General features: G+C 56.6%; 4 protein-coding genes, 1 long non-coding RNA gene and 1 pseudogene across 14 annotated transcripts in view; all 6 read left to right on the plus strand.

The window, feature by feature from the left end:
• Positions 1-16,922, plus strand: part of CTBP1 (C-terminal binding protein 1) — a 24,190-nt gene extending 7,268 nt beyond the window's left edge. For 5 of the 7 annotated variants that reach the window (XM_024993765.2, XM_024993760.2, XM_024993764.2 and 2 more), the window contains exons 2-10: positions 576-768; positions 1,912-2,066; positions 10,317-10,461; positions 11,562-11,768; positions 13,269-13,483; positions 14,368-14,498; positions 15,039-15,166; positions 15,723-15,840; positions 16,038-16,922. In XM_024993765.2, the coding sequence (XP_024849533.1) occupies positions 762-768; positions 1,912-2,066; positions 10,317-10,461; positions 11,562-11,768; positions 13,269-13,483; positions 14,368-14,498; positions 15,039-15,166; positions 15,723-15,840; positions 16,038-16,224 (1,293 nt within the window). In that variant the 5' untranslated portion in view covers positions 576-761 and the 3' untranslated portion in view covers positions 16,225-16,922. The remainder of the gene's footprint in view (positions 1-575; positions 769-1,911; positions 2,067-10,316; positions 10,462-11,561; positions 11,769-13,268; positions 13,484-14,367; positions 14,499-15,038; positions 15,167-15,722; positions 15,841-16,037) is intronic. The other 2 variants (XM_024993758.2, XM_024993759.2) reach the window with 2 other exon arrangements.
• Positions 16,923-44,333: 27,411 nt separating this feature from the next.
• On the plus strand, positions 44,334-47,945 carry SPON2 (spondin 2). The gene is made up of 6 exons (NM_001046157.1): positions 44,334-44,504; positions 44,879-45,104; positions 45,748-45,971; positions 46,065-46,256; positions 46,374-46,548; positions 47,631-47,945. Exons 2-6 carry the CDS (start codon positions 44,882-44,884, stop codon positions 47,813-47,815), a joined length of 999 nt encoding a protein of 332 aa, NP_001039622.1. The 5' UTR covers positions 44,334-44,504; positions 44,879-44,881; the 3' UTR covers positions 47,816-47,945.
• An 11,795-nt stretch (positions 47,946-59,740) lies between these two features.
• On the plus strand, positions 59,741-88,960 carry LOC100848288 (uncharacterized). Its single transcript, XR_139332.6, has 5 exons — positions 59,741-59,942; positions 72,394-72,494; positions 86,781-86,906; positions 87,604-87,750; positions 88,777-88,960. It is a non-coding gene; the product is annotated as an uncharacterized lncRNA (long non-coding RNA).
• A 2,289-nt stretch (positions 88,961-91,249) lies between these two features.
• Positions 91,250-115,930, plus strand: RNF212 (ring finger protein 212). 4 transcript variants are annotated; one of them, XM_024993766.2, is made up of 12 exons: positions 91,250-91,437; positions 93,762-93,823; positions 95,998-96,072; positions 99,244-99,300; positions 100,157-100,215; positions 101,008-101,060; positions 101,145-101,208; positions 102,005-102,050; positions 103,395-103,527; positions 114,522-114,591; positions 115,590-115,711; positions 115,793-115,930. In XM_024993766.2, exons 1-12 carry the CDS (start codon positions 91,329-91,331, stop codon positions 115,903-115,905), a joined length of 963 nt encoding a protein of 320 aa, XP_024849534.1. In that variant the 5' UTR covers positions 91,250-91,328; the 3' UTR covers positions 115,906-115,930. The 4 variants fall into 4 exon arrangements, with proteins under 4 accessions (XP_024849534.1, XP_005208343.1, XP_024849535.1 ...); XM_005208286.4 differs by having other exon boundaries at positions 91,252-91,437; positions 103,464-103,527; XM_024993767.2 differs by lacking the exon at positions 91,250-91,437 and adding an exon at positions 91,543-92,208.
• Positions 108,496-110,783, plus strand: LOC101903037 (bleomycin hydrolase pseudogene; annotated as a pseudogene).
• Positions 115,931-129,233: 13,303 nt separating the features above from the next.
• LOC132345558 (uncharacterized) overlaps positions 129,234-130,288 on the plus strand; it is a 5,173-nt gene continuing 4,118 nt past the window's right edge. The window contains exon 1 of the mRNA XM_059887848.1: positions 129,234-130,288. This exon is cut by the window's right edge and continues 723 nt beyond it. The gene's annotated coding sequence lies outside the window, so the exon portion shown is untranslated.

The raw sequence follows: 130,288 nt of genomic DNA on the forward strand, positions 1-130,288 counted from the left end.
AGCCCATGTCCCCGATGGCGTGTGACCTGCATGCGGGCCCTGTCACGGCCCGGCCACTGTCCAGGGTCGTCCTGCCCCCGGAGCTGTTTGGGGAAGACCACCCCTGAATCTAACCCCGGCCGCAGGACGCTGCCCAAGGGGGCTGATGTGCCCACTGGCCTGGGGAGCCCCCATGTCCAGGCCTGTAAGGGGGGTGTCCAGGTTGGGGTCTGCATCCCAGGGGCCTCTCCCCAGCAACCTCCATGGAAGGCCAGTCTGCTTGCCCTATCCCAGGCCCAGGAAGTGATGGGCCCCATGAGACAGAAGCTTCCAGAACTGGCCACAGACGTGTTCCCTGAGCCGTCCACCCTCCACCCCTCCCAGCTCATGCACAGGGTGACGTCTAGGGGGTCCTGGGCATGTGGATGTGACCTTCGGGGTGAGCCTCTAGCCTCTGAGTCCTGGCTGTGGCCTGCCCGGTCACCCCCACACCAGGTCCCGCCCGGTGGCCGTGGGTCGAGGACGTGGGGACCCGGGCTCAGGAGTCCAGTTGGCCCTCGGTGGCGTTTAACGTGTCTCTTGTGTTTAATTTTTAGTCAGACTTTGACCCGGCGCGGGCTTCGGTGGTCGCCGTGGACGGGCGCCTAGGAGCTTTGGTTCGAGACAATAAAAGACGTGGGATGAGGACGCAGTGACAGGCCGCGGTTCTGCCGGGGGATTCTGAAGATAGCTGCTTTGAACAGTTGAATTCATGGTCGTGGGAGCTGCGCCCATACTGAGAGATGGCAGGTTGGTTCGGGCTCAGGAACGCAAGGCTGCCCGAGGAGGAGAGCCGCCTGGTCCCCGAGTGCGTGGGGTCAGCCAGGGACGCCCCAGGGGCCCTGGGCTTTGCTTCTGGAGAGGGTCCTGGGGGGAGGTGCTGGCCAGGCCGCAGGAGGTAGCAGGCTTCTCCGACCTCCCGGCAGACTCGCTATGGCCGGGAGTCACTGCCACCCCGGCCCTGCCAGTTGGTGTCCTCTGTCGGGGCCCCCGTCCATGCCCCCCCGGTTGGTGTCTGTCGGGGCTCCGTTCGGTGTCTGGTGGGGCTCCCGTCTGTGCCCCCTGGTCGGTGTCTGGCGGGGCTCCCGTCTGTGTGCCCCCCGGTCGGTGTCTGCTGGGGCTCCGGTCTGTGTGCCCCACCCGCTGGTTCACTCAAGGCTCCATGAGTGCCTTCTGGCTAAGAGGCCCCTGGACCCTAGGGCGTAGTTCTCGGGGCTGCGTGGTTCAAGGTTTGCGAAGTTGAAGCTGAACACAGCTGTGGGTGGGCGTGTGTCACACCCACGTGGGTGCTGTTCCCGAGTGAGACGCTCTGTTCTTGAGGGGGAGCTGGAGAGACAGGGCGGCAGTAACTGTATTCCCTGCAGACGGAGGGGCCCGGCGCTCTGCTGAGGGTGCAGGGCCGGGGTCCGACGCAGGCCGTGGAAGCGGCCACCTCGCATGTCCGCTCGCCCTCCCGTGTCTGCCTGGGCGTCAAGTGGAAGGAGGGAGTTTCTGACAGCCCTTCAGGCAGAGGTGGTTCCGGCTGCAGCCGGCTGGGTCCTTGTCGGGTTTGGGGCAGCGATGCTGCAGCCTGGAATGAGAGAGAAACGTGAGGCATGCCCGCGAGCCCCCCATGTTCTGGCCTGTGTGTCTGACGCTGGCTGCGATGCAGGGGGCCTGGGGCTCTGTGTCCCCAAGGCCCTGATTTGTGGTGGGGGTGTCATTGCTGTCAGTGGCCGCTCAGGTGGCAGTGAGCTGTACCAACTGCCCCTGGCTTTTTTTAGTTTATTTTTGACAAAGATCCCAGTGGCTGGACGCACGGAGCTGGAAGTCCTCAGGGTGGGCTGCGCGAGGTCCACGGCGGGTGGGCTGAGGTCCCGGAAGGGAGCTGAGCGTCTGGCCCTGTCGTTGCAGGCGTCCGACCTCCGATCATGAACGGGCCCATGCACCCCCGGCCCCTGGTGGCGCTGCTGGACGGCCGGGACTGCACGGTGGAGATGCCCATCCTGAAGGACGTGGCCACCGTGGCCTTCTGTGACGCGCAGTCCACGCAGGAGATCCACGAGAAGGTACGCGGGCGGGCGGGGAGCAGGTGCCTCCTGGCCTGTCGGGAGGCGCAGGGACGTCTCTGTTGGAAACAGGTCTTCCCTAGAAAGTGGCACCTCGGACTCAGCTGTGGTGGACGGTGCTGGCAGGGGGCGGGCGGTCCCCCCACCCAGCCCGTACTGATGACAGCGGTGGTGGTCACTGGGACGCCCCGACCCTGTGCCGTGTGGTTGCAGCTCTCGTGACGTGAGTCCTGGAAGCTCCAGGCTCCCCAAGACGGGAGTGCGTTAATCTGGTTTCTGTCTGTAGTCACAGCCGACCAGACTTCAGAACCACCTTTCCCGAGTCAGTTGAGGAAGCTGGACGAAGGCTTATAAAACCTCGGCACTTTGGAGGGCCCGCAGGGTTGGGAGAGGCCCAGATGCTGCAGGGTGAACTGAGGCGATGGCCAAGCCTCGCCTGCTGGGCTGGCACACCTGTTGGGCTGGCAGTGGCAGCTGAGAGGCTGGGCAGCTTTGGCACCTCATGGGCCAGTGAGCATGGAGCCCGGCTGGACCCCGGCTCTGTGCTGGGCCCCTGGGGAAAGGCTGAGCTGGAACCAGACCCGTCCTCACGTGTCCACATCTGGCCTGGACCGCCCACAGCCTTGAACGTGGGTGATCGAGGCCCCCGCCCTGTGCCTGGGAGGCTGGCAGGAGGAAGGGGACGGTTCTCTGTGGGGAGAGGCTGTCAGCCTGGGCCCCAAGTCATCGTGCAGATCACAGCTAGTGCAGCGCGCAGACAAAGACAACTGGGCCTCAGGGGAGGGGAGGACTGAGCAAGAACGTCCCCGTGGCTCAGACGGGAAGGGACCACCTGCAACATGGGAGGCCTGGGCCCGATCACTGGGCCGGGAAGAGCCCCGGAGAAGGCATGGCCGCCCACTCCAGCGTTCCTGCCTGGAGAATCCCGTGGGAGGAGCCTGGAGGCTACCGTCCATGGGGTTGCAGAGTCAGACACGACTGAGGACTAACACTTTCACTTTTGGGGGTTCCCAGATGGCATTAGTGGTAAAGAATCCGCCTGCCAGTGCAGGAGGCATTAAGAGACACGGGTTTAACCCCTGGGTCAGGAAGAGCCCTGGAGAAGGGCATGGCCACCCACTCCAGTGTTCCTACCTGGAGAATCCCATGCGCAGAGGAGCCTGGCAGGCTACCGTCCACGGGGTTGCAAAGAATCAGACACAACTGAGCGAATTAAAAAAAAACAGAGTGAAAGACAGTCACAAGAGGGGCCCCACAAGGCCACGGGGCGGCTGCCGCCACAACCGCGATGTGGAAACAGTCTGAGAATCCAGGAGGAGCCGAGCACAGAAAAGACGTCAGGAAGATGTGGAGCTGAAACAGCGGCGCTGACCTGAGAGCGCGGAGCAGACTTGCTGGCTACTGGGCAGCGTGGGCGGGGAGGCGGCCAGCTGGGGCAGAGGCTCTGGGTGAGGGCCCGAGGTGGGACCCAGGGCGGCGACGGGCCAGGAGGAGAGCTGACGGAGGGGCCGGAGCCCGGTGCTGACGGGGGCGCGGACTGCAGGTGAGAGAAGCACAGCGGCTCCCGGAGCCCAGGTGGGTGGGCCCCCGAGCCAAGCAGGCTCGGGCTGCCCACCCGGCGGGCCCATGGCCAGTGTTTCTACTCGAGAAGCAAGCCCCACAGCCACACTGACATCCCCGAGAGCCCCCAGCAGCTTCGTGCCTCGTGGCTGGAACCAGAGGGAGCCCAGCCACCCTCGGCCCGGGGCCCGGGCCTGTGGCGCCTGCTTGGCCAGCAGAAGGGAGAGCGAGCCGGGTGCTGGCCTTGGCTGGCAGGGACGGCCAGTCATCACCCTGGCCCGTCTCCATGACCGGGAGGCCGAGGTGCCGGGTTCACGTGCTGACGGGAGGGCGTTCCTCTGTGGCGACGGCAGTCCTGCGAGGAGGTGGCGGCTCCTCTGATAGGACGTGACCCGTGGACAGCTTCCTGTGAGTCTTACGCTGTTTCAAACAGAAAAGATACGTTTAGAAAAACCAGTGGAAATAAAAGAGAGATGATACAGGGAGAAGTTTTTAAAAATCATAAGCAGGTCTTCCCTGGTGGTTCAGTGGTTAAGATCTGCCTGCCGATACGGGGGACACACGTTCAGCCCCTGGTTTGGGAAGGTTCCACATGCCCTGGAGCCCATGCACCACACCTGGAGAGCAGCCTGTTGCTGCCACCAGAGGAGGCCCACACGCAGCACCAGAGACCCAGCACAGCCAAAAGTGAATCACCCAATTAAAAAAAAATTAAAAATTTTAAGCAATATTAAAACAAGTTTGCCAATGAATTGGAAAACTAAGATAAAACGTGTCTTCTAAAATTGTAAGTTACCAAAACTATTTCAGCCAGTTACTATAAAACCCAAATAAGCTACTCAGTAGGCCCCTGGGCAGGGGCAGGGCCCTCGGCTCTGCAGCGAGCTCTGCCCACCCTGCCAGGCAGGTGGCAACTCCCCCAACCGGCCCTCTACGTCCTGAAACCCACGGGAGCCACGCCGAGGCCTCGCCTGTCAGAGAAGAGGCAGAAGAAATGTCCGGGGAACAGAACCTTCTGCTTCAGAGAGAAGAGGTGTTAGAACCGCGTGACTGCCGTTCCTAGGCCGGAGGGCTGCCTGGCTGGACACTGCGCAGGACGCAGCAAGGAAGGAGTCCCAGGAGGGCTAGAGGAGCTCTTGGAAACTGAATACAGGAGCGAAAGGTTTAAGTTTTAGCAGGAAGCTTGGAAGACGTAGTCTTGGGAAGCCCAGAGGGCAGGTGGAAGAGAGGAGCATGGAGAGATGCAGACTCCCCGGGGGGGCGGGCCCCAGTGCAGCCGCCCTTGGGGCTCCCGTTTCCGCCCCCACTTGAGCCAGGGCTGCTGCAGCCTGCGTGTGCAGAGCTGTCTTTCCTCTGCCAGCCTGGGTGGCACGGTGGCGCCAAGTCCATCTGCCAACACAGGAGCCGCAGGAGACGTGGGTTTGATGCCTGGGTCGGGAAGATCCCCTGGAGAGAGGAGCGGCCGTCCACTCCAGTACTCTTGCCTGGGAGATCCCGTGACAGAGGAGCCTGGCGGGCCACAGTCCAGGGGCCGCACAGTTGAGCACAGCCCAGCAGCAACCAGATGTGACGGCTGGAGCCTGGGCAGCCACCCAGACCTTGAGGGGAAGCTGCATGGAGCCTGGGAGCAGCAGGGCAGCAAGACAGAAGTCCAGGACCCCGATGGCTGTGGAGCTGACGGGGCCCCTAGACCACGTGGCTGCAGGCACTGGGGAAACGCCCGCTCGTCTTCATAGCTGGATGGATGTTGGACATTTTCACCACAACGTGAGAAACTTCAGAGCTGAATGGAAGCTCCCATGTTCCCACCATGAGCCAGGACAAGTGTCAGGGGCCCCTGGAGGCCCTGGTTCAGGGTTCAGACTTCACCAGCGCCAGGGTGGGGGACAGGAATCAAAGTGGCCCCAGGCAGGTGCACAGCTCCTGGGAGAAGGGTTTCAGCTGAGATTGCTCCCCCCTCCCCAGCATGCGGACCCTGAGGGGGCGTCTTGCCCCTTGGCCGCTCCCTCTGAGGCTCTTGGGGGAAAGTCAGGCCCCCACGAGGTGGAGGCGGCCGTGGAAGAGGGAGGCCTGGGGTCCCATCGAGGGCCAGGCCAGCTGGGGAAGACGGGGGTGCGCTCAGGGAAGGGTCATGGGGCTGCAGCGGGGACCTGGTCAGCGGAGTCCCAGCAGGGATGTGCGGAGACCACGTGAGGCAGACATGAAGCGCAGGGAAACTCAGAGCAAGTGGTGCCAGTGGGGGCCCACTCAGGGGACCTGAGGGATGCTGGGCAGTGCCCTGTGTGCACGCCAAACCCGGGAGTGAGAGGGGTGTCCGCGAGGCTGTCCCCCTCCCCCGCCCCCGACAGACCAGGTGCGGCAGCTCTGCAGGTCACGTGTGGAAAAGAGGGTCTGTCTGGCCGTGAGGCAGTCCAGCGGTCTCCCCACAAAACAAGTCACATAGATCAGGGAAGAGAGAGGGGTGACAGAGGGATGTCTGCAGTGCACGCACCAGCTGGGGGTTAGCAGCAAACAGACCCCTCAGCGGGCAGGAACGACCGTCTCAGCGGAGAGTGAGCAAGGGCGAGGTGTAGACCCGGCCCAGCAGCCTGCAGGAGCGGGTGACCCGTCCCCACCCCGGGAGCTCACAGACACCCGGGCAGCCAGGCCCCCGCGTGCCACTCTGGCGGTGCTCCGGCAGGCCCCTGAGACTCCCAGGGCAGCTGGGCCCCTGCATGCCAGTCTGGCGGGCGGTGCTCTGGCAGGCCCCTGAGACTCCCAGGGCAGCTGGGCCCCTGCATGCCCATCTGGTGTGCTCCAGCAGGCCCCCAAGAATCTGGGTTGCAGTCTTCAGCCCACCGTCCTTCCACCTGGCCCGTCGTCCGGAAACCCCTGGGGCTGTCTGGGAGTGTCAGCCCTGGGCCTCACTGAGGGTGTGTGCACACGCACGTGTGTGTGCGTGTGTGCATGTTTGTGTGCACGTGTCTGTGTATGCGCGCGTGTATTTATCTGTGTGCAGGCGTCCGTATGTGTGTACACGTGTGTGCGTGTTTCTGCGTGTGTCTGCGTGTGTGCGCATGTGTTTCTGTGTGCACGTCTGTGTGTGTGTGTGTGCATGTGTTTTGTGTGCAGGTGTCTGGTACGTGTGTCTGTGTGTACGTGTGTGTCTTTCTCTGTGCAGGTGTCCACATGTGTGCGTGCGTGTGTGCATGCATGCATGTCTGTGTGTGTGAGATGCTGGGAGGGGAGCCTGGAGGTGAGGAGGTGCCCAGCCCCCCAGCTACGCCCTGGCCCACCTCTGGGCTGGTGCCTGGTGAGCACCCCTCAGGTGCCGCTGCTCCCAGTGCCCGGCCAGGCAGGCCTGGTAGCCCCTGTGGATTTGATAACATTGAGTCGGTGACAGGCTGGTCACACAACAGGTGGAGGTTGGTGGGAGTGGACCGTGGAAGGTCGATGGCATACCAGGGGTGTTGCGGCCACTTTGCATCCAGGAAAAGGGTCACGAGGAACCAACAGGAGTGGGGCCCAGGGCCTGGGCGTGGTGTGGTGGCCCTTCGGTGGGCTCACCCTGAGGTTGATGCACCGTGGGACTGCCCTTGGGGGCGTCCCGGCTTCCCTCTGAGAACGCTGCACCTCGTACTGGTTCCAGGGACGCTCGGCAGAAACAGGACCAGGCGTGGAAAAGGGGTTTACCCAGAACCCTGTGTGGGTGAGCCACACCAGAAGTTCAGATCAGTTCAGTTCAGTCGCTCAGTCGTGTCCGACTCGTGACCCCATGGACTGCAGCACGCCAGGGCTCCCTGTCCATCACCAACTCCTGGAATTCACTCAGACTCATGTCCACTGAGTCGGTGATGCCATCCAGCCATCTCATCCTCTGTCGTCCCCTTATTCTCCTGCCTCCAATCCCTCCCAGCATCAGGGTCTTTTCCAATGAGTCAGCTCTTCGCATGAGGTGGCCAAAGTATTGGAGTTTCAGCTTCAGCATCAGTCCTTCCAATGAATATTCAGGACTGGTCTCCTTTAGGATGGACTGGTTGGATCTCCTTGCAGTCCAAGGGACTCTCGAGTCTCTTCCAATACCACAGTTCAAAAGCATCAAGTCTTCGGCGCTCAGCTTTCTTCACAGTCCAACTCTCACATCCATACACGACCATTGGGAAAACCATAGCCTTGACTAGACGGACCTTTGTCAGCAAACTAATGTTTCTGCTTTTTAATATGCTGTCTAAAGTTAAAGCTAAAATCATGGTGCCCACTGGTGTGCACCTCACATAAGGTGGGATCGCCAGTTGCTGGGTGGGTGGTGCTGGTGGGCGGACGTTCCCGGGGTGGTAGCAGCAGGACCAGAGCCTAAAGAGGTTTGTGGGGAGCCGCCCACTCACCTCAGGGGGACCAGCGGACACACTGGGAGCCGCACGGTCTCCCAGCTTTAGAACCTTCCAGACGGCCCTGGGCCATGCGCTGCCTCGCGGCCCAGGACGCCCCAGGACCCCTTCCCATCCCACCTGCCTCAGCCCGCCCCCCCGACACACACCCCCGTCTCAGTCGAAGGCCACACGTGTCTCACTGTCCAGGCCTGACCAGGCTAAACGCGGGGCCTCCCCTCCCAACGCTGGCAGCCATGTGTCCGCCTCTCCAGTTCCAGCACCTGCCTGCCCACCCACAGTGGGCACTGACCTCTGTCCACACGCAGCCTGCCCACAGCCTTGGGGGCCTCCTCACAGCCCCGCCCACACAGCACAGGGCAGCAAGAGGGGTCTTCCCAGGGACCTGACGGCTGAGCCTGCCGCCTCACCACCCACCCCGCCCCGGCCGCGTGCCCTGCCCTGTGCCCCTGCCCACCCCGCGTGCCCCCGTAATCCCTCTGCCTCTGATGCTGGCCCACTGCCTCACGCCGTCCTCACCAGGCCTGCGTCTCACCCCCTCCTAGGAGGCCGGGGCGGCTGTCAGGACTCAGTGTGGTCCCGCTGGCCCGTTCGGGGGCCTGGGGCTGGGATCCCTGGGTCCTCTGAGCAGGGAGGGCCCGAGCCAGGCTGGCAGCACCTGCCCGCACGTGTAGGACCAGGCCCTGGGCCCTCTGCCCTGCTGACAGCTGTCTCTGCCTTGGACCTTTCTCCCCCTGTGCTGTGTTCTCCGGGCCCCCTCGGCCCGTAGGACGAGAAGGAAGGCCACGCCACCCTCGAGGAACTGCATTCTGGGGGGCCCTGCGTCTGTCTCCATTCGACACCCCGTAATCATAGGAGAGATGAGTCCAGGGCCGTTGGCCGTCTGAGAGGTTGCTGGCTTCTGCCCAGGGTCCCCCCTCAGCGCCCACACCCCGCACTCGCTATGTCCACTGCGGGCCAGCTGCTGCCTCCACCGTGCAGCCCCGCGAGTCCAACAGCCTCCGCCCCCCGGGGACCCCGAGTCAGCGCTGGATGCTCTGTGCGGAGGGGAGGGTGGCCTCTGAGACGTCGCGAATTGTACTGGCCTGTTAGGGAGGAATAAACCGGGTCCCCAGCTGCGGGCAGGCTCCCGCGGCCTCCCCGTGGCCTCTGAGATGTCGCGGATTGTACCGGCCCATTAGGGAGGGGTGAACTGGGTCCCCAGCTGCAGCAGGTCCTGGAGTCTGATGCGTTGGGTCCAGGTGGCTCAGCTCCGGGGCCCCACTCTTGGGTCCAGAGGTCGAGCTGGTAGGTTCCTGGCTGTTCCGAGCACATCCAGAGCAGACCCTCGTTCCTGGTCCTGGGCTGTGGCCCCCCACCCCCAGCCAGGCACGTCTTACTGGTGGGTGGGTGCTGACAGAACGCGGGTTCAGCCAGCGGTGGGGTGGGTGGGGCCGTGCACGTGCGCAAGTAGGGGCTTTGCGTGGGGCGCAACGCGAGCAGACCCCGCGGGTGGGGAGGTCTGTGCGCCAGGCTCTTAGGAGACCCTGGCAGCTACCTGCTCACATGGGTTTCACCCGGGGCAGCCCCGCTGAGACATGCACACCCCGTCCCTGCAAGCATCCTGACCCCCCGTGTGGGGAGCGGGGCGGGGGGGGGCGGTGATGCCCCAGCCACGCTCCGAGGGGCAGAGACTGAGTTGTCAGGCCCCTCGCGGGGTCTGCACTGGCCAGGCCAGCCTCTTGGCCGAGCGTGCATAAAACCTGTGCCCAGCCTTGATGCCCCTCCCAGTGCGGGGCCGGGGGAGGCCACCCCCAAGGTCCGCGGTGCGCAGGACAGAGGCCTCGGGCTGCAGCTGCTCCCGACCCTTCCGGGGGAGCGGCCCGCACGGTGACGGTGAGGGGTGACCACGTGTGCCCCTCCCGGTGTGAAAGGGTGCCCGTGCTCACTGCTGTGTGTTCACCACCTGGGGACCGGTGTGCACTGCCCCGCGGCGGCTCCTCTTCGGGGAGTGGGTCATGCATGGCGGCATGGCTCCCCTCCCCATCGGTGGTTCTGGGGGTCTCGGGTCCTCCCAGTGCCCTTGTTTTCCATCTGTTGTGGCGTCCAGTGCCCAGGGAGAGGGCAGCCCCCTTCCCACCTCCCTGTGTCAGTCAGGCGAGCCCCGTCCCCTCTGTCGACCCGGCAGGTGTCCTTGGCGGGTCTGCTGGGTCGCCGTCACCCTCGGGTCACGGCAGGTGCTCACGCGGGGACCCGGGTGGCCTCCCACCCAGACAGCCTATTGGGCCCACAGGGGCGCGGGCTGCTCGGGGCAGCGCCGGTCACCACGCTGCTCTCGCTGCAGGTCCTGAACGAGGCCGTGGGCGCGCTGATGTACCACACCATCACGCTGACCAGGGAGGATCTGGAGAAGTTCAAGGCTCTGCGGATAATCGTGCGCATCGGCAGCGGCTTCGACAACATTGACATCAAGTCGGCCGGGGACCTAGGTAGGCCGCTCGGGACCCTCCCCCGCAGCCCTGCCTGCTGTCCCGGGCATGGCCTCGCTGCTTTGGTCCCCCGCACGAAGGGGGCCTGGGGCCTGGGGCCTGGGGGCCGGCGTCCACACGGCTCTCCGCGTGTGAGCCCCACGCCAGCTCCCTGCCAGGTGCAGGCTGGCGGCACTGTTCCTCAGGAGGCCCGGGCCTCGGGCAGCGCACCCGCCCTCCTGCAGAACCCCCCGGGGACCCTGTTCACTAGACGGGCCAGGAAAGGAAGTTTCTGTTGTGACTCAGGACACGGGAGTGTGTACATGCTGGTGTGCGTATGGGGGTGTGCCTGTGCTCTTGTGCACATGCTCTCGAGCACACGTGTGTGACTCACACTTGGAAACAGACTCAATCTGTTGGGTCTGTTGGGTGGTTTTCCGCCTGCGGTGCCGCTCGGCTGTGGCCTCTGCGTTTCCTGTGTGTTGGTCACCGCCTTGTGGGAGGTTAGGACTCACTCAGCCACGGCACCTGGTCACTGACAGCTCAGAACTGCAGAGAGAGCCGCTTGCGTTGTCAGCTGCCATGCGTCTCAGGGCTCACCCTGCCTGGGCCCGCTGAGCTCTGTCGCCCCAGCGTCCACCCCACCATCTCCTGTTCCCCTCGGCGTCCACCCCACTGTCGCCGGGCACGCTGGGTACTCTCCGAGCCGGTGTGTCCCTGGGGCTCGTGCCTGCTGACGGAGCTGGTCCTCTCTGCCTCTTGATTTCACCAGCTGGGGCTGCGTCCTTCTTCCAGGAACGTCTGGGCGTGCTGGGTGGTCCTCCCCTCTGAAGCCCCGCAGGGCCTGGTCTCTGGCGCCGCCTTGGGTCTGACCGGGACTCCCGCTCTTCTTGCTCAGTTTCCCATGCATGTCCCGTCCCCCCACCCCGCCCTTCCTTGTGCTGAGGGGCAGGGAGGCCGCTGCTTGGGGAGGAGTGGCCTGGCCAAGACCCGTTCCAGGAAGGGCCAGTGGCCAGTGGTCCAGGGCGGGGGCAGGTAACCTTCCTTGATCTCCTGGCCTGGACGTGTCAGTGACGCCCAAGACCATCCCAGTGACTGCCCTGCATGTCTTGCATCTCCAGGCATTGCCGTCTGCAACGTGCCGGCCGCATCCGTGGAGGAGACCGCTGACTCCACCATGTGCCACATCCTCAACCTGTACCGCAGGACCACGTGGCTGCACCAGGCGCTGCGGGAGGGCACGCGCGTCCAGAGCGTTGAGCAGATCCGGGAGGTGGCCTCCGGAGCCGCCAGGATCCGCGGGGAGACCCTGGGCGTCATCGGGCTAGGTGCGCTGGCCTCCGCCCTGCACGCGCCTGTGGACGGAGAGGCCGGTTGGCCGGGCTGCTGGGGGGTTCCCCACCTGGGACGGCTGTCCAGCCAGTGCTGCTCACTGGCTGGCCTGGTCTCTTAGCTGCCCCAGGAACAGCAGGCGGGGCCACACACCCACCCGGGTGTTAGTGCCCTCAGGGTCACGTGCTGTGGGCGTGGTCACGCGTACCCTGTGGCGGGGTCATGTGTGGCCTGTGGGCGTCCACACTTGTGCCTGCTCAACCTGCCGAACGCTCAGGGCTGCCAAGTGGGGCCGAGGTGGCTGCCCTGAGTCCTGTCCGGGGTGGAGGGAGGCTGCTCGCTGTCCCCCTCGCTTGCCCTCGTGCCCTGCAGGCTGGTGCCCTGAACTCAGGTAGCAAACCAGGGAGCAGAGACGTGCTGGGGGCAGAGGTACTGGAGTGGGTCCGGCCTCGGGGGTTGAGGAGGCAGGGGAGGGCGAGTGTGGACGGAGTAGCCTGTCCTGCCTGGGGGCGTAGCTCCTGTGCCCCCATCTGTGATCCCCAGGGTTCTCCATGGCAGAGGCACCCGCTGTGCAGCTGTGGGGAGCTGCAGGGCAGAGACGCACCTGCATTAGCTCAGATCAGGACCACGGACGTCCGAGGACGTGGGGATGTCCCACTCCCGACGTGATTTGCTGGACTGCCCACACAGACACCAAGGCTGGTTGGAGCCCCATAGCCATGCAAGCACCCTACACCAAGCAACGGGGCCCCTGTGCCCAGAACCAGCCAGGGTGGGGCCGGTGGGGCCGCTCGGCGTGATGGAGGAGGAGGAAGGGGTGCGGAGAGGGTGGGGCGGTTGTATGTCCCTGGCCGGTGGATTTGGGGCCACATCCCATCTAGGCAGTGTTGGTGCAGACAGGCCCCGGAGGCTGCATGCTAACTGGCTCCTGGTCGTCCTTGGGGGCCGTCAGACCTGCCTTGGGGACCGTGGCCCTGGCTGTCTGCTCCGGCCAACCCTGCGCCCTTCTAGAGACCCCCAGAGCCTGTGTTCTGGTTCCCTCCTGAAAGCAGAGCAGGGCCCCGGTGGCATGAGCTGAAGCAGGGTCTCGGTGCCTGCGTCGCTTGCAGAGGCCAGGGTCGCAGCCATGGTGGCTCCACACTGGGGCGCTGTGTGTGGCTCCCGGGGACCCAAGAGCTGTGCAGTGGCAGCTGCTGGATACACAATTCCACTTTGCACGTTTGTTCGTAGAAACGGAAGTCCTCTTTGGGCTTCCCTGGGTTTGAGGAGTCGGGTGCTGCAGTGAAGTGGCCGAGCTGGGGCTCCTGGCTTGCATCGCCCGCCTGCAGAGCCAGTGGCTGCTCCAGCCCCCGCGGTGCCGCCCGAGGGAGGTCCGCTGGACTGCTGGGTGCCCGTACTCCAGGGGCCCCGGCCCTTCTCCCTGAAACCTAGTTCCCCACGCGCCCACTGCTTGGCCTGCTTGGCAGGCGCCCAGGGTGATGCCCGTCTTCCCCCAGGGCGCGTGGGGCAGGCGGTGGCACTGCGGGCCAAGGCCTTTGGCTTCAACGTGCTCTTCTACGACCCCTACCTGGCGGACGGCACGGAGCGGGCGCTGGGGCTGCAGCGGGTCAGCACGCTGCAGGACCTGCTCTTCCACAGCGACTGCGTGACCCTGCACTGCGGCCTCAACGAGCACAACCACCACCTCATCAACGACTTCACCGTCAAGCAGGTCTGCCTGCAGGACCGCCTGGGGCGGGGCTGGGCTGGAGCGGGGGGCGGGGCGGGGCGGGGGGGGGGGGTGGGATGGTCTAACCCTGCACGGCCCCTCTTGGGTCCGGGCCTTTCAAGTGACAGTGTGTACACTGGCTTCTGTGTTGTGAGCACGTGCAGTGCACACAGCTGGGTGCGGGCAAGTTTGGATGCCGATGGCCCTCCCCGCGTGCGCACATGGTTGTATAGATGTGGGCCTGTGCAGTCACGGCTTGCGTTTGTGTCTGTCTGCACGTGTACACACACATGCACATATGGTTGGGCTTCCCTTGAGGCTCAGCTGGTAAAGAATCCGCCCGCAATCTGGGAGACCTGGTCCCCGGGTTGGAAAGATCCCCTGGAGAAGGGAAAGGCCACCCACTCCAGTATTCTGGTCTGGAGAATTCCATGGACTGGATAGTCCATGGGGTCACAAAGAGTCAGACACGACGGAGCGACTTTCACACACGTATGCAGACACGTGCATATGTGGTTACATATACTTCTGTGTGTGCACATGTGCATGGGAGTGCCTGCACATTCTTGTGTGCACACGTGGAGCCGTGACTGTTGTCTGTCCCACCCCCCCAGCCCTGTGGAGGGTGAGGCCAGACACCGTTCCCACGTGCTGGGCTAGCCTCCGGGGGTCGGGGGTTGGTCAGACTGTGCCATCCGTGAGAACCAAGTGAGACCTGGACAGACAGGAGCCTGCCAGGGAAGAGCCCTGCGCCCACGGACGGCTGCCTGAGCCCGTCAGCGGGGTGAAACTGGGGTCACAGGGAGTGCCCCATCTCAGAGCAGGGGCAGCCTCCTTCACAGAACCAGGGAAGGGGCGTCTTCAGGCCCATCGTCTGTCCTTCTCAGATGAGACAAGGGGCTTTCCTGGTGAACACGGCCCGGGGAGGCCTGGTGGACGAGAAGGCTCTGGCCCAGGCCCTGAAGGAGGGGCGGATCCGTGGCGCAGCCCTGGACGTGCACGAGTCAGAGCCCTTCAGGTGCCTCCCGCTGCTCCCGGGGCCCCCAGCGTGGGCGGGCAGCTCATGTGCTGCACTAGCCTGCGGCTGGCCTGGTGGGGGGGGGGCCATGCCCGCACCCGGTCTCCCGGCCCTGCCTTTGGGCAGCCTGAGCTTGGCCTAGGGTAGACCTTCCTCCAGGGCCAAGCCAGGTCTCAGCGGGAGGGGAGCTCAGCTCTGCGGGCCAGGACAGCCCTGGGTCCTGCACCTGGGGGAGGGGGAGAGCTGAGACCAGGGCCCCCTGTCAAGTGTCCGAGGCCGCTGGCCCCCAGGTGGCTGTGTGTAGACGCCCCAGCCGAGAGGCTGTCGGGCAGCAGGGCCCGGGGGGTCCTCACCCCTGGAGCCTGCAGGGGTGTTCAGGGGCCCCAGGTCTGAGAGCTCAAATCACCTGCAGGGGGCTGGGCGTGTCCCCAGTTGAGACCCTCCCCACTGTGGTTAGGGAGGGGCTGGGCAGATCTGACATGTGGGGGTGGGCTCCAGCCAGAGTCAGGCTCTCATCTTTAGCCTCTGACCTCTCTGCAGCTTTAGCCAGGGCCCCTTGAAGGACGCGCCCAACCTGATCTGCACCCCGCATGCGGCCTGGTACAGCGAGCAGGCCTCCATCGAGATGCGTGAGGAGGCAGCCAGGGAGATCCGGAGAGCCATCACAGGTAGGCAGGGTCGGGGGTTGGGGGCATGGGAGTGGGGGAGCCCAGGCTCTTGCTAGGGCCGTAGGGGCGGGGCACGGGGTGGGGCGGGGCGGGGTCGTGGGGGCGGGGTCGTGGGCCTTGGGGGCGGGGCGCGGGGCGGGGCACAGGTTGGGAGCGGAAGGAGACAAGACCCACCAGGGCGGGACGTTTCCGCGCGGCATACTCTGAACGCAGGGGCTCTTGGCGTCGCGTCTGTGACGCTCCTTCGCTGACCTGGGGGTGTCAGCTCGTGTGTCTCTCCGCACCTTTGAGGAAGTCTTCTGTGTGTGCGAGCTTCCTGGGCGGGCCCGTCAGCTCTGAAACCTCTGGTCTGAGCAGGCACCAGTGAGCTGAGGTCGCCCACCTGAGGTTAGGGGTCCCTGAGCTTCGAGGGGGACCCTGCCCAGATAGGCGGGGCCCGCTCTGCCTGAGGGCCTTGCGCCCGCAGGGGCGGCCGGCCCCGCCCCCGTCAGAGCCCCCTCAGGCCCTGGTGGCTTCGGGACGCAGGCCCCATCCTTCGCTCCCCCACGTTTCCCAGGCCGGATCCCCGACAGCCTGAAGAACTGCGTCAACAAGGACCACCTGGCGGCCGCCACCCACTGGGCCAGCGTGGACCCCGCCGTGGTACACCCTGAGCTCAATGGGGCCGCCTACAGGTAAGCGGGGCCCTGGGCCCCCGTGGCCCTGGGCGGCTGGGGCACACGCGCCCGAGCGGGCGGCAGCCTTCAGGGTGGTGGATGGGGCGGCGTCCTGGGTCTTGGCCGCACGAAGCGGGGCGGGGCTGGACGGGGTGCCCAGCAGGCGGCCGTGGGACAGGGCGCCCCCCGGGCTCACGCGGCGCCTTCTCCCCCAGCAGGTACCCCCCGGGCGTGGTAGGCGTGGCACCCAGCGGCATCCCGGCCGCCGTGGAGGGCATCGTCCCCAGCGCGATGTCCCTGTCCCACGGCCTGCCCCCCGTCTCCCACCCTCCCCACGCCCCTTCTCCCGGCCAAACCGTCAAGCCCGAGGCGGATAGAGACCATGCGAGCGACCAGTTGTAGCCGGGGCGGAGCTCTGCAACCGGGGCGCTGGCCGAGCCCTGGACGGGCGTGTGCAGGCGCGGTGCCCGCGGTGGCCGGGTCTCCGGAGATGGGCCGGGGGCCGGGGCTGAGCTGGTGCCGCTGCCCGCGTCGACTGTAGTTGTCCCGTCCCGAGGGCCGGCCGCGCCCCGCGCCCTCCGCGCCCTCCGCGCCCTCGTTAAGCAGCAGAAGTTAGTAGTTCACTCCCCCGAATGTCCTTGTCTGTGTACAGTCTCTAGAACATCGCAGGTGTGTTTGCTCAGCTGTCGGCAGGAGAGCCGGGCGGCCACGGCACTGCGCACGGCTGTTCCTCCTGCGTGTGAAGCGCCCTGGACAGGCAGCTGGCAGACTTCTCAGGACAATGAACCCTTCCCGGTTTCTTTTCACGCCACACAGTGCATTGTTTTTTCTACCTGCTTGTCTTATTTTTAGAATAATTTAGAAAAACAGAACCAAGGCTGTCTTTCCTAACTTTGGCATGATCCCCTTGTTTCCAACGAAGACGGCATCATGAGGCAGCTGGGTGGGAGCGCGCGGCCTCCATCCAGCCACGGGTGCAGCGCCCGGCCCGCGGTGCCGTCCTGCTGATGTGGTAGGCTAGCAATATTTTGGTTAAAATCATGTTTGTGACCGTAACCATTTGTATGAATTATTTTAAAGAAATAAAAGTCCCAGAAAGAGCCGGCACGCCCAGCCTCTGTTTTAGCGGCTTTGTCTCACGGGCACTGGCGAGGTCAGTCCTGTTTTCCGCGAGCGCCTGCGGGGCGGAGCTGGACGGGCAGCTCCGGGGGGTCCATGCTGGGCTCCGCCTCCTTTGGCTTCTGGAGCCGCTTGCCCTTTGCGTCCTCACTGGAACCTGGGGGTCCTCGCTGCTCTGTGTGCAGTGCCGCCCCTTCCCCCCGGGGGTCCTGAGCCACGGTGGAAGTGCAGGGCACGCCGGCAGGGCGGCGCCTGCAGTGACCTGGAGCTGCTGGAGCGGAGGCTTAGGAGAACACTGCGGGACTCAGTACGGACTTCAGAAAATAATGTTAGTAAAATTGTTCCCTTCAGATAAAGGAAGAGAATAAGACAACTACAACCAGGATCAGGACTCAAGAGGAGGTTGCTAAACAGTTCCCAATGTCAATCAAATCACAGAGAATGTGATGAAAACTTTCTGATGAGAACTTAAGAGAGAACACTTGGTAAACCAACACAAAGTAAAAGACCTGGATTGCTCTGTAACTTCCTAAGAAATTAGACTTAAAAACTTTCTCAAAGGAAATTACAAATGGCTTCAAACCTTAGCTCTAAAAATTACTTAAAAAGTAGAAAAAACCCACTGATTTCCAATTGACTTGAGAGGACAAAAAGCAGGTGTACTTTCCAATAATTTTGAGATTAACTTTCCAAATCCTTAGAGGAAAAAAAAGACAATCCAGCCTTATCTTAAGGAGTGAGCCAAGTGGGGGACTCTTCACTGTGAGCTTAGTTGGGGTGACTCCTCTATATCCTGAGCTAAAATGGGGTGACTCCTACACCGAGAGCCCAGGTGGGGTGGTGACCCCTACACCGTGAGTTAAGGTGGGGTGACTCCTACACCGAGAGCCCGGGTGGGGTGACCCCTACACTGTGAGCCCATGTGGGTGACTCCTATTAAATCTTGAGGAAAGGTGGGGTGACTCTACACCATGAGCCTGGGTGCTATATGGGCTGCATATGAGGACCAGCCCCCAGGTCTCCCCCAGGCAGGGGGTGGGCCCTGTGGAGACGAGCTGACCTCAGGACCCTCCATGGGTTGGAGGGTGACCGTGTGAGGTGGGTGCCTTTGCCCTCAGGTCCAGGCCTTACTCTCCGGCCGTGGAGCGCCAGCTGCTGCGGGCTGGTGGGGCCTTGGCCTGATGCTCTCAGGGCGGCTGCACTGAACACAGGAGCTTGTTTCCAAAATGCTGCCCCTCTGACTCCACTGAGGATGGTGTTGAAGGGAGGTCCTGAACTCTGAGTCCCCGTGAACCCTCTGACCCTGGCCCAGGGACGTTCCCACCATGCTGTGCAGGGGTTGGGGCGGGCATTGCTTGCTGTGAGCTGTGTGCAGAGCCACCCAGCGTCCCTCCCCCAGGCCCAGTGATCGCCCCCCCACCCCGTTTCACCACAGAACTGAGACACGCAGCGCTGGCAGACGGGCCCAGGGACTCTGCAGCAGCTTCTCACAGCGATCCGGACGGGGCATCCTGTCTGTCAGCCCTGCCCTGGGCTGGCCTCTGTGGGCTTGGCCCAGCAGTGGAACCGGACCCCGGGTGTGTGCACGGAGCTCGGTGCACGTGTGTCAGTGGGGGGCCCAGTGACCGGGGGCAGCAAGGCCTGTTTCCCGGAGCCAGCCGCTCGCCTGCCCACCCGGCCTCCAGCAAGTCCCACAGCTCCCGGACACCCCCGCCTGGTCTGCTCCCCTGGCCTCGGCTCCCAGGGAGCGGCTTGTGTCTAGACGCGGCCGTCAGCCCTCCCCGAGATTGCAGGGGTTGCTTGGCCCCCTGATCTTGGTTCTGCGTCCAGGAAACCCTATTGACTTCTCTGTTGTCAGAGCAGGGCTGACAACTTCTGATCTCGTCCCCTGTCAGAGCTGAAACTTTGCATACGTCAAGCTTTTCTTGGTTTAACTTCCTTTGCAAAAGTGTGAGTTTCAGGAGGCCCGCCCAGGGGCCAGGGCGTGAGGGTGAGTGCATCAGTGACCGGGGCGTTTCCTCAGCCCGGAAGCTCAGGTTGGCCCAGGACCTCCGTGCTGGCCACCCGCTTCCCACCCCCACGACTTCCTCTTGGGTTTTCATGCTCCGTGTGCTGAAGTAGCTCCCTGAGAATGGGCTCGGGGACTTGATTTTGTAAAACCGTGTGTGTCTGACATACCCTCCCGGTCTCGTGGGCAGGTGGGGCTGGGGCTTAACACCGAAATCCCCAGTGCGTTCCCCACCAGGAACGGAAGTTCAGGGCAACTCGGTCAGAATGCCAGCTGTTTATTGTCAGTAAATTCTTATCTCCAAATGGATGTGGGCTCACAGGGTTCTGCAAACTTGGGACTACGCTACTTTGAGGCTTGTCAAAAAGCAGACATAGCAACAGAGACAGACGGGGCCAAGTGGAAGGGCAACCGGAGAGAGCTGGTGTGCATGTGTGCGTGTGCACTCGTGTGAGCCGCCGTGATGGGGACGCCAGTGCACGGAGCAGGACAGCGGGTCTCTGTGCCCGGAGTGTGGGCAGAGCAGCCCCCCCATCCGCAGGACTGCAAAGGCGCAGAGCTCGAGGAGGAACTGGCTGGTGCCACCTGCCCCCACAGCGGGTTCAGCCTCAAAGAGGCTGGAACAGCCGAGGGCCAGGCACGCCCCGACGGTGGTCCTGCCATCCACAGCACGGAACCCAGCCTCCCCTCCATCAAGCTGCCCCCACTGTGGTCCCTTCAGGAGCCCAGGGTGGCTGCCTCAGCCCTCTGCCCTCGACCTGGGCCCTGGGCAGGGCGCTGGGGGCCAGCGGTCTGGGGTGGCCGGCCTGAGCAGGACAGCGGGCAGGGGCAGGCCCTCTCTCTGCAGCCTCCGAGTCTCCGCCCAGCCAGCCCCATCCTGCCTGGGCCCAGAGAGGCCTGGGGCCTGAGTTTGCCGTAGCGCCAGCCGGACCGCCCCCAGCTGCTCCGGGCCCAGGCCCAGCTGGATTCACAGAAGTGATTTTCCAGCAAAAAACAACATCAGGGAGAAGCGCGGAGAGCAGGGCCAGCTGCAGGCTCTTCCGGGCTCTCTGCCCCAGTCGCCAGCACTCCCCTCGTAAAGAGAACCATCTGGTCCCCTGGGCTGGCGGCCGGCGTTTAGCGGAGGACCTCAGGCCCCCGTGACCAGCCCAGCCACCGGCTCACCACATGCAGCCCTGGAAGAGACACCCCATTCCTGTCCTGTGTCTCTGGCCCTCTGACCTCAGACCTGAGGCGCACTGAGTTCCTGGGAAGGCTCTTGCTCCCCAAGACCCCCACACAGCCGACACAGCTATTTCTTCTGGTGATGGCCAGGATCTGGCGATGGCCGCGTGGGGCTGCATCGCGGAGATGAGTCACCGTTTACGCCCCCTCCTCGTGCCTTCAGCCTTTCGCTGTTACAAACAGCAGCTCAGCCTGAAGCTTGTCCTTGGATCACTGTCCCGGGGATTCCCAGGAGTGTCATAGCTCATGCAACATCCATCCCACAGTCTGGGGAGATACGCCCACACTGGCCAGTTTAAACGTGTGTAAGCACCGCTTCTCCACAGCCACTAGGACACCCTGGTTATCAAACTTCCCAGTTCACGGAGACGTCACAGCGGGACACAGAACCTCTGTGTGTGCTTGTCTCCTGTGAAACCGCACACTGCCCGTGGCTCCGTGTCCTGGGATGCATCTTTGTTCATTTCCTGTTTGGGAGCGTGCGGATGGCCTTCTTCTTGCTGAGTCACATATTGAGGAGCTAAACTTCCCGCAACACGAGCTGCGAGTAGCTTCTCCTTTTGTTGTTGGTTTACAAACACACTGGGCTCCCCTGGGGGCTCAGCTGGTAAAGAATCACCTGCAGTGCAGCAGACCTGGGTTCAATCCCTGGGTGGGGAAGATCCCCTGGAGAAGGGAAAGGCTCCCCACTCCAGGATTCTGGCCTGGAGAACTCCACGGACTGTATAGTCCATGGGATCGCAAAGAGTCGGCCACAACTGAGCGATTTTCAGTGCACACACATCTGCCTTTCCTCAGAAAGGTCGCCCGGGAGGCCTGTTCTGGCTGCCCCTGCACACGCTGTCTTCACCTGGGAGCTGACCCCACCCAGGCCCAGGGTCCAGGCTCAGGTGAGACCCTCTTCCCCTCATGCCAGGAGCTTGCCAGGAGTGGAGGCCAGAGGAGGGCCCCGAGGGGGAGGCTGGCGGGCCCCCCAGGAGACTTACTCGGATGGAGGCGAGGGGCTTCAGTCCAGGGCAGCTGACGTCTGACAGTCCTCCTCAGTCCAGAAACTTCCCCCACGGGGGAAGACAGCCCCCAACCCACAGTGAGTCAGGGCTGGTGGGCGGCACCCAGAGCGCAGAGCCCTGCATCCGGAGGGGGAGAAGGGGCAGAGCCCTCTTTCCTGTCCTCGACGACAAAACGCACTGTCCTCGGCAAACGTCCGGTCTCACAGGACACTGGTGATCCCACCTGCCGTCTGTGTGTCCCCTGGCTGTCCCAGGGCGTTCCCCCCAAATCCACACACACAGCCCCCCATCATCCTAAGGCAGCTCCCCGCCCCATGGCCCTGCTGGAGGAAGCAGCCCTTTCCAGCTCCTCCTCGCCTGCCCCCGCCCATGGCTGACCCGTGTGTTCCGTCTGGCGTGAGCTGGGCCTGTCCCCTGGGTCGCTGCTGCAGATGCAGTGGTCAGGGGTCACACCTGGAGTCAGCCCTGCCCCCACCCCCAGCACAAGGACGAGGCCGGGGCTGGGCGGAGGAGGGGCGGGCAGAGGAGTCCCCGTGAAGGGGGCTAGGCTGGGCCCTTAGGGATGAGAGATGGGAGAGAGGCCACCTCCATCACTCTCGGGGAACGTGGAGGGTTTCCTGGAGCCAGACCCGCCCACATCCACCCCCACCTCCTTCCAGTCTCAGTGCCCCCATCTGAGCCCCACCCCAGGCCTCGGCTGGCCGCCCCATGCCCTGTCCCTGGGGGCCTTGTAACCAGGCGGAGGCAGGTTGGGGTGGCAGCCCCCGGTCAGGGCTGGGGGCCAGCCTGCCAACAAAAGCCATGAGTGTTTTAACAAATGGAAGATCCTGGAAATTGCTGAGGAAAAACCCGTCCTTGGGCCCATGAGGCTTGGCTGGGGCACCCACAGGAGGAGCAGGGGAAGAGGGGCACAGGCTGGACATGGTGGGGTGTCCGGTGGCCTGGTTACGCCCCCTGGAGCTCCTCGGAGCCCCCGGGAGTCCCTCAGGACCGCCAGCCAGTGCGGGGCGTTGGGCCCGTCCAGCCGCTCCCCACAGCCTGGGGTACCCTTCACCCCACTGCCTCCAGGCCCCTGATGGGGGAATTTGGGGTAACAGTCTGTGCTGCTGCTCAGCTGTGCCCACCACTCGGGGCCACCCACCCCGGGCCAGTCACGTGGACCCCACGGACCCTCACATCCCCACTCGGACCAGGGTGGCCTCTGTGCCCCCAGCCCCTTCCTGGCTGGGGCACGGGGTTTGGGGGTAGAGAGGACAGGGCAGGCCGTCACGTCCACCTGGTACCCCCAGAAGAGCTCCAGGTGGGGCCAGCGGCCAGAGGGCTCCCCAGAACCCCCTCCGGGGCCTGGGGACCAGCTCCTGCCGGCTGCCAGCTCTGAGCCCCCAGCCTGTGAAAGGCTTGAGTGGTGGGAGCGGCCCCGCGGGGCCCACCGTGGGGGCGGCACATGGGGACCCGTGCGCTGGGTGCCCGAGTGCTTCTGGCAGGGGTGTTGGGTGAGGGGGGGCGTCAACCCCTGGGTCCACCCCACCCTCTCTGAGGCCTGGCCAGACGGGGTGGACCCAGCGGGTGCCAATGGGGCTCCGGGGTGGCAGGTGCTAGGCTGTGACCTGGCTTCCCCGAAGGAGACACGGGCTCCTGTTTATGACCCCAAATCCTGACACCCGCCGCACGTCCCCAGTGGAGCTCCCCTAAAGACGAGGAGGGAGGAGGACAGGCCTGGCCTGCAGCCCCTCCCCCGGTGATGCCAGCCTGGACCCTGGCCTCAGCCCTCAGAGCCCACTATGCACTGTCCACGAGCCACCCAAAGCATGTGGACGTGTGTGTGTACGCGCGTGCACACACACACACACACACACACCCCGCTGCAACCTCGAGCAGCCCAGGAACCAGCAGAAACAGTCAGAAGCCACAGGTGAGTTCACGAGGAAATCATACACAAAACGAATGTTCAGACAGCAAAGCAACTCCCAGTTAGAAACGCTGACAAGGAGAACATGGCATTTATGACAGCGATACACGTTGCAAATCGTCAAAGCTCAAACTTCTCGCCAGATCTCCTGGGAAAAAACCCCAGGAGGCGGCCGGCAGCCCGCTGCCCCGGGCAGGAGTCCCCGCCACCCAGAGACACCTGAGCTGCTCTAAATGCGACTGGGCCCCGCAGAGCAGAACAAGGTGGGAACAGCTGAGAGGGGCCTGCAGGGCACAGGCAGGGAGGACTCTGTCTTCACCAGATGTCAGCACCGGTTCCGCGCCCAGGAGGCGGGTGGAGCTGACACCCAAGGGGCTCACAGCCGTGGAGGACGGGGGGCGGGGAGGGGCGCGCCTTCTCAGCGGGGGGCAGGCCACCCCTCCGAGGTTCCAACCCAGCTAATGCCCTTCAAACACGCCTCGTGCCCGCTTCAAGCAGGGTTCAAGAGGTCACGTGACTATTTCTGGCCAAGGACAGAGGCAGTACTTGTGAGGCTGTTATAAACTGGCACACCGGCCTCTCCTGCAAGTCAGCTGAGTGTGTACACAGCGCACACGGGCTCCTGATGATTTACACGAACAGCCGGCAAGCACAGGAGCGATCGCTCAGTGTCTGTGGTCAGCAGGTCAGGGCTGCACGCCCACCGGGTCGGCAGCCGCTGGGGGCCCAGGGAGTTGCTCCGGAATGTCAGAGAGCTGCCACCCAGCCCCGCAGGCCTGTGCACACACGGATGTCCACGTGAGGCACAGGTGCCGTCACAGGTGTTCCAGCAGCCAGGAGGCGGGAACAGCACGCTGTTGTTGGCAGATGAATTGATAAACATAAGGTGGTCCGTCCACACAGGGAGCACTACTCAGCTCTAGCGAGGAGGCCGGTCCTGACGCCTGCAGGAACAGCGAGAAAGGAACCTCCAAAGCATGACGTGGTGTGAAGGACGAGTCCCGAAGGCCAGCCTGCAGGTTGCACGCATGTGAACGCCCCGCATGGGCCGGTCCCGCGAGGCAGAGCGTGGGCCCCAGGGGCAGGGAGGGTGGGTGGACAGCCAGAGGGGACGACCGCTGTGATGGACACGGGGACTCTCTGGGGGCCAGTGGGAAGGTTCTGGAATTGGCTAGAGGTGACAGCTGCTTGACACTATGAACAAACTCAAGGCCGCTGAAGCGCGTGCTTTTAGAGGGCGGGTCTATGTTCCTTGAGCTGCATCTCAGAAAAGCCGGGGCGCTTCCCCCATCCGTCTTCAGGGGCCTACGGGGCCGTAGAAGGGCGGAAGCTGCACTGGGTCCCGAGCGCGGCCCCTTCCAGGAGGACGTGCGGAGGGTGGTGGCCTCCGAGGCCATGTGGACCCCGGCTCTTCTGCCGGTCAGGCCGGCGTGACCCTCTTCTCTGAGGGCCTCCGTCCTCCCCCGTGGTTTCTGAGGCCTGGACTCTGGGGCAGAGGCCTGCGCCCTGAAGCACCCGCGGCCCGTCCAGAGGGACGTCCAGGCGGGGAAGGCCAGCCCCACACTGCAGGCCAGCAGAGAGCCAGCTGGGTGGAAGGCAAGGCCCCCCAGAGCGGCTCCAGCCCAGGGACGGGCGTGGGGAGGGGAGCGGGGAGCTGGGCCCTCCTCCTCCCCGCCCCTGCCCCCCCAGGGCCCTGTCTGTCCTTGTGTCCATGTGTCCTCCCAGAGGGCTGCCCGGGGCGGGGCGGGCGGGAGGGGCGCCCACACCTGGCTTGCAGCTGCCAGGCCTCAGGCTTCCTGCTAAAGAAGGGCCGCCTGGCGGGGCGTGGCGGGAGCCTCGTCCCCGGGCAGCTCACTCACGGTTCACACGTCCTCTGCAGGCCGCCACGTTGGGCAGCTGGCGGTGCGGGGCTGCGCCTGCGAGCCACCAGGGCCCTCCTCCTCTGATCGGCGTCCTCGCTTGTGCCCAGCGCTGGTCAGTCTAAGGCCAGACCTCCTCACGGCAGCCTCAGTCCCCCGCCTGGGGCAGGGAGCCCCACTGTCCGGCCCCTCAGCTCCCCACCATGTCCCGTCCCGGCCGCTGGAGGACTGCTCCCAGCTCCTTGTACAGGATGCACACGTGTGTGTGCGTGTGCAGGCTCAGTCGTGTGCAGCTCTGTGAGCCCGTGGATCGTAGCCCACCAGGCTCCTGTGCCCATGGAACTCTCTAGGCAAGAACACTGGAGCGGGTTGCCATTTCCTCCTCCAAGGATGGTGTTTATGACTGAATCAAACACCGTTTTACGCACTGACTTTCTACGTGGCTTTGCTCACATATTCCAGAATCCTGCTCTGGGCTCCATTCTGGGCACCAGACGACTTAGTCTCCGTGTCACCAGCACACGGATGGGGTTTCCGTGGTTGCAGGTATGTTCTGAATCATGTGAATACTGCCCCCAAGATGAGCTGATGTTCGTCAAGCCCTTCCCGGTGTCGCCTGCTGCCGCAGGTCTGCACGCCTTGCGTGGGACTGCCCACCACACCCCCTCGACAGCCGCGGGGCCCGGGGCTCTGGGCTCAGTGGCACCCAAGGCCACTCAGCTGGGTCTGGACCGCTCCGGCCCCTCGCCTCCCTCCCTCCACACCCGCCCTCCACGGAGACCATAGGCTCCGCGGCGGGAAAGGCTGGAATCCACCAGGAGCGTGTGCACCTTCTGCGTTGGCTTCCCAGGCCTCCGGGAGCCGGGGGCTTTCCATCCGGTCAGGTCTCGTTTGCTCAGCGCCCAGCAGGTGTGGGTCTCCTCCTGCAGTTCTGACCTGTGGGCAGACTGTCGCTCACCGCGTTTGGTGCCCCTCCGTGGCATCATGCCTTCGCCATGCAGACGGCAAGGCTGTGCCCAGGCCCCTGGCAGCCAAGCCAGGGCTGACCGAGCAGTGACCACGAGACCCCAGCGGGCTGGCGTGGCCACCTCCAACATGCAGCCTCAGAAGAGGTGGCAGCCACCCCCTCCCACGCTCCCCTCCTGTAGGCTGGACCCTGCAGCCCAGGACACAGCCCCAGAGGCCAGAGGGGAGGTGTGGTGGGGGGCTGTTCTTGGGCCTGGGGGAGCAGAGAGGCCATCAGATGCAAGAGCTGTGCGTGCCTTTGCCTGTTCCATCACCTCTATGCTCGGGGCTGACCAACCACACTGTTGCTGCTGCAAATGGAATCTCTGCTGCCTCCGCTTCCAGGTGCTCAATGTTCAAGAAATTTCTGGCTTTTGCATATTTATCTGGTATCATTTTGTTATTCATTTTTAATTTTTTAAACTAGAGGATATGTGGAAATCTCTAGATTTATAATCATAGCCACACTAAAAATTTTTTTTCTAAGGTTAATGTCATTTATTTTTCTTCTCTTAATGGATTTGCTAGAACCTCCAACAAAATGTTGAATTACAACAGACAAAGGGGAGTTCAGTGCTTTCTCTTACATTTTTGAGACAGTTTTGTGTTTTCCATGTAGCATGATGTTGGCCTCTTGTGGGCAAAATTGTTACCTGTTCTTTTTCTATTTTAATTAATATCATTATTAATAAAATTGCAAAGCTTTGTCACATTTCTTTTCAGCACTCTTTGATTTGGTTTTATTAATTTTCTGTGCTAATTTGTCCATGAAGTTATTTAAATGAGTCATTGAGCCACTCTTGGAAACCTGGCCAAGGCCCATTGTGACACATAACCCTGCAGACTCTCTAACAGGGTCTCTCTGCTACTATCTTATTTAGATTTTTTTCCTCACCTGCATTTATAAGTGATATTTGTCTATAGTTTTCTTTTCTGTAATACATCAAGTTCTTGTATTAAATTTTACCGGTTTCCTGAGGTGAGTTAGTTTTCCATGTTTTTATGTGTTTCAGAAAAGTTAAAATAACATTGGAATAGCTTTTCTTGCAACCTCAGGTCAGCTCACAGTCAGCCGTGCGCATCCGTCCCTGGTGCTTTTCCCTGCTCGTTCATTTTTAAATCACCTTCCCAGGTCCTTGCGTTTGCTTGCTCATGTTTTCCTTACTGTAAGTTATTTTGGTGATTTGCATTCACTAGAAAATTACCAGTTTGCCTCAGGTTTCTGACAGCTGCCCCAGACGGCAAGCGGTGGCGTGTGTCATCCTCCCCACCTTTTCTGTCCCCGAGTCTCCTTTCTCGTTCCTAATTATAGGCGGTTTCTGAATTTCATGCACAAAGTCTAAATCGAGACCGCCATCCCTGCCTCAGCCCTCGGGACCAGTGGCTCCTCTGATTCTCTTTTAGAAGAAACACCTTATCATTTCTCTTTTTTACTTATTCTCTACTTCACTGATTTCTGCTTTTCCCTTCATAATTTCCTCTTTCTACTTTTTGAAAGGTCTCTTGTTCGAATTCTAATTCCCAAAGACGGTCAGGAAATCGCTCACTGCTGTTCTTTCCTTAGAGAATCTGAGCGATGGTCGGCGGAGCCCAAGGGCTCAGCTGAGATGCTAAGATTTCCAGAGAGCCTTCGTGCTCAGATTTCATTTCCTGCTTTATCTAAGTTTCCCTGGAAATGTCTTTCTTAGTTTCTGAGGAATCAAGATTGGGGGTGTGTTTAAAATTTATTTAAAATTTTGTTGGATTATAATAAGATTTTTGTTAACCTACTTTTTTAGCTCATTGAGGTTTCCTTTGTGGGCGAGTCGACGTCACAGCCTCATAGTACAATGTTTTCTCTGTGGAGCGTGAAGACCGGTTTCTACGCCCACTTCTGCTGGGTTTTCAGCTGCCACGAGACCCGGCCATGATGAGGGCCGGGAGGATCCCCGCCTGCACCCACAGTCCCTGTGTTACCGCTCAGGGGGCTTTCTGAAGTGCCCCCCGGCACGTGTGTTTACAGCTCCCCGCCACGTGGGAGCTCAGGGAACAAAGGCGGGTCAGCCTCCTTGCTGGACCTGCATCCCGCCCCCAGCCTCTCCTGGACACCGTCGTGTGCCTCCGCTCTGCTTCATAGGCAGCGCTGGCCTTTTTCTGGTATTCTCCTTGGATGGGCCACGTGGGTGCCAAGCTCACAGCAGCTGCTTCTGGGCTCGCCAGGAGCCTGGGCGGCGTCCCCCGCCCCCGTGGCCCGCGGGGATGACATCGCACTGTCCTCAGCTCCCGGGTTGCTGATGAGAACTCCAGGCCTCTTCATATTTTCTGTCTTGAAGTAACATGTTCCGATGACAGGCGTGAAAATTTTCCCTCCTGGGGGTTTGTGAGAGCGAGGAGGGCGCTGGCGAACCCCCAGCAGCTTCCGCGGGCCTCTGCCTGGTACCCGCCGGGCGGTCCCCCACCTTCCTCTGCGCTCTCGCGGTCAGTGACCCCCACTGGACATCGTGTGTTTGCCCAGTGGTTGGCGCTGGAGGTGAGAGGATGCGACCTAAGAGGGCTCCTTAGAGCCTTGCAGACCCCGTGTCCAGAAAGGGAAAGGGAGGCCCCGAGAGGCAGACAGCCTCCCTGAGGGGGCACAGCTGGTGCGCGAAGGGCACTGTCCCTTACCCTGGAGCACTGGACTTCCTTGGGCATGACTCCGTGGGCGTGGTCCCACATGGGCGTGGTCTCTCATGGGCGTGGTCTCCCGTGGGCGTGGTCCTATTGGGTGTGTTATCTCGTGGGCGTGACATCCCATGGGTGTGGTCCGATTGGGTGTGGCTCCCGTGGGCGTGGTCTCTCGTGGGCGTGGCCCTGCAGGGAGGCCGAGGCCCCTCTTCCCTGAGCGCATCCCAGGTTGGGTTCCCTGTGGCCACCCCTTCCCTGCCCACAGAGAGGACAGGCAGAGGACGGGTGGGTGAAGGGGCTGGGTCAGCGGGAGAGTGGGCAGCCTCCGTGGGCCCCTAAGAGGTGAGAGTGCTGGGAATCCCCCAGCTGGTCCCTTCTTGTATTAGTCAGAGGAGCCCACTGAGACCACCACAGCAAAGGGGACATTCACTGCCTTACAAGGGCAGTGGATGGCAGCCCCTGCCCGGCCCGGCGGGACCCCAGTGTACCCCCTTCCCTGCACTGCTCTCCCCAGGGAGGGCTTCCCCAGAGCCCTCGTCACTTGTCACCCTCCCAGGCCCAGTGTGGTCCTGACATCCGGGACATCAGGGGCTTGATTGCCAGCCCCTACCCCACCGAGGATGGCACCCCCCACACAGGGTGAAGCCCAGAGAAGGGAGAAGGACAGGGTCGCCCTGGGGAGGACCTGGAGAAGCAAAGCCCATCTGCTCCGCCAGGAGCTGTGCCCACTGGGCTATCACCCCAGCAGCTCTGGGCCCAGAGGACACGTCACCGAAGTCTAATGCCGGGGTCCACACATTAGCCTGCCCCCTGAGAGCAACGGCCACCGCAGCCGCTCCCCTGGGATTTCCACCCAACCCAGCCTCACACCTGGATCAGCAGACACACCAGGCCTGGGACACCATGCCCCATGCCTGGTCATGCCCTTCAAACTGCCCAGGACTCACGGGTTCTTCAGGCAGTGTGGGGTCCCCCAGGGGGTCCCGCATGGAGGGACCCAGCAGAAAGCTGCTGACGTCTGGGCGGGTCCCCGGCTGGGCTAGCAACAGGAGCTGGCTTGGGCATCCTGGTTTTGACCACCATGTGGGGCGGAGGGTGGAGGGTACAGGCAACTGGACTATTTCTGCAACTTTTCTGTAAGCCTAAAATTATCTCAGAAGCAGCCTTTTTTAAACAAGTGTCCCTGTGGTAGGGTTGGTGGGGGTGAAGGTTTGTGATGTGCCTGTGGGAGCCTGTCACCCACGTCCTGCTGGCCACCCCTGCTTCTCCCCAGAGGTCACCCGGGGCCCCTTGGCTCCCCGGAGGGTGGGTGTTTGCTCCAGCCCCTCCTCATCAGACACAGGCCCTGGGAACCCCAGGCGGGCTCACCCCTCACTGGCAGACGAGGGGCTGCTGGGGCTGGGGGAAGGGGCAGCTTAAATCACGAATAAGGCTCACTTCCCACGTCTGTCAGAGGTCCTTTGGGGAGTCCCGGAAGGAAGGGGGGCATTTCACAAAGTGCTCTTGATCCTCCTAGTGCCGCCCACCTGCTCTGTGCCCCGTGGTCTGCAGGGGCTGCAGCAGGCACCACACCGGGGGCATCTCCCAACAGCAGAGCTGTTTAGAGGATGGGGCCCCAGGGGCAGGCCCCCAGCAGAGGTGCAGGTGCTGGGTGGTAGGGGCCCCCCGACAGGCAGCCCCGGTCTGGGGGTGGGGGTCAGTGTGCAGGCGGGACAGCTGCTGGGGGCGGGGGCCCCGCCGGCCGCGGGCTGTGCCAGTGATTCTCCTACCAGTGGCTCTGGCCCACGGCCAGGTGAGCAAACGCTGACCCACATTTCCACTGCGCCCGGCGCAAAGCAGGCCACCGTGAGGCTGGAGCCGGGCGTCCGGCCGCAAGGCTGTGGACTCAGAATTTCCAGGCTGGGAAGTGGGTCCCCGGGGGAGGGGCCTCGCCCGGCTGGGGGCGGGCAGTGGGGGCTGCCTGGGCAGAGCCCGGGGCTCCTTGCAGCCCCCCCCCCACCTGGTGGCCCCTCCCCACCGGGGCTGGTCCAGGAGCCCCCATCTGGCACTGTCCACGGGACTGAAAACAGCCCCTCAACTGGGGCTCTTTCGGTTGAACCTGCCTCCCTGACTGGACAGAACGGCCTGGACACGACACCCCAGACCCCAGATGTGGGGCCATTGGCCATTCTGGGGGAGGGGTGGATGGTGGCCAGAGGCCACAGCTTGGGGAGGGCTCCTTGTCCTCTGGCAGCCTTGCCCCAAGCCCAGGACGTGTGTCTCCGCTTCGACATGCTGTCCCCAGCTGCCTCTTGCCCCAAGATGCCCAAGGAGGCTGCGGTAGACACCCCCCTCCCCCGCAATGCTCAGGGCCATGGCGCATGAGGCCAGCAGGGGTGTCACAGCCTCACTTACGAGCCCCAAGGCCGGGCCGGGGGGATGGCAGGGGCTCCGGGAGAAGGGCCGGGTCCCTGAGCTGCAGGGCAGCCTCTCCCCCTGGACAGACAGGTTGGACACATCTCAGGACAGCTACCCAGCAGAGTAACAAGGAGCGGGGCATGGGGTTGGCGGAGCAGGGCAGGCCTGGGCAGGGCACGCAGGCCCATGGGGTCAGTCCAGAGTCGGACCTCCCGAGCAGGTGTGTCCTTAAAAACAGCTGCAGGGTCAGCCTGGGACTTCGTCTCCGATGGGGAGCGCCTGGCAGGCGTGTGAGGGGTGTGTGCACACGTGTGCCATCCTGGACCCTGGTGTGGTGGGAGTGGAGGCCCCGGGACCCCAGCCCCGCCAGACACTGAGGTCCGTGACTCACATGTTCTCCATCCAAAACCCTTGATCCGGCAGCTCCCTCCCCCGGAGCTGGGCCAACGCTGCTCCCCAGAAAAGCCCAGCCTGGGGCTCACCCCCAGCTGTCACCCCTGCCCTGCAGCCCTGGCCAGCCTCTTCCCCGGGGCTCAGTCTCCCTGTCGACAGGATGGCTGGGTACTGTGGCCCCTGGGCGCCTGCTGGACCAGGTAGCAATGAGACAAACAAGCCCAGGCCGAGCCCCCGGATGGCAAAGAAACATCCAGGCTCTTAGCAGGACAGGCTGTGCCCACCACCCCCTGCCCTGCTACCCAGCCTGCAAGTCCTGTGAACTACAGGGGGAGGCACAGATGGAGGTGCTCTCTGCCCCAGGACCCCAGGTTTACCTGAGGGTGCCCCTCTCTGGGTAGCACCTCCTCTCCGGGGAGCACCCTCTCCTGGAGCGCCCCCCTCTCCTGGGAGCACCCCCTCTCCTGGGAGCACCCTCTCCTGGGAGCACTCCCTCTGATGGCTCTCCCATGTTGGCCCCCTACCCACCATGTGTCCTTTGGGAAGGGGGCTCCCTGAGCGCATCATGACAGGCTCCAGGTTCAGATACAGCTGACGACTCCACAGCCCCATGGAGAGCAAGAGGAAATCCAAGGGGAGGAAGCAAATGTGAAAATTAAAGCGTAAATCCCCAAATCCCAAACCGCTCCCAGGGATCCACAGCCAGCCTGGCCACTAGGGAGCTGCTGAGCCAGGGCTTGGATGGAGCTCCCTTCCCGCACGGCTGCTGGGCTGGCCTGTGGGGTCATCTCTGTGGGGAAGCATGGGGGTGCAGTCAGAGGGGCTGGAAGGCCATTGGGGAGCGGTCACATCCCACACGTGGCAGACTCTGAGGCGACTCAGGCTCAAGGGCCCCTCGGGCCAGCCCACCCTGGTGCTGAGTTTCCACTGCCCCGTCAGAGTCCAGAAGCCCCGGTGCTGGGCGGCCAGGCCCGGATGGCTGCTGTCCCGGGCACCTGGCCCCCTCCTCCTGCCGTGGTGCAAACCCCGCCGCGTGTGTGGGGAGCCCACACAAGGGGGCTTGGCGGCCCCTCTGGGCTCTGCATCCGTGGCAGTCACCAGCCCCCGTCTCCACCCCAGCCCGCACTCCACTCCCTGACCTTCAGGCCGTCCCTGTCCTTCTCACAGCCACTCCCGAGGCCGAGCGCTGCTGGACAGGGACCCAGGGAGGGTGTAGCAGGTGGCAGAGTGCACGGCCTGAGAGGAGGCCCTTGGGGCCAGTGTTCCTGGGGAGACCTGCTGGGTCCTTCCTGGGTGCCAGCCCTTCCGCACAGTCCGTCTACACTCATGGCCGAAACCACGAGCAGACAGGAAGCATAGCCTCAACCCGCCCGCGTCCTGCTGGGGGAGCCGGGAAGAGGCCAGTGGCAGCTCGCATCCGGGAGCCCCACCCGGCACCCTTGTCCTGCGCTGGGCGTGGAGGGGTGCGGGTGAGGGCCCGTCCTGTGGGTGAGCTTCCTCTGGCCCCTTGCCTGCTCTGAAACTCCCTCCCGGCTTGGTGCACGTCAGCCGCTTACCTGGAGTCGCCCTGGGAGCCCATCTCCAACTGGCAGGTTGCACTGGGATTGGGGGCTGCGAACAAACCTGGGCACTGGAGCCCCTTCAACAGGCCACGCTTTGGCCCCTGGGCGTGGTGATCCCAGAGCTGGCCTGTCCCTGTGGGGCCTGGAGGCCTGGGTGGCAGCCCCCATTCCCCCTGGGGCCGCCAGCCCCCCAGCCCCGTGTCGTCTAGGACCACGCCACCCCCGTGAGAGGCGGGGTCTGCTCTCCTCCCCGTGACCGGGGCTGTGGCTCCGCGTCTCATGAGGGCAGGTCCCTTCAGCCGTGCGGCCTCCCCCCGCTCTTGCTCTCAGGATGCTCCAGCTTCCATCCGAGAGGAAGCGCGGGCCAGGCAGAGCCCGCAGGCAAAGGCTCCAGGCCCTGCCAAGGCCCCAGCCCAGCATGAAACCCCTGCCGTGAGCCAAGGGGCCTCTGGACGACTCCAGCAGTGGCCTTCCTGCCACCCAGTGACCCCATGGGGAGCGGGACCCGCTACCCGTGGAGCCCTGCCCGTGTGCAGGTGTGTGGACAGAGCAGACAGCATGGGTTCCGGGCGCCAGGTTCCCAGTGGCTGGTCACACACCAGCCGGTAACCAGAGCCCATCCCAGCGGGGCCCTGGGTGCTCCCTGCTCGTGGCTACGGCTCCTTCTGGACCCTCGGGGGCCTGAGCCGTCCCCACAGCACTGGGGGTCCGAGGGCTCTCAGGGGCCCGAGAAGGCTTCTAGCCAGGAGTCCAAAGCCCCAGGTGGAGTGTCTTCCAGAACATTCTGTAGGGAAGTGTGTGGGCAGTCAGGTCTCCCCCAGAATGGTTGCCCACGGGTCTGCTGGGTTCTTTCTCTTCGGAGCCCTCGTACCTCTCCCCTCCTCCGCCCCTGAGACACCCAGATTCTCGGTTACTTGAGCTGGCGGTGCTGTGCGCACCTGCAGACCAGAGCTTCCTCCCCAGGAGGAGTGGTTCTTTCTCGAGTCTTCCTCGCGTCTTATGCTCTCTGCAAACACCAGCAGTGTATGAAGAACCCCTGGGCCTGTCTCACCTCCTCTCTGCTGTCTCTCCTCTGCATCTGGTCTTGAAGACCGGGCTCTGCCCTCTGGCCCGTCAGGTGCTGGGGACTCTGGCGCGTGGGAGCCACTGACTGTACGCGCTGTCTTTTCCTCTCAGTGGTGTCCTCTGAAGCACAAGCGTGTTTCGTTTTGATGAAGCATAATTTATCTATTCTTCCTTTACTTGTTTGTGCTTCAGGTGTCAAATCTAAGAAATCGTTGCCTCAATCCACGGTCACAAAGGTTACACCTGAGACTCCTTTTAGAGTTGTATAGCTTTAGCTTTCACGTCTGGGTTTTTGTCTCGGTGTGAGGTGGGAGTGAGTTCTGTCTTCTGCATGGGGACGTCCGTGTGTCTGGGCACATCTGCGAAGGTGCTGTCCCTTCTTCTAGTGCCGGTTCTGGCACACTTGTCAAAAGTCAGCCGACCTAATGTAAGGGTCCGTTTCTGAGCCGTCAGTCATGCTCCACTGGTCTCATCTCACAACACTGCCTCACTGTCTTGACTCCTGTAGCTTTGTCATGTTTTTGAAATTGAGACATGGGAGTTCTCCCACTTAGTGCTTCTTTTATAAGGTTATTTTGGTTTTCTGGGGCCCTTGCAATTCCATATGAATTTCAGGATCAGCCTTTCCATTTCTGAGGGAAAAAAAACAGCAGTTGGAATTTTGATAGGGATTGTAATGAATCTGTGGGCTTCCCAGGCGGCATTAGTAGTAAAGAACCCACCTGCCAATGCAGGAGGCTCAAGAGATGTGGGTTCAGTCCCCTGGGTCAGGAAGATCCCCTGGAGGAGGGTATGGCAACCCACTCCAGTACTCTTGCCTGGAGAATCCCAAGGACAGAGGAGCCTGGCGGCTGCCGTCCCTGGGATCGCAGAGACCTGCCACTACCGCAGCCACTGAGCATGCCCGCACGGAATGATCCGGAGGTCAGTCGGGGGGTGTCCGCATCTCAACAACACCGACTCTCCCCATCAGTGAACACGTCTTTCCACTTGTTTGCAGCTTCTTTAATTCCCAACCATGTTCTGTGGTTTTCAGTGTATGTATTTTCCACTTGTTTAAATTGATTCCTAAGTATTTTATCCTTTTTGATGCTATTATGAATGGAACTGTTTTCTTAGTTTTACTCACAGATTATTCATTGCTAGTGTATAGAAGGGCTTCCCTGGTTGCTCAGATGGTGAAGAATGTGCCTGCAATGAAGGAGACCCAGGTTTGACCCCTGGGTCGGGAAGATCCCCTGGAGAAGGGAATGGCAGCCCACTCCGGTATTCTTGCCAGAGGAGCCTGGCAGGATACAGCCCCTGGGATTGCAAAGAGCTGGACATGGCTGAGCAGTTAGCACACAGGGCATAGAAACTCAGCTAATGTTTGTGGACTGACCTTCTGTCTGCAACCTTGCTGAGCTCACTTAGTAGTTCCAATATCTTTGTATAGATTTCATGACACAAGGTCATGTCATCTGCAAACAGAGATAGTTTTACTTCATCTTTGTCAACTTTTGTGTCATTTTCTTGCAGAGTTTTCCTGGCTAGAACCTCCAACACTGAATAGAAGTAACAGAAGCAGGCATTCTTGTCTCGTTCCTAATTTCAAGGGAAAAATTTTCTGTTGTCTTCTTTTTTTGCAATGACTTTGTCTAGTTTCAGTATCAGGGTAAAACTAGGCTTATAGAGTGAGTTGGGAAGTAGTCCCTCTTCTATTGGTTTTGGAAGATTTAGAGAAGGATTGGTGTTAATTTTCCTTTAAATATTTAGTGAAATTCACTGATGAAGTTATATGATCCTGGGCTTTTCTTTATGGTAAGTTTTTTAAATTATTAATTTAATCTCTTTATTATAATTCTATTCAGATTTGCTATTTCTCTTGAGTCAGTATTGGCAGTTTGTGTCTTCCCAAGAATACACAGAAGAACTGTACAAAAAAGATCTTCACGATGAAGATAATCACGATGGTGTGATCACTCACCTAGAGCCAGACATCCTGGAATGTGAAGTCAAGTGGGCCTTAGAAAGCATCACTACGAACAAAGCTAGTGGAGGTGATGGAATTCCAGTAGAGCTATTTCAAATCCTGGAAGATGATGCTGTGAAAGTGCTGCACTCAATATGCCAGCAAATTTGGAAAACTCAGCAGTGGCCACAGGACTGGAAAAGGTCAGTTTTCATTCCAATCCCAAAGAAAGGCAATGCCACAGAATGTCAAACTACCACACAATTGCACTCATCTCACACGCTAGTAAAGTAATGATCAAAATTCTCCAAGCCAGGCTTCAGCAATATGTGAACCGTGAACTTCCAGACGTTCAAGCTGGTTTTAGAAAAGGTGGAGGAAGCAGAGACCAAATTGCCAACATCTGCTGGATCATGGAAAAAGCAAGAGAGTTCCAGAAAAGCATCTATTTCTGCTTTGTTGACTATGCCAAAGCCTTTGACTGTGTGGATCACAATAATCTGTGGAAAATTCTGAAAGAGATGGGAATACCAGACCATCTGACCTGCCTCTTGAGAAACCTGTATGCAGGTCAGGAAGCAACAGTTAGAACTGGACATGGAACAACAGACTGGTTCCAAATAGGAAAAGGAGTATGTCAAGGCTATATATTGTCACCCTGCTTATTTAACTTCTATGCAGAGTACATCATGAGAAACGCTGGGCTGGAAGAAGCACAAGCTGGAATCAAGATTGCCGGGAGAAATAATCAATAACCTCAGATATGCAGATGACACCACCCTTATGGCAGAAAGTGAAGAGGCTAAAAAGCCTCTTAATAAAAAAAAAAAAAAAAAAAAAAGCCTCTTGATGAAGGTGAAAGAGGAGAGTGAGAAAGTTGGCTTAAAGCTCAACATTCAGAAAACGAAGATCATGGCATCTGGTCCCATCACTTCATGGGAAATAGATGTGAAAACAGTGTCAGACTTTATTTTTCTGGGCTCCAAAATCACTGCAGATGGTGACTGCAGCCATGAAATTAAAAGATGCTTACTCCTTGGAAGGAAAGTTATGACCAACCTAGACAGCATATTCAAAAGCAGAGACATTACTTTGCCAACAAAGGTCCGGCTAGTCAAGGCTATGGTTTTTCCTGTGGTCATGTATGGATGTGAGAGTTGGACTGTGAACATAGCTGAGCACCAAAGAATTGATGCTTTTGAACTGTGGTGTTGGAGAAGACTCTTGAGAGTCCCTTGGACTGCAAGGAGATCCAACCAGTCCACTCTAAAGGAGATCAGTCCTGGGTGTTCTTTGGAAGGACTGATGCTGAATGTGAAGAGATGACTCATTGGAAAAGACTCTGATGCTGGGAGGAATTGGGGGCAGGAGGAGAAGGGGACGACAGAGGATGAGATGGCTGGATGGCATCACTGACTCGATGGGCATGAGTTTGGGTGAACTCCGGGAGTTGGAGGTGGACAGGGCGGCCTGGCGTGCTGCAATTCATGGGGTCACAAAGAGTCGGACACGACTGAGCGACTGAAGTGAACTGAGCTGATTTGGGTCTCTGATATCGGTCTTTTGCAGGCAGCATGTGATAAGATCAGGTTTTATTTTTGTCTACTCTGCCATTTGGTGTCAATTAACTGATATTTAATTCCTATTGAATCTTTAACTGTAAGGTAGGATTTAGATTTGCCATTTGCCGTTTGATGTCCACATGGATTGTGTCTTTTTTGTTCTTCTGTTCCTCTATGCTGCCTCCCTTTGCGTTGTTCAGTCGTTCGGTCATGCCTGACTCTGCGACCCCATGAACTATAGCACACCTGGCCTCCCTGTCCCTCACCATCTCCCGGAGCTTGCTCAAATTCACTTCCACTGAGTCGGTGATGCCATCCAACCATCTCATCCTCTGTCGTCCTGTTCTCCTCCCGCCTTCAATCTTTCCCAGCATCAGGGTCTTTTCCAATGAGTCAGTTCTTTGCATCACGTGGCCAAAGTATTGGAGTTTCAGCCTTGTCTGTGATCCAACTCTCACATCTGTACATGACTACTGGAAAAATCATAGCTTTAACTATATGGACATTTGTCAGCAAAATGCCGTCTCTGGTTTTTAATACACTGTCTGGGTTATGGAAGAGATCATGGGGCAAGTGAAATGAATGACCAGCCACCGTACCAAAGGCCAGTCTTCATCTAAAGAAAGTGGTGTTGTGTATATGATAGGATTGTAAGGGAACCCTATATTATGAGCTTTTCTGGGAAACCAAATGATTCCAACAAGTACTGCTCCCAATTAGATCAACTGAAAGCATTCAACGAAAAGCATCTGGAATCAATCAACAGAGAACGCATAACCTTTCACTAGGATAATGCAAGACAGTGCGTTTCTTTGATGACCAGGCAAAAACTGTCACAGCTTGCCTGGGAAGTTCTGATTCATCCGCTGTGTTCACCAGACGTTGCACCTTGGGATGTCCGTTTGTTTTGGTCTGTACAAAATTCTCTTAATGGAAAAACTTTCCATTCCCTGGAAGACTGTAGGAGGCACCTGGAATAGTTCTTTGCTTAAACTGATAAAAAGGTCTGGAAAGATGGAATTATGAAGCAGCCCGAAAAATGGCAGAAGGTGGTGGGCAAAACGGTGAGCGGGTTGTTCAGTAAAGTCCTTGGTGAAAACGAAAAAACGGGGACTTCCTTGCGGTCTGCACTCTCAATGCAGGGGGCTGGGTTTGATCCCTGGTTGGGGAATTAGATCCCACATGCCTCAACTGAAGATCCTGAGTGCCACAGCTAAGACTGGGTGCAGCCAAATAAATAAATAAAAATAAACTAAAAAAAGAGAAAATGAAAAATGTGTCTTTTATTTTTACTTAAAACCGAAGGAAGTTTTTGGCCAACCCAGTATGTTTTTTAAGTTATTTTCTTAGTGGTTTCCCCGGGGTTTGTTGCTGCTGCTGCCTGCTGTAGTTTGTTTAGTGGTATTTCTGAATTAATTCTGTAAAATTGGTATTCTTTGCCATGTGGTCACTAAGTCTTGCTTCATCGGCTTAATGGTCAGCTCATGACTGAACGGAGAGTTCCCTAAATGCCTGGCGAGCCTCCCGGGCTTTGGTGTGGGACTCCGAGGGTCTCGGGCCAGGCTGTCACCCCTCGGCCAGGCAGTCGGTGCCCCTCAGGCTTTCCCTCTCAGGTCCCGGCTCATCTCTTGTTCATCCCTACGTTCTCCATCACCTCGGGCTACTGCACAGCTCATTAATGGCCTGGACACATTTTCAACAATCAGCTGGGAAAGGGCTTTTCATTCCTGGGTGGGCTCTGGATAGAGTCCATTGCAGACAGCCTTGCAAGGGGGGTCTTCCAGGAGACCACCAGCTGGTCAAACAAACCAGCCCATCCTAAAGGAAGTCAGCCCTGAATGCTCATCGGAAGGACTGATGCTGAAGCTGAAGCTCCAATACTTTGGCCACCTGATGTGAACAGCTGACTCACTGGAAAAGACCCTGATGCTGGGAAAGGTTGAAGGTGGGAGGAGAAGGAGATGACAGAGGACGAGACGGTTGGGTGCTGTCGTTTCAGGGGATGTCGTCTGAGGCCGCTGGCCCCACTCTTCTCTCCAGTGGGGAGGACAGGCGATCGGTTTGCACCATGAATCTGGGGTGTTGGCTTTCAAGGCTACAGAGGGGCGGGTGGGGGGTGGGTCCGGGGCAGCTTAAACCCCTCACGGCTTGGAGAGGATGTGGAGAAACTGTGCCGTTAGCAGGACTGTGAATCGGTGCAGCAGCTGTGGGAAGCAGTGTGGCAGCTCCTCCAGATATTAAAAATAGAACTACAAACTATACTTCCACAGAGAAATGGAAAAAAAAGAACCTTCATATGATTCAGCAATTCCAGTGGCGCCCATGAGAACTGAAGGCAGGTCCTGAAGAGACATCCCTAACCCACGCTCACAGTAGCCGTGGTTCACAGTGCTGCCGTTCAGCCACTACGCCGTGTGAGACCCTCTGTGACCCACAGGGTCACAGGGAAGGCCAGGCTTCCCTGTCCTTCACACCTCCTGCAGTCTGCTCAAACTCACGTCCATTGAACTGACGATGCCAACAGCCCACCGTAGAAGCAAACCTGTGTCCATTGTCAGATGAATGAATAAGGAAAATGTGGTCTCCATACAGTGGAGCATATTATTCAGCAATAAAAAGAAAGGAAATTCTGTGAAGGAAGCCAAACACCAAGAGTACATTATGTGACTAGTTGTATCAAGTATAAAAAGAGGCAAAAATAATGGATAAATTTGGGAATTGGCTGGTGTTCACTTTGGGGATGGTAGTGGCTGGAAATTCTTATGTTCTTAAATTTCTATTCCTTGGTCCAATTACTGACAACACGAATGCCTTCCATTTCTGAAAATCCACTGAGCCAGATGCAAAGGAAAATGTGATTTTCTTTATGTACATTACACATTGCAAACATTTACTTACAAAGAAAAACATACATTATAGGGACATTTAAAAAAAAAAGGGAAGGAGATTCTGACACCTGCTACAAAGTGGATGAACCCGCGAACATTACGCTCAGTAAATAAGCCGGAGTCCAAACGGCAAGCCCTGCACGATTCCACACAGATCACGTTCCAGGAGTCGTCAGGACGACAGACGGGGCTGAGGGAGGGGGATGGGAAGCTATTGCCGGAAAGACTGAGTGTCAGATTCGGAAGACGCAAAGGTTCTGGAGTGGATGGGGGTTGCTCGACCACGTGAATGTACTGAACGCCAGAGCTGTCACGGAGAACTGGCTAAGACGGCAAATAACAAAATCTCACAGCTGTTCTCACCAAGATTCAGTTAATTTTCTTGATTGAGAAACAAACCCAGCTCTCCTGAGACTGCTGCAAGCCTTTGCTTGATCCCAGGGTCTGAGGAGGTCAGTTCGGACCATTTGCCCGTTCCTCGTTGCTCCCACAACGGGGAGCGTTTTCTGAGGCCCTCGCTCTTGCCGCGGTCCTGGCATCCGAACCAGGGTGAAGACACATGGCAAATTCCGCTGCACAGACAGGCCTGTGTTCAGGGGCCGGGCTGCTGCACAAGGAGAGAAAGTCCGGTTTCCAACCAGACGGAGGCGGAGGTCTCTTGAGGCCTGCGGGCAGCCGCGGGGCCTCCCCCGGGAAGATGAAGCCTCCTGCAAGGCATGCTCGCTCACAGGGGTGACACCCCCTGAGGCTGAGCAGCGGCAAGGCCCCCCAGGGCCTCCCTGCAGGAGCGAGGGGAGCCGGCTGCTCTCAGGGGCTCAGCTCACCCAGCACCCATTCCAGTGCCCGCTGGGTCCACAGAGGCCCTGAAGTTATACCCTGGACCCAGCATTCCCTGACCTGGCACAGGCCCACCAACCAGAAGTGCTGAGAAGTCTGCACCCAGGATGGAGTAGACGGGGGTGGTCCTGGGGGAAGCCAGTGGCGAGCTGTAGGACTCTCATGACAAATCCCTGCATGTTGGGCAGACTGACCTCTGTGCAGGAGCCCTGGCTATAATCCAGGCAGGGGCCCTGTCAGGAGGGGACGAGCTGCCCAGGCAGAGGGAGCCGCAGAGCAAAGGCCCTAGGGTGCCCAGGGCGGGGGGGTTGCTGGGACAGGTGGGCGTCGAGGGGCCCCTGGGAGCGCTCAGCCTCACGGGCTCAAAGCCCGTGTGGCATCTGGCTGTGGCCTCTGGCAGGAACGCAGCCCTTGGTCAACGTCTGGTGAGTTGGCCACTCAGCAAACAAACGTGCCCCTGTCAGCCGGCCAGGCCCTGGGAGTCAGACTCCACGCTGCGCCTGTGCGCTCCCAAGGAGACAGCGGCCCCACGGACACCCAGCTGAGCCAGCCTGGTGGCCTGTCCATCCCCGGGGCCCTGCCTGAAGGTCCCTTGTTACCCTGGCCCCTCGGGCCCCCCAGGTTCCGGGCCGTGGCAGGGCCCAGCCCGGGCACAGACATGGCTGTAGCGTCCCTGTGTGCCTGGCCCACCCTCAGCAGCTCACACTCCTGAGAACCGCAAGCCCCACTGGGGGCAGCCCAGACTCGGCCCCAGGTGCACCGTGAGCAGCACTTGGCTGGGAGACACCTCCTAAAACGGGAGCGCCTGGGAGGATGGGCCGTCGACGGCTCATCCTGTGCTGAGCACCATGTGAGCTACAGCGGCGCTGCGGTGGGGTCTGGGGTCGGGCGCCCGCTGTGGGAAGGGGGCGCAGACAGTGCCCTGCCGCTAGGGCGGGGGTAGGGCGGTCAGGGAGCCTGGGGTCTGCAGAGGCCTGGCCTCAGCACAGCCCCGAGCTTCGGCCCCCGAAGCCACCTCAGGAGTGACTGACGACATGGGCTGACTTACAGGAGTGGACCCTGGTCTCAGTGTCCACCAAGAACCAAGCAGTCACGGGTCAACGGAGGGCTCCAGAGTGCTCCCAGCTGCCAAGTGCTCCAGGCCCCCCGCCCCCGTCCAATGGCTGCGGTCACTCCTGTGATCCTGATGCTGAGACCGGTGGGGAGGGGAGGCTGGTGGGGGGAATACCGAGACCCGGGGGGACCGGACACATGCTGATGGACAGATGACTGTACCGGGGCGGGCGGAATCGTGTGCAGAGGAACCTGTGTCTGTGGGGCTGCCAAGTGCTTCCCAGGCCTGGCTCCAGGGGAGGTCGGAGGAGGAGCCTGAGGGTCAGAGTGTCTGCCATGCACCCGGGACCCACAGGTAAGCTGGGCCCCTCAGAACAGGGCGGAGGACCGGCCCTCCCCTGCCCTGCTGTGTCCCAGGACCCCAGGTGCTCTCGGGTTCTCTCCACCACGGAAGGAAGGAGCTCCCTGCTCGCCCTCCCTGGGGGAGCCCTGAGAAAACAGGCTCCAGACTTCAGTCCCCGACGGGCCGCCCATCGAGGCGGGGGCGGGGGGCCTGGAGCACTTGGCAGCTGGGAGCACTCCCTTGTCCCGTGACTACTTGGTTCTTTGGCCGACACTGAGATCAGGGTCCACAGCTGTAAGTCAGAGGCCGCCCCCGTGGACGGGCTGGGAGAGGCGCCTCCTGCAAAGGCGGGAAGCCCCGGGCGGCAGCAGGCCGGGGCTGCCCGAGTGCGTCCTCGCTCCCCCCACGAGACAGCCTGGCGCCCCGGCTGCCTCCCTCCTCAAACCTGAGCCACCACCTCCCCGAAGGCAGGGTGTGAGCAGAGACACCTCTGCCGTTCCATGGGAGTTTGGAAGGGTGTGGGGATGTCCCATCCACAGGACGAGCTGAGTCCACGCACGGCCGGCCTTTCTGTGAGGACACCAACCATGACACACCCCACGGACAGGCTCGGTCTCCCAGGAAGCCCGGCAGCAAAACACCCATACATCCAGCGGTTTTCTTTTTGAAAAAGAGTTGTTTTCATAAAGCACTGCTCTGTTAACGTGAAATAGGTTTGTTTTTCAGTGAGTCAGTAGTCTTTTGAGCTTTTCCACTCAAACACTTCGAGCATCTCAAACACGGTGAGCTCAATGATGTCGCTGTGGGGGGTCCCAGTGACTTTTCAGAGTGTAAGGGTCCCCGGGCCCGGGGGTGGCAGGCCACCGCCCTGGGTGCTGTCGAGGCTTGAGGACACGTGGTCTGAAGGTCGGGTTCACAGCTGCTTCCGTGGTGGGGTCGTTTACTTGAAATACAGGTTAGATTATCTGTTTTTGTTGGCGTTCTGTCCTCGTTGATTCTGTTTATTTCTCTCTCTTTATTTGGAGCATGTAAAACATTAACATGGTTTCAGAAATCAGAATGTTTTCTTTTGAGCTTTGGAGCTTGCTGGGCGGTTCCTAAGAGCGATACCCCCCCACTGCCCTCCGGTTCGGCCCCGTGATGAGGGCTCTGGAAATGTCTTCCTGACGCTGAGCAGAGACAAACTCCAGGACGCGCTGGCGGTTCCCTCCTGCCGGGAGTCTTAGCCCCTGGGGGAAAGTGGGGGGCCCTGGGGTCACCTCCCAGCCCCTAGGGAAGGGCAGCCGCCTGGCTCGCACTGCCTCCGGAGGGATGGCGTCCAGAGGCCTGGCCACTCTGTGCACAGGAAGGAGCTGTGTCCACTGAGCCCAGAGCCCCCCCACCCCCGCCCCAAGAGTGTCCCCAGCGCTGGGCCTGACGTCAGGCTGACCCCGGCCCCCCACGTCCCACCCTGTCCCGAGGGCAGCACACGCCAGTGGCCCTGGCCCAGCCCTCCTCCAGCGCTGGCTTTGGCAGGCCGCCCCCACCCCCCCGCGGGGACACACCAGGGAAGGCCTGATGGGAACGGGGTGGGGGGGCGGGGGGCGGGAAGACAAAGGAAGGGGTGCGGCACGGGCGGGCGCCAGGGGAGGAGTGAGTTCAGCGCTGGAGCAGCATCTGCTCCGCGTCAGAGCCGGCGGGCAGCCAGGCCAGCACGGAGGTCCGGCTCTCTCCCCGCGTCCCGTCTGCCGCGGTGCAGGGCCTGGGGCCTCATTGGCCGGCCGGGGGCCGTCTGTGGCATAAATTGGAGCCCTGGGCTCTTGCTGGGACTTCAGCTGCCCACAGCCCAGCACCAGCCCTTCTGCCTCCTGCTGGGTGAGTATGCACGCCCTCCTGGCCCCCGGCCCCCAGGGCCGCCTGGCGCTGCCCCCCAGAAACCGGCAGTACCCGCCCCCAGGGAGGCCCCTCCATCGAGGCTGGGCCAGCGACCCTCCCGCTCCTGGGGTTCCCTGGGACGGCAGCGCCAGAGGCGCGGCGCTGGGGAAAGCCCAGGGCACTGAGCCGGCTGCGAGCCCCGTGCCAGGCGTGACCTGCCAGCACCCTGGGCTCCTGTAACCCGACACGGCCTGGGACTCCAGCCGTCGGGTCTGGCCCAGCCCAAGGCAGAGAGGAAACTCGGAGGGAGGTGCCTGGCGTCCTGGGGGCCCCACGCCAGGGGCTGGAGGTGAGCATGTGCCCCCTTCTCGTAGGTGATGGGAGCCCCACACCCGGTGTTCCCCCGGGGGGCTGCCCTCTGGGCCTTCCTCCTGGCCTCACTGGGCAGCGTGGCCGGCCAGCCGCTGGGGGCAGAGCCCATGTGCACGGCCCAGCCTCTGGCCAGGTACAGCATCACCTTCACGGGCAAGTGGAGCCAGGCGTCCTTCCCCAAGCAGTACCCGCTGTTCCGCCCGCCCGCACAGTGGTCGTCCCTGCTGGGTGAGCGCAGCCCCGGCCCTGTCCCCGGGGCGCCCCGTGGGGACCGAAGGGCTGGGTACTCAGCAGAGGCCCCACACTTCACAGTTCGGACGGCACCCTCACCGCTCACTTCAGTGCAAGAGATATTTGCTAAGGTCTTCTGCGCACCAGCAGCTGTGCCCAGCCTTCAGGGACATGGGGGGGCAGGATTACACAGCAAGGTGCCAGGGTGGAGGGCTAGATGGTGTCCCTGGGGTGGTGCTCACTCACTCGGGCAGGTGGTGCCCCCCCAGGGTGCTGGGTTTAGGGTCCAGATAGTGTCCCTGGGGTGCTGCTCACTGGTGTGGGCGAGAGGCACCCCCAGGGAGCCAGGGTGGGGGGACAGACGGTGTCCATGAGGTGCTCCTCACTCAGGCAGGTGGTGCTCCCCCCAACCCCCCACCCCCGCCCGGGTGCTGGGTTGAGGGTCCAGGAGGCATCCCTGGGGTGGTGCTCACTTAGGCTGGCGGGTGGCACCCCCGGGGATGCTGGGGTGAGGGGCTGGACGGCGTCCCTGGGGTAGTGCTCACTCACTCAGGCAGGTGGTGCCCCTGGGGTGCAGGGTTGAGGGTCCAGGCAGCGCCCCCAGGGTGGCGCTCACCCAGGCTGGCGGTAACCTCCCCAGGGGCCGCGCACAGCTCGGACTACAGCCTGTGGCGGAAGGACCAGTATGTGAGCAACGGGCTGCGGGAGTTTGCGGAGAGGGGTGAGGCCTGGGCGCTGATGCGGGAGATGGAGGCGGCGGGGGAGCGGCTGCAGAGCGTGCACGGCGTGTTCTCCGCCCCCGCCGTGCCCAGCGGCACCGGGCAGACGTCCTCGGAGCTCGAGGCCCACTCCAGGCACTCGCTGGTGAGGGGGCGGCGTGGTGGGCGGGCGGGGGCCTCGGGGACCCCTGCTGAGCACTTGCTGGTGAGGGGCCCCCGCTGAGCACTCGGCCCCCAGGTGTCCTTCGTGGTCCGCATCGTGCCCAGCCCCGACTGGTTCGTGGGCGTCGACAGCCTGGACCTGTGTGACGGCGGCAGCTGGCGGGAGCAGGTGGCCGTGGACCTGCACCCCTACGATGCCGGGACCGACAGTGGCTTCACTTTCTCATCCCCCAATTTCGCCACCGTCCCGCAGGACACGGTGACAGAGGTGAGGGCGGGCAGCTCTCTGGGACCCAGGAGGCTCCCCGAGAGGCCCGAGGAAGCCCGCAGCGGGGGGCCGGCCCCTCGGCGTGCCCCAGGTTCCGACTCGCCCCCTCCCCTGCAGATCACGGCCTCCTCTCCCAGCCACCCTGCCAACTCTTTCTACTACCCGAGGCTGAAGGCCCTGCCCCCCATCGCCAAAGTGACTCTGGTGCGGCTCCGGCAGAGCCCCAGGGCCTTCGTCCCACCCGCCTTGGACCTGGGGGTCGGGGGCAACGAGATTGTGGACAGCCTTCCAGGTGAGTGTGGTTCCCACCCCACCCTTCACACGCGTGATCCCGCTGCCAGGCACTGGCGCTCCGAGCAGACAGGAGCGGCTCTCGGGTGTGGGCATCATTCGAGCGGATGCTGGGACACCACCTGGTCCTGGGCCTCCAACTCTGACCTCTCACCCTTAGAGACCCTTGAAAGTAAGAGTCTGCCCCGCAGACTGACCCCAGGGGGAATGCCTGTGACATGACAGCTGCCACGGTCACCGAGGTGCCCCGGCCTGCACATGGGCACCCCAGGGGCACCACCCCCTAGGGCCCACCTGGCTCAGCCCCACTGCCAGACTTGAGTACCGATCACTAGGCCACACAGCCTGGAGAGGCGATCCGTCCATTCTGAGCCAGGCTCCTGGGGGGCCACGTGGGGCGGGAGGACAGGTCACACCGGGAGAGGCTGCTTGGCGCTCAGATGCCCAGGCCCTAGGGGTACCTGACTTCAGAGGGGGTTTGGAGGGGAGCGCTAGGAGTGGGACGGGGGTTCTGAGAGGTTTGGGAGCTGGTGCCCTCAGCTCCAAGCTGGGGAGCAGACCTGCGCAACGTTTCCAGCTGAAAGCCCTTCAGGCTTCCACTGCCCAGAAGTGAGTGGTGAGAGGTCGCAGTGCCCACCCCGTGTCCCTGCTGACCAGGAGGACGCGCCCAGGAGGCCCTTCTAGGTCTTCCGGGCCGGATGCTGGGGGCGGTGCCGCCTGCGGAGAAGGGGCGAGTGTGGGGCCGCCACGCGCCCGACGGGTCAGCTTCCCCAAGGGTGGGCGCCGGAACAGCAGAGCAGGCGGTGGAGAGCCCGCGGGTCTGTGATCGTCAGCGCGCGGTTCCCCGCCCCTCTTCCTGCCCCCAGCGCGGATGGGGGGTCTCGGGACAGAAACCCCCGCCAGTTGCCCCGGTGGCTTTTAGGGGGCCCGCATGCAGGCAGCGCCCTGGGGCTCACTTCCCAGCGCGCTGGGGAAAGCACCCGTGTCCTCAGCCCGTCTGGAGGCGGGTCTGGGGTGGGGACCCCTCCCGCTGGCGGCCCCGCCCCGCTCACCGCCCCGCTCACCGCCCCGCTGTCCCCCCAGACCCAGAGACGCCGCTGGACTGCGAGGTCTCGCTCTGGTCGTCCTGGGGGCTGTGCGCAGGCGCCTGCGGGCGGCCGGGGGCGAAGAGCAGGACGCGCTACGTCCGCGTGCGGCCGGCCAACCACGGGGCGCCCTGCCCGCCCCTGGAGGAGGAGGCCCCGTGCGACCCCGACAACTGCGTCTGACACCGGCGCCCGCGCGGTGGCGCAGGACTGGCCCCCGGCCCGGCTGCGAAATACCTCAGACCCAGGGACCCGGGCCCCCGGCCTCGTCAGGGTCCCGTCCCAGCTGCAGAATAAAGACCGGTGTCTCCCACATCACAGCCCTGCTCTCGTGTGTCCCCGGCGGAGCGGGGCGGGCGGACAGGGCGCACGGACTTTCCCTAGGAGCAGGTGTCACACTGCAGGGGTGCTCCGGGGACCACCGCGCACAGGCACACACACACAGCACACACACTGCACACACACCACACACATACACGCAAGGTACACACCCACACACACACGGCACACACGGTGCACACACACAGGACACATGCTGCACACACACCACACACATACACGCAGGGTACACACACACACACACACACACGGCACACACGGTGCACACACAGGACACATGCTGCACACACACCACACACATACACGCAGGGTACACACACACACGGCACACACGGTGCACACACACAGGACACACGCTGCACACACACCACACACATACACGCAGGGTACACACACACACGGCAAACACGGCACACATGGTGCACACATACAGGACACATGCTGCACACACACCACACACATACACGCAGGGTACACACACACACGGCACACACGGTGCACACACACAGGACACATGCTGCACACACACCACACACATACACGCAGGGTACACACACACACACGGCACACACGGTGCACACACAGGACACATGCTGCACACACACCACACACATACACGCAGGGTACACACACACACGGCACACACACAGGACACACGCTGCACACACACCACACACATACACGCAGGGTACACACACACACGGCAAACACGGCACACATGGTGCACACACACAGGACACATGCTGCAGACACACCACACACATACACGCAGGGTACACACACACACGGCACACACGGTGCACACACACAGGACACATGCTGCACACACACCACACACATACACGCAGGGTACACACACACACAGCACACACGGTGCACACACACAGCACACAGACGGCACACACACCACACACAGGACACACGCACAACTCACATACGGCACACACATATAGGACACACACAGCACATACAGGTCACACACACACGGCACACACAGGGTACACACACATACATGGCACCCATTGCACACACACAGACGACACACACACACATCCACACACAGCACTGACACAGCACACACACAGGACGCACACACAGGGAGCCTGAAGGACCAGCTGCATGAGACCTGCTGCACCCCCAGGCCTCCGACCACTGAGGCCCCTGAATTCACGGTGGGGGCAGCGCGGGCTGTGGCCCTGAGGCCTTACCATTGACCTTTCCCAGCCCTTGTCTGAGGTCAGGCCCCGCCCTGACACCCTCTGACCTGTGACCCCCTGGCCCCACCCTGACGCCCTCTGACCTGTGACCCCTATGCCCCACCCTCACACCCTCTGACCTACGACCCCAGGCCCCACCCTCACATCCTCTGACCTGTGACCCCCCAGGCCCCGCCTCACACCCTCTTACCCGTCTCCTCTGGTGGCAGCGCCTCTCCTGTCCGACACCTCTTCCCATGAGCTCGACCTCAGACCCCCTCACCATCCTCTCTGCAACAGATTTCTGTCCCCAACAGTCACCCCTGATCTCAGGGACGGAGTTAAAGCAGCCACCTGTGACCCGTTCCTCCCGGCCCACCCCGGTTGGGGACGGAAGCCCTCGTGAGCCAGCGCCTGGACGGCCTGCCGACAGGCCGTGAGTTCCAGGAGGAGACTCGCATGTCCAGGGCAGAGGTGCTCCCTGGCAGGGGTGCGCCCACACCCCCAGGGGCTCAGGAAGAACCCCGCCAGGCGCCGGCCGCCCAGCGGGCCTGCCTCCCTGCGCGCCGCTCGGCGCCCGCCGGGCCAGGCTCCTTGGGAGGCAGGAGTGCAGACGTTCCTCCCGCGGGCAGCAGGCTCCCGGCCAGCGGCTCTGAGGCACAGGGCAGGCACGGGGTCACCTTGGAGTGGACAGGGAGCTTGACTCGCCTCCTCTGTTTTGTTCTGACACGGAGCTGCTGGCTGGGCCCAGTGGGTGGCAGGACCCAGGGCCAGCCTGCTGAGGAGGCAGGAGTGGCCAGAATGTCCGCTGCTGGGGAAGGGGGGGTCCTGAGACAGCAAGCAGGTGGTGCGGGTGGGGTGGGCAGTAGGGGGACTGGGGGTGGACACTGAGAAGTGACGGGAGGGCCTGCCTTCCGAGCCGAAGGGCTGAAAACATCCTACTCTACTCCCAGCGAAACTCCGCCGAAACCACAGAAAGGGGTGTTTAGGCGGCGAAACCCAGACGCCGGCCTCGGGCCCCAGGTCTGCCCCTCGGCCTGAGGCGCTTTCTCCCATTCCCTCTGTGCAACCAGACCCCTAACTCTGGAGGGACACACCTCTGAGACACTGCCTTTTTCATAATGGTGGGGCGTACGCTCACCGCCTTTCCTACTTCCAAAAATCAGCACACAAGAAAGGGACCTGGGCCTGGAGCAGAGAGGGCTGTGGTTAGGCCGGATGGAGTCCCACGGGGCTCGTGAGTCCCCGAGAGTCCCACGGGCTGCGGCTCAGCTCCAGTCAGCAACAGGGTGGGGAAGACCCTCCTGCACTGAGCTGAATGCTCAAGGTCAGCAGTGGCCCTTGAATAAGGGAAGAGGAGAAACTAATCTCTCTGTAGAAAGCTTTCCTAATCAAAACCATGCTGTGAGTGCAACACAAAAACTACCAATTAAACAAGAAAACAAGTCATTAAAATGGAAAGTCAGCAGAAAAAAACACAACCAAGATCACAGATAATGAAATTGTCAGAAATAAAACACAGAACAACAATAAAAAAAATGACCAGTCAACAAGGGATAATTAGAAACAAACAGATAAATCTGGAAAAGAAAAATCATGTGGAATGACAGTCCTCAGCGGGTTGAACAGCTGAGCTGGGCATAGCTGGAGAAAGAATTAGTGAACTGGAAGATAGACCACCCAGAACGTAGCACAAAAACACAAAGAGATGGAAATACTCAAAAAGATAGGGGATGTACGAGACAGCAAAAGAGACACTGATGTATAGAACAGTCTTATGGACTCTGTGGGAGAGGGAGAGGGTGGAAAGATTTGGGAGAATGGCATTGAAACATGTAAAATATCATGTAAGAAATGAGTTGCCAGTCCAGGTTTGATGCACGATACTGGATGCTTGGGGCTGGTGCACTGGGATGATCCAGAGGGATGGTATGGGGAGGGAGGAGGGAGGAGGGTTCAGGATGGGGAACACATGCATACCTGTGGTGGATTAATTTTGATATTTGGCAAAACTAATACAATTATGTAAAGTTTAAAAATAAAATAAAATTAAAAAAATAAAAGAATAGACAAATTTTAAAAAAAAGATAGGGGATGTAAATGACAAGTGATAAAATGTTTTAAATCAAACTCTGAAAGATATAATGGGGATAATGGGGAAGAAGTGATACGTAGAGAAAAAAGTGTGAAGTTGTAGAACTGGCTGAAATGAAAAGGTGTCTTCAGAGACAGAAAGCACAATGTGTCTCAAAGAGGATGAATGCATGAAAGCGACCCATGTCCAATCTGGGTAAAAAGCAAAAAACGAAGGGGTGGGGAGGCTGCTGCCCTTTTAAATCCCTGGGAGTCACTTCAGCTGGAGGGGGAGGCTGTCCCAACAATGAGGGAGGCGCAGCAACCACGGCCCCCACCTGTTCGTCTGCTCCTGTTATTAGAAGCAGCCGTGATGAGAGCACAGTCCACAGTATCTGCTCAGTTCAGTTCAGTTGCTCAGTCGTGTCTGACTCTTTGCGACCCCATGGACTGCAACATGCCAGGCCTCCCTGTCCATCACCAACTCCTAGAGTTTACTCAAACTCATGTCCATTGAGTCGGTGATGCCATCCAACCATCTCATCCTCTGTCATCCCCCTTTCCTCCCGCCTTCAATCTTTCCCAACGTTAGGGTCTTTTCAAATGAGTCAGTTCTTCACATCAGGTGGCCAAAGTATTGGAGCTTCAGCTTCAGCATCAGTTCTTCCAGTGAGTATTTAGGATTGATTTCCTTTAGGATGGACTGGTTTGATCTCCTTGCAGTCCAAGTCACTCTCAAGAGTCTTCTCCAACATCACAGTTAAGAAGCATCAATTCTTCGGCGCTCAGCCTTAATGCTGCAGCTCTCACATCCATATCTGACCACTGGAAAAACCATAGCTTTGACTAGACAGACCTTTGTCGGCAAATAACATCTCTGCTTTTTAATATGCTGACTAGGTTGGTCATAGCTTTTCTTCCAAGGAGCAAGCATATTTTAATTTCATGGCTGCAGTCACCATCTGCAGTGATTTTGGAGCCAAGAAGAGAAAGTCTGTCACTGTTTCTGTTGTTTCCCCATGTATTTGCCATGAAGTGATGGGACCGGATGCCGTGATCCTGGTTTTTTGAATGTTGAGCTTTAAGCCAGCTTTTAAACTCTCCTCTTTCACTTTCATCAAGAGGCTCTTTAGTTGTCCTTCGCTTTCTGCTATAAGGGTGATGTCATCTGCGTATCTAAGGCTATTGAGATTTCTCCCAGCAATCTGGATTCCAGTTTGTGCTCCATCCAGCCCAGTATTTTGCCTGATGTACTCGCATATAAGTTATTAAGCAGGGTGACGGTATGCAGCCTTGACGCACTCCTTTCCCGATTTGAAACCAGTCTATCGTTCCACGTCTGGTTTTAACTGTTGCTTCTTGACCTGCATACAGATTTCACAGGAAGCAGGTCAGGTGGTCTGGTATTCCCATCTCTTGAAGAATTTTCCACAGTTGGTTGTGATCCACACAGTCAAAGGCTTTGGCATAGTCAATAAAAAAGAAGTAGATGTTCTCTGGAACTGTCTTGCTTTCTTGATGATCCAGCAGATGTTGGCAATTTGATTTCTGGTTCCTCTGCCTTTTCTAAATCCAGCTTGAACATCTGGAAGTTCTCAGTTCAGATACTGTTGAAGCCTGGCTTGGGGAATTTTGAGCATTACTTTGCTAGAGTGTGAGATGAGTGCAATTGTGCGGTAGCTTGAACATTCTTTGGCATTGCCTTTCTTTGGGATTGGAATGAAAACTGACCTTTTCCAGTCCTGCAGCCACTGCAGGGTTTTCCAAATTTGCTGGCATATTGAGTGCAGCACTTTCACAGCATAATCTTTTAGCATTTGAAATAGCTCAGCTGGAATTCCATCACCTCCACTAGCTTTGTTCGTAGTGATGCTTCCTAAGGCCCACTGGACTTCGCACTCCAGGATGTCTGGCTCCAATATCTGTACGGGGTCTTTTGTACCCACCCTGGTTCCTGTAAGCCGTGTGTAGGGTGCTCAAGTAGCAGGTGTGTGGCACCCCATCTAGTGACTCAGGGTTGAGGGGTGGGTAGCCGCTACCCACTGAGAGTACAGATTGACCAAAATTAACTACACTTTGCCATGCAAGGCTTCCCTTGGAAGCTGCAAGCCTCCAGAAGACTCCAGAGTTTCCAGAGTGTCACATTGGGGGATTCTGCCCCTGCAGTTGTCTGGGTGGGAGACAAGTTCTGACCTGCCAAGTGTTTCGTGCTGCGCCATCTTCCCCTGTCTTTCAACTCCCGTGTCTGTTGGGCAGAATAGTGTTAGTTTCTTCATAGGAAAGCTGGTGTAAAAAGTGTTTTCTACTGGGCTGCCGTCGCCTTTCAGCGTTTTCAGCGGACGGGCTAGGAGGCACGTGTGCTGAAGCACATCTTTTAAAGTCCCTTGGTGTTAAAGTCTCTCAGTTGTTGTTGGTCTGAAAATGTATCTAAGCCTCATTCTTGAAAGACGGTATTGAGGTCACGACTCTGGGTTGCCAGCTCGTTGCTCTCAGTATGTTAGAAGCTCTGTTGGGTTGCCTTCTGACTCCCTTGCTTACTGTTGAGAAATTGCTGTCTTTCCCACAAACACTCCTGTATAGGCGATCTCTCCTCCTCCTCTGGGTCCTTGGAAAGTCTTTGCTCAACAAAATGACAGAAGTCCCTCCCTATCAGCCATTGCTTTACGTGGAAATGGATTAAATGTTCTAATCCAAAGACAGACACTGGCAGAATGGATAAAAACACATGACCCAACTATATATGGTCTGCAAGAGACTCACTTTAAATCCAAAGACTCAGAGAAATTGAAACTGAAAGGGCAGAAAAAGACACTCCTGCAAATGGGAACCAGGAGAGCAAGGCTGGCTACACAAGTGTCACAAAATAGGCCTTAAATGAAAATAGTTACCAGAGCCTAAGGCACTAAATACTAACGAAGCCTGCAATACAGCGACAAAATATAGGTTATAAATATCTGCACGCCTGATGATAAAACATCAAAAACATATGAAGCAAAAACAGACGAAATTGAAGGAAGAAATAGCTTGACAATAATAGAAGGAGACTTCAGTACCCCACTCACAGTAATGGACAGAACAAGCAGTCAGAAAGTAAGTCAGGAAACAGAGGACTTAACCAACACAGCAAGCTAACTAGATCTAACAGAGGTGCCCAGAACACTCTACCAACGACACGCACACCATCTTCTCAAGTACACGCAGGACGCTTTACAGACTAGACCGTACATCAGGCCACGTGTGTGTGTGTTAGTCACTCGGTCACGTGCAACTCTGCGATCTTACGGACTGCAGCCTGCCAGGCTCCTCTGTCCATGGGATTCTTCAGGCAAGAATACTGTAGTGGGGTGCCATTCCCTTCTCCAGGGGATCTTCCTGACCCAGGGATTGAACCCAGATCTCCTGCATTGCAGGCAGATTCTCTACAGAGCCACCAGGGAAGCCCAGGCCACATATCAAGTCTTAATCGATTTTAAAAGATTCAGTTCAGTTCAGTCTCTCAGTCGTGTCCGACTCTTTGCGACCCCATGAATTGCAGCACGCCAGGCCTCCCTGTCCATCACCAACTCCCTGAGTTTACTCAAACTTATGTCCATCGAGTCGGTGAGGCCATCCAGCCATCTCATCCTCTGTCGTCCCCTTCTCCTTCTGCCCCCAATCCCTCCCAGCATCAGAGTCTTTTCCATGGAAATGAGTCAACTCTTCACATGAGGTGGCCAAAGTATTGGAGTTTCAGCTTCAGCATCATTCCTTCCAAAGAAATCCCAGGGCTGATCTCCTTTAGAATGGACAGGTTGGATCTCCTTGCAGTCCAAGGGACTCTCAAGAGTCTTCTCCAACACCACAGTTCAAAAGCATCAATTCTTCGGCGCTCAGCCATCTTCACAGTGATATCATCCAAAGTATCTTCTGCAACCACCACAGGATGAAGTTAGAAATCAGCAACAACAGAGGTGAAACTAGAACACTCACAACTTTGTGGAAATTAAACAACACACTCTTAAACCAGTGGATTAAAGAAGGAAGCACAAGGAAATTGGAAAATGCTTAGGGGCAAATGAAAATTCATGCATGCATGCCGCCAGGCTCCTCTGTCCATGGGATTCTCTAGGCAAGAATATTGGAGTGGATTGTTATGCCCTCCTCCAGGGGATCTTCCTGACCCAGGGATCGAACCCACATCTCCTGTGTGGCAGGCGGATTCTTTACCACTGAGCCACCAGGGAAGTTGAAAATGGAGATACAACACACCAAAACATATGGAATGCAGCGAAAGTAGTGCTAACGGGGGAAACTGCAGCTGTGAACAGGCTTCCCAAGCGGTGCAAGGGGTAAAGAATCTGCCTGCCAATGCAGGAGACGCAAGAGGTGTGGGTTCAGTCCCTGCATTGGGAAGATCCCCTGGAGAAGGAAATGGCAACCCACTCCAGTATTTCTTATCTGGAGAATTCCATGAACAGAGGAGCCTGGTGGGCTACAGCCACGGGGTCACAAAGAGTCGGACATAACTGAGCGCACACACACGCACAGCTATAAACACATGAAAAATAGGAAAGATGTCAAGTCAACAACATATCTTTAAAATCTAAGGAACTAGAAGAGGAAGAAAGAACTACACGCAAAGCTAGCAGAAGGAAGGAAATAATAAAGATTAGAGCAGAGATAAACAAAACCGAGAAGAGAAAAACAGTAAAGAAAATCAATGAAACCAAAAGCTTGCTTTTTGAAAACATCAGCAAAACTGACAAACCTTCACCCAGACGGACTAAGGAAGAAAGAGAGGAGACTGAGCTCACCAGAGTCGGGGATGGAAGCAGGAGCATTAAAATCCACGGAATAAAAGGCCAGACGGACCAAGGAAGAAAGAGAGAAGACTGAGCTTACCAGAGTCGGGGATGGAAGCAGGAGCATTAAAATCCACGGGATAAAAGGCCAGACGGACCAAGGAAGAAAGAGAGAAGACTGAACTTACCAGAGTCGGGGATGGAAGCAGGAGCATTAAAATCCACAGAATAAAAGGGATCTCAAGAGTACTATGAGCAACTGTACACAAATTAGATAATTTAGTTGAAATGGACAAATTCCTGGAAATACAAAACCCACCAGGTACTGGATCACGCAGGAATAGAAATATAACTAGTAAGGAAATTAAATCAGTAGTAACAGCAATAATAAATCTCTCAACAAAGAAACTGGACCTAATAGCCTCACTGCTGAATTCCATGAAACATTGAATGAGGAACTAATATCAACCCTTCTCAAACTTTTCATAAAAACTTAAGAGGCAGGGACACTTCCTAACTCATTATTTGAGGCATTACCCTGAACCAAAACCAAACAAAGACACTACAGGAAAACTACAGACAAATATCTTTTATGAGCATGGATGCAAAGATCATCAACAAAATATTTGCAAACTGAATTCAACAGCATATGAAAAGGCTGTACACCATGACCACAGCAGGACCACTGGTATCTTGGCCTGTGTTGCTAGGCAGCAGGATGCCCATGTCTGTTCCTCCCAATGCGGTTCTCAGCCCAGATCGGGTGGAGCATCTAGAGGGAGTCAATCCTTGCCCTCAGAGCTGGTCCACGGGGCAGCAGCGTCCCATTGGTCCAAGATGCACATTGAAAACTGATGAGGGAAAACAACCTCTGATCTAGAATTTGCTTTAAAATACGCCAGGAAAAGTGTGAGTGCGCATGTGTGGGTTAGATGAAATAAGATTGGGGTTCATTGCGCAATCCCCTGGTTTTATGTGTTGAAATTCCATAATGAAAGTTCAGTGGAAGTGCGTGGAGTTGGAGTAGAGATGCCTCGCCGGGACGTCTTCCAGGGGTCAGGCTGTGACACAGTAACAGTAGACATTCTGGAGGTTCCCCATGAGCCAGGGTTCCTACTCTAAGCACGTCACACATGTATCACATGGGCTTTACAATGCCCCATGAGGCAGAGTCTATTATCACCCCAGTCCTGCCGGTGAGGAGACTGAGCCGCCTCAGTCTCATAGGAGGCACGTGTGGACGGAGCAGCCCAGACTGGCCCATGTTCAGGCTAACACCCCCTGTAGTGCTGTTCACGGGCCCATGTTCAGGCTGTGAACACCCCCTGTAGCACTGTTCACGGGCCCATGTTCAGCCTGTGAACACCCCCTGTAGCGCTGTTCACAGGCCCGTGTTCAACCTGTGAACACCCCCTGTAGCGCTGTTCATGGGCCCCTGTTCAGGCTCTGAACACCCCCTGTAGCACTGTTCACGGGCCCATGTTCAGGCTCTGAACACCCCCTGTAGCGCTGTTCACAGGCCCATGTTCAGGCTCTGAACACCCCCTGAAGCACTGTTCACAGGCCCGTGTTCAGCCTGTGAAAACCCCCTGCAGCGCTGTTCACGGGCTCATGTTCAGGCTGTGAACATCCCCTGTAGCACTTCTCAGAGGGACAGCCTGGCGGCTGCTACGGTCTGAATCTGTATGCTGGAATCCCGACGCCCCGCCGTGATGGTGTCAAGACGGGGCCCCAGGAGGTGACAGCTGGGACCACTGCCTTCACAGGACGCCCCTCAGAGCTCCCTCACCCCTCGTCCTGTGTGAGGACTCAGTGTGAGGGCGGCCATCCGTGGACGGAAGCAGGCCCTCACCAGACACCGCCGGCCTCCAGGACCGTGAGAAAGCAACGTCTGTGGTGTTTGGCTGTAATGGCCCAAACAGACAGAGACAAAGGCCAGGGAGGGGCCGGGGTGCCGCGGGGTCCCGCAGGGAGGACCCAGCACGATCCCTGAGCACAGGCGGGGACGGCCCCCAGGGCCAGGAGGGCCGGGGCGGGTCATGGTGGAGACACTGCCGAGGACCTCTGCTCAGCAGCTGTGGCCTGCACCAGGCCTGCGTGCAGCCCCGCCCAGCCGCACGCACCTCGTCCTGGAGGCCCCTGCGTGCCTGGCGCGGAGCCAGGGCCTCACCTGCGCCCGGCACCGCGAGCTGCGGAGACAGCCGCCCCCCCCCCCCCCCCCCGCCGCCGCCCGACAGAAGGGGGCCTGCTGCCAGCCAGAGTTCTCACGGCTCAAAGGCCGGTCAGTGAACAACCCCGTCACAGGACCCGTCTCTTAACCCAAAAGCAAGCCTGCGCTTTCTCCCCCTTTTCTGCTTGTTTCGAGTGCTCATAAGTACTTGATGTATTATTTTGATGATATACTTGCATTTTTTAAAAAAACAATGCATACGTGCAGAAGCGGGTGAGATCCACGTAAGTCCATGGTCATAGTTCAGCGCACTCCGCCAAGGCCAGAGTCCCGTCTCCTCGGGGGCGGTGCCATCCCCTGGTTGTGGAAGAGGTCACCTCTGGGGGCTCGGGGGATGGGACTGTTTCTGCAACTTCTCGTGTCTGTAAACCTTCAAAACCAAAGACATAAAGAGAGAACACTGGGCGGGGTCTGGGGAAGGGCAGCAGGCGCGCTAGTTGGCCGCGAAGGTGGCCAGAAGCAGCCCCTGAAGCAGCCCAAGAAGCAAGCCAGGGAGACGGACAGAAGGTGAGGAAGAAGGAAGGAAGGAAGCGCCGGAGAGGCTCAGGAGCCGACAGCGCGGGTGGCGGGAAAGGCCCCCGGCCCCAGCTGGAATTCAGAAATCTGGCAAAGAGTGAGCTGCCCTTTGTGCCTCCTGACCCTTGGTTCCATCCTCTTTAAGCATCTGGATCCCCTGCCCTCACGTCTGTTGCCACCTATAGCTACAGTGAAGTGTCGTCTTGGAGCCCAGTGTACATTTAAGAATGTGCTGTGCTAAGTCGCTCAGTTATGTCCAACTCTTTACAATCCCATTGACTGTGGCCTGCGAGGCTCCTCTGTCCATGGGATTCTCCAGGCAAGAATACTGGAGTGGGTTCCCATTTCCTCCTCCAGGGGATCTTTGTAACTCGGGGATTGAACCCACATCTCCTGCATCTCTTGTCTCTTGCGTTGGCAGGTGGGTTCTTTAGCACTAGAGCCACCGGGGAATAAACATTTGTAAAAAAAAAAAAAAAGAAAAGGAAAAACATTGGCTGCCAGAGCTGAAATGTAGTAAATCACACCGGGCGACTGTAACTGTTTTTAATGAGGAAACGGATCCTTGGAGGTGAGGACTGGGGTCACAGTCAGGCTCTCGTCTGGCCCCATCCCGGGCCGGAAGCTCTCCCTTCAGGACCTGCGTCTTCCTCCACCCTGCATCCTCGCCAGCCTCCCTCCCTGACCTCCTGCCAAGCGGCCATCACTGGGCGTGCGCTGGGTGTGGCACTCTGGGGAGTCCTCCTCGGCTGGTCCCTCTGGGGAGTCCTCCTCGGCTTGTCCCTCAGCCTCACCGTCCTTCATTCCCTCGGAGCACTTCAAAGTCCTTAACAGTAGCAGGTCCCAAGGAATGCTGATGTCGCACTGAGTGCGGCCCTGGGGCTCCCTGGGACTTGCAATCACCTGCCCAGGTGCAGCCACCACGTGTCACTTCTCACAAAAATCAATTTACAAACAACGAACCAGTGAAATACAAATACTCCGCAGGCAGTACCGCCTGCAGTTGATCCATTTCCAAAGAGGCAGTACAGGGGTGGCTAAAGCAACAGAAATGCACAAGTTAACGTTTCTTTTGAGTTTTTGTTTTTCGCTTTCAACTGCTTTTTACTTCCACGCTGGGGAACGAGAGGAGAAATGCATAATAGAAGACATTCCGAGCGACACCCTGATAACAGGTGGGTTAAATGAGTTGCTGAACATTGAACTCAGGGTGCTGTCTTATGGCTATCAAGGTTATTATGCTAACTTCTTGATGTTTAAGTTATTTGGCAGAGAGAATCACCCTGTACAGTTTTCTCTTGAGACGTTTTTTGCATATCAAATTATGCAAAACTGACTTGAAAATAGGCTTAAGAGTGAATTGCGTAATTCATAAAACAGGAAAGCCAGACACAAGAGCACAGAACCCAGGCTTGATTTGTTTTTCCGGTTGTCAGGTCTCCTTCAGTTAAACAATCTCTGATGCCATGAATCATGCTGATTGTGGTTGAATTCTTGCAAGATGACCAAGGTCTCTAGACTGGTTCAGTAACGCAAGACAAAGCAGCAGAGGTCAGGGTGTCTTCTGAACTTCAGCCTCGTAACAGGAGGCTGATTTTATGACATAAAAAGAGAAGCAGGAGCTCAATCTAGCAGCATTTTCCACAAGTGCTGATTACGTATTTTTACACACAACTCAGCCTTACGTTGAATGTTGTTGAATTCTCCTCTCAATTTATCTTGGCCATCACATCTGAGTGTTCTGTTGCAAAGTGTTATAACTCATCCTGCAAAAAACCCCAGGAGATGCAGCAAGCGTGGATGCAAAGAGAGAGACTGCAGGGTGAGAGCCTGGGGTGAGGGATGGGGAGAACGCAGGTGAAGACCTCTCCTGCATCTGCGGCTGCAGTGGGCAGAAGCTGTGTCTATGGCCGCAGGGAGTTAACAAAACCACCCGGATCTAACCCCAGAGCTGCCGGGAATCGCCATCTGCCCTGGGCAAGCTCCTAGCCTCTCTGCTGCATTTGCAAAGTGGGATAAAAAATAACAACACCGATTCCTTTCTGTTGTGATGAGGATGGGACTGATACTTGCAAGGCTCCTGGAAGCCAGCAGGCACACAGAAAGCACCATGTTTGCTGCTGTTCCCCGGCCCGGACCCTCTTGCCCCCAGGCCGCGCCGAGTCCCTGGCTCTCCGGCAGCTGGCTGTTCTCCTGGTAACCTGGGGGGTTTCCAACCTGCACTCGCAGGGGCAGAGAAGGAGGACAGGGACAGGAGCGGCCTGCCCACCAGCCTGCTGGTGGTCCGCCGGCTGTGCAGACTTGGCCTGGACATGCCCACAACACAAGCCCAAGAAACAGCCGGCCCAGGTGAGGGTCTGAGGCAGGAAGGCAGGTGCGGCAGGATGGCGTCTGGCAGCTGTGCGGGAACAGGCCCCGAGTCAGGGACTCCCGAGAGTCTGGGACACGGCTCCGCGCAGCCCTCCTTGTCCTGCCCTGCTCCCCACCTCCCGCCTGCCTCCGTCTCTGTCCCCTGCCCCGAGGTCCCCTCAGCCACCACCCCCAGCAGCCACACAGAGTTAGAGTCAGCTACTCGTCGTCTACTGCAACTACAGGGAAAATGTGAAACATGTCAGGACATATGTTTCAATTTTTCTCTAGAAGAGAATATGGTCCTAGAGTCCTAATATGCTAAAGGAGAAAAATGGAAAAAATGCTCAGTTTTTTTTAAAAGGCAAAAAAGAAGGGGAAGAGGAACAAGGAACAAATAGGACAAATGAAAAGCAAACAGCGACACGGTGGCTTAAACCCAACTACGTTTCACAGTAAAGAGGGCTCAGCTGGCAAAGATCCTGCCTGCAGTGCAGGAAACCCCGGGTGGATCCCTGGGTTGGGAAGATCCCCTGGAGAAGGGAAAGGCAGGCCACGCACTGCAATATTCTGGCCTGGAGAATTCCATGACTGTATAGTCCACGGGGTCACAGAGCGTCAGACACGACTGAGCGACCAGCACGTTCACTTTCAAGTGTAAATGGGCAAAATTCTCCAATGAAAAGACAAAGATTGTCACGCTAAACTTAAAAAAAAAACACGTGGGACTTCCCTGGTGGCACAGGGAGTACAAATCCGCCTGCCAATGCAGGGGACATGGGTTCGATCCCTGGTCGGGAAGATCCCACATGCCACGGAGCAACTGAAGCTCTAGGGTTGCAGCCGTTGAGCCTCAGCCTGAGAGCTGTGCTCTGCAACCAGAGAAAGCCCCTGGGCAGCAACAAAGGCCCGGCCCGGCCAAAAATAAACAAGGCAACCCATTTTCCTTCAAAAAAGGCGCAACTATACGCTGTTTCTAAACAAACCACTTTAAATATATGGAAAGGTTGAAAGTGAGCAAATGGGAAAAGACATACCTTGTAAATATAAACCAAACCGAAGTTTGTGTAATCAAAGGAGATTTTAAGAAAATAAATATGACCAGAGTTAAAGAGACAAAAATCACTGAGGCCAGGTTTAGTAATAGATGCTTCAGAGGTGCTTCCTACTTTTATGAACTTCTTTTAAAGGAATTTTGAACGTGATGGACCTTCACTTAAGTCTCTATTCTTGTCATTATTTTTCCTTTAATTATGATCAGATCTTTAATCATCGGCCCACTTTGATGCGCCAAATAGTATAACAGCACACCCCCAAATACAATTCTCGAAACATTTCCCTTAAAAATCCTTTTATAACAAACTTTGCTGCGCTTCTACTGTGCCTCTGTTCACCGGGTGTTGCAAGCCCCTTCGTCTACACCTCAGCCGTCTGCGGGCAGCGTGCATTCATTCCCAACCACAGCGGGCTCTGCGTGGTGCGGCTGCCTGCTCCACAGGCAATTGTGTCCACTCCCTGCCTCACTGAACTAGCGCTAAACCTTTGCTGCCTATCACACCCCGACTTCCGCTCAGCGACACTGGGTCATAAGAGCGCAGGTCAGATCCTACTCGGTTAAGAAGTGCCAATCAAGAACACGCTATAATAAATGCTTAGATCGCCAAAGTGGGAAAACAGATGTTAAAACTTTCTGGGGATCTGTGGGGACCTGAGAACACGTCAAGACACCCCGTGTCCAGGAAGAGCCTGCGGCAGCGCTGCCTTCTCTCCTGCCAACTTGGAGTTCCAAAGGGGTCCAGGGAAACACACCTTCCAGATGCTGAAGGGAGGTGACCTCAGGGCCATTTGGTCAAATCTGGACCTGAAAGTGTGTTTTTGCTCCTGGGGGCTAAAAATAGGCCGCAGGGCATCCGAGCAGTCAGCAGCCAGGTGCCCAGGGGAGGCCGCTAAGGGCACCGCAGGCGGGCAGCGTGTGCAGGCGGTGCCCCCGCCGCCAACGTTTGTTGACTCTGAGCCCCGTCTCCTCACCTGTGAGCTGGAGCAGCTGGTGGCCCCTGACAGCCACAGGTGTGTGTGCGGACTTCCTCCCACCCTCCTGGACTCCGTCTCCAACCTGGCCAGCTTGGCCTCCCAGGGTCTGTTTGAGGCTTCCTGGGAAGCAGGGTGGCCTCGACTCTGACTCCAACCCTTCCCTGAAAGGGAGGAAATTTCTGAGAAGAGCCTGGAATTCCTGTGTTGAAGGTTAAAAGGGGAAGGGCTCAGACCACCCCGGTGTGGGGGTGCAGGGTCTGAGAGCTCCTGTGTCCTCTCCGTGGTGGGGGCTCTGGCTCAGGTTCTGAGCTCTGAGCCAGGCCTCACCTGCAGGCTCCCCTCGCCTGGCCCCTCTCCCTCCCTCTCCTGGGCTGGCGCCCCTGTAATGAACCACTTGTGCCTGAATCCTTGGCTCAGGCGAGGGAGGCTCCCAGGCCTCACGCTCCCCTGCGGTGAGGACTGACGGTCCTCCTCCTCCTTGACTTCCTCCTCCTCCACACCTCCTGGTCTCCGGGAAGCTTTGCACTTGAAGGAAAGAAACTACAGAACCCCAGGAGCTGGCCCAGCGCCAGAGTCACGTTCAAGGACATTTCAGAAGGGAGCGACCAGGAGCGAGACTTCACTGCCTCTGAATTCTAATTCTTTTCTTTTCTTGGCCAGGCCACGGGGCATGCAGGGTCTTTGTTCCTCGACCAAGGGCTGCCCCCGGCAGTGGAAGTGCAGGCCTGAGGGCTGGACCTCCAGGGAGTTCCCTCCTTGCTTTCCTTTTAATGAACAGTCTCCCGCACATGGTCAATGCGCTGCATGGCACCTCTCCCCTCGCTTGGCGCCTGCCTTTGTAGAAACTCACGGCCCGGTTTAATGTGTCTGCAGGGACCAGCAAGCAGGTGGCTGCAGTGCCCATCAGGCGGTCACTGAGCTGATGCTCCCTGGAGTCCCTCGTCCCTCTCCTCTCTCTCCCCTCGAGAGACCTTGCTGCCCGAGTTCATCAAAAAACCCGGAGCTTGTTTTTAAAGAGCGTCGCTAAGAAGAACTAAGAGAAGCAGAATAAAGGGACATGACAGATTTGACTGAAGTTTCCAAACAAGTCTCTGGGGCACAGGTTTCATGCCATGTTGGCTGCAGTGCCCACCTGCCTCAGGCCCCTCCAGATGCCAGGGATCCGAGGACCCAGGTCCCAGAGAAGCGTCTGCTCTCCCGGCGTCTCCTGGCAACACCATGGTTCTGACAGCAGAGCAAGTGTGCGAGGAAGATCACACCTCTGCACACCACGGGACGGAGGACTGTCCCATGGTCAGGGGAGGAGGCCCGGCCGGGGAGCAGCTGCCGCCCACAGGAGAGGCGATGCAGGAACGGCTAGGGGCGGGCAGAAAGGCTCTGACTCCACGCCCGGCGGCGACTCAAGGCCCAGCCCTAGACGCGGCTGCACACCCACGGGTCAGAAAACAGGAAGTGGCTGGGGTGCTGGCAGGTGTAGGTCCCCGGCTCCGGGCCTAGCCCTCACCCCGACACGCATGGCGCCCCCGGAAGATGAACACACGCCCAGCCTGGATCCGGGTACACGCAGGACTTGCCCAACAGAAACGCACACGAGCTCAGGAGACCCTTAAGAGCAGCGCAACCTGAAAGGGCCCACACCGACCCTGGAGTGCCCAGGCCGGCGAGGAGAGTCGGTCATCTGTTCACGGGACGGGACACTGCACGGCAGCGACGGGGGGCGATGGGCACCTGGTCCACACGGGAGGCCCCTGCACGCAGGCTGAGCGCATTCACAGGACACACACTGGACGGAGTATAGGCACAACGCGCTGCGTCTTCACAGGTCGGAGGGCCAGAGGGCTGGGCGTGGCGCTGAGGGGCACCAGGCGTCTGGAGGCTGGCTGTGATCTGGCCGCAGACTTGGTGGTGACTGCTGGTTGGCTGGGCCCGACAGGGCGCGGGCGCCTCCACTCAGTGTCAGCGGCCCGGGGCTCCCTCCCTCCCTCTGCACAGAAAGAACCTCAGCCAGCTTCACAGGCTGGAAGGAAGGCAAGGCGCCCGGGAGCCTGGGGCACCTGGAAGGGGCCGCTCTGTGTCCACGGTGACCTCGAAAGCACCTGCCTTCGTGCCAGGCTCCTCCCGGGTCGACCGCACAGCTGGTCTGAGCGACCCCCCCGCCCGTGGCCGTCCTGGCTCCTGCCCTGGCTCCCCTGACACGGCGGGGCCAGTTCGTGTCTGCAGAGCTCCAGGCTCAGTGCTGGACATGACGTGGTTCTCTCTTCAGCTCTCTGAACAGACCTCAGTCAAGTTACAGAAGAGCATTTAAGGACACACAAGGATGGCTGCAAAAAGCTGGTGGAAAAATCAAATCAGAGCTGTGCAGTATGACCTCATTTTTTTAATAAAATATACTGTGTGTCCCCATGGGGAAAGCTAGAAGGGTAACACCAAGCACCAGAAGCCTGTGGTGGGGGCTTTTACTTTCTGAAATTCCCACCACGGCTGCGTCTCACTTGTCCAGTTTCAGCTCAAATGGCCCTGGGCGCCAGTCTTCAGGACTTGAGTCTGGAGCAGAAGACACAGCTGCCTCGGGGCAGGGAGGGGGAGCTGAGAGCTGAGAGTCTGAATGGCTGCACCGTGGGGGTCGGGGGGTGGTGGGGGGAGAGCTGAGAGCCTCAACAGGCGTACCCTGGACGGGGGTGTTCGGCGGGGTAGGGGGGCAGCCTGGCTCCCCGCCAGGGCCGCTGAGTAGAGCCCCAGGAGGAGGGGCGTCTGGAGGGCAAGGTCAGCGCAGAAGGTCTGCAGGCGGGGTTAGCACACGCGCCACACCGCTGGGGCCAGGCGGCCCGCGACCTGCCGAGCCTGAGAGAATCAGCCTGTGCGGGTTTCCCTCGTTTTCACCCCATGTCATCTTGCTTTAGGGCTTCCCTGGGGGCTTAGTGGTAAAGAACCCATGTGCCAATACAGGAGAGTCAAGTTTGATCCTTGGGTCAGGAAGATCCCCTGGAGAAGGGAATTGCAACCCACTCCAGAATTCTTGCCTGGGAAACCCCATGGATGGAGGAGCCTGGTGGGCTACAGTCCGTGGAGTCGCAGAGTCGGGCACGACGCAGAACTTGAGCGCACACGCTCCTGTTGCGGTCTGGAGGGCGTTGATAAGTCAGTAAGCTCTCCAGCTCACGCTCTCCTCCGCTGTAAACGTGGGTATTACTATACCGACTTTGCAGGATTGTAGGACCTAATGGGAGTTGACAGGAAACAGCGCATGTGAAAAGCCCAAGAACAACTAAGAAATAGTTCTTCGAGTGCTTGCATCAGGCTCACCATGTGTTACGCTCTGCATTAAGCCGTGTACCAACGGTCACTGGGTCGTCACACCGCAGGGGATATGCGTCAGCGTCGCCGCAGGCAGCGCCGGCTCTGCGCGCCCCCCCCGCGGGGACCGTCCTGTCCACGCCCACTCGCCCGCCGGCAGTGCTGCTCTCCTGCCACCTGGTGGCGGCCGTGGGGCATGACGCCTCCCGGGGCCAGGAACCCCGGGCCACTGAACACGTACCAGCTGCTACTGCTGCTAAGTCGCTTCAGTCGTGTCCGACTCTGTGCGACCCCATAGACGGCAGCCCACCAGGCTCCCCCGTCCCTGGGATTCTCCAGGCAAGAACACTGGAGTGGGTTGCCATTTCCTCCTCCAATGTATGAAAGTGAAAAGTCAAAGTGAAGTCGCTCAGTCGTGTCCGACTGTCAGTGACCCCATGGACTACAGCCTACCAGGCTCCTCCGTCCATGGGATTTTCCAGACAAGAGTACTGGAGTGGGGTGCCATTGCCTTCTCCGGACACGTACTGGGGACTCGTCCAGTTCAGTTCCGTTCAGTCGCTCAGTCGTGTCCAACTTTTTGGGATCCCAAGGACTGCAGCACGCCAGGCCTCCCTGTCCATCACCAACTCCCAGAGCTTGTTCAAACTCATGTCCACTGAGTCAGTGATGCCATCCAACCATCTCATCCTCTGTCATCCCCTTCTCCTCCTGCCTTCAATCTTTCCCAACATCAGGGTCTTTTCAAATGAGTCAGCTTTTCACATCAGGTGGCCAAAGTACTGGAGTTTCAGCTTCAGCATCAGTCCTTTCAATGAACACCCAGGACTGATTTCCAGTCACCCCACAGATCCCACCAAGCTTCAACCTCCCTCTGCGCCAGGCGGGGGGCCCGCGGAAGAGGACACGGCGTGTCTCCAGGCCCCGGGGTGGGGGCGGCTCGGGGACAGGACGAGCGTGGGTGGTGTGGGGATGGTGACCACAGCAGGGCCCTGGGGGTCGGGAGGGTGGCTGCTGACGGGCCCGGGGAAGGCGGGGGTGGCCAGGGGCCAGGTGCTCGTGGTGAAAGCGGGGGACACTGAGCAGGTCCACGTAGGCGAGGTGGGAGGCACGGAAGGAGGCCCCCAGGAGACCCGGGTGCCCTGGTCCTCTCAGAGGACGGGAACCACAAGCCGGATGTTTCCAGGTGCCCGCGGGCCTGGAAAGCCACCTGCCTGGCCGTGTGCTCCTCCAGGAACACTCAGCAGCTTCAGCAAAGGTGCCAGGGCAGGCTTGGGGCTTTGTTGCCCAACTTGGTGAGACGTCCATGCACACCTGAAGAGCAATGTGTACCCTGCTGTCCGGGGAGACATGTGGGAATGCCAAGCAGGCACGAGGACAGTGCGAGTCAGCTCCTCCACGGCCAGCAGCCCCACCACGCGAGGAGTGCGGGGAGCCCTCAGGGTGCGGTGGACTTGTCCACGTCTCTTCAGCCGGTCTACTTCACGTTGTTTTGATGTATTTAGGATGGTTGTCTTCGTACTGAACTGACCCCTTTGTCATCACATAAGGCCCCTGTGTGTCCCTGGCCACTCCCTTTGCTGTGGAGTCTTCTTTATCTGGTATTTATGGAGCCACATGAGCTTTCTTTTGATTGTTGCAATGATACATCTTTTTTATACTTTTACTTTTAACCTACCTCCCTTCAACTGTCAAACAACTTTTTTTTTTTTTTTAATAGAAGAGAAAATTCTACTGTGGTTTCCCTTCCCTGGGGCTGACCTTCCCATTTTCCCTCCTTCATTGCTGCTATTCCAAATTCTCTTACCATTTTCTCTGTTTTAAGAAGTTACTTTGGCAATCTTTTTACAGCAGGTGTCCTAGTGAAAAGTCTTCCTAATTTTGCTTGACCTTAGGAATACTCTGCCTTCATTCTGAAGGGTGTCTTTGGTGGGAATAGAATCGTCTGACAATTTCTTCCCCTTTCAGCACTTGGAAGCGTGCCCCTTCCTCTGGCTTCCACGTTCTGATGGGAGGCCCGCTGTTCCTCAGGTCACTTTCCCTACTCAGCAATGAAGTCTCTCTCTGGCTATTTTCCGTAGGTCTCTTTCTTTCCCTTTGGTCTTGAGCTTAATCGTGCCATGTCTGGTGGTGAATCTGGGAAGTCTGGCTTTGCGGGGTCTGCTCAGCCTCTTGAGTCTGTGGGCGTCTCTCTCACCCAGTTAGGGGAGTCGCTCGTCCTGACTTCTCATGTGTTCACTCAGCCCCTCGCTCTCTCCTCTCCTCCAGACTCACAAATCCTGGACCTTCGGTTAGTGCCCCATGGGTTCGTGGGGTTGTTAGAGGTTCTTCTCTGTCCCCATCTCTTTTCTACCCATTGACCAGACTCGATTATTTCATTGATCTAGTTTCAAGTTCGCCAAGTCTTTCCTCTCATTTCACTCTTTTATTGGGTCCATTCAATTTGATGCTGTATTTTTTCTGTTCTAATGTGTCCTTTTTTCCCTTTATGTCTCTACTCTTTTTCTGAGACTTCCTACTTTTCCATTTAAGGATGTTCAAAGTCACTGATGTACTTTTATGGTGACTTTAAAATTCTTGTCAGATAATTTCAACTCTATGTCATTTTGATGCTGGGGTCTATTAGCTGTCTTTTCTCATGCAAGTTGAAGTTCTCTTAGTTCTTTGTATGGTATGTAATTTTGTACTGTATCCTAGACATTTTGAGTATCATGTTATGACATTGGTTCCTATTTAAACGTTCTATTTTAGCAAGTATTCAACTCATTTACGGCCCCAGGTGGCACTACCGGTACAGAGCCTGGTTCCCAGTGAAGGAGCTGAAGAGACGGGGGTTCAGTCCCTGGGTGGGGAGATCCCCTGGAGAAGGAAATGGCAGCCTACTCCATATTCTTGCCTGGAGAAGCCCACGGACAGAGGAGCCTGGAGGGCTACAGTCCATGGAGTCACAGAGAGTCGGACGCGACTGAGTGACTAAACACGCACAATCCATCTAGATCCAGACAACACACCCTAACGTCGTTCTCCTGAGGCTCTGTGCCACTCTCCTGGCCTACCTGCTCGTGTGCTACCCAGAGGCCAATCTGAAACCCGGCTGTTTTCCACACCATGGTTGGGTTTGCAAAGGTTTTGCTGTGTTTGTTCTGGCTTGTGGCAAGCACAGGCTGCTCAGAGGAGGTGCCCAGAACACCCCGTGCACAGATTTAAAGATTGCTTCCTCCTGCTCCTGACTGTCTGTAACCCTCCCCTTAAAAGAGGACACAGCGCATCCCCGGACTCCAGCCCTTTACAGAACAGGTGGGGCGCTGGCCCTCCAAGCAGTTAGAAAGCCACGTGTAACTTGCGGGGCCCTCCACGTCTGCGGGTCCACAGCCCCGGGTTCAGGCAGCCAAGAGTCGTGCAGTTTACTGCCCTGCAGAAATCCCACATAGAACACAAGCTGACCTGCACGGCTCAACCTGCGCTGCTGGGGGGCCAGCTGTCCTTCAGAGCCAGCGGGTCATCCGACAGGCGCGTGACGAGCAGCTCCCTTCAAGAGGGTGACAGCAGCCGGACGAGCTGAGGGCAGATGAGCAACACAGACAGTGTCTTCCTTCTCACAGAGAACAGACAACAGGAAACATAAGACGTCAAAGATGCTAAATATGCTGTAAGAGGAAGCAGGTGACAGGGCAGGGGTGTGGTGGACGGGCACGGATTCTGTGGGGAAGTCAGGCAAGTCTCCTCCGACACTGTGCCAGCAGCAGGTAGGCAGAGCTACAGGAGGAGGGCAGAGGCAGCAGGCCCGTGGGCAAGGCACGGTCCCACCACAGGACATGTACCCTTCAGGGGCAAAGCTTCTGTGGGCTCATTATTGTCAGCAGACCTCGGACAGATGCAATGGAGTGGCAAAGTGACTGGTGAACAATGAGAACCGCACCCAAAACTCTACATGCCAGAATCTTCTGACGCCACTACTGGAGCTGATCGCTAAGATAAGTCGCTGTTCAGTCACTCAGTTGTGTCTGACTCTTTGTGACCCCATGGACTTCAGCATGCCAGGCTTCCCTGTCCTTCACTATCTTCTGGAGCTTGCTCAAACGCATGTACTGAGTCAGTGACGCCATCCAACCATCAACCTCTGCCATCCCCTTCCATCCCCACCAGCATCAGGGTCTTTTCCAATGAGTCAGCTCTTCGCGTCAGGTGGCCAAAGTACTGGAGCTTCAGCTTCAGCCTCAGTCCTTCCAGTGAACACTCAGGACTGGTCTCCTTCAGGATGGACTGGTTGGATCTCCTTGCACCCCAAGGGACTCTCAAGAGTCTTCTGCAGCACCACAGTTCAAAAGCATCAATTCTTTGGCACTCAGCCTTCTTTATGGTCCAACTCTCACACCTGTACATGACTAAGCTGTTCAAAATAGCAGCTTTTTTCTGATTTGGATAATTTGAAAACTTCATTTTTCAGTAATCATGTTCAGTTCAGTTCAGTCACTCAGTCGTGTCCGACTCTTTGTGACCCCATGAATCGCAGCACGCCAGGCCTCCCTGTCCATCACCAACTCCCAGAGTTCACTCAGACTCACGTCCATTCAGTTAGTGATGCCAACTAGCCATCTCATCCTCTGTCGTCCCCTTCTCCTCCTGCCCCCAATCCCTCCCAGCATCAGTCTTTTCCAATGAGTCAACTCTTCACATGAGGTGGCCAAAGTATTGGAGTTTCAGCTTTAGCATCATTCCTTCCAAAGAATACCCAGGGCTGATCTTCTTTTGGATGGACTGGTTGGATCTCCTTGTAGTCCAAGGGACTCTCAAGAGTCTTCTCCAACACCACAGTTCAAAAGCATCAGTTCTTTGGCGCTCAGCCTTCTTCACAGTCCAACTCTCACATCCGTACATGACCACTGGAAAAACCATAGCTGTGACTAGACGGACCTTTGTTGGCAAAGTAATGTTTCTGCTTTTGAACATGATATCTAGGTTGGTCATAACTTTCCTTCCAAGGAGTAAGCGTCTTTTAATTTCATGGCTGCAGTCACCATCTCCAGTGATTTTGGAGCCCCCCCAGAATAAAGTCTGACACTGTTTCCACTGTTTCACCATCTATTTCCCATGAAGTGAAGGGACCAGATGCTATGATCTTAGTTTTCTGAATGTTGAGCTTTAAGCCAACTTTTCCACTTTCCACTTTCACTTTCATCAAGAGGCTTTTTAGTTCCTCTTCGCTTTCTGCATAAGGGTGGTGTCATTTGCATATCTGAGGTTATTGATATTTCTCCCGGCAATCTTGATTCCAGCTTGTGCTTCCTACAGCCCAGCGTTTCTCATGATGTACTCTGCATAGAATTTAAATAAGCAGGGTGGCAATATACAGCCTTGACATACTCCTTTTCCTACTTGGAACCAGTCTGTTGTTCCATGTCCAGTTCTTACTGTTGCTTCCTGACCTGCATATAGGTTTCTCAAGAGGCAGATCAGGTGGTCTGGTATTCCCATCTCTTTCAGAATTTTCCAGGTTATTGTGATCCACACAGTCAAAGGCTTTGGCATAATCAATAAAGCAGAAATAGATGTTTTTCTGGAACTCTCTTGCTTTTTCCATGATCCAGCGGATGCTGGCAATTTGATCTCTGATTCCTCTGCCTTTTCTAAAACCAGCTTGAACATCTGGAAGTTCACAGTTCACGTACTGCTGAAGCCTGGCTTGCAGAATTTTGAGCATCACTTTACTAGCGTATGAGATGAGTGCAATTGTGCAGTAGTTTGAGCATTCTTTGGCATTGCCTTTCTTTGGGACTGGAATGAAAACTGACCTTTTCTAGTCCTATGGCCACTGCTGAGTTTTCCAAATTTGCTGGCATATTGAGTGTGGCACTTTCACAGCATCATCTTTCAGGATTTGAAATAGCTCAACTGGAACTCCATATATAACTATTAATTTATTTTATAATAAATGTCATGTCTTTGAAACAGGGAGTTTCAAGATACAACAATGGGACTTAGGCAGACACGACTTCCTTGAATCTGCTCCTGGTCTGGGAATGTTTGTGACCATTACAACTTACAGCGATGAGGTAAAACACACTTTTTGTCTTGTTACTGAAATTATTTTCTAAAAAGTCATGTGTCATGTATGCCCACAGACTTTTTAAATCTCTACACAAGTGCTCACCACCCAGCATTTCATTTTTAATGAGTGTGATCCTGACAAAGGACCACACCAAAACGTGGGAAGTGCCTACAGTCCAGCTGAGCAGCAGGGACTACTCAAAGCGAAAGCTCAAAGCAGTACAGAGGGCAGGCCCCACGCTCATTGCCCCGAGGTCCTGCTACTCTTGCCGGGCAGAAGGAACCAGGCCAATGTGCGCTTCTGGTCTTGCAGGAGCTGTGCCTTACCCAGACACAAGGGCTGCTCATGCCACCCTTCCCTCCTCCCATCCGGCGGGGTCTCTGTAGGCACGTGGCAGTCTCTGCGTCTGTCTGGCCTCCTAAGGCGCTTCCTTGCTGGGAGTTAGCAGGGGAGAAAAGGCACCAAGGTCAAAAGGGAAGAACGTGGACCTTGGAGTCAGGGCCAAGTGTCACTGCAGACGGCCATCTACAGGCTGACTCTTGAGTAGCTGTCTGACTGCTTTAAGCCTGTTTTCTCCTGGTCCGACGTCGTAGCCGAAGTTGTTCCCCACCAGGCCGGCTCAAGGTACAGTACTGTGGCCTGCCCTTCCAATAATTCCAACAGGATTGTGGGAACCACTTCCCCTTGGACTTGTCCTGGGAATGCGCTCACAGGGTGGCAGGTTAGTGGTGGAGCAGAGCCCCGCAGCACAGACGGCAAGAAGAGGAGGGTGCTTGACACGGACGGGCCTGGGCTCCACTCCTCAGGAGAGCTGTGCTCAAGCCAGACCTGTGATGCCCCCACGCACGTGGAGACCAGGAGATTCAGTCCAGCTGGACCACTGGACCCCTGACTCCTGCTGGCTGTAGCAGCCTTCTCCTGGTGCCCTGGGCACCCTGTGACAAGAGTTCCCCTGGGTCCATTCTCCCAGTTCTAGCACAGCTGCCTGTTCCACCTGATACCCTCCTCCTTCACTTCCTGCCCAGTTAAACCAAAACACAAATCTCTGCTGTCCTATTCTGTCATTTTTCATGCTGCTCAGATGCTCAGTCATATCCGACTCTTTGCAACCACACAGACTGTAGCTCGCCAGGTTCCTCTGCCCATGGGGTTTTCCTGGCAAGAATACTGGAGTGGGTTGCCATTCCCTTCACCAGAGGATCTTCCCAACCCAGGGATCGAACCCGAGTCTCCTGCCTGTCCTGCAATGGCAGGCGGGTTCTTTACCATTAGCGCCACCAATGTCTCCACATTTGGCATGGCCTAGGAGAGAAAACCCTCACTGCAAAGCCTTGGTGGTCAGGAAGGCTCTCTCCATTGGGCAGTATGAGGACAAGACACAGCTCTGGCTTTAGTATTTCTCACATGCTAGCACTCCTTGGAAGGGAAGTTATGACCAATCTAGATAGCCTATTCAAAAGCAGAGACATTACTTTGCCAACAAAGGTCTGTCTAGTCAAGGCTATGGTTTTTCCAGTGGTCATGTATGGATGTGAAAGTTGGACTGTGAAGAAAGCTGAGCGCCGAAGAATTGATGCTTTTGAACTGTGGTGTTGGGGAAAACTCTCGAGAGTCCCTTGGACTGCAAGGAGATCCAATCAGTCCAATTTAAAGGAGATCAGATCAGTCCTGGGTGTTCTTTGGAAGGACAGATGCTAAAGCTGAAACTCCAATACTTTGGCCACCTCATGTGAAGAGTTGACTCATTGGAAAAGACTCTGATGCTGGGAGGGATTGGGGGCAGGAGGAGAAAGGGATGACAGAGGATGAGATGGCTGGATGGCATCACCAACTCAATGGACGTGAGTTTGAGTGAACTCCGGGAGTTGGTGATGGACAAGGAGGCCTGGCGTGCTGCGATTCATGGGGTCGCAAAGAGTCGGACACAACTGAGTGACTGAACTGAACTGAGCACCCCCTAAAAGATGATGCTGTGAAAGTGCTGCACTCAATATGCCAGCAAATATGGACAACTCAGCAGTGGCCACAGGACTGGAAAAGGTCAGTTTTCATTCCAATTCCAAAGAAAGGCAATGCCAAAGAATGCTCAAACTACTGCACAATTGCACTCATCTCACATGCTAGCAAAGTAATGCTCAAATTCTCCAAGCCAGGCTTCAGCAATACGTGAACTGTGAACTTCCAGTTGTTCAAGCTGGATTTAGAAAAGGCAGAGGAATCAGAGATCAAATTGCCAACATCTGCTGGATCATAGAAAGAGAAAGAGAGTTTCAGAAAAACATCTATTTCTGCTTTATTGACTATGCCAAAGCCTTTGACTGTGTGGGTCGCAACAAACTGGAAAATTCTTCAAGAAACGGGAATACTAGACCACCTTATCTGCCTCCTGAGAAATCTGTATGCAGGTCAAGAAACAACAGTTAGAACCGGACATGGAACAACACACCGGTTTCAAATCGGGAAAGGAATACGTCAAGGCTATATATTGTCACCCTGCTTATTTAACTTCTATGCAGAGTACATCATGTGAAATGCTGGGCTGAATGAAGCAAAAGCTGGAATCAAGATTGCTGGGAGAAATACCAATAACCTCAGATACACAGATGACACCACCCTTATGGCAGAAGGTGAAGAACTAAAGAGCCTCTTGATGAAAGTGAAAGAGGAGAGCAAAAATGTTGGCTTAAAATTCAACATTCAGAAAACTAAGATCATGGCGTCCGGTACCATCACTTCCTGGCAAATGGATGGGGAAACAATGGAAACAACGATGGACTTTCTTTTCTTGGGCTCCAAAGTCACTGCAGGTGGTGGCTGCAGCCATGAAATTAAAAGACGCTTGCTCCTTGGAAGAAAAGCTATGACCAACCCAGACAGCATATTAAAAAGCAGAGACATTACTTGGCTGACAAAGGTCCATTTAGTCAAAGCTTTGGTTTTTCCAGTAGTCATGTATGGATCTAAGAGTTGGACCATAAAAAAAGCTGAGTGCCGAAGAACTGATGCTTTTGAACTGTGTTGGGGAAAACTCTTGAGAGTCCCTTGGACAGCAAGGAAATCAAACCAGTCAATCCTAAAGAAAATCAGTCCTGAATATTCATTGGAAGGACTGATGCTGAAGCTGAAACTCCAATACTTTGGCCACCTGATGCGACAAACTAACTCATTGGAAAAGACCAATGAGTTAGTTGATGCTGGCAAAGATTGAAGGCAGGAGGAGAAGAGGGTGACAGAGGATGACATGGTTGGATGGCATCACTGTCTCAATGTACATGAGTTTGAGCAAGCTCCGTGAGATGGTGATGGACAGGGAAGCCTGGCGTGCTGCAGTCCATGGGGTTGCAAAGAGTCAGACATGTCTGAGTGACTGAACTGAACTGAGCACCCCCTTAGAAGACCTCGATCGGCACCCCACAAGGACTCTGGTTGTTCCTACTTGGGAGGGTGTGCCGGGCAAACGGTGCTCTCGGGTGCTCACATGAACGTGTGTCCATGCCTATGGCACCGTGATTTTCAGGCTGGTGAGGTTGTTGGGGCAGACGATGACAAGACACATGCCTCACTCACACTGTGCATTTTATATTCCGTTTCCCATTATTCTGTGTCCGTATTTCTATTCCATTCTGTAGAAGGGAAACCTGAGGTCCTGAGAGGTGAAACGACCTGTACCAGATCATGTCATCAGCAAGAGGAAAAACTGAGGTTTAAACTCAAGCACGTCTTTTCTCAACATGCCAAACTAACAGGGACTCAAAATATGTTTGCTGACTCGAATGTTCACTGGAAGCAGAACCCTGACATGACACTGAGGCTCAGAAATTGAAGTTAACAGGTGATGAATCATCCATGAATATTTTTTCAGGAAAGAGTGCTGTTTTTCATAAAAAATTAGAAATCAATTGGAAAATCTGACTTTTGAGTGCAGTTTTATTTAACAAAATTTCCTATCAACAATCTGTTAAGTGAAATTAAGCACATGGCAAGATGCTTTAATTTTCTTCAAATCAAAATGGAAAGACTTAAAAAAGGAGAATCTTGGCTGCATTTTTCTATGTGCAACATATACCTGTTTTTGAAGTGATTTAACAGTCTTCTCAAGCAGCTTTAGGTTCACAGCAGAATTCTGCAGAAAGCACAGCATTCCCACATTCCCTCCTCTCCCAGCAGGAGCACCGCATGCTGCAGTGGTGTAACTGACGAGCTGCACGGAGGCATCCTCTTCACCAAAGCCCAGAGTTCATGTTAGGTTTCATCCTTGGGGTCGTACATCTACGGGTGTGACGAACGTGTCCATCATCACCGTATCAACACGGAACAGTTTCACTCCCATGCAAATCCTCTGGAACCGTCTCTTCATTCCCCTCCCCCGCCCCCAACCTTTGGCGACCACTAATCTTTTCATTGCCTCCATAGTTTTGCCTTTCCCAGACTGTCATATAGCTGGAGCCATACAGTAGGCAGACTTCCCAAGTTGGCGTCCTTCACTTGGGATACGCACTTAAGCTGCCTCCATGTCTTTTCATGACTTGAGAGCTCGTTTCTTTTTGGCGCTGTATAATATTCCATTGTCAAGATGCAAACCATGGCTGCCTGGTGCAATCACATGCAGCAGGACATCTTGATAGCTCCCTAATTTTGGCTTTTATAAATAAAGCTGCCATAAACACTTGTGTGCAGGTTTCCATGCGGACATAAGTTTCCATCTCACTTTGGTAAATAAACAGCACAATGGCAGGTTTGTATGGTAAATGTGTGTCTAGTTTCCTAAGAAACCACCAGACTACGCCATTTTGCATTCCCACTAGAAATGACAAGAGTTGCTGTTGCTCTACATTCTTGCCAGCATTTAGTGTTGTGGGTTGTTTTGTATTTTTGCCATTCCCATAGGTGTGAAGCATCTCACTGTTGTTTTTAATTGGCAAGGCCCTAATGATATATGATGCTTGTTGATGGCAAATATGGCTTATTTGCCATCTGTATGTCTTCTTTGGTGTGTTGTCTATTCAGATCTTTTGCCCATTTTTCAACTGATTTGTTCATTTTCTTGCTGTTTTCAGAATTCTTTGTAGATTCTAGATAGCAGTACATTATCAGATATGTCTTTTACAAGCAGTTTCTCCCAGTCTGTGGCTCATCTCTTCACTCTCTTGACAGACAGCGCTTTCTTTTGCAAAGCAGAACTCTTCAATTTTAATGAAATTCAGTGTTTAAACATCAATGTTAAATGCTTAGTGAAGTTTAATTTAACTAAGTCCAGCTTCTCAATCCTTTCATGTATCGTGCCTTTGGTGTTGCACCTAAAACGTCATCACCAAACCCAAGGTCATCTAGACTTGCTCCTATGTTACCTTCTCAATAGTTTGGTTTTGCATTTTGCGTTTAGATGCGTGCTCTCTTTTGAGTTACTTTTTGTAAAAGGTGTAAGGTCCGCATCTGCATTCATTTCTTTGCCTGTGGACGTCCATTTTTCAGCACCATCTGTTGGAAAGACTGCCTTTCCCACTAAAGTGCCTTTGCTCCTTGTCAAAGGTCAGCTACCGCTTTTGTGTTGCTATGTTTCTGGGCTCCCTGTTCTGGTTCACTGGTCTTTCTGTTTTTCACCAACAACATCCCACTTGGTTATTGTAGCTTTACAGTAAGTCTTGAAATCAAGAGTGTCAAGCCCCTGACTTTATTCTTCTCTTTCAATACCGTGATGGCTATTTTGGATCTTTGGCCTTTCCACAGAAACTTTAGAATCAGCTTGTAGATACTCACAAAATTACTTGCTGACATTTAAACTGGGATTGTTGAATCTATGGATTAAGTTGGGAACAACTGAGATTTCCACAGCATTATGTCTTCTTGGCATGAACACATATCTCTCCATGTATTTTGCTTTCTTTGATATCTTTCATCAGTTTTTAAAATTTTCCTCATGTATCTTTCACATATTTTGTTTATACCCAAGTACTTCATTTGTGTGGATGCTAAAGTAAATGGTCCAACCAGTCCATTCTGAAGGAGATCAGCCCTGGGATTTCTTTGGAGGGAATGATGCTGAAGCTGAAACTCCAGTACTTTGGCCACCTCATGTGAAGAGCTGACTCATTGGAAAAGACTCTGATGCTGGGAGGGATTGGGGGCAGGAGGAGAAGGGGACAACAGAGGATGAGATGACTGGATGGCATCACTGACTCGATGGACGTGAGTCTGAGTGAACTCCAGGAGTTGGTGATGGACAGGGAGGCCTGGCGTGCTGCAATTCATGGGGTCGCAAAGAGTCGGACATGACTGAGTGACTGAACTGAACTGAACTGAAAGTAAATGGTATTGTTTTTCATTTCACATTCTATTTGTTCATTTCAGACACATAGAAACTGATTCACTTAACATATTAACGTTGTATCCTATAACCTTGCTATAATCATTTATTAGTTCTGGTAAGTTTTTTATTATTTTGAATTTTCTACATAGACAATCCTATCATCTGTGAACAAACACATCTTCATTTCTTCCTTCCCAACTTATATACCATTTTTTCTTTTCTTCTTTTACTGAATTACCTAGGAATTGAACTGTGATGTTGAAAAGGAATAGCGAGTGGGGAAATGCTAGTCTTCTTTCTGATCTTGGTGGGAAAACCTCTAGTTGTTCACTATTAAGTATGTTAGTTGTAAGGTTTCTGTAGATTTTTAAATCAAATTGACAAAGTTCCCCTATTCGTAGTTTGCTGACAGTTTTTACCATGATGGATGTTGGATTTTGTCAAATGCCTTTTCTGCATCTATTGATATGACCACATCATGTTCTTTAAGCTGCTGATGTGATGAATTACATTAATTGATTTAAAAATATCAAACTAGCCTTGCATATCTGGAATAAATCTGACTTGGCCATGGTGTATAATTCTTTTTATACATTTCTGGGTTCAGTTGGCTGATATTTTGTTGAGTTTATTTGTATCTATGTCCATGAGAGATAACGGTCCATAGTTTTCTTGTGTCTTTCTCAGGCTTTGGTATTAGGGTGGTGTTGACATCAGAAAACAGTGTAAAAAGTATTCTGTCTACCTCTGTCTGCTGGAAGACTGCAGAGAATATGTCAGATTTCTTACTTAAATCTTTGGTGAAATTCACCAGTGAACCCATCCTGGCTTGGGGCTTCCTGCTTGGAAGTTGTTATCTATTCAATTTCGGTACTAGGTGTAGGTTGTCTATTTCTGTGTGACTGGTGACAAATTGCACCTTTCGAGGAATTTGTCTATTTCATCTGGATTACCAAGTGTGCGGGCACAGCATGGTTCATAGTATTCCTCTATGACCTCATTCCCTTGTATTCCTCAACGACCCTACTGATACCCATGAGACCTGTGGTAACACTCTTCTTTCATTTCTGATATTATTAATTTGGGTCTCTTTTTTTCTTCGTTAGCTGAGCTAGAGGTTTATTGATTGTATTGATACTTTCAAAGAACTAGCTTTGTTTTATTGGTTTTCTCTACTTTATTTCCTGTTTTCATTGATTTCTGCATGAGCTTCTATTAGCATGGATCTTATTTCTCCTCTTACGCTTATTTTGGAGTTAGTTTGCTCTTCTTTTTTCTGGTTTCCTAGGCTTAGATGATAATACATTTTAGAACTTTCTTGTTAATACATGCATTCAATATTATAAATTCCCCTTTGAATACTTCTATCACTGTGACTCCCGAATTTTGATTATGTTGTATTTTCATTTTAGTTCAAATATTTTTTGAGATTTTAAAAATACATAAAATTCACCTTAATAATTACTTAGTACATGGTTCAGTGATATTAAATATATTCATAATGTTGTATAATCATCACCCTCATAACTCTTCAGTCTTTCAAGTGAAACTCTACACCCCTTAAACAACTCCATTATTTTAACCACTCTAAGTATCTCATAAAGTTGTCCCACATAGTGTTTGTCTTCTTATGATTAGTTTATTTCATTTATCATAATGCACTCAAGATTCATCCCTGTTGTAGCACATGTTGGAATTTCCTTCCTTTTTAAGGCTGAATAATATTTCATTGTATGCATATACCACATATACCATATACTTTGCTTATTCATTCATCTGTCAATGGACATTTGAGTTGCTTCCACATTTTAGCTATTGTGAATAATGCTGCTGTGAACCTGAGTGTACAGATATCTCTTTGAGACCCTGCTTTGAATTCTTTTGGGTATATATCCAGAAGCAGAGTTACTGGATCAAACAGAAATTCTGCTTTCATACTTTTGAAGAGCCACCACACTATTTTCCACAGTGGCTGCACCATTTTGCATTCCCACCAATGATGCACAAGGGTTGCACTTTCTCCACATTCTTGCTGGTACTTATTGTCTTTTATAGCAGCCATTCTAATGTGTGCGAGGTAGGCTCACTGTAGTTTTGATTTGCATTCCCTTAAGGACCAGTGAAGTTGAGCTTTTTTTTCTCATGTGCTTATTGGCTTTTTTTGTTTTTGTTTTTAAGCACTTTGAATGTATCTGCCCACTGCCTCTGTTCTCCAAAGTTCTGATGAGAAATCTACTGGTAATTTTATTGAGAATCCTTTCTATATAATAACCTCAAAAGTCCCTGACATTTGGAGGACAGGGTCTGTTATGCCTACCCTGGCTTCTAAAGGCTGTGTGCAGGCTGCCCCAGGAAAGCCTGCACAGCTGCCGGCCATGAGGCTGGGGTGGGAGCGGGGGGAGGGGGAGTGGCTGCTACTGTCTGAGAACTGAAATCCACCAAAATCAATCACAGTTTACTGTCCAAGTCTTCCCCCTGGAAGTGGCAAGACTTCAACAGACTCCAGAGTTCCAACATAGTTCCATCAGACAGATCCTCCCAGGGTAACTGTTGTCTCAACACAGATTCCTGTTGCCTCCTCGACCACCACCTTCCCAGAATCTTCGTGTTGATAATTCAAAATACTTTTTCTCTTGAGACGTCTTCCTTGACTCATGAGCTGTTTAGAAGTGTGCTGTTTAATCTCTAAATATCTGGGGACTTTCCGGCTATCTTTATTAATTTCTACTTTAATTCCATTATGGTCTAAGAGCACACACTGTGTGGTTTCTATGATTTTGAATGTGTTAAGGTGTGTTTTGTGGCCCAGGATGTGGTCTGTCTTGGTGAGTGTTCCACGTGAGCTTGAAAAGAATGTGTATTCTGCTTTGTTGGATGAAGTAGCCTATGGATACTGATTATCCAGTTGGTTGACCATGCTGTTGAGCTCAACTGTATCCTTATTCATCTTCTGCTGGACCTGTCCACCTCTGATGGGGGGGGATCAATGTCTCTGACTATAACACTGAGCTCCTCCATTTATCCTTGCAGTTCTATCAGTTTTTGCTTCATATACTTTGACACTCTGTTATTAGATGCATACACATTAAGGTTTGTCTTCTTGGAGAGCTGACCTCTTTATTATTACATAATGCTCTATTGCGTAATCATTCCTGGTAATTTCCCTTGTTTTGAAGTCTACTCTGTCTGAATTTAACATAATGACTCCAGCTGTCTTTCGATTAAGGTTGGCTAAAAGTTAACATATACATTTTTCTCTGTCCCTTAACTTTTAGTCTATATGTGTCTTTCCATTTAAAGTGGGGGTTCTTATAGACAATACGTAGATGGTTGTTTTTGTTTTTTTTTAATCCACTCTGACAATCTGTTTTAAATGGTGCATTTAGACCACTGACTTTCGAAGTGACTATTGATATAGCTGGGTTAATATCATCATATTTATTACTGTTTTCTGGTTGCTACCCTTGTTATTTGTTCCTATTTTTGTTTTCCACTCTTTTTCTGTCTCTTGTGGTTTTAATTATTTTATGACTCATTTTATCTTTTCTTGGTTATCAACTACACTTCTTTTAACTTTCTGTCAGTGCTTGCAATTTACCTTTACAACCAATCCAAGTCCACTTTTGAATAACAATGTTTCACTTCACAGATAACACAAGTGCCTTATAATAACAGCCCTAATCCCTATCTCCCATCCCTTGCATCTTTGCTGTTACTAATTTTATTTATACATAAACTGTAAACATCAAACACATTGCTATGATTTTGAAAGAAGTATCTATTAACTCAGTTAACAATAAGAAAAATAAAAGTTTTAATTTTACCTTCACTTATTCCTTCTCTAATGCATTTACAACTTTCACATAGATCCAAGTTTCTCACCAATATCATTATACTTATGTCAAGAGCCTTTAACATTCCTTGTGAGACAGGTCTATTGGTGACAAGTTCCCTCATCTTTTGTTTGAGAAAAGCTTTCTCTATTACTTTTGAAGGAGAGTTTTGCAGGATACAGAATTTCTAGATTGATGGTTTTTTTTTTTTTTCCTCTCAACACCTTAAATGTTTACTCTCCTGCTTGCATGGTTTCTGAGGACTTGTGCCTGACTCTCGTCTCCCCTATACAGAAGGGCCTTTTCTGGCCCCTTCCCAGGCTTCACCTCGGGCGTCTGTGGCCTCTGTGACTCTCCGCGGTGCGGCTCAATCGGCGCTCCTCCTGCTTGGTGTTCTCTGCGCTTCCCAGCTCTGCCGCTCGGTGTCTGATGCTGACTCGAAATTCTGCTATTATTATTTGTTCTGTTACTTTCTCTCTTCACCTTCTGGTACTCCCAACGCATGTATGTTACATCTTTAACTGTCATCCTGTGGTCCCTGGATATTGTTCCTTTTTACTTCCAATCTTTTTCTGCTTTGCAGCTTTAAACATTTCTGTGGACGTATCCTCAAGCTCAAGAGTCTCTCCTCAGCCCTGTCCAGTCCACCGAGCCCATCAAAGGCACTCTTCATTTCTGGCACTTCTTTTTTATTCTTTCATAGAATTTCAATCTTTCTCCTCACATTTGTTTTTGCATATTGTCTACTTTTTCCATTAGAGACCACAGAATATTAATCACAGATTTTCTAAATTCCTGACATGATCATTCCAATATCTCTGCCATATCTGACCTAGTTTTGAGACTTGTTCTGTCTCTTCAAACTATGTTTTTCACCTTTTTCATATGCCTTGCTATTTTTCTGTTGTTGTTGGAAGCTAGACATGACATGCTGGGTAAAGGAACCCAGTGCTGGTCCTTTTGCTCTGGTACATTGTGATGTCTGCATTTGTCTGTGTCTCCAATTTTGAGGGAAGTAGCTTGCCCTGGGACCTCAATTCTCTGACAGATCTAAGAACTGACTTTCTTTTCATGCAGCTTTTTACTTGTTAAGACAGACTAACAACTTCCAAGCTCCTCATGTACCAGACTGGAAGTCCTATGCTGTTTTTAAAATATCAAACATTACAGAAATGTACTAAGCAGAAAAGTCAATGTCCCCAACAAACACTTGCCTAATAGCTTGGAATCTTTAGAATATTTGGAACCTTTAGAATCTTCTTCTAAGCACATGTACTTTTACAAATAATAGGTTTCACAAAAATAGGACCCTATACGGCCTACCCCTAATATCGTGGACACCTTTAGTACAGATATAGGTGTTGTAACAGTCTCTCTTACTAGCAATTTTTCATTTGTCTTCACCTAAACTTAATCAGGATTTGAAATAGCTCAACTGGAATTCCATCACCTCCACTAGCTTTGTTCGTAGCGATGCTTCTTAAGGCCCACTTGACTTCACATTCCAGGATGTCTGGCTCTAGGTCAGTGATCACACCATCGTGATTATCTTGGTCATGAAGATCTTTTTTGTACAGTTCTTCTGTGTATTCTTGCCACCTCTTCTTAGTATTTTCTGCTTCTGTTAGGTCCATACCATTTCTGTCCTTTATCGAGCCCATCTTTGCATGAAATGTTCCCTTGGTATCTCTAATTTTCTTGAAGAGATCTCTAGTCTTTCCCATTCTGTTGTTTTCCTCTATTTATTTGCATTGATTGCTGAGGAAGGCTTTCTTATCTCTTCTTGCTATTCTTTGGAACTCTGCATTCAGATGCTTATATCTTTCCTTTTCTCCTTTGCTTTTCACTTCTCTTCTTTTCACAGCTATTTGTAAGGCCTCCTCAGACAGCCATTTTGCTTTTTTGCATTTCTTTTCCATGGGGATGGTCTTGATCCCTGTCTCCTGTACAATGTCACAAACCTCCGTCCATAGTTCATCAGGCACTGTATCTATCAGATCTAGCCCCTTAAATCTATTTCTCACTTCCACTGTATAATCATAAGGGATTTAATTTAGGTCATACCTGAATGGTCTAGTGGTTTTCCCTACTTTCTTCAATTTAAGTCTGAATTTGGCAATAAGGAGTTCATGATCTGAGCCACAGTCAGCTCCTGGTCTTGTTTTTGCTGACTGTATAGAGCTTCTCCATCTTTGGCTGCAAAGAATATAATCAATCTGATTTCGGTGTTGACCATCTGGTGATGTCCACGTGTAGAGTCTTCTCTTGTGTTGTTGGAAGAGGGTGTTTGCTATGACCAGTGCATTTTCTTGGCAAAACTCTATTAGTCTTTGCCCTGTTCATTCCATATTCCAATGCCAAATTTGCCTGTTACTCCAGATGTTTCCTGACTTCCTACTTTTGCATTCCAGTCCCCTATAATAAAAAGGACATCTTTTTTGGGTGTTAGTTCTAAAAGGTCTTGTAGGTCTTCATAAAACCGTTCAACTTCAGCTTCTTCAGCATTACTGGTTGGGGCACAGACTTGGATTACTAGGATATTGAATTGTTTGCCTTGGAAATGAACAGAGATCATTCTGTCATTTTTAAGATTGCATCCAAGTACTACATTTTGGACTCTTTTGTTGACAATGATGGCTACTCCATTTCTTCTAAGGGATTCCTGCCTGCAGTAGTAGAAACCTATATGCAGGTCAGGTAGCAACAGTTAGAACTGGACATGGAACAAAAGACTGGTTCCACATAGGAAAAGGAGTACATCAAGGCTGTATATTGTCACCCTGCTTACTTAACTTCTATGCAGAGTACATCATGAGAAACGCTGGGCTGGAAGAAGCACAAGCTGGAATCAAGATTGCTAGGAGAAATATTAATAACCTCAGATATGCAGATGACATCACCTTTATGGCAGAAAGTGAAGAGGAACTAAAAAGCCTCTTGATGAAAGTGAAAGTGGAGAGCGAAAAAGTTGGCTTAAAGCTCAACATTCAGAAAACGAAGATCATGGCATCCAGTCCCATCACTTCATGGGAAATAGATGGGCAAACAGTGGAATCAGTGTCAGACTTCATTTTTTTGGGCTCCAAAATCACTGCAGATGGTGATTGCGGCCATGAAATTAAAAGACGCTTACTCCTTGGAAGAAAAGTTATGACCAACCTAGATAACATATTGAAAAGCAGAGACATTACTTTGCCAACAAAGATCCGTCTAGTCAAGGCTATGTTTTTTTTCCAGTGGTCATGTATGGATGTGAGAATTGGACTGTGAAGAAAGCTGAGCACCAAAGAATTGATGCTTTTGAACTGTGGTGTTGGAGAAGACTCTTGAGAATCCCTTGGACTGCAAGGAGATACAACCAGTCCATTCTAAAGATCAGCCCTGGGATTTCTTTGGAGGGAATGATGCTGAAGCTGAAACTCCAGTACTTTGGCCACCTCATGCAAAGAGTTGACTCATTGGAAAAGACTCTGATGCTGGGAGGGATTGGGGGCAGGAGGAGAAGGGGATGACAGAGGATGAGATGGCTGGATGGCATCACTGACTCGATGGACGTGAGTCTGAGTGAACTCCAGGAGTTGGTGATGGACAGGGAGGCCTGGCGTGCTGAGATTCATGGGGTCGCAAAGAGTCGGACATGACTGAGCGACTGAACTGATCTGAAACTTAATGAGTCCCTACTGAAATCCATTAGTTATTTCAGAAATGCAAACTAAAATAAATACCATTACACTGAATAGCTTTTACATATAACTTTGTCTACTTGAGCATTTCCATAGGATAAACTTCTATAGGTAGCTCTGCTGGGTCAATGGTTAGATACACTTTAACTTTTCATATGTACTACCAAACCATTCTCTGAAATGGCTGTTCAATGTACATTCTCAAAACAGTGTTCAGAGGCAGCATTTCTCAATACTATCCCCACCCCAGATGCTTTTAAGTCTTTGCCAATCTGATAACAAGGAATATCTAATTGTGGTTTGTACTTCATTGATTGGGAGGAAGACTGAATATTTTTCATGTTATCGGTAATTTGATTTCTTCTTTAAGAACGGCACAAATTTCACTAGATTACATAGGGATGGTTTATTTTTTTAATGGAGTATAGAGAATAATGAACTTACACTATGGAAATCCTTAATCCTAGGTATTACTGTCAAAGTTATATGGCCCACAAGGAACATTCTATTTCACTTCACATTCACCTGGTGAACACATCATTTGCTTACAATCTAATTCTACAAGGCTTGTGTCATTTGGAGGGAGTAAGCTGGTAAGTAAATGCCCCCGTGTCCTTGCAAATGAACAGCGTCAGCATTACTCGGGCGTGACAATGATATGCAGAACCATTATGCCCAGGCCATATTAAAGTCCTGCACCCAGATCTCAGCACAGCAACTAAAGAGGGAGCTGGAGAGCTTGGAAGGGGTTCAAAGCAGAGCCACGAAGTTGATTAAAGGGCTTGAAAAATGAGAACTGGGAGGGAAGGTTGAGAGAACTGTGATTATTCAGGCTTGAAAACAATTGAAGGCTGAAGGGTGAATTAATAATGGAATCCCAATAAATGGAACTCTTACACGGTAGATGGTGATTGGATATTTTCTAAAGCTTCTGAGGCATCAGAAATCTAGTTACATGCAGAGCACCTTTTCCTGAGAGTAATCAAACTGTCTCAGGGTCAAAGGCATGTGCCCGGAAGTCTAGAGGACGTAGCTCAGGAAGCTGCAGTTGCTCTTTCAGGGCAGCAGGTGCCATTTAAGGCATTCTTGTGACAATGAAAGACTCCCGAGTATAACCTGGAATGGAGCGGCGGGGAGGCAATAAGAGAACGAAGGAGTGTTTACTCTCAGAAAGGTGGCGGGGGCTGGGGGTGGAGAAAAAGGAAGGACTGGTAGGACACAATGAGGGCAAAGTAAGGAAAACGAGCAGCTACAGGAAAACATGTTTCTTCCCTTTTACTGTTTGTACAGCGGATCCACTTAGATATTCGAGTCGGAGAACATGACCTTGATGCAGCCATTACTCAAGCAAAGGACAAAGTTAATGAAGTTAGCTTCAAGCTTGAACATCTAATCGAGCAAACTGAGCAAATAGTCAAAGAACAGAACTATCAAAGGGTCAGTCTGCCTAATCAGCTTACAATCCCTCTTCCTGCCAGGAACATGATTCTTGACTAAGCCCCAGAACCAGGGAAAGAGTAAGCTGCCTGTTTTCTGGGTTTATCCAGGGCTGTGTGGATGTGCAGGGCTGGTGGGCGTGCTCTTCCGCCGTCTGCTGGCCTGTGAGCTCCTCTAGGAAAGGGACTGCGGCTCGCTTGCCTCAGGGCTGTGAGCTCACAGATGAATATATAAGGGCTTCCAACACACCCCGGAGAAGGCGATGGCACCCCACTCCAGTACTCTTGCCTGGAAAATCCCATGGATGGAGGAGCCTGGTAGGCTGCAGTCCGTGGGGTCGCTAAGCCTCGGACACGACTGAGCGACTTCCCTTTCACTTTTCACTGTCCTGCACTGGAGAAGGAAATGGCAACTCACTCCAGTGTTCTTGCCTGGAGAATCCCAGGGACAGGGGAGCCTGGTGGGCTGCCGTCTATGGGATCGCACAGTCGGACACGACTAAAGCGACTTAGCAGTCCAACACACCCTGTGCATCTGCAGTCGAGGGTGCCCACTTTCTACAGCATTATTTTGTTCCTGTGACGTTATGTGTTTCCCAGGTCACTGTGTTCAGCGGACCCAGGTTGGATGTGGGCCTGAATCTGCCCCCACTCACTAACCTTCTGTTGTCTCTAAGCTTCAGCTTCCTTATCTGGAAAATAAAATGAGCCCAGTGCCCAGCTTAAAGTAAAGTAAGAACTGGAATGATAAAAAAAAGTATCAACTAGGTAACATACACTTTGATGCTAACAAATAAAACATATGAAGTAACAGATCAAGTACTTGATATTTTACACCAAAATATGACGCCTCCTCCTTATCTTTGGCTAAAAACACACCTTAACTTAGAAAAATCAGACACTGCTCTTTGGCATAAGATATTACCTGAGTGACATTAAGTACCTTGAATGTATACAGCACCTTCCCCTCAAATTCATGCATGAAGCACCTTAAGAAACCTAACCTGCATATTTCTCTTCTATATAGGACCGTGAAGAAAAATTTCGAATGACCAGTGAAGATACAAACAGCAACGTCTTATGGTGGGCATTTACACAAACATTAATCTTTATCTCAGTTGGAATTTTCCAAATGAAGTCCCTTAAAGACTTCTTCATAGCTAAGAAACTTGTATAAAAATAAAAAAATAAAAGCAAATAATTACCTTCTACCTTGCATAATGTTTGAGTTAATAAAATATATTCGTAAGTGTCATTATTGTCTGATTTCAAAGATATCTAAGGTTGGAACTGATGTTATAGCATTGTAACACTGATAAAATGTCCAACAGTCACGTATGAATGTGAGAGCTGGCCTACAAAGAAGGCTGAGCGCCGAAGAATTGATGCTTTCAAACTGTGGTGTTGGAGAAGACTCTTGAGAGTCCCTTGGACTGCAAGGAGATCAAACCAGTCAATCCTAAAGGAAATCAACCCTGAATATTCAGTGGAAAGACTTACGCTGAAGCTCCACTACTTTGGCCACCTGAAGCGAAGAGCCGACTCACTGGAAGCCTCTGATGCTGGAAAAGATTGAGGGCAGGAGAAGGAGACAACAGTGGATGAGATGGTTGGATGGCATCGCCGACTCAATGGACATGAGTTTGAGCAAGCTCTGGGTGTTGGTGAAGGTCAGGGAAGCCTGGTGTGCTGCAGTCCATGGGGTCACAGAGTCCAGTCATGACCGACAGACTGAACAACACTGATAAAATGTCATTTTAACAATACAGCTTCTGAGTTTGACAGAATAAACACATGACCCTGTTTTTAAATTTGGACTAGATCAGCCCTGTCCAATAGAAATAAAATGTGAACCATATACGTAAATTTAAAGTTTTCTGGTTGCCACATTAAACAAGGTTTTTTAAAGAGTAAAATTAACCCTAGTGACATATACTTACCCAGTACATCAAATACATTACCATTTTAACATGTAATCAATACAAAATGACGAATGAGATAGTTTACTTTTCTTTCTTGATAAGTCTTGGAAACTCAGGTGTATTTTGCAATCAAAGCACATCTGAACTTGGACCCAGTCCCATTTCAAGGTCCAATGGCCACAGGACGCTCCCAGCTGCAGCCTGGGACAGAGGGGTACATATTTTCCCTAAACCACTCCAGTCAGAGTCATCCTGAATCTCTGAGTCTTCCTGTTTCCCTGAAAGAAGGCCACTTTTCTCCTTTTGCACAGAGACTTCCTCTGAACTAAGTTTGTTCCGCAGGTCCCACCTGATCCCCCTCCACCTGGATCAGGGTGATGGAAACGGCTCTTCCATGGAGAGCATGGGGCATTCCATGAGGTGTGAAATAATATGAAGGTAGCTTCCCTTCATTTTCTCTAATTTTCTTTTTCCTTTGGACTGCACAGCATGTGGAATCTTGGTTCCCCAACTGGGCATGGAACCCACATCACCTGCACTGGAAGCCCAGAGTCTAAACCACTAGATGCTCAGGGAAGTCCTTCTCTAAATTCTAAATTAATTACAAGTTCCTTGCTAAGTCACTTCAGTCGTGTCCGACTCTGTGCGACCCCAGAGACGGCAGCCCATCAGGCTCCCCTGTCCCTGGGATTCTCCAGGCAAGAACACTGGAGTGGTTTGCCATTTCCTTCTCCAATGCATCTAAGTGAAAAGTGAAAGTGAAGTCGCTCAGTCATGTCTGACTCTTAGCAACCCCATGGACTGCAGCCTACCAGGCTCCTCCGTCCCTGGGATTTTCCAGGCAAGAGTGGGGTGCCATTGCCTTTTCCTACAAGTTCCTTAGAAGCTACAAAAAATAGAACAGTCCTTTCCATCAGCTCTCCTATCTCTTTGTAAATGGGAAACAATCTTTTTTAGGTCAAGACTTTCCATATGCCCATGCCAGAGGCAAGCAAGGCCCTGGCCCCGCCTGGCCCATCTTCACCATGTGACCAGGTCAGCTGGTCCTGGGCCCCAGTGACACCCTACCCTGATCCACCAAGCCCTCCTGTCACCCTGTCCTGGCCCACTGATCTTTTAGAACCCCACCCCAGGGTTCCCGGCCCCTCACCTCCTGTTCCTCTGACCCCACTGGTCCCTCATGGCCCAGGCCCTCTCCTCTCCCACCTCCAGTCTGCAGCCCTCAAGGCCCCTCAGCCTTCCCCACCACCACCACCACAGAACAAGGGCCTCGTGACCGGTCAGCTCAGCGCAGCGCGCTCAAGGCCGGCACACGTCCCGCCTCCCTGTGGCCACCTCCACCCTTCGCCCGGGCACTGCCTCCTGTGAGGCCGCGGCAGCCTCGGCGCGCCCACCTCGGCGCCGCCGGGGGGCCCACACGGGTCCGGGAGTACCACGCGCCGCAGCGCTGGAGTGAGTGCGGCCGAGACAACCCGCAGACGGAAAGTGGAATCCTCACCCCGTCCCCTCCTGCTTCGGTGCCTCGCGGGCGCCTGTTGGCGGGAGCGGCAGGCTGTGGCGCGCAGGCGCGGAGTCGCGGCCTCGGGCCGGGCTCAGATCCCGCGCGCAGGTCTCGCGTGGCTCTCGCGTGACGCCGGGGCACGGCCCTGGTGCAGACATGGCCAGCTGGGTGTTCTGTAACCGCTGCTTCCAGCCGCCCCAGGCGACGTCGTGCTTCAGCCTGACCAACTGCGGCCACGTGTACTGTGACGCCTGCCTGCGCAAAGGTCAGGGCGCGGCGGCGGCTCCCTGAGGAGGCGCCCTGAGGCGAGCTTCCTGGGGCAGGGCTGGCGGCACGAGGGCCGGGGCGCCGGCCGCGAGGCCCGGGGTCGCGCGCGGCTCGGACGCCTCTGGGCTGGGGCAGCGGGGCCGCGGGCACAGTGGGCAGCGCGGGCCCGGCACCTCAGCACCGCCCGCCGCTCGCAGCCGACGGGCCTGGCGCGGGACGCGGGGAGGCGGGTGCAGAGCGGTCTCCAGAGGCGGCGGTGGGCGTGAGGCCCGAAGCACGCGGAGGGGACCCGGGCGGGCCGCGAGCTGATCGGCCCCGCCCCGGGACCTGCGAGCCCAGCGCCCGCGCCTGTGGCACCGCCTTGACCGGCGTTTTCCGTTTCGGAAGTGTTTTTATTGACCTAGAGAGCTCAGGCAGGAAAAAAGCCTGAATGGCAACGCAGTGAGTTCTCACAGAGTGACTGACCTGTGATTCCAGCTCACAGGTGAAGGATCAGAACATCACTCCCCGCCTCGCCCCCAGACCCTCTGGAGGAAATGGCGCCCATCAGCTTGGGCAGCCGTGAGCGGGCGTCCAGCCGGTGCCAGGCTCACCCACACTCCTGCCCGCGCGGGCCCGTGTCTGGGCCTCTCCCTTCAGGACCCTCGGGGCACGCTTGCCCCTCGCGCCCCTTCCCCAGCCCGCCTGCTCCGGCCTGGCGCGTTTCCCAGCTCGCCGCCGACCCTCGGGCTCCTCCAGGCTCCGGCTCGACGTCGTGGTGGTGCCACAGGTGCGCGGGTGCTGGGCTCGCAGGTTCTGGGGGTGGGGGGCAGAGGCGCGTGCCCAGTGGGCTGGCCGAGTCTAGATCCTGGCAGCCGGAGGACGCGGGAAGGGGGCAGGCAGCGCTCCGGGAGGAAGCAGAGCCCAGCACAGAGACGTGTAGGAGCGGAACAGCCACCACGGCTGGACAGAAGCAGGCCTCACGCTGGGCAGACTTGAGTCTGGGCAGCAGCTGGCCGGATTGGGGGTGCGGCTCCCCTGGCCATCCAGAGTGCCAGCAGGTTTGAGCTGAGGCTCAGGACCTCACGTGTGGAACAGAGGTGCCCGGGACAGCCGTGCAGGGAGACTCCAAAGGGTTGTGAGCACACAAGGGGCTGGTGGTCCAGACAGTGGAGTGCTGTGGGGGGGACTGGAGGGGCTGGGGTGAGGGGCGGGCGGGAGGCAGGAGACACACAAGCCTGTTCTCACCTGGGCAAGAGCGTTTTCTAAAGAAGCTGGGTGAGGCCAGGAGGAGGCTGGGGTGGGGAGAGACCGCCGAAATGTCAAACCAGGCCTCCCAGGGCAGTCAGGGCACCGGCCTTAGTGTGAGGATTACCTGCCTAAGTGCCCTGCGGAGAGGAAAGAGGGGTTGGCTGGGTGCTGGGAGGAGAGAGGGAGGGCTGGGGTGGAGCTTAGGGGGTCTGTGGGAGGGCAGGAGCCCTCTCGGAGGCAGTGGGTGGGAGAGGAGGGCGAGCCCTCCCTTGGAAGACTAGGCCTGGGGTGGGGAAGGGGAGGCATCCCGCCAAGACACAGGAAGTGGGCCGAGCCCATCAGCCCTGGTGTGGGCAGGGGGAGAGAGGCACGCCTAACGGGGCCTCTTTCTCAGGCGATGACTGTGGAGGGGACAGCCCTGGGATTGGGCCATTGATGCTGCCTAGGAGGACTTGGGCCAGTCGGGTGTGGACACCTGGCCTCCCAGGTGCCTGGTGGAGAAACCGAGATCAGAGGCTGTGAGTTCTGGGCAGGGCCAGAGAGGAGCTGGCAGCGACGGGGCTGAAGAGGGACCGCTTTGGGGTCCAGGGCCAGGCGGTGGAGGAGGGGCAGGGGGGAGTGGGTGGGAGGAGGCCAAGCATGGGCGGGGCGGCGGGGTAGCCAGGGGTCGAGCCGCCTCGGCTCTCAGCTCCCAGCGTGGTCTGGCCCTCGCAGGAGCCCTGCTGCCAAGGCCGAGGGGCAGAGCAAAACCCTGGAACTGTCAGGTCAGGGGGAGCTTTCATTTTGTAGTGCTTAAAATTTTCAGCTAAGTTATCCCCATTTTATTCCTATAAAATATGCTTGTGGGAAATAACGTGGGCTGATCTAAGTTTAAGTGCTGTAGATCTGTGTGGCCACTGTTTTGGAGCATATTTAGAAAATAAGAAAAATTGTCACTGTGTAATTCTTTTCAACTATGTGCATGCCCCAGGCTTGTCCACGGTAAGTCCTATGATCCTGTATACTTTTAAAAGAAGTACTATAATTTAAGGTCTGCATTTATATGTGTTTAAAGGCACTATTCACTATAATAAAGTTTGCTTTCTTTTGTAGGTAAAAGGGATGAATGCTTGATTTGTAAAGTTGCTTGTCGTACAGTTCTACTTTCAAAACATGTAAGTTGAAGTCTATAGTATGTTAATATTAACCAGTGATTCTTTTTAAGTATCACGTTCAATTTTTACTCAGTTGTGGTGTCTACAACTTCTGTTGATTTGCTTGGTGTGCTAGGAGATCGTGCAGACTTTCTGTATAAAGTCCACTAGTGGTTCTGAATACTTCATACGGCTGTCTCCTCACCAGAGCCTGAGCGCTGCTGGGGGGCGCCGGCTCCTGCAGCTCCTCACGGTGGTGGGGTTGGTCTCCCTGGGGTCCATTCTAGTTAAGAGGGTCGAGGGAGTAAAGTTGATCCCTTCAAGTTTAGGTTCCAAGATGTGTATTTGATCTAATGTTTAATCTGTAAAAGTTCTTTTTCTGATTACAAACATAAAATTACCTCAAACCTCAAACATAACAGAAAACCATAACAGAATGTGAAAGTCTCCAACTCCTGCTTCCCAAGAACAACAGCCAGGAGTGTGGGCCCTGCTCTGGGTGTCGGTGGGATTCTAACAAAGTGGTGTTTCCCAGTTGATGTTTTAAAGTGTATACACCCACATTCTCTGAAAATGACTTCCTGGCGTGATAGGAAAAAACCTTTCATTTTTTTCAGTTTTTTACTATTTCAGTCTTAAAATGAACATTTTTTTTTTTTTTTTACCACAGTTCTGCATACTTGTAAGAATATTTATGGAACATAAATTCCTAGAAGTGGGGGAAAGTGAGGCCTGATGGGGTGGGAGGGTGTCTCCCTAACCATCACAAACAAAAAAAAGAGAGAGACACAGGGGCATTGAGAACCCAAGTCTGACTGATTCCAAAGCCAGCCAGGGCTCTTAGCCACCACACTGCCTTCAAAATAGAGGGCATCACTTCGTTAAACCTCCTCCACTGAGTGCTTCTCAAATGTGTTTGCAACAGAACCCTTTTTCAAGGAACACATATTAATATCCCACGGTCCACACTTGGAGGAACTGTTCTCCCGTATAAACTTCTAGGGAGTAACCAGTGTGTCTTAGCTTGAGCCCAGCTCTGGAGTCCAGCAGACCCAGAGCAGATTCTCGTCCTAGCTGTGGGCTCCTGGAAAAGTCTCTTTCCCGTCTACTCTGGGGCCCTCATTGCATTGTTGAAAAGATTAAATGAAATGACACTCAGACTTTTTCTATTAATATTTCCTCCTCTGTGCGTGGGGCGTGCAGTCGTCCCTTCTGTGCCACTGGGGGTCCCCATCCGTTCCCCTCAGGGAAGCCCTGGGCTGTGGCAGGTCAGCACTGACGCCCTCGCCTGTCCCAAGGCCTGGGAAGGTCTCCTTGTGGGGCCTGGTCCTCTGTGGGCGTCAGTCCAGTCTCCATCACTGGGGTCCCTGCCTGCTGTGTGTAGGGCTCACCGGGGCCCGTGGAGATGGGGGCAGCCTTCTGTCTTGTTTCCTTTGAAGTACGGGGCTTGGGGTGTTGGGTGCTGTCCAGGGTCTCGGGTGGAGATCCGAGTCGGGGGCTCACGTGTACTCGAGTGCCCGCAGCAAGTCCCCTGCCCTGCCGGCACCCTTCCCAGCCCTTGCTCTGAGCGGAGTCTGGGGCCGCTTCCCCTGTAGCTGCCCCCACCCGCAAAGCAGCTGCCTGCCTCTCCAATGAAGCGGCCGCCCCCTCCCCACCACAAGGTCCTCCAGCAGCTCCTGGGGCCCTGGCCCTTCGGGTGTTTCCTGGCTTCTGCGGGCCTCTCTCCCCGAGTGCAGCGTGACTGTCACTCCAGTGGGGATGGGCCCGTGTGTGTCCTTGTCCGTGCACCTGTGTCTCTGGTGCTGGCGTGGGGGAGAGGACAGGCAGGCGTGCCTGCAGGAGGTGTGCCAGTGGGCAGGTGCCAGTTCATGCACCCTCTTGTCACATTTACGCCAAAGTAGCTCAACACATACTTGTGAGAGTTAGAGATTGTGCCGGTTGCTCTTCCTGTTTCTGATTCCACCGATTGCTTTGTACCCGGCTGCCCCAACCCCAGCCGCCCGGAACTCCTCAGCACCACCCTTGGTCAGCAGCCCTTGGTCCCCTAGGAGGTGGCGCTGCCCCTCGCCCGCACCATGGCGTCCTCGGGGCCCCGGAAGCTGCTGTGATGGTGTCCTGGCTGGTCTCGGCCCTAAGGCACATGGCCCTCTGGACCCTGGAGGCAGTGTCGGCAGAAGCAGCCCTTTCTCTTTCAGACGGACCCCAACATCCAGGCGCTCTTCATGGGCGTGGACAGCCTGTGCATGAAGTACGCCAAGGAGACCTCCCAGGTAAGTCCCCAGGCCCTGGAGGTGGGGTGGGAGCCCAGTCTGCGCCCGCCCCCACTGTGGGAAGGCTGGGCACCGCTCCCGTGTCTGAGGGCGTGAGACACAGCGGCTGCTTGGTCAGGACGCCCATGCTGCCTAGGGGATTGAGGGCTGGGCCTCAGCTCTGGGTCTGGAAAGTGGGCTGGGGGCGTCCAGACACTGGGCAGGGGGGCTGCCTCTTCACGCTGTGTCTCCTGACACCCTCCCTGACCCCTCGTCGTGCCCGCGCATCCTGTCCTGACCCCTCGTCGTGCCCGCGTGTCCTCTCCTGACCCCTCCTCGTGCCGCGCGTCCTCTCCTGACCACTCATGCCCGCGTGTCCATTCCTGACCCCTCCTCGTGCCCGCGCATCCTCTCCTGACCACTCATGCCCACGTGTCCATTCCTGACCCCTCCTCGTGCCCGCACGTCCTCTCCTGACCCCTCCTCTTGCCCACACGTCCTCCTCTGACCCCTCCTTGTGCCTGCGCGTCCTCTCCTGACTTCTCGTGCCTGCGCGTCCTCTCCTGACCCCTCGTGCCCGCACGTCCTCTCCTGACCCCTCCTCGTGCCCGCGCACCCTCTCCTGACCCCTCCTCGTGCCCGCGTGCCCTCTCCTGACCCCTCCTCTTGCCCGCATGTCCTCCTCTGACCCCGCCTTGTGCCTGCGCGTCTTCTTCTCCTGACTTCTCGTGCCTGCGCGTCCTCTCCTGACCCCTCCTTGTGCCTATGCGCCCTCTCCTGAGCTCTCGTGCCTGCGCGCCCTCTAGTGACACCTCCTCGTGCCTGCATGCCCTCTCGTGACCCCTCCTCATGCCTGCGCGCCCTCTCCTGACCCCTCCTCGTGCCTGCACGTCCTCTCCTGACCCCTCATGCCTGCGCGTCCTGTCCTGACTTCTCTTGCCTGCACGTCCCCTCCTGACCCCTCAGCACAGACACCCTCCACCTGTGCTGCTCCCAGACCATAACCTGGCCCGAGGACACGCGTTCTCCCACCTCCCAGGCTCCAGGGCGGCATGGCCGTGGTCAGCTCCTCCTCGGCTTCCTTCAAGTCCCAGGGTGGGCTGCTGTTGGGCACGGCCTGCAGACTTTGTGCGAGTGTCATCAGGTCTCACTCCTGTCTCACTCCAGCTGGGGGCTCAAGCCCTTTTTTGTTTTGTTTGTTGGTCAGGCCGACACTGAGTCCCAGAGGCTGGCCCCCACCCAGGGCAGGTGGCGCGTGGCTGCGCCCGAGCACACCCGAAGCCCTTGCCCGCAGTGGGGCTGCTGCCACCTGATGCTCAGGGACCACCCCCTGCCCGGCCTCTTGCCCACGGTCAGCTTTGCCCATGGCCCTGTTCCTGCTGTGGCCTCACCTGTCCTGATGCGTCTGAATCACGGAGCCCTGCGTGCTTGTCCTCACCAAGGTCCCCCTTGGAAGCAGCCTGCCCGTGGGCCTTGCTGGGCTCAGTGCCTCGGGTGGGGTTCCCCGTGACTGGCTCCCAGACGCTGCTGAGCAGGAGCCCGGGGCCACACCCAGAAGCGGTGCTGCTCCTCAATTTGGGCCCTGCTCCAAGGCACGCACTCAGAGGTCAGCTTCGGACATCGATCTCTCTTGCCCTGAGCTTGGGACCCTCGGGAGAAGTGAGCTGAGAGAGGTGACTGTCACCTTGTCTTGCTTCGGTGACAGGAAGGCAGCTTTAGACCTGTTCAGACCCCTCCCAGGGGCATGGCCCTCACCTCCAGTCCCACCCGGGAGGTAGAGGGAGAGGCAGGAACAGTCCCGGGCTGACGAGTGAGGACTGGGTGCCTGCCTGCGAGGGCCCTGGCGGGGGCAGCAGAAGTAAGGACCATCGGTGTGATCTGGAGCCTTCCTGGGACGGGGCCTCGGGAGCTGTGAGGACTCGTGCAGTGGCAGCCCTGGGTGCACTCGCATCACCCTCTCCACGGGCGGGCACTCCAGGCAGAGCCTGTGTCCACTGCCCCTCCTGTGGGTGGAGACGCACATCCCTTGTCCCGTGGGGTGGGTCCCCGACGGCAAGGGCTCTGAACCCCTCTGATGAGGCAGCAGCTAGGACGGCAGGGGCTCTGGCAGGGTGTTTGCCCTCCACCTGCGGCTTCCCCCGCTCCAAGGCGGTCAGCCTATTTGCACAGAAGGACGTCTTCCCTCCATCTGGACCAGACCAGTGAGCCCTGGGAGCATGCCCTGCCGTGTGCACGCCTGGGGGCAGAGCCCTGGTGGCAGGGAGTGACTGGGGGGCATTTACATGGTGTTGCCTCAACCAGCTTGCTCAGTACTGTCTCCGCTGTCTCTCAGCTGTGCAGAGATGACAACAAGAATTAGGCCCAAACAGTTCAGTTCAGTGTTTCAGGAGGGTGCGTGTCATGTGAAAACCCCAAGGTTGCAGAATCTCTCTCTCTGGGGCCTTCCCTGGTGGTCCAGTGGCTAAGACTCTGCGATCCCAGTGCAGGGGCCTGGCTTTGATCCCTGGTCAGGGAACTAGACCCCGCATGCTGTCACTGTGGATTCTGAATCCTATAAGGATGGAAAAACCCTGCATGCCACCACCAAGACTAGGCACAGCCAGATAAATACATGAACGAACAGCTCCCCCTTCCCACAAGTGAGTCCGTCATTCTCTCCTAACATCCGTCGGTGCCTCCAGGAACAGTCCAGGCTCTGCTCCATAGACATGGAGGTTGGGGCTCAGAATAGGAGACCAAGGGTGGTGCTGGTTTCAGGCACTGTTGGCCTTGACCAGCTGGCTAGTAAAGGTCACTGGGCTCTCAGAGCAGTGTGGCCCTGCCAGCCGGCCTGGTGGCATCCCTGCCCAGTGAAGTCCTGGTTGGGGGGCTACTGTGATCCAGTGGCTGCTACCTGACGGATGGCACATGGTGTGTGTGGGTTGTGTCCTGTCCTAAGTCCTGAGCACCACTGAAGCCACATGGAAGGGAGGCAGAGCAGCCATCACGCCCACGTGGTCTTCACGTGAAACCCATGGCACTCACCACTTCTGGGTGGAGCTCGCCCGGCCACGGCTGCCCACTGAGCCTGGGGTCTGCTGGCTTCCGCTCTGGCTGCCGGGCAGCAGGGGGGCAGTGTCTGGGGAGGAGCTGGGGCTTTGGGAAGCCCCTGGCCTCAGCCTCTGCAGCAGCTGATACATGTTGTCTTCTCAGATCTCAGAATTTCAAGAAAAGCACAGGAGGAGACTGTTAGCCTTCTATGGAGAAAAGGTAACTTCAGTCAGCAGGCCACAGGGAGCGAGGTGGCTGTGTTACCCCATCCTGGCATGGGCCACTGGGTGGTGTCTGTCTGCAAACGCTCAGCCCGCTGCATGGTTCCTCTCTGAGGTCAGCCATGCAGCCACCTGGGGACCCAACTGTGGTTTCACCTCCACCTTGGGCATCAGTACAGACCCATGATCACCCCACAGTTTCTGTGGTGCTTTTTCATAAATGTGAGCATGAAGTTGTTCTGGCCGATCTTCACAAAAGGAGGTTTAGTGCCCATTTGCTTGTCCCCAAAGCATCCTCCTCACTTGGTTTTGAAACTCAAAAGAAGGAAAGTAAAGCTTTAGTGAAAACAGGTGTGGAGCTTCAGCTGTGACTTGGGTTGAAGCCTCCTATTGGGCCGTGTGGGTGGAGAGGAGCAGGGGGTGGGCATCGGGAGGCGCTCTGCCCGAAGGGCGCTCCGTGGTTTGGTTTGGAGCAGTGCTGGGCTGGGCTTTGCACTTCCTGGAGAGATTCCTAGAGCCGGTTTCCGACATACCTGGTGACCTGCTGCTGCTGCTGAGTTGCTTCAGTCGTACCCGACCCTGTGTGACCTCAGAGACGGCAGCCCACCAGGCTCCCCCGTCCCTGGGATTTTCCAGGCAAGAACGCTGGAGTGGGCTGCCATTTCCTTCTCCCGTGCATGAAAGTGAAAAGTAAAAGTGAAATGGATTTGGTACAAATTCTTAGAAAAAGTGCAAGGGCCACGGTCATGTCACTTGCATTCTGATTCCTGGTTTAAGAACTTGAGAATTCTCTTGTTACCTCTAAATTGTCACCTGGCCTGTGTGGTAACGGGAAGTCACTCGATTGTGTTCAGATTTCTCAGTTGGAGGAGTCCCTCAGGAAGTCGACGCTGCGGGTGGAGCAGCTGCAGAGGTGAGTCCTGGGGGGCGCGTGGCGGGGAGGGGGCGCGCGGCGGGTGGGAAGGCCTGGTGTCTCCAGATTCAAGTCTGCCTGTTTGCCTCGGTCTCCAGGTGGGGTGTTTCTGGCGTGGTGGGTTCTGGGCCAGGCCCCGCCTCTGACCACTTCACTCCGCTTGCACTGGTGTGGCTTGCGTCTCCTTCCAGGAGGGACCTGTGCCCCCCGTCTCCACAGCTGGCACCCTCACCCCAGACCACGCTTGCCCGGGTCTTCCCACCTGCCCCAGTGGTGTGTCTGCTTCTGGCTCTGTCTCAGGGACCGTGGACGCTTGTCCACCCCACACACCAGCACCCAACTTGTTTCACGAGGTCACCTGGAAGCAGGCACGAGTGTCCTTTGGGAGCTGGGCCCAGCAGCCGGTCCTGCTCAGCAGGCTTCTAGGGAGTGCCCACTGTGTTCTTGCGGAGAAGGCGATGGCACCCCACTCCAGTACTCTTGCCTGGAAAATCCCATGGATGGAAGAGCCTGGTGGGCTGCTGTCTGTGGGGTCGCACAGAGTCGGACACGACTGAAGCGACTTAGGCAAGCAAGCAAGCACTGTGTTCTCAGCGCTGCCTGCTGTGGGTTCTGGGGACTCAGGGGAGCCCCTCTGGGGTGGACCAGGCCCGTGCAGGTTCCCGAGGTGAGGAGGAGCCAGGGCGTGTCATGGAGAAATGGGTCATTTCTGTTTTCCTTACTTCAGATTGGAAGGAATTAGCTGGACGTAAACGTTTGCGACTCAATAATGCCTTTTCTCCATCTGTTTAGGGTGAGGTCGTCACAGCAAACATCTTTCAGCACAGGAAACACTACAGCTTCAAGTAAGTGAAGTGAGGCCTGGAAGGGGGAGGGTGGCGGAGGTGCCGGGTGCGCCTGAGGCTCCAGCACTGCGCCTCTCGTCACAGCACCCTCAGCAAAGCCGAGCGGACCTCTTCTGTTCCAGCCCCGTGGCTCGTCAGCCTCTGAGAGGTCTGCACCCACAGCCCCCGCCCCCAGCGCAGGCACTGGGCACAGGTGCCCCCTCGCCGCTCACTCCCATCCCCAAGCAGAGGGGTGGGCGGGGTGGCCACGCGACCGGGCTGGGCCCTTCCCTGACTGGGATGGGAGGGCTGGGTGGGCTGGGCCGCTGGCAGCCTCTGGGACCTAAAGCCCCTGGGGGAGTGTTTCTCTTGGAAGGTTGCACTTGGGCCCCTGGGCAGCAAGGCTGATGGGATGCCCTGGCTGTGCCCGCAGGCCACACCCCCGTTCCCAGCTCTTCAGAAAGTAGGGAGCAAGGCCCTCCTCCCAGCTGCCCTGTGCACCTGCGGGAAGGCCTGGCCCTGTCCCCACCAGCCTGGAGCAGCTTAATTAGGGAGTGGGCGTGGCCAGGCGCTACACATGTGAAACACGTGGGCTGGGCGGTGGGGTGGACAGAGACCGTGGTCCCGCCCCGGACGTCCGGCAGGAGGTGGAGGAGCCCTGGGACGGTGCAGGTGGCGAGGAGGAGCCCAGAGGGGACGACCTTCCCGGGAAGGATGGGGGCTGGAGACAGGAGGCCCGTTCCAGCCACACGGCGGGCGCCTCTGTGTCCGTGGGCAAGTGTGTCTGCTTTATGGGCTTTGCTGGCCTGGGCGGGGCTGTGATCACCACACTCTGGGAGTGCTGAGCAGCTGTAGGGAGGGGGCCTGCAGGGGCTCGTGTGTGCACATCTGCACATGTGCGTGCATACGTGTTTCTGTTACTTTAGTGCAGTCAGCCCGTGACTGGCTTGCTGTCTGTGTAACAGGGTAGAGTCCATGGAAGTTGACCTCATGCCCTCTCCGAGGAGAAAGGTGAGTGCACTGACATCACGCGTGTGGTCCCAGGCACTTTGCATGGATGGTATTTCCCAGCGTAGATAGCTGTCCCATGGCCCACGCGCAGAGGCGGCTGGTCGCCAGGCGGCTCCAAGGAGAGGCCTGGTGGGGAGGCCCCCTCTCTCGCTGGCCTGGTGGCCTCGTGACGCCTCAGTTCCTGCTGCTGCTGCGCTCACGCCCCCTCCAGCTTGGGCAGCGGCAGTGCCCACTGGATGCCCTGCGCCTGCAAAGTCTTGCTGTGTACCGTCATGGACCCTCCTGCGAACAGAGGGCCCGGGCCTGTGAGGAGAGACGACGCTCGGATTCTGCCTGGCAGGAGCAGTTTTCTCCCTGTGCTGTGACTGACTTCTCAGAGTCGGCCTGTGCCGGACACGGGGCACCAAGTGCAGGACAGGCCAGAGGTGGGGGTGGGAGCAGGGGCCCAGAGGGCCCGGGAGGGGCCAAATCACAGGGGCTCTGAGCACAGCGGCCGCGGGAAAGCCGTGAGGAGGGGCCTGCTCACAGCCAGCCACACTGCAGCCTTGGCGGTGAGCGAGGGTCATGCGGAGCCAGCCCGGCCGTCCCGCGGATGCAGGGAGCGGTCCTCTCGGGCTCTGCGAGGTGTCAACCTGCCCTGGGTGGGCGGGGGCTGGAGTCCAGAGGCGGGGAGGTGCTCCCGTGGGTGGACACTGGGTTGCTGGGCAGTGTGACCCCCCTTGCAGAGTGTTGGGAGTCCCTCCGAGGCTGTCATCCTGCCAGCAGAGGTGAGGCTGGGGTGGGGGCGTTGGCAGAGGGGGCCCTGGATTGAGGCCGCCAACAGCTGGCACTCACCACGTGATGGTGGAGCGAAGGAGCCCTGTGGTGCCAGGCACGGGAGCGGGGCGAGGGTGCAGCGGGTACACCGGGGGTGGTGGCTGGCGGGCAGCAGCAGTAGTGCCAGGCTCAGGCTCCTGGCCCCCACCAGCTGTGTGCCCCCCACCAGGCCCCACCGCACAGTGGGAGGGCTCGGGGCATTGGGGTGGGGTGGGGCCCCGCCTGGCGGGTGCGCAGTGCAGAGCGGGCCTGCCCTCACTGCTGCCTGCCAGCATCTGTCAGCATCTGGATTTCAAGGTGACAAGACGCTCCCAAAGTGAGGATTACTCAGGATTTTCAAATTCCTAATGTCAGCCAAGAACTTCGTTTACTTTTCCTCTTGTGAGATCCTTAAAGTCGCCAGTGGAGCCTTCATCCACTCACCACCTGGGCCCCTGGGGCTGCAGGCGCAAAGCCGCCAGCGGCTGTGTTCTCGCACACAACGTTGACGTGTGTCAGGGAGATGTGACTGAGGATCTGTGTTCTTAGCAAACAGGGACAGTCTCTGCTCCTGAGCCAGTCTGGAGCGTCAGCGGTTGTTTTCTCTTTACGAGGCAGCCTGAGGTCGCCACTGGCCCCCCGAGGATCTCCCTGCTCAGCCCACCTCGGGACGGACGCATGGGTAAGTGGAGACGCCTCACCTCGCCCAGACCGCACGCACTGCAGGGCCTACCCTGCCCCAAAGCGGGCCACTCCTGCAGGCCCAGCTGAGGGTGCCAGCCCTGCTGTCCTGTCTCCGGGCACAGACATTCCAGTGCCGTTGCGCCTCCTGGCGGCTGGCGGCATGGCCGCGGGTGAGCGCTCGGCCCTTCCTGGGGTCAGCGTGAGCACCAGGCTGAGGCTGAGGCTCACGCTCAGTCCCTCTCTGGAAGTTCCCTCGGTGTTGGTGTCGTGGTGGTGGAAACGCACACGCTTGAGCCGAGCGCTGGCTCCTCTCGGCCTCAGGGTCTTGGCTCTCTCTCGCCGTGGCTGTTGCATCTCCGCCCTTGGTTTTCTGTCCTCTCGCTGAGGCTGAGGTCCTGAGCATCACCCCTGAAGTGTAGGTGTTCTGTGCTGCCTCGTCCAGGGCCTGTTGGTGCCACCCTGGCACCTGAGCACCTGGCTGGCGCTTGATTTCCTTCTGCCCAGCCTCAGAAGGAAACCGTGCGTGCAGGTCAGGGCTGCGCCTTCCTGTCTCCCTGCCCGCGCGCTCCTGGGATCTCAGACCGTCAGTCACTCCCGGGCGCTTCCTCGCCTCCTGCCCACCTCCATCCTGTGCAGCTGGCATGTCCACCGGTCAGGGTTCCAGCCGCTTGTTCCGTGGGCGCAGCACCTCTCAGCCCCTGTGAAGCCTCCTCTCCCCCGTTCTCAAGCACTGCCTGCTTCCTGCTGACCCGTTACGTTGGTGACCGAGGCAGCCTTCCCTCTGGGCAATGGGCATTCTGGGCCCCCACCTTGGCATTGCCCTGCAGGGGTCGGTCTCACACCAGTGTCTGCAGGCCCAAGGCACCGAGCCTGCTGCTAGGGGCGCCTTCCCCTTGGGAGCCCGGGGCCTGGCAGATGGTGACTGCAGCTCCCCGCTGCGGATCACAGCAGGACCTTGTTTCCTCTGTTCTATCCGTATCTTGTCAGAGTCCATAATGGAAAAGAATAGATTAATGTGTAACTGAGACACACATCATACGCTTAGAACTAGACAACATTGTGAGTAAACTGTACTTCAGTTTTTAAAAAACAAGGGAAAGGACCGTTTTAAATCTGGAGGAATGGAAGCATTAAGAAGGCATTTAGAGGGCAACAGAGGCCGACGGGCGGAGAGCACTGAGGCAGAGAGCAGACGGCTGGGCGGCGGGAGCAGGCGCGCGCCGGCCCCTCCCATCCCGCGCTGAGCAGCCCGTCTGCCAGTAAGAGGCGACCCCACCCCCGAGACGCGCTCCAGCGGCAGCGCAGACGCGGTCCGGGTGAAAGGAGTGAGCCCGCGCGGGATGACGCCGAGAAACCGACCAGCAGCGGGGTAGCCTCCTGGTGACGGGACCGCAGCGCTCACGAAGGTGTGCACACCAGGCCGCGGCGCAGGTGCCCGAAGCAAAGGCTGGCGGGTGCCGGGAAGAGCCGAGTGCATTCCGGAAGCAAGCGCTCCTGCTCAGAGGCGGAGACAAACAGTGAAGTGGACACGCAGCGTGGGCCTTGGACAGTGTCTGGTGTGAGTGCCCGCCAGAGCAGAGACCTGCGCCTGCTGTGCGCTGTCCGTGGGGGACCCGCCTCGTGCCCGCAGGTGCAGACAGGCTGAGACACAACTCAGGTACCTCTGCGAGCAGCATCCTCCCCGCAGCAGGCGCCCGTGCACCCAGAGGGCAGGGCCCCTTCTGGACGGTTCAAGTCGGCTTGTCAGACACAGTCGTTAGTGCAGACACCCTCAAGCGCGTCAGGCCAAAACCACAGAGTTTTAAAAGGAATCATCCCTTCAGCACTTATATGGACGTTCACTGTTGGTGATTGATGGAACTACTAGGCAAGTGACACTAAGGTCAGCACCACTTACCTGATAAGCACTGTGCCCCCCGCAGTGGCAGGGCGCAGAGGGGCTTCCCAAGGTCAGCTCGGACATTCTGTGAAGAGGACCTTGCAGTGGGGTGTGAGACAGGCCCTGACACTTGGGAAGAACTGTTGACACGGAGGGTATTTTGGGGCCAAAGTGGAATTAAGTTGGAAATCAGCAACAGAAAAAAAAAAAAAAAATTTGAAAACACAATTATAACTACCTTATGGATCAAAGGAAAAACACAAAGCCTTTGACCGTGTGGATCACAACAAACTGTGGAAAATTCTTCAAGAGATGGGAATGCCAGACCACCTTACTTGTCTCGTGAGAAACCTGTATGCAAGTCCAGAAGCAACAGTTAGAACTGGACATAAAACAATGGACTGGCTCAAAATTGGGAAAGGAGTACATCAAGGCTGTATATTGTTACCCTGCTTATTTAACTTCTGTGCAGAGTACATTATGTGAAATGCCGGGCTGGATGAAGCAAAGGCTGAAATCAAGATTGCCGGGAGAAACAGCAATAACCTTAGATATGCCACCCTAATGGCAGAACTATACCGACTATACAGTGGAGGTGAGAAATAGATTTAAGGGACTAGATCTGATAGACAGAGTGCCTGATGAACTATGGACTGAGGTCCGTGACATTGTACAGGAGACAGGAATCAAAACCATCCCCAAGAAAAAGAAATGCAAAAAAAGCAAAATGGCTGTCTGAGAAGGCCTTACAAATAGCTGTGAAAAGAATGGAAGCGAAAAGCAAAGGAGAAAAGGAAAGATATACCCATTTGAGTGCAGAGTTCCAAAGAATAGCAAGGAGAGATAAGGAGATAAAGAGATAAGGAGAGATCACTTCCTCAGTGATCAATGCAAAGAAATAGAGGGAAACAATAGAATGGGAAAGACTAGAGATCTCTTCAAGAAAAGTACTCTTGCTTGGAGAATCCCATGGACGGAGGAGCCTGGTAGGCTGCAGTCCATGGGGTCGCTAAGAGTCGGACGCGACTGAGCGACTTCACTTTCCACTTTCATGCATTGGAGAAGGAAATGGCAGCCCACTCCAGTGTTCTTGCCTGGAGAATCCCAGGGACGGGGGAGCCTGGTGGGCTGCCGTCTATGGGGTCGCACAGAGTCGGACACGACTAAAGTGCCTTAGCATAGCATAGCATAGCATAGCAAGGGAATGTTTCATGCAAAGGTGGGCTCAATAAAGGACAGAAATGGTAGGGACCTAACAGAAGCAGAAGATATTAAGAAGAGGTGGCAAGAATACACAGAAGAACTGTACAAAAAAGATCTTCACGACCCAGATAATCACGATGGTGTGATCACTCACCTAGAGCCAGACATCCTGGAATGTGAAGTCAAGTGGGCCTTAGGAAGTATCACTAGAACAAAGCTAGTGGAGGTGATAATTCCAGTTGAGCTATTTCAAATCCTGAAAGATGATGCTATGAAAGTGCTGCACTCAATATGCCAGCAAATTTGTAAAACTCAGCAGTGGCCACAGGACTGGAAAAGGTCAGTTTTCATTCCAATCCCAAAGAAAGACAATGCCAAAGAATGCTCAAACTACCGCACAATTGCACTCATCTCACATGCTAGTAATGCTCAAAATTCTCCCAAGCCAGGCTTCAGCAAAACGTGAACCATGAACTTCCAGATGTTCAAGCTGGTGTTAGAAAAGGCAGAGGAAGCAGAGATCAAATTGCCAACATCTGCTGGAACATGGAAAAAGCAAGAGAGTTCCAGAAAAACATCTATTTCTGCCTTATTGACTATGCCAAAGTCTTTGATTGTGTGGATCACAATAAACTGTGGAAAATTCTGAAAGAGATGGGAATATCAGACCACCTGACCTGCCTCTTGAGAAACCTGTATGCAGGTCAGGAAGCAACAGAACTGGACATGGAACAACAGACTGGTTCCAAATAGGAAAAGGGGTACGTGAAGGCTGTATCTTGTCACCCTGCTTATTTAACTTCTATGCAGAGTACATCATGAGAAACCCTGGGCTGGAAGAAGCACAAGCTGGAATCAAGATTGCTGGGAGAAATATCAATAACCTCAGATATGCAGATGACACCACCCTTATGGAAGAAAGTGAAGAAGAACTAAAGAGCCTCTTGATGAAAGTGAAACAGAGTGAAAAAGCTTAAAGCTCAACATTCAGAAAACTAAGATCATGGCATCCGGTCCCATCACTTCATGGCAGATAGATGGGGAAACAGTGGAAACAGTGGATGACTTTATTTTTCTGGGCTCCAAAATCACTGCAGATGGTGATTGCAGCCATGAAATTAAAAGACGCTTATTCCTTGGAAGGAAATTTATGGCCAACCTAGATAGCATATTCAAAAGCAGAGACATTATTTTGTCAACAAAGGTCCATCTTGTCAAGTCTATGGTTTTTCCAGTGGTCATGTATGGATATGAGAGTTGGACTATAAAGAAAGCTGAGTGCCAAAGAATTGGTGCTTTTGAACTGTGGTGTTGGAGAAGACTCTTGAGGGTCCCTTGGACTGCAAGGAGATCCAACCAGTCCATCCTAAAGGAGAGATCAGTCCTGGGTGTTCATTGGAAGGACTGATTCTGAAGCTGAAACTCCAATACTTTGGCCACCTGATGCGAAGAGCTGACTCATTGGAAAAGACCCTGATGCTGGGAAAGATGGAAGGCAGGAGGAGAAGGGGAAGACAAAAGATGAGATGGTTGGATGGCATTACCGACTCAACGGACAGGGGTTTGGGTGGACTCCGAGAGTTGGTGATGGACAGGGAGGCCTGGCATCCTGCGGTTCATGGGGTCGCAAAGAGTCGGACACAACTGAGCAACTAAACTGAACTGAATGGCAGAAAGTGAAAAGAAACTGATGAGGGTGAACGAGGAGAGTGAAAAACCTGGCTTCACTCAACATTCAAAAAACAAAGATTGTGCCATCTGGTCCCATTATTTCATGGCAAATAGATGGAGAGGCAATGGAAACAGTGGCAGATTTTATTTTGTTGGGCTCAAAAATCACTGCAGGTGGTAAGTATAACTGACATTAAAAGATGTTCCTTGGCTGGCGCTCCAGGTGTGAGAGTCAGGTCGGACCGCCCAGCCTGCAAGGCGCTGTGCTGTCCCGGCGCCGGCCTGAGGACCCTGAAACTACCATTCCCTCACTGGGCAGCGCCATGAACAGAGCGGGTATTCCAGCAGGACTGAATTTGGAGAAGGTAGCGGCTCTGCTTCAGAAACTGAATTCCGACGCTCAGTTCGTACTGGCCCAGAATGTCGGCACCACTCACAACCTGCTGGATATCTGTCTGAAGAGGGCCGGGGTCCAGGGTACTCAGCATGTGTTCCAGCACGCCATGCACCAGAACGGCAAGCCCGTCACTGACCAGAAGAGTTCAGGGCGATGCTGGATCTTTTCTTGTCTGAATGTTATGAGACTTCCATTCATGAGAAAATTCAATATTGAAGAATTTGAATTTAGTCAGTCTTACCTCTTTTTCTGGGACAAGGTTGAACGCTGTTATTCTTAAATGCTTTTGTGGACACAGCTCAGAAAAAGGAGCCTGAGGATGGTAGGCTGGTGCAGTATTTGCTTATGAATCCTACCAATGATGGAGGACAATGGGATATGCTTGTCATATTGTTGAAAAATATGGTGTTATCCCTAAGAAGTGCTTCCCTGAAACTTACACCACAGAGGCAACCAGAAGGATGAATGATATTCTGGATCACAAGATGAGAGAATTCTGCATATGACTACGGAATCTGGTACACACTGGTGCAACCAAAGAAGAAATCTCAGCCACACAGGACTCCATGATGGAGGAGATATTCAGAGTTGTATGCATCTGTTTGGGTAATCCACCAGAGACATTCATCTGGAAGTATGGAGACAAAGATAAAAACTATCAAAAGACTGGCCCTATAACATCCTTGAAGTTTTACAGGGAACATGTCAAGCTGCTGTTCAATATGGAAGATAAGATTCGTTTAGTGAATGACCCTCGGCCTCAGCACAAGTACAACAAACTTTACCCAGTGGACTATTTAAGCAATATGGTCAGAGGGAGAAAACCTCTATAACAACCAGCCCGTTGAGTTTTGAAAAAGATGGTTGCTGCCTCCATCAGAGATGGAGAGGCTGTATGGTTTGGCTGTGATGTTGGGAAACACTTCAGTGGCAAACTGGGCCTCAGTGACGTGAACATCTGTGACCATGGGTTGGTGTTTGGCGTCTCCATTGAGAACGTGAGTAAAGCTGAGAGGCTGACTTTCGGCGAGTCACATGACCCACGCCATGACCTTCACTGCTGTCTCAGCAAAGGATGATCAGGAGGGCGTGTTCATAAGATGGAGAGTGGAAAATTCCTGGGGTGAAGACCGTGGCCACAAAGGTTACCTGTGCAGACGGATAAGAGGTTCTCTGAGTACACCTACGAAGTGGTGGTGGACAAGAAGCATGTCCCTGAAGAGGTGCCAGCTGTACTAGAGCAGGAGCCCATTGTCCTGCCAGCCTGGGACCTTGTGGGTGCTTTGGCCAAGTGATGTTGCCTCCAGCTTTTCCTCTTCCTGTGGGACCTGAAGTAGCTGCAAAAGACAGATCCAGGGACTGAAGCCAAAGTGACATAGGTGACTGTGTGTTCCCACGGGACAGTCAGACTCTTGGATTTCTACTCCAGGAACCTCTTTGGGAAAGTGTGCTTTATGCTGAAACAAAATATTCTTAAAGAAAAAAAGGGAAAGCTCAGGTCACACTGTCTACTCCCGTCATCTCCAACAGCTCAGGATCTGTTAGCATTTTAATCAGATCTAATTGTCTGTCTTAACTCTGTCACACCGGTGTGGTGCTGTGTCTGTGTTAATAGGCCGGAGAGGATGAGCAGTTGAGGTGTGTGGAGAGAAAGCAGACCGACTGCTCCTTGCTCCTGGAGCAGAGTGGGAGGGTGGCGCCCTGACATTAGAGCTCAGAACTGCATGCTGCCTGACAGTATCTCTGCTCCTCCGAGGTGGCAGTCACTGAAGTCAGTTTTTGTCAAGGTAATTCTATGTGCCTCAAATAGCCCAGGAATGGGAGGTTGATCAGAATTGACATGATGCCTTCCAGTTGTTCTGAACTGTGGAAAACACGGCTCTACTTGAGTCTTGGTTAAGTAGAGGGTTAGAGAAAGTGGGTGAGAGAACAAAAACCTTATCATGATCTGAATCATAATCATTAGAGGGAGCTCTCGCCAAATGGTTCAACTTCTGCCTCTCGAATTGGGAGTTGGGTGGGCACAAAAAGGGGATATCATTCATTCCCCTGCTGAGAAGCTTTTGAATAAAACACTGTGCTAAAAAAAAAAAAAAAAAAAAAAAAGATGTTCCTTGGAAAGAAAGGGAAAGTGAAAGTTGCTCAGTCGTGGCCAACTCTTTGTGACCCCATGAATCCATGGAATTCTCCAGGCCAGAATACTGGAGTGGGTAGCCTTTCCCTTCTCCAGGGGATTTTCCCAACCTAGGGATCAAACCCAGGTCTCCCGCATTGCAGGTGGATTCTTGACCAGCTGAGCCACAAGGGAAGCCCAAGAATACTTGAGTGGGTAGCCTATCCCTTCTCCAGGGGATCTTCCCAACACAGGAATTGAACCAGGGCGGATTCTTCACAAACTCTGGGAGATAGTGGAGGACAGGGAAGCCTGGCGTGCTGCAGTTCGTGGGGTCACAAAGAGTTGGACATGACTCAGTGACTGAAGAGTAAGTGCAGTGCGTTTCCACATGAATCCTAAGATCCACTGATCAGATTGTTCCTGTGGGATTTTGTAGGAGCTCATGGTTTGGGGGATTGTCCTCTCAATGAGACCTGACAGATCTATCTACTTCTTGGTTCCTAAGTGACCTGAAAAGCTGTCATCTTCAGCTAATGAGTCTTATGCTTTTTTCAAAAACTGGAACCTGAGGAATGAGCTATTTGACAGTGGAATTCTCCTCATTGAATTTCGGATTGGGTACAGCATGCGTCTTTGGACCTAAAGTGTGTGTCCCGTGGACACACGTGGTTGGGTCATGCCCGTGATCTCCGCCTCTGAGTAGAGCGTTCAGTCTGCTGGGTCAGCACAGCTGCTAATGGGTTTGGACTGCCTCTGCTGCGCTCTGTCTGCCGTGTGGGGCTCCGTGTTTATCTGGATCTCCTTAGCTGCCTCCTCTGGCGGTCACCACTCTTAGTGCACCATCTGCCGTGGACTGTGTCCCCTCGAAGCTGTGGCTCTGTTTGGAGCTGGGGTTTTCTGGAGGTCAGCGTGGCCCTGAGGGTGGGACTTAATCCCGTTGGATCTGTGTCCTCCCCGGGAGACGCACACGTGGGAAGAGGTCACGTGAGGACACAGCCCGAAGGCGCGTCTGCAGGCGGGAACCGGGATCCACCGGATCACCAGGACTCAGATCTGCCTGTGCCCTCCCTGGGACGCCCGCCTCGGGACTCTGGGAAACAGAGATGGTCGTGGCTGAAGCCGAGCCTGCAGAGCAACGCGGAGCCAAGCCAACCAGGGGATGCCATCCCGTGGTTCTCGTGCCTCGGGAGCCGTAGCCTCTCCTGCCACCCGACCGAGTTCTGATCAAGTGGTTTCCCCCCAATCCGGGAGGCTCTGATGATGTGGAGCCGCGGGTGACAAGAGCCCGCAGTCCGGCTCTCCTGCTTGCTTTAGAGATGCTCACTGTCTTAGAGCCAGGAGTCGTCAAGCCTGCTTCACAGGCGTCTGCGCCTGCCTCCTTCCCTGTGGAGCCGCGTGCCTGTGGCGTCACTCTTCAGACCCAAGCACGGTTTCACTGTGGGGCAGCTTGGCCAGTAGTGAGCTCTCCGAGGTTTTGGCTGCCTGTGAACAAGGTTGTCTTGAGGATGCACTCCCTGGGCAGAGTCTCAGTTCACAGCATCGGGCAGGGTTGTCCTGCTGTCTGGCCCCGAGTTTCTGACCAGGAGTCGCCATCAACCCTGTGCTCATGTCCCCGTGTCCCTGTGTGTGAGGAAATACCTTCTTTGCTGAGGACTCTCCGCCCTTTGCTCATTTTGGAGGGCTTTTCAAAATGGTGCGAGTCCTGAGGCCTCGCCCCGCTCTCCCGGGATGGCTGTGGCTGGTCTGGGGGTCTGCGTGCTGGCCACAGTGCCGTGCCCTTTCCTCCTGCTCGTGACCCCAGATGCAAAGCCACAGGGTCCCCGCCGCCCTCTCGGCCCAGGCGAGGGAGCCCCCTCCCCAGCCTTGCGGCAGTGGGTGTCCAGGTGTGGGGCTGTCAGCTGCCTTGGCGGTGTTCTGGAATGGTCCAGTCTCCTCGCGGATTTCAGCTCCATGGCAGCTTAAATCAGTTCTTGGCAAGCACCCCTGGAAGAATCGAAGCCATGGGACCGTGGCTCGATCCCCTTCCCGGTCCCCATCCACGAGCCTGTGTGCAAGGCCAGCCATTCACCTGTCTCAGTTGCCCAGCTGTCAGCGCCCAGGGCCTTGTCCAGAGGACCCCCGTCCTGGTGTCATGGGCACGAGCACCCCACGTGCCCGGCAGTGAAATGTACTCTCTTTAAGTGTCAACATGGTTTCCATCTGAATCTTTCAAAAGGAAATCTTGCCAAACGCCCTCAGTTATGCCCCCTGCGTTCCTGAACCGAAACCTGGCCCTGACCTGGGGACGTCCTCAGCAGGGCACTAGCTTCCAGTCGGGCTGCAGCTCCGGCTCTGCAACAGCTCCTCGGTGCCTCCCGGCCCTGCCGCCGCCTTGGCCTGCTGAGCACTGGGGTCAGCACCCTCAGGACAGAGACCCCAGGGTCCCTGGTTCTCAGGCAAGACCCAAAAGACCACCAGCTGTGGGCCTGGCGCCTCTCTTACTGGGCTCAGACCGCTGCCCACACAGCCCGTGAGTTGTTGAGCTCCTAGGGCCTTGGGGTTCTCGGCGGTGTTAACGATAGTCGTCCCCACAGAGTCCTGTAAAGCACGGGTGAGAAGCTGCTGCCGCTGGCCATCAGGGCTCAAGCGCGTGAGCGCCGAACACAGGGTCCTTGCTGGGAGGCCAGCAGGCGGGGCGCCGCGGGCCGGACGGGCTTGCAGTCCCCAGGAGCAGGAGGCAGGGCTGCTTGGGAGGCATGGGCGCAGGCCTGGGACAGAGCCAGGGTGGGGGCTGGCCCTGGAGCGCCAGCTGGGCACACTGGCTGGCAGGTGGCAAGGCTGCCCCACTTGTCTGGGCTGAGTGTCACCGCAGACAGGAGCCAGCCCTGGCCTGGCTGCTCACGTCAGAGGTGTGCACAGGTCATGGGCACAGCGGGCCTACCTCTGAGAGCCAGCCCGCCTGGTGGAGAGGCGGGGTGCCGTCCCTCCAGGGTCAGCAAGGCCCCAGGTTGTCAGACCCTGTAAAGCCCCCAAAACAGCAGCCCCCAAACACAGCTGCTGAGATGGCTCACCTTGGCTGTCAGCCGTTCTGGGGGTCTCCTACGGCCATCTGCAGTGGGCTGCGTCTTCACAGTGCACACTGCCCCAGGGAAAGAGACAAGACCTCCGAGGCCATGTAGTGCTGGGAGAGGCACTCACCCTCTCTGGTCCAGGTTGGTCACGTAAGGGGTACGTGAGGGGACACAGAGGAGCCTCAGCTAAACGCTGGTGTCCTCTTTCCTGCTTCCTCCTGTTGCAACTCCAGAACTGAGATGCAGGAGAATTCAGGTATTCGAAAAGAACAGTTTTTTCATACTTGCCCCCTGGTGTGGCTGAAGCACACCAGGGACCATTTACATCTTTAACAGAAGATTCTTACTAGCCGGGAGGGGTCAGCGGCAAAAGTCGGAGGGTAAGCCTCTGCGCCTTGGGTGGAGACCGCGCAACGGTCCCAGCACCTGGCGTTGCCTGTGGCTGCCACCCTCCTCGGAGCCAGAGGGGCCTCCTTGCCAGTGGCCCTCAGGTTGGCATGGGTCCAGATGTGGACTGAGAGCTGCCGCACACAGGAGTGTCCTTCCCGAACGGAGCCGCGGGCAGCTGGGTGGGGGGCAGTGGCATCAGACCGCCTGCTCAGATGTAAAGATGGGCACTCAGGGGGTCCTGGGTGGGGGCGGCGATGGGCACAGCCCCCCTGACCTCTCACTGCAGGCAGCATCGCCCACCGCCCTCAGCACCTTGGCCTGACGCCCCGATGCTCCAGCGAGCCCCAGTCTCCCAGGTAGGTCCCGCCCTTGGCTCCTGGGGGCGCCAGGACCCTGCCCATACCGTCCTGGGCTCTGAGGGAGGCTGTGCTATGGGCACTGTTTCACGTTCTTGAAGCTGAAAGGAGACATGGATCACCGTCACGAAAACCCTGGAGGAGCATCCTGGCTGCAGGACCCCGGGGGCAGCAGGGTCTCTTGACAGGCAGGTGGCCACTCTGCAGGTGCTGCCCCTGCTGCCCCGAGGGGCTCCAGCTGGAAGGGCCCACGGTGCGCCCAGCCCAGCAGCACCATGTGCAGGGGCAGCCGTGCCAGGCGCGGGCCGCCTTCCCGGGGGCTCTTCAGCCCTGGGAGCCCAGGCAGTCTCTGCAGACAGCAGACCCTTCCTTCCCTCCCATCCCTCACCCAGAGCCTGTCTACACTTTGCCATTTAGCACTGTCCAGACCCCTGGCCCCCTGCCCATGACTGACAAAGCCATCCCCTCACCTGCCTGAACACAGGCTGCAACCCAAACCTCCGTGAGGGCACCTTCACCCCACTCCATGCCCTCTGACCCCCAGACAGCCAGCCCTCAGCTCCATGCCCTTTGACCCCCAGAGAGTCGGTCCCCCTACTCCATGCCTTCTGACCCCCAGGGAACCAGCCCCCTGCTGCACACACTCTGACCCCCAGACAGCCAGCCCCACTCCGTTCTGTGCCCTCTGACCCCCAGGGAGCTGTCCCCTGCTCCACGCCCCCTGACTGTAACTTGACTTTTTCAGCATCAGCACAGAGGACCCTGGGAGTCCCATGTGGATGCTCTGGGCCCTAGGAGTGAGCAGCGGTCCTTGGGGCCTTGCCAGGGTCACCACAGTCCAGAGTAGGCCTCGCACGAGGCTGCCTGCTGGGCACTGCTCCTGCTGGACCCGTGGCCCCAGGCTGTCTGTGTGCCCTTGGAAACTGAGAAGCAGCCGACCCTTGAATGACCATGGAGTCAAAGGCACTGCTGATTTTATCTATCAAATTTGCTGCTAGGATCCCGGTCCTGCAGATGCCCTGTGAGTGGCCAAGGCACAGCCTGGCGCCTGCGGCGAGCAGAGGGCCAGCACCCAGGCAGCCCATCAGCATCTCAGGGCTGATGCAGAGGCAGCGTCCAGGTGAGTGGGGCCCAGGGAGCAGCCAGGGTGCAGGCCCCGAGAGCCCCCGCAGCCCCTCTCAGTAACCCTGTCTCTCTGCAGGACCTGCAGGCCTCGGGGGGCTTGCACGCGAGTGCCAGAAGGCTCACCCTAATCTGGGTGTCCGTGCCGCTAGCCTGCCTCTTCCTGACGGAGCGACTTGGCCACGAGAGTGAATAAATGGCCTTCGGGCTCTCTGGAGCAGCAGTGTGACGTGTCTGCTCTTTATGCCGTAGAACCTCCTTACAGGCAGCCAGCCCCCGCCTCCCTGCTGGGGACTGCAACAGGCTTCTGGGAGGTGGTGGGCTGGTCCAGGCTGCTGTGGGGATGAGGCCGGCAGGGTGGCCTCATGGGTCGGACCCGCCCTTGAGCCCTGTCATGTGCGGCTCATCTGTCTCCAGCCGTGGGCTTTGCACGTGACCTCCCGTGGGCCAGGTGCGCCCTCCTCGCCCCACGTGGCTTGGGACATGGTGGGCTGGAAAGAAAGAACTACAGTCCTCACGTCACAGTTCGCTGAGACCTGCCCCCAGAGCCCTAGGTCCTCTCATCTGGGTCAGGCCCGTGGCCAAACGCAGGCGATCTTCCACCCTGGGGAGCTGAGCAAGGCAGGGGGCACTTCGCTCTGGCTTCCACGCTGCGGGCGTCAGAAGTGCTCCTGAGGGCACAGGTGGCGCCGTGCCGGTGTGCCTAGGTGTGCGCCTGCAGGGTGAGCACGACACCCCAGACGGGGATGTGGGCGCCGTGCAGGCCAGAAGGTCCCAGGGTGGACGGCTCGGCAGGAGGGGTGAGGGGCGAGGGCGGCAGGACCAGAGGGGACTCGGCGGCCGCAGAGGAGCCCTCGTGATGCCGCCTCCAGGCTTCCTGCAGGTGGAGCCCTGGCTCCGTGGGTCTGGGGCCTGGTCGTCCGTCCTCAGCTCTCAATTCCCCTCTTCCATCACCTCGTCTCCCTTTTCAGAGAAAAACCCCGATGCCACGTTTTAGCGTTGTTTACCTTTGGTGTTTTTCACATTGGAGTTTCAGTCCCGTGGGCGTCTCATCAGGCTTGTACCTCCTGCCTTCTCCGCTTGGCTGACCGCTAACACCAGCACATCTACTTTGCTTTTTCAGTTCTCTTCATTGCAAAGGCAAAATTGAATACAAATCCGAACAGTAGTGCACACGCTGCTGTGGACAAAGAAAACACACAGCCCAGCGCCCGAGGCTCCCGTTCAGACCTCCCGTCCAGGGGTGCGCCAGCACCAGCGTCAGCCCACGCCCGGCAGGCGGGGGGCCGCGTGAGGGGGCAGGCCACAGCGCCGACGGCCTCGGCCTGCTTTGGGCCCCACGTGTCCTGGCAGCTCAGGCCTGCGCCGTCCTGCCTGGTGGCCAGTGGCCTAGAGGTGGCCATGTCCAGGGAGAGCTGGGCCCGCCTGGTGTGGCAGCCACACTCAGCCCAGGTGGGGCCCTCACCCCGCCCTGGAGGTGGGGTCAGGTGTGACCTTCCCTCTCAGCCCACAAGGGGCCCTCACCCCGCCCTGGATGCGGGTCAGGTGTGACCTTCCCTCTCAGCCTACGTGGGGCCCTCACCCCGCCCTGGACGTGGAGTCAGGTGCGACTCACCCCATGTGTCACATGAGGACACCTGCAGCCCGGGAAACATGTGACCACATCTTACCCCGCAGGTTGTTCCATTCCTGCAGCCTCCATGCAGTCGGGCCTCGGGGGGGGGGGGGGGGTCTGGCGTGGGGCCTGAGCTTGGCCAACCCAGCAGGGCCTGGTGTGGACAAGACTGTGTGTCACACAAACCCTCCTTCGAGGGCCAGGGGAGTTAAGCGTGTCTGCTCGTGAGTTTTAAAGGAAATCTGCATTTTAAGGAAAGATGTGAGACTGAAATGAACACGCGGGGGCAGGAGACGCCAGCACCGCGCAGGCCTGTGGGGAGGGGCTCAGACAGGCCGGACAACGGGCGGAGCCCCGTCCATGAGACAGCTTGGGAAGAGTGAAGAGTGAGCCTCCGCTGGTCACTGCCCTTTTCCTTCGAGAAGCTTGCTGTTAATAATGCTGCTCTTCCCAGCGAGTGGAACCGTCCAGGGTGAGCAGGCCGCTCAGACTACATCCTCCTGGGTCACCTCCCGCCACGTGGGTCCCGTTTCCAGGAAAGGGGGCTGCCTCCAGGCTGCAGGGAGCCTGCGAGAGCTTCAGGCAAGAAAGCAAGGCAAGCCACAAGATAGGCCGGCGACGTAGCCGTGCCCCAGGCTGGGTCTGCAGAGAGAGGACCACGGAGCAGGCTGGGGATGCTCGGCCAGCCTCCGACGGTGTTTCTGCTGCGGTGACTACCTTCTTTCTCATCTTCTGACTCCAAGATAAGGCCTATGCACACGGTCCTTTGCCAACAAAGGGCCGTCTAGTCAAACCTATGGTTTTTCCTGTCAGATCAGATCAGTCGCTCAGTCATGTCCGACTCTTTGCGACGCCGTGAATCGCAGCACGCCAGGCCTCCCTGTCCATCACCAACTCCCAGAGTTCACTCAGACTCATGTCCATCAAGTCAGTGATGCCATCCAGTCATCTCATCCTCTGTCGTCCCCTTCTCCTCCTGCCCCCAATCCCTTCCAGCATCAGAGTCTTTTCCAATGAGTCAACTCTTCGCATGAGGTGGCCAAAGTACTGGAGTTTCAGCTTTAGCATCATTCCTTCCAAAGAAATCCCAGGGCTGATCTCCTTCAGAACGGACTGGTTGGATCTCCTTGCAGTCCAAGGGACTCTCAAGAGTCTTCTCCAACACCACAGTTCAAAAGCATCAATTCTTTGGCGCTCAGCCTTCTTCACAGTCCAGCTCTCACATCCATACATGACCACTGGAAAAACCATAGCCTTGACTAGATAAACCTTTGTTGGCAAAGTAATGTTTCTGCTTTTGAATATGCTATCTAGGTTGGTCATAACTTTCCTTCCAAGGAGTAAGCGTCTTTTAATTTCATGGCTGCAGTCACCATCTGTAGTGATTTTGGAGCCCCAAAAAATAAAGTCTGACACTGTTTCCCCTGTTTCCCCATCTATTTCCCATGAAGTGATGGGACCGGATGCCATGATCTACGATTTCTGAATGTTGAGCTTTAAGCCAACTTTTTCACTCTCCTCTTTCACTTTCATCAAGAGGCTTTTTAGTTCCTGTTCACTTTCTGCCATAAGGGTGGTGTCATCTGCATATCCGAGGTTATTGATTTTCTCCTGGCAATCTTGATTCCAGCTTGTGCTTCTTCCAGTCCAGCGTTTCTCATGATGTACTCTGCATAGAAGTTAAATAAACAGGGTGACAATATACAGGCTTGACGTATTTCTTTTCCTATTTGGAACCAGTCTGTTGTTCCATGTCCAGTTCTAACTGTTGCTTCCTGACCTGCATACAAATTTCTCAAGAGGCAGATCAGGTGGTCTGGTATTCCCATCTCTTTCAGAATTTTCCACAGTTTATTGTGATCCACACAGTCAAAGGCTTTGGCATAGTCAATAAAGCAGAAATAGATGTTTTTCTGGAACTCTCTTGCTTTTTCCATGTTCCAGCAGATGTTGGCAATTTGATCTCTGGTTCCTCTGCCTTTTCTAAAACCAGCTTGAACATCAGGAAGTTCACAGTTCACATATTGATGAAGCCTGGCTTGGAGAATTTTAAGCATTACTTTACTAGCGTGTGAGATGAGTGCAATTGTGCGGTAGTTTGAGCATTCTCTGGCATTGCCTTTGGGATTGGAATGAAAACTGACCTTTTCCAGTCCTGTGGCCACTGCTGAGTTTTCCAAATTTGCTGGCATATTGAGTGCAGCACTTTCATAGCATCATCTTTCAGGATTTGGAATAGCTCAACTGGAATTCTATTAACTCCACTAGCTTTGTTCGTAGTGATGCTTCTTAAGGCCCACTTGACTTCACATTTCAGGATGTCTGGCTCTAGGTCAGTGATCACGCCATCGTGATTATCTGGGTCGTGAAGATCTTTTCTCTACAGTTCTTCTGTGTATTCTTGCCATCTCTTCTTAATATCTTCTGCTTCTGTTAGGTCCCTACCATTTCTGTCCTTTATCGAGCCCATCTTTGCATGAAATGTTCCTTTGGTATCTCTGATTTTCTTGAAGAGATCTCTAGTCTGTCCCATTCTGTTGTTTTCCTCTATTTCTTTGCACTGATTGCTGAAGAAGGCTTTCTTATCTCTTCTTGCTATTCTTTGGAACTCTGCATTCAGATGTTTATATCTTTCCTGTATGCTATGCTATGCTAAGTCACTTCAGTCGTGTCCAACTCTGTGCAATCCCATAGACGGCAGCCCACCAGGCTGCCCTGTCCCTGGGATTCTCCAGGCAAGAACACTGGAGTGGGTTGCCATTTCCTTCTCCAATGCATGAAAGTGAAGTCGCTCAGTCGTGTCCGACTCTTAGCGACCCCATGGACTGCAACCTACGAGGCTCCTCCATCCATGGGATTTTCTAAGCAAGAGTACTGGAGTGGGGTGCCATTGCCTTCTCCGATCTTTCCTGTAGTCATGTACAGATGTGAGCGTTGGACTATAAAGAAAGCTGAGTACCGAAGAATTGATGCTTTTGAACTGTGGTGTTGGAGAACACTCTTGAGTCCATTGGACTGCAAGGAGATCCAATCAGCCCATCCCAAAGGAAATCAGTCCTGAATGTTCATTGGAAGGACTGATGTTGAAGCTGAAATTCCAATTCTTTGGCCACCTGATGCAAAGAGCTGACTCACTGGAATAGACCCTGATGCTGGGAAAGATTGAAGGCGGGAGGAAAAGGGGACGACAGAGGATGAGATGGATGGATGGCATCACTGACTCAACGGACTTGCGTTTGAGCAAGCTCCAGGAGTTGATGGACAGGGAGGCCTGGCATGCTGCAGTCCATGGGGTCACAGAGTCAGACATGAGTGAGCGACTAACTGAACTGAATCTGTTCATTGCGCCCAGGACGGCAGGTGGGAGGCGTGTCCTCTCCGGCGGCCCCTCTGGCATCTGGATTGACTTCAGCTCAGGCGCGTTCGGCCGCCTCACCCACGCTGGAAACACAGCATGTTCCCAGAGTGTCCTTTCCTCAGAAGCTGGCTCAGTGGGTCAGGTCACTGGCTGTGCATTTAGTGAAAACCTGGGCTCGCCCTGCGGGGCTCCTGGGGCCAGCTGGTGGGGAGCCCGTCCTGTGGCTCCCCTGGGCTGCGTCCCCACTCGCTGTGCTGCTCTCATCATGGGGCGTCCACAGCATGGCGGTCGGACCACGGCCACGCAGTCCTCAGTGCCCACAACGGGGCGCCCCCGGGACGAGGCTGGAGAAGGGTGCACAGGCTGGGCGGGTGGGGGCATCGGGCTGAGACCCCCGCAGGTCACAAGGGTCCTCAAGCCCCTGACCCGGGGACGCAGCCGGGGTGCCCTGCAAGGGCCAGCAGACAACCCGGGGGCGTGCGGGGTCTGGGGCATCCCAGGACGGCGGGATTCAGGGGTTCTGGTGTGGGTCGGGCTGGTGGGGGGGTGCCGAGAGGGGAGGAGGGCCCACAGGGGCCTGAGCGGTCAGCAGGGGAGGTCAGAGAGCGGGGCCAGGAGGGGCGGCGTGCCCACAGCGGGGACCCCCCCAGGGACACCCCTGGGGACGCACTCGTGTCCCCGCTCTCTGTGTTCAGGCGTTGCTCTCAGCCCCCCTGCTCACAGGCGCATCGCATACTACGTGCCTCTGAGGCAACACCCTCCCAGGGAGATCTCAGAGGGCGCCCAGCGTCTGCCCCTCCTGCCACCCCCGCGAGCCGCCCCTGGAGGGCGTCCCAGCCCCTCCGCCCACACGGCCCCCGGGGTCCAGGATCCGCTGCTGTCAGGCGTCCCGGGCATCACCCGTCTGAGACAAAGCCGAGAACGGCTGGCAGAAGCCTCACTTTAGCCATAAAATTTCCATGAACAAATAGCGTCGAGTTACGTATAATTTACAGTCGCTGGATGTGTTTTCCAGAGTGAGAGAGTGTTCCGAGCAGCGCCATTTCCCGGCACAGTGAGTGAACTGCCGCCAGCCCGGGCGCCCGGGCCAGCCCTCAGGGAGCTTTACAGAGCCGTCCAAAGGCCTCGGGGCAGACAGGAAGCCCAGGGGGCTGTGAACCCCGGAGAGGAGCCCCCAGGCCCCCCGGCCCAACCCGGGCGGCCCCAGGGGAGCAGGCAGGAGGCTGGGCACCCCCAGGGCCGACCCCCGCACCCATGGCCCCCTCCGAGAGCACAGGGCCGTTCCACGCCCCTCAGAGCCACGAAGGAGGTCTTGAAGGGGTTTTCTTTTCAGACTAATAGGAAATTCCTGGAATTCTTCGGTGGTAAATCCAGGCTCCCGCGTGGAGTTCAGGGAGCCGCAGAGCCGGGACACACGTGGCGGGAGGGAGCTGGCATCTTGGGACCCCCGACCCCCAGGGTCTGGCGGCAAAGGCAGGCAGCCAGCCTGTTGGGCCCACCACCCCCTCCGGGTGACCACTGGCTGGAGACACGGGGCCCCACTGCTTTCTACATGAGCCAGTGTCCGAAACCCGGAGAGGCCTGAGACGGACAGCCGTCCCGGCTCGTGTGCATCTAGGCACAGCCACCAGCCCCGCTGCAGAGAGAGCACGCGTCCCCCAGGCTCCCGACACCAGCCGCCTGGACGCAGGCCAGTCACCACCCCAGGTCTACTCAGCCCCACTGTTGAGCTTCAGCTCAGCTTCCAACGTGGACAGGCCCTCACAGAAAAGCTACAGCGTAAGACGGGTGCGGAGGACTCGCCACACTGTCGCTGGGCGCTCCGTGTGGACAGGGTCCATCTGCTCCATCACTCCGGCTGTGTGTGCATGTCTGCACATGCACACACGTCTGTGGACACACATGCATGTCTGCACATGCACACACGTCTGTGGACACACATGCATGTCTGCACACGCACACACATCTGTGCATGCACATGCGTCTGCACATGCACACACGTCTGTGGACACACATGCATGTCTGCACACGCACATCTGTGCATGCACATGCGTCTGCACACGCACATACATGTCTGCACACACGCATCTGTGCACGCACCTGCATGTCTGCACATGCACACGTTTGCCCAGGTCTGTCTTTCACGCAGAGTGGTTCTCATTCTAGTTTCGTCTGACGTTTTCTTGTGGCCGGTGCAGGTGTCCAGAGAGAGGACCACTCACGTGCTTCCAGGCACCAAGGGCTGGCACACCAGCTGGTGATGAGCTCCACGTGGACACATATCCATGCTCTACATGGCTCCCTCTGCCTCTTCACCTTCCAGGGATGCCACTGCCTTGCAGTAATACGCTCTCTGCTGGGGGTCCTCCTGACACCTGGTGCAGACAGGCACACGGGATGGTGTGGGGCGGGCACTGCACACAGCAAAGCAGAGCGAGTGCACATGTCACCAGCTGACCCACCTAGGGCAGACACAGAAAGCGGTGATTCAGAACAGAGAGCGAGCAAAACACTGAGCACACGTCTTCACCCACCGCAACCGTGAAGCTGGTGCGGGTGTCGTGCAGACACAGCAGGCACACGCTAAGACCCTGCAGGGCCGGGCCAGGGTTGGGCAGCAGAGTTGCTGGTCGGGCTTACGCCTGGGGTGCAGAAAGCGTCCCAGAACTGGAGACATGACGGAGGCCTCGGGCCTGCACACTTTAAAATGCTTACAGCAGTACGTTTTGTGAAATGTAGAGCTTCAGTTCAGTTCAGTTTAGTCCCTAAGTCATGTCCAACTCCTTGCAACACCACGGACTGCAGCACGCCAGGCCTCCCTGTCCATCACCAACTCCCGGAGTTTACTCAAACTCACGTCCATCGAGTCGGTGATGCCATCCAACCATCTCATCCTCTGTTGCCCCTTCTCCTCCCGCCTTCAATCTTTCCCAGCATTGGGGTCTTTTCCCATGAGTCAGTTCTTTGCATCAGGTGGCCAAAGTTTTGGAGTTTCAGCTTCAGCATCCATCCTTCCAGTGTAGAGTTTACCATAATAAACTGAAGGCACGCCGAAATTTACTTCAAGGTGCTGACACACAGCAATGTTTTCACAGTTTGAAAGGCTCCATGTAACTTACACCGACATGGACAGTGGGGCCCTAGGCTGTGCGTGTGGAGTGCAGTCACATACCTGCTTCTGGGGACACCTTCGTAAGTGGGAGGGAAGGCTGCTGGCCAGGGGAGCAAGGCCTGCGCCTGTCTGGAGGGGCCATAGGAGCCCTCGGTGCCTCAGCTGCCCGTGGTCTCAGGGCCCCACCCCCGCGGCCCCCGATCCCAGAGGTCCAGGGAGGGGACAATGGGCAGTGGGGCTGGGGAGGCGGACGGCCAGCCCCCTGAGGAGGGGCCAGGGACCCCCCAGGGTGACCGTTCGACCACGCTCAGTGCCTGCCCTAGCTGGCTCTGGAGCCAGGGCCCAACCCAGCATCTGGTGGCTGGCAGTGTCCAGGGGCAGGCAGCCATGCTGAGTGACCACGCACCCCAGTGCAGCCACGCTCAGGACACAAGGGGACCAGCTGGACTCAGGCCAACAACACGTTTGCCCCGGCCCCTCCCAGGGCTTTTCACTCTGTGCCTCAAAACCTTGTTTGTTACCGAATTTATTTCTCTAGACACAGCAACCAGGTGCTCAGCAACTTTCATTCCTGGTGCCCTGCTCCTGCCCCATGGTGGGTGCCTGTGAGTTCTCACACAGGACATGCTCCTGCTGAGGAAAACGCCCTCCAGCCCAGCGCCATCCCCGCCCATGGCTTCTGGGCCAGGCTGGCAGCCACAGGCCCAGAGGCTGGGGGACTGTGGCTCCTGTGTCGTCTAGAGCACTGGGTCCCACGAGAGGTGCCCCAGAGATGAGCACGGACCACAGATATGCAAGTCAGGAGGGCAGCTGAGGGCCCTGAGTCACTAGTGGTCACCTCTGTGCCCGCTGGACTCACGGCCCAGGCCTTCAGCACAGGCAGGCACAGCTGCTCCCAGGAGCCGGGCAGGGCCAGCAGCCACAAGCCCAGTGTGCTCCAGGTGGGCACAGGCGACTGGAAGGGGCTGGATGGGGCTGGCAGACCCCAGAGGCAGTGCACTCCCGCAAGACTGCGGCGGGACGGGGCACAGAGGGCAAAGCCCTCCTCTCTCCCACCATCGTCCTCTCTGTCGGGAAAACCACTTTCAGAAGAGCCCACCCGACCCGAGGACCTGCAGACGCGCTCAGCAGGGACGCACTGGGCAGCCATACCAGCGCTCATGTCGCGGGACTCAAGTTGGATTTGGCGGCTCAGGCGCTGTCTAGAGCAGAGAACGGCTGAGACTCATCAGGGTGGTGGTCTCGGGACCCCTCGGGCCTCAGGGAGGATGGGGACCAGTCCACGGCCCTCTGGCTGCAGGTGGCTGGCGGTACGGCCCCCCAGCCCAGGGCCACGCGGCAGCTCAGCCTCACTCCCCTTGAGCACCTTCCATGGCAGAGTCAGCACCAGCACTGCTCGGGGGCCTGGCAGAGGGCGCCCGTGCACTTGGGGTCTGGCACCCGCAGCCTGCCCAGTGCCTCCCCTGGCCAGCACTCCCGCTGACGCATGGAAGCACCTGGCCCCCAGAAGAGGATCCAGGTGCAGCCGCGGAAGCACAGCAGGGGCAGGAAGAGTCCCATAACTGGGGTCACAACCCGTTTTCAGAAAGATGTGTTTTATCCGGCAGAGGACCCCAGAGCTGTGGCCTTGCCACCAGGGAGTGCAGCAGCGCCTGCAGGCCAGGCCAGGCAGCCCGACTGGACGTGGAGAAGCCCCGCCCCCCAACCCGGCCCAGGCACAGAAGCCAGGGCTGCCCCACCCACCTCCCTACTCTGCCCTGCCTCCGCGAGGGGCTGGCCGGCCATGGGCGTGCTGAGTCTCCCTGCCGCTAGCCAGAGCAGCATGGGGGTGACTGGCGCCCCCAGGGGGGTGGGCTGACCGGGAGGCGCAGCAGGTCGGGAGCCAGGACAGGACCAGGTGCGGGGTCCGTGGGGGGGCGCAGAGCTGCCCTGTGGCCTCAGGGCTGGGCCGGCTCCACCACCTATGCTGGGCGGCACCCTGCCCATGTAAGGTACCCCGCCTGGTGTCCAGAGCCACCTGGGCCAACAGGATGTGGCCCCGGGACACGCTCCGGCCACAGGCACTGCATGTGAGTGACCGGCCTGGGTCACTGTGTCCAGGAACCCAGCTGGCAGCTTTGCTGGCCGATTCTGGCACCTCCAGGACCCTGTCAGGCGAACCCCTCCCCACCCCAGGCACCCCCAACGCTGTCCCCAAGCCCCTGGGGCGGCGCCAGGGCTGGGCAGACCGAGGGACACACGGATGCGGGGCTGGGGCTCCGTACACCGTCCTGGGGATGTGGACCGGGTGGGCAGCTGCTGTTTCTGGCCTCAGGTGACTTGGCTCTGACTCCAGTGTCAGGCCAGCAGGAAGGGAGCCTGGTGGGCACGGGCAGATGCCCAGGAGAGGCCCCCACGCTACGCCCTCCCCGTCCCCCGCTCCACGTCCTCCGCGGCAGTCAGTGCCCAGGCCCTCCTGGACCTTTCTCCCGAGCCGACGCCTCTGGGCGTCTCCTCCTCTATCACAGCCGGCTTCCGCATCTTTCACATCTTCCACCTCAGGGCTCTTCCCCCACACCACCCCAGGTGGATGCTTTCGAGTGAGCGGGTCTCCACGCGGGAGGCGCGTCCTTGCCGAGGAGTCTGTTTTCTTTTTGGTGGAGCTGGAATCTGCAGCTCCTGCGTAAACCCAGAGGTCGTCATGTCCCCGGTGAGGAAGCACAGCTGTGGTTTCCTGGCTTGTGCCCTGGTGCTGGGCCCCCCAGCCACTCTGCTCGTCCCCACTCCAGGGAGGATCTGGGGTTACCACGGCTCCTAGACGCTCCTGCAGGGTCACGGGGGCATGTGGCTCCCCCAGGCCGAAGGCCAGGCTTGCAATGGGCCTCCCTGGTCCACCTCCAGTTCCTGCCCAGAGGAGCCTCCACTGGAGGCTGAGAACTTCCACCCGAGCCGGCTTCCTGTCCACACCGGCCAAGCTGGGAGCACCCTTCGGGCAGTGCGGCCAGCAGGGGAGAGGTCGGACCCGCCAGCCTCCTCTCCTGAAGGAGACAGCCCCATTTCCAATTGCAGGAAGCTCGAATCCAGCCCGTGGAAGCGATTCCAGATGTTTTTAGCACCAGGAAGAGCCTTCCATGAACCCAGGAACGTGGCCGGGGGAGGCAAGGGTCCCCACTGACCCCGTGGCACTTCTGGACGGGCGGCCACATGGCACCGAGGATGTTTGCTGCTTTGCGAAGCAAACAGGCCACTGGGCAGGGCCCGCCTCCCCGGCTTGGGGACATCTAGCGTGGAGGATACACAGGGACCAGGGCAGCAGAGAGAGGCAGTCCAGGACCTCTGCACCCTCCCAGAAGACCTGCTCACCCTGTTGTGCCCAAGTCCAGGCTTGACCCGAGTGTGGGGGCAGCTGCAGACATGCCCAGACTCACACCACACACACACTTACGGGAGTACAGACATGTGTGCGCGCACCCAGCCCAGCCCCCTCCACACCGACGATGGCCATGGCAGGCAACAGAGCGCTGAGTCCCGGAACTGCCCCACCGCCCCGCACCCTGAGGCCCTGGGAGCCGGCGGCCCCCAGAGCTCCCGCCCCTCAACCTGGGGTCAGGTGCAGTCGTCAAAGGCCTGAGCAGAGGACAACCCCGCAGGACAGAAGGGCCCTTCCTGACGTCCCTGCAACTCTGGCCACCGCAGCCTCAGCCTCCCCACTTTCCAGGATGGGCCTGCACCCCAGGGCCCCTTGGCCAGGCCGAGGGGGTGTCTCCCCAGAGCTGCAGGTCAGCCCTGCCAATGGGCCCTCCACTGGTCGCTCTGGGCCTCAGCCATCACCAGCTGAGCGCACGTGAGGAAACTGGATATATTTGTAATTTTTTAAAAGCTTGGAGCCAGCATTCAAAACGGGGCTGTTTTTCCACTGGAAATTGTAACGTGAGCCCAGAACCTTCCCGCTCACGCCGTTGGCTTCTGAGGCCGGTGCCCGCTAAGGGGCCACCCCAGGCCGGTCCACCGCCCTGCCGCGGGGGTCCTGCTACCGTGCCTGGCCTCCTGACCGGCCAGGAGCCCAGCTTGGGAGGGAGGCAGGGCTGCCCACCAGGCCAGTGGGCGCGGGGCCAGGAGGGGGCCCTGAAGCCCCGCAGCCAGTCCCCCTGCCCTCCCAGCTCAGACCCCAGGAGGTGTCGGACGGTTCTCACCCAGGCGGTCTGGGAGCGCGAGGCTGACCGCGGGCACCTGACCCCCACAGCCAGGCCCTGGAGCCTGCTGCCCTCAAGTTCCCATGGCCCTCCCGGCACCCCAGGCTGGGCCCACCTGCACCCACCTGTCCTCCTTGGAGGAACGGCCGTCCCCACCTGCGTCGGCTTGAGCCACGGAAACGCAGGATGGTCGTTATGGCCACCCGGCCCGAAGGCAGGTGCTATGGGGCCGCCACGGGGCGGAGCCCCCGACACCCAGGGGAGGTCCTCCCACAGCCTGGGCCTCCAGACCTATTGCCCGCCCCCCACCATGCTCTCTAGGTACCTGGACCTGAGGAAAGGGGTGGGGGCCACGAACCACCATCACCCCACCCCCAGGGATGCCTGCTGCGACCTGCCCTGGGCCCTGAGCCCCAGGCCCCTGACACAGACACGCCCTGGAGGACAGACCCCCACGGGCTGGACACACCCGTGTACCGCCTGCGGGCCCCTGGTTCCAGGGCAGCTGGCGGGCAGAGGCAGGCCCCTCCCGCCCCAACCTCTTCCCAGGAAGAACAACAAACCACCCTCAGCCCCCTGCGGGGCTGGGCCCTGGGGCACCGTGGGACCTGCAGGCTCCTTACCTGAACTGAGGTCCCCTCCAGGCCCAGGGGGCTGTGGGTGGGCTTGGGGGTGGCAGGGGCCTGGGCAGCAGGCCGGCACAGCTGGGCAACCGTCTCGTGGACTCTGGGGAAAGTGGTATGGGCAGTTCCTCCTCTAAAGTGGGGGCCACACTCCTTAGTCCTGAGTGTGCGTTTCCCCTGCATTCCCGGTAGCCAGAGCGGGTGTCGCTCTGGGAGGCCCTGGCGGATGCGAGGGGCGGCCGGGGACCCCACGCTGTGGTCGTCTCCCAGTCGAGGCGAGCGGGGGCCACACTGGGGCAGGAAGCTGCCGGAGGCCAGGCCTGCTGGGGACCCGGCTTCACGGGCCCGGCCCCATCTCTGCCCCGGGAGAACCGCATCCTCCGCCGGGCTGGGGGGCAGCACGGCCCACCGGTGTTCGCTGCAGCCGGGGTCTGGGCTGGGGCTGGGACACGGCGAAGCTCCCCGGAGCTGCGGGAAGGCACGAGCCTCGGGCCGGGCTCCGCCCACCCCCAGGAAGGGCCCCCAGCTCGCGGTCTAGGCGGGTCCGCGCAGCCCCTCGAGCGCGTCACGCACGGGCGTGCGCACGTGTACGTCGCAGGGCGGGGCCAGACGCCCAGGCCTCAGAGCCCCGCCCCCCGCCCCCGAGGACCCCAGTCCGAGCAGGGCCTCCACCGTTGCTCCGTCCCTGCTGGGGACCCAGACGGCACCCCGGGAGTGGACGCGGGCCTGGTGTCGGGGGAAGGAGAACCCCCCAGACCCACCCTGGCCGCCGGGCTGAGCCTGGGCCTCAGGGATACGGCAACAGCCCCTGCCCCACGGCCCCCTCTCTCTGCGGGGACCCCAAGGGTCCAGCACCCAGACCTGAGTTGAGGCAGGCATGTCACCCCTTGAGCTCCTGCCCGGCACTCCGGTGGGACCCCAGGCCACCCCTGCCGTGGGGTCGGGCCTGGTGGGATCGCTGCCTGCGAGCACGAAAGTGGGCCCTGCCAGGTGCCTGGCTGGTGGAGTCAGCCCTCCCCAGGGGAGACGCAGATCTCAGAGACAAGGGGGACTTGGGTCCCATTTCAGCCTCAGCACAGGCTAAGGCGGGGCTGAAATGCTCCGGAGTTAGAGACACGGGGCAGCCTGGGGCCCGCTGCTGCAGGCCTGGCTGGAGACCCCAGGGGACCCCCCCACCAGGGAGTCTCACAAACGAGGACTCCAGGAGGCCTCTCGGAAGGGTGTGTGGATGAAGGGAAATGTGAGGGAGCGCCCCCAAGCCCCACACACCCACATGCAGAGTTGCACGTGTGTACACAGAGTACGCACAAGTGTGCACACGCTCCCATCAGGGGCCCCAGGCCGCCTGGGACAGGACTCTAAGCCCAAGGCCCGCCCCACTCAGGGGGAAGGGAGAGCTCGAATGCTTCAGGGATGGACTGCAGACCCTGTCCCCTCGGTCCTGTCCAGGGGGCTCTGGGAAGCGGTGAGGGGTGGGGTGGGGCGTGGGCCAGCCCCTGGCCAGTCAGGCCATGCCTCCCACTGTCCACCCTCAGCCAGGAGAGACCCAGCGCCTGTCTGCGGCCTTTGGCGGGGAAGGAGGCCGCCAGCGGGCCAGCCTCAGCCCAGAGCAGGGCCTTTCCAGGACACATGCTCCGGCCATGGCCCTCCCCAGGGCGCAGGGCAGGCCTCTCTGGTGGGCGTGCAGGGTGGGGG

Source organism: Bos taurus, chromosome 6 (assembly GCF_002263795.3).
Source record: "Bos taurus isolate L1 Dominette 01449 registration number 42190680 breed Hereford chromosome 6, ARS-UCD2.0, whole genome shotgun sequence".
In the NCBI taxonomy this organism is placed as follows: domain Eukaryota; kingdom Metazoa; phylum Chordata; class Mammalia; order Artiodactyla; family Bovidae; genus Bos; species Bos taurus.

Coding starts and splice junctions, on each gene's coding strand:
- RNF212 (XM_024993766.2), top strand. CDS start 91,329: ATGGCCAGCTGGGTGTTCTGTAACCGCTGCTTCCAGCCGCCCCAGGCG. Junction 93,824..95,997: donor CAGTTCTACTTTCAAAACAT/GTAAGTTGAAGT, acceptor TTTCTCTTTCAG/ACGGACCCCAACATCCAGGC. Junction 115,712..115,792: donor GATGCAGAGGCAGCGTCCAG/GTGAGTGGGGCC, acceptor GTCTCTCTGCAG/GACCTGCAGGCCTCGGGGGG.
- SPON2 (NM_001046157.1), top strand. CDS start 44,882: ATGGGAGCCCCACACCCGGTGTTCCCCCGGGGGGCTGCCCTCTGGGCC. Junction 45,972..46,064: donor CCCACTCCAGGCACTCGCTG/GTGAGGGGGCGG, acceptor CTCGGCCCCCAG/GTGTCCTTCGTGGTCCGCAT. Junction 46,549..47,630: donor GATTGTGGACAGCCTTCCAG/GTGAGTGTGGTT, acceptor CTGTCCCCCCAG/ACCCAGAGACGCCGCTGGAC.